Here is a 142,310-nt window from a genome sequence, read left to right on the forward strand (position 1 = left end):
TGACTCTAAATACTAAAAAGCTGTATTTTAAAGTTTCATTTCCTTCCAAATGTATTTTTTCTACATTTCCTATATTTCTATTTAATTAACAGTACATCAGCTATTTTCCACATCAGGCATATAAATCTTAGATTTAACTCTTTAACCCAGAACACAAACTAAATTTGGAAGAAAACCAGAAGAAATGCTCAGAGAAGGTAAAAGTCAATGTCACTAATAATACACAAGTATACATACATGTTTTTATACAAATATCTCCCATTTTTAAATGCTAAAAGCAGGAGGATTTCTGTTTAGGGTGGGGTTTTTAAAATTTTTGATGCTGTTTTTTTTTTTTTGTTTGGTTTGGTTTTTGGGAGTGTTTTTCTTTTCTTTGGGTTTCGTTTGGTTTTATTTTATTTTTGTTTGTTTGTGCCAGTGGTTTTGTTGTTGGGGTTTTCAGGGGTCTTTGGTGGTGATGCTCTTGCCAGTGGGTGAAATGATTTTTCAAACAGGAGAGAAGAAGTGATACCTGTACTTACTGTCGTTGGATCCCATGCTTATGAGGTCGTCAGAATCAACATTGTGAACTATAGCTGCCTTGTATCCAGCTCTCTGGGCATTTAAAACCTGTAAACCACACAGAATACTTGTTGGAAAGCCTACTGCTTCCAAATACAGTAACCTGTCTGTGCCCTGAGACAAGGAACACTTTCAGGAAGTTATTAATATGTGTGCAACATCATTTATCATTTGCACTTACAAAATAAGTGTCTCCTTTCAAAGCAGAATCATAATTTCTCTTATACTCATGTAACTATGTTATTTCTCCAGAAAACCAATTTATTATTGTCTGCAGAAAGACGGTGTTTATATATACTAAAAATAAAGTTAATAACTTTCTATGGGTAGTTAAAAATAATATGTGATCACAATTGAAAATAAAGTCATTAATGTAATCTAGAAATTACCACTTGATAAATGTGGAATATCTCACCTGAAATCCCAGGTATCAGAAGCTTTCTTATGGAAAAGGGAAAAATTTAACTGGGTACAATGTTATTAACATCCTGTGTATTAGTTGCATTTCTGAACTAGACTCACATTTTTACCAATACAAGCAAAGCCCAAGATCCATGTAAATGGCATTTACTGCAGGGACTGTCACTAACGTAAACTTAGCTAAGTTACAACTATTCATCCTGGATACTCTATCCGCCACAGTATAAAAACCCCTCACAAGTTGCAAAAAGCACTTAGAGGACCTTGAGAAACATTTGGGTTTCATCCCAACAATACTGATTCTCTTCCCATATTGCTAATGACTATATTTCAAACAACAGGACAATGTTATTGGAAAATGTAGGATGCAGACACCTTGAGAAATCCCAATATTACAAAAAAAAAAAAAAATTCCATTAAAGATGTCAGCATAGATGCATGTTTGGGAGTTTGGTCAATATTACATCACCACAGAAAATATCCACAAAGAAATCAAGATACAGTTATGCACCTGCATTTCTAGTTTTCAGTGTAAAACAGGAGAGATGGGACTTTCAAATTAACTCCAGTTTTTGTTAAAATCTGCATTCTAAAGTCAGTCATGTAGTTGATGGGTAATTTAGCTCACATCTTGGCACATATGCAACTTCCTCGCAGAAACTGCAGGGTAAAATGCTGTACTACGTGTGCAATTATATAATGCAATACTGCAATAGTATTAACAACATACTAGAGGTGAATTCACTGGCCAGTGAGCGCACAGATACACACAGTCACTTTGGAAATGCTGACTGATCCACCTGCAGCCTTGCTCTTTGTATAATAGGAAGTGTGTGGGAATCCCCTTTTTCATCAATATTACATGAAATATAAAACATAACCAAAAAACCTCTTACATACAGACATAATGTGACTCAGTCCTTAAAGCACTGACCATGGAAATCCCTCAATGGCAATGCAGAAATCTTCCAAATTCTAATCTGTTCCTTTAAGCATGTCTCCAGAAGCAATGCTGTCCCATCAGTGTCTGGACACCAATTAGACTGGCAAAGAGGACATGAAAGCAGGCAAGTAGCCCTTTACCCTTCCTTTTCCCACTGAGCCATATGCACATGCAGTGGTAGGATTCACGGGACACAGTGTGTGCCATTCCTGAGTTTGGTGCAAAGCCAAATTACATGAGCAGTGAGACTGCCTCTGCAGCTGGAATCTACAGTCTGGGTAGAATTTACATGTTTAAATCACCATGTAACCACACAGAAGCAAATATGGTTGAATCTCCATTTAGCTCATAAAAGTCAACAACAATCTTGAATCCTGTTTTCCTTAAGACATCTTTAGCTATAGCATGCAAAGGGGTCATTTTCATGAAAACCATATATTCTATCCAAGCACAGATAATTCTAATTTTGCATTTTCAACATCATAGAATGTTAAAGGTTGGAAGGGACCTTAAAGATCAGCGCGCTGGAGCGGGTCTAGAGAACGGCAACAAAGCTGCTGGAGGGCCTGGAGTGCGTGTCCTGCGAGGAGCAGCTGAGGGAGCTGGCGTTGTTTAGTCTGGAGAAGAGGTGACTCACGGGTGACCCTGATGAGGCTCAGGGAGGACCATTCTCTACAACTGCCTGACAGGAAGTTGTAGGCAGGTGGGTGTCAGGCTCTGCTCCCAGGCAAACAGCAATAGGACAAGTGGATATAGTCTGAAGTTGCACCAGGGGAAATTTAGGTCAGACACGAGGAAGAATTTCTTCAGAGAAAGAGTGGTTAGATATTGGAAGGGCTGCCCAGGGAGGTGATAGAGTCACTGTCCCTGGAGGTGTTTACTGACACTGGACGTGGCACTCAATGCTGTGGTCTAGTTGACAAGGTGGTGTTCGATCGTAGGTGGGACTTGATGGTCTCTGCCTTATCTGCCTCGAAAATAAAATTCTCCCTCCCCTTCACATCAGTATCTACTCTACTGTTAGCTATAGATATTTCTCTAAAGTACCAGTAAATTCTTTAAAATAGAGAGGAAAAAATAAATAATAAAAAATAATTTTAAAAATCTTACCTTGACATCAAAGTTGCACTCCAGCCTTCGGATTAACACAATAAAAGCACCAGAGGAGTTGTCTCTCAGTGGAGGTGGGGCTATAGGCTCACATGCATTCTCCGGTTTGGAATTTATTAGAAATCCCTAGAAAACATGAACAGGAACACGAGCTTCTTTCCTATTTGTCTTAACAAAAGAGTTGGTAGACAAGAATAAAACCGCATTTTCATACAATAGCTAAGTAAATTCTTATTATCAGCTTAATCCTATATTGCAGCAAGATTTCTGCTACTTCCCCGACTGTTTAAGTCATCAGAATCTTTGTCTGTAAAGAATTAGAAAGTTAGAAAGAAAATAGTTTTTCTAATCACATCATACTCAGACTTTGCAGTATAATTTAACATAAAGAGGATGGCATATACTACATTAATATAGTGTTAACTATTACTGTATGACATATGGAGACTACTTAAGAAACCAGAAGTACAATGGCCTAAGAAGAACCAACACAAACTCAGCACTTGCCATTTAACCAGGGAACTCAAGGAAAGTTCTGTGTGTGACCCTAGCACAGACCTATCCCACGAAATAGCTGGTTTGTTCTGGTAAGCAAAGAGCATACAATGTGCTACAGCTGAAAGGTTCCAGAAGTAGGAAACTCTGGCAGTATCAACCTTGAAGCAATCTTTGGACTGTCTTTAGGTGGCTGAGTTAGCATTCCACCACTGACAATGTTGGAGTAGAAACTCTCCTAATCTCACACTTTATATCTGCTGAAAACTTCAACAACTTCTCTTATGGGAAACACGCTCCCCTAGACACAGGATACCTTGGCACAAGTCCCACTCCCCCATGCTGTGACTTGAGGGCTGACCACTCTCTCCAGCTCTCCTCCCCAGGGACAGAGCCACCCCAAGCCACCACCACCCTGCACTGCCTGCCTGAGCTCTGCAGGGAGCAGGCCGGCCCTTCTCCCTTTGTTAAAATCGGCTTGCTTCCTTGGTCAGCTCTCTATATCACCTGAGAAGGAGCCTCTCGATTAAATAGGTTAATGTTGGTTAATTTGTAATTGTGTTGGTATTATTTAGATTTTCCTCTTTCAAGTCTCTTCACAATAGATTGTAATTACCAAGAATCAGGAAAATCTTGCACACTAATAAATCTTAAACACAAACATTGAAAAAGTATACCACTTTCATCCTGTTGCAACCAATATCACAGCATTTTTTAAAGTAATTAAAATCTTAATGCAAAGGAAAAAGTTTTAGTTTAATATTCAGGATTAAACTTGTTATTACTTCTACACAGGTGATGACACCTACCTTAAATAAGACACAGAGCTGTCTAACAGTTAAAAAGGTTAAAATCAAAGCTCCTTATATCTATTTTTGATGTATTAAATTGGCTCACTACTTGGGTAAATCACTTAATCACCGTCTGTTATACAGCTCTAACACCATTCTGCCCATGGTAACACCCACTGGGCATGGAAATGAAGTCTGCCTGAGGGGAATTGCAGAGAATTTTTGAACTACAGGAATCATTATAGCACTTTATTCCCCTTTGCAATTAAAAGGGCAACACGCAACTAAAGAGTGATCCACCCTTGTACTTTCACACCAGCTTCATTTTTTGCATAGTGGTTACTCACAACACTGCAACATCAACAATGCTGCAGAGCCAGATTTCGGGCCCATACACCCTACAGACAGAAGGAACAGGCAACTCTTACCCTTTTTAGTTTACAGAGAAAATGTTCAGTAGATACAGTTCTCTTGATACATATTTGGGAGATGTGTATAATATAATATATATACATTATATATACATATATATTATTTATTTCACCTTCAAGCCTTCTGCTGGCAGTCTGTAGCCAAATCTAGCAGGCAGGTCATCAAAAGTCTGGGTTCCATTTTCAAGGTTGTACTAAGAGAAACAAACCAACAAAGAAATAAATAAAACAGGTTTGCACCAAGACAGAAATAGTAAGTAAGTGTAAACAGAAATAAACAACACTGCATTCCTGTAGATTAAAATATTTATCAGACATAGGACATCTTGTGACCATGTCAATGAAATCACAAAACTGCTTATTCCACTTGTCTTCCACTCACCCAGCAACATCATTCTTTTCTTATCTAGTTGTCAAAACACAAAAGTAATAAATATTTGGTTAAATTATTTGTATGGAAAATATTTCTTTCTACTGTCTAAAATTCAAATACCATCATATTTGCAGAATAGAAACTACAAACCAAGGAAAAAAAAATCTGAAGATCTGGAGGGTTTGGGTGTAGAGTTTTTATTGGACAGTGGTAGTGGGTGCTTTGCCCTGAATTCACTTGTGTACAGGGAAAAACAGCTTTTAACAAGCTGTAGGCAAAGAATATGACACCCCTTCCCAATTCCCTGCTATCCATTCAGGTTAATAGTTGAAAAGTATCTCTACAGTTTTGTTTTATAATGACCATTAGCTTTCACTCTAAAACAGAAGAACACTGGAAGGATATAAATCTGTAGAAGCTTTGTTTTGTCTTTCCTTGTTCACCTTCAGTAGCTCTATGCCATGCCTGACCAACAAAGAAGTCATACAGGAAAAGGTGCTAACTGAAAGTATGCTACATTTTTCTCATCTAAAGTAAAACAAGTATTTCCTGCAAAAGTTGTGAACTCTACAGTAACTGACTCGAATGTGCATCAGCTATAAGTTTTACTAAACGGTTTAGTGACTCAGAAATGTTTGTCTATTCTTTGTATCATCCCACTGTCACACAGAACAGCCAAGTAAGGCTCATGTTTACTTCAGAGGGACATTTTCTAACAGCCAGACTTAGACACAGAAACTCAAACTATAGTTCAGAGATAAACACTGCCACAATTTATCTGAACTCCTCCAAAGGAGCAACATTTTGAAGGAGTTTTCTTCCCACAGACTAACAAAATTGAGGCAAAAGAGGTGGGAATGGAGCCAAGTTTCAAGGAAGCTTCCTTGTCTGTATAATCAATGTACTCCACACAGTTTCTCCTCCCAACCTTCCACCACACAGAGCCCCAGTGCACCACTTTCTTCAAAACATCCTTCCTGAGCTTGTGCCACCGCCAGTTACTTGGCAAGTCCCAGTTAAAGCCAAGTGTCAGACACAAATCTATTTATTTTTACTCCTTTTTTATAAAATAAGCAATTCTGCCTCAAATACACATAACAGCACTTTACACATACATGATCCTTCATTTGAAGCTGCAACTATGTGAGAACACAGAAGCATAAAGACTTAAATTAGAAGGGAATAGAAGAATTTCTTTCCTTAGTGAACCCAAAACCACACCAGTTTTGCTAACAAATGGGTAATCATTAAACTGTGAAATCTCTCAAGATTGTAAATGATCTGTATGCCAGCAATGCCATGTGATACAGCTAACATTCCCTTTTCTGAGCATTCCATTGGTTCCTTTGTGCAGTAGTTGTAGAGTCTACTTCATGTCTTCATTTCTTACTTCAAGATATTCTCAGAATAGATCTGCAACTTCCAAATATCCAAGAATAAAAGACACTTCATTTTTATACAGAATCATTTTAGAATACTGCACACAAAAGCTAAAATAGAAAAAATTAAACTAAACTTCCAAAATGCCCTATTTTAATTTTTGAGGTGTGGGTGGGGTTGTTTGTTTTGTTTAAATAACCTTTATAAGAAAGGAAGAAGCAAGAACAAAAGTCAAGTTTCTTATGAAAAGAGGAAGCACGGGCTTGGTGACAGAGGAAAGGAGAAATCATGTTTACAGTAGAACAACATTTCAAATTTCACAATAAAATGGTCATGTCAGTGCTGTAATTAAGCAATTATCTGTCTGTATTGTTTCCTTACTTTTTTCCTACAAAAAGTATTGATAAATAGTAACAACCTGAAGATCCAAATAACATACTTCAGTGTTCATCAACTCCATGTTACCAAAAACTTTTCAGAATTTTTATTTCAAAATTTGGCTTCAAGGGCTTGTCACTGTTCTTCCAAGTTAATCTGGTATTAAAAACTCCTCTGCATATCACTAGAACAAGCAGAGAACACAGAGCCTACAGTATTCAGGTTTAATTATTTCAATAGCTTAAGCTCTATCCTACAAAGACATTTATAACATCCTTCTTAAAACTTCACAACATACCACATTGGTAACAAACAGCAAAACAAAAACTCTTCCCATTGACCTATTTCATTATACTGTTTCTTAGCCTGATGATCTGAAATTCTACACACCCAAAAATTTTTTCTTAACGATAGCACATATTTTCAGCTATTTAAAAAAATAGCTACATCTAGGTGTAGTACTCACAAAAAACCTTTCTGACAAGGCCTCCAGCACACACATAAATTATACTAGCCATAGAAGATTACTTTATTTATTTATATCCAGTAACCCTACAAAATGGCATCCATCACCAAAACTGCTGTCTAACCCAAATCATAGAATTCTTTTAATAGGATTACAACATGCTACAGGACATCTGGTCAGAGTGGAACTTTGCAAATGTCTAAGGGAATTAAGTGCTTTCACTGTCATGGTACCTGAGCACATATCATCTGCAAAGTCATTTGAAAATGTACAATTCATTTTTTTTATTGAAATAAACTACTAAGGCAATTCCATTTCAAGCAACATGCTGTAACATTTATTGTATTAACTGATAAAGTAATAGAATAGTTGAAAAGAAGATTTGATTTTATAGATATTTCACCTATGTAGAAAATATACTTACTGCTAAAATATCTGCCTCCACAGGTAAAAGATTCAGGAAAGCAAATAACTGCACAGTCACAATAGTGTATATCTGAGTGGCAGACAACATCAGCATTCCTATTGACAACAGCATATTTCATTCAATACCTGCAAGGAAAAAAAACAAGAGTCAAGGCATATAGTAAATACTTTGCTCTGTCATTTTACAGGGCTCTCTTGGTAAGTAAACACTTTGCCAGAGAAGTATGCAAAATGTTATTTGACATATACTTTTGAGAAACAAGTCATCCTAAAGCTATAGGATTATTTTAGAATAGAAGTGTCTTCTGGCAAGACATCTAACCTCCGTGGGAGGGACTGCATGCAAAAACTACAAAATCGTGAAAGCAGCACTTCAAAAAGCTTTAGGCACCATACAGCTATGCAAGGGATGAACATTCACATTGTATTAATCATCCTTAGAGACTCTTCATTTTAAACTTCCCTTCTTCCAGCATAAATCCAAATCAGCAAAATTCCTCATATACCTGGAGTAAGCACACTAAAAGCATTTACTCTAAATATACACTTCTTTTGCAAGTGTGAGACCAACATGTAACAAACAAAAATCAACTGTATCGACTTCAGAGAAACTCAGAGCTGCGTCAATGTGACACGTGCGCTGGGCAGCAGTTCTGGTCCCCTGGAAAGAGTATGCATTTTTGAGACCTTTAAAAACAAGGACGTGAGTACTATGTAAAGTTTGCTTAGATGCACTTCCCCAGCCCCTGACTTTAAAAGGAAGTCAATTCTGCTTTGCTAATAAGGGCCTGCAAACTTATGCTCTCACAATCCACAAACATATGGACAACAGGGTACAAATCTGCAACTCAAATCCACTAAATATTATGTTTAATGTAGTAAGAAATAGTGCTTCCGCTAAGCTTTCATTTCAAATGCTCAATACCACATGCCCGCAAGCATTTCCTCCAATATGGGGGTTTCAGTTCTTACACAAACACGAGGTTGTCCCATAGTCCACACTCATGGGGAGGTAACAATTCCAATAGCAAAACTGTAAAGTCAAGCATCCAAAAACAGTTGCAGTAATGGATGAGGGGGTGAGATTCAGCCTCAATCTATGCTATCAAGAAATGCAATCTGAACCACAGGAATGGTTAGCTGACAGAGACTTCCAGAGAGGAAGGATGTGGAGTTGGGAAAGAATCCTGTCCAGATGCTCCTCAAACTTGTCCCCCATTTCCCATGAGCTACATGTAGAGGCATCTGTCCTGTTAGATATTCCCAAAATACAGGACAGATTAATGCCATGCCCCTCTTCCCCTAAAAAAATTAAAGTAGTGTTTGTTTTTTCCTACAACTTTACCCTTTCACTGTCTTTTCCCCAGATGTCGTATTCTAACAAAGCAGAACTCCCATCAATGCAGTTTCACCAAAGTGCCAGTATAAGATGTTCTGGATCATTTATTAACAGCCCTTCCATCTAGGGAATTCGAGAGACAACTACTAGTGTTCTTCCCTGTGTCTGCTGCTACAAGTGCCCATCCTACAGAGTTCAGTGGGACAACTACAGCAACACAAGCTCACGGGAGAAAAGACTCAGTGGGATTCTGCACTGTGATCCACCAGGATGAACAACTGCCTCTGTCTGCTGGACACGGTCTTAAAAGAGAATATCAAAGAATTCTTTCACACAGAAACTTTATTCCAAACAAAACTACTAACTGAGGTAATATATTTCAGTGCTTAAAAAACTACTTCTTTGGTTCTCTTTGACAAGGGCCATCTAAACAACAAAACCTCTTTACACTATGGAATAGAAATGGAGAATTACCCTATCTCAGCCTCCCCCAATAGTCTTTTCCTTACTACCTTGGGACAGAGTAAGAGATCATCATCAATTCCCAGAAAATCCCTGGCATTCGGAACAGCCCCATGAGAATGGTGGCAGTCACTGCAAGGGAGCAGAAGTCAGGAGGAACCTGTCCAAGGTCTCTCTTCTAAAGGTCACAACCCACCACAGAACAGGGTGTCTGCTCTGCACCAAGTCATGACTGACCATCCCTGTGCTGCTGCTACAGGCACAATCCAGTCTGGAGACACACGGTTATCAGCTGTCTACAGAGGAACTTCAGATTCCTCTCAGGCTTAGCTACAGGAAGATGAGGGGCAGGCAGCCTCTCAGGAACACAGAAAGCACAGAACATCTTATTCCCCTTACAAAAATTCACACCTAAATGTGACCAAGCTAGAAAATCCAACATTCAGAATTCAAATACATGTGATCCAGTACACCTTGAACCCCCGAGTACCAAACAAGCACCAACAAAGTGCAACATTCAGCAGGAAATCTAACCACTGCCACTGCTGGATGTAAAAGAATTGCTCAGTTCACAGACAGATCAAGTCTGAGATTCTTCCAGTCTCAAAGAGATTACTGGAAATAACATAAAATAGTCGCAACAAAAACCAAACACAAATACATGGGATCCAATATTGCTATAAGAAGTAAAATAATTCAGAGACAAGTTTTAGAAGTGAATAGTATATGCTTAATAATATAATAATCAGAACATCTGGATCTCCTCTAACTTCTTTAATTGGAGGAATTAAAAGTACTTCATAAATAATTAAACTCAATTAGGCCATCCAAATTGTTTGTATGATTGGTGAAAACCTCCCAGTTGTAGCTTCTGTAGAAATGGTTCCATGTGGATTTGTTTTCATTTGACTGTAGATATTCCATTCTGAAAATTTTCTGTTGACTCATCAGAGAAATCACAGTCAACACTACTGCTTTCTTTTTCAGAATCAAGAAACACCTAAGAATTCCTGTCTTCCTGTCCTGTTCTTTGTGGGCTTTTCAAGCAAAAAGCATCATCCCATGATGTGAGATTCTCAGTGTTAATTTAAACAAATATCAGAGTCAGATTTGATTTAAACTAACATGAAGAGAATTAGAATTCATTATTATTATTTGGAGGAAATAGCTGATATTTTCAAGAGAGTTCTCATAATTCTGACTTGGTCATTTAGACATATGATGCTTTGTGAAACTTTCAACTGGCTCACGGGAACTGAAGTTACAGTCATAGGAACTGGTAATGAGTTACGAAATTAATGAATTTTTATTGCTAAATTAAGACTTACCAGCTTTTCTCATCAGCCTGCCCTAAAAAAAGAGGACACTGGTGAAACTGGAAGGACAAAAGAACCATTGTTTGAAAAACACAGCCATCTTTACTATGACAGAAGCAACAATACACTTGAAGCTATCACAGCACCTTAACCAACACAATAAAGTCAGCACATACCTTACAACAGAGAGAAAAGCACTAAAAGAGCATTGAGCAAGGTTAGAAAATATCAGAATTAAACTGGTCCTTGCCAACAACATGCACGTACAGTGAAGTCTTCCCTGTCATACATACAAGTTCCTCCAGGCCCAGGAACTGCTGCCTCAAGCACAAGTGAAAAAGCCTTACAATTCCTGAAATTCCGTAGCACTTTGGAAAGCATCCCCCTCTCAGCTGAGGGAAGCAGCTCAGAGCACAAAGAAATACAGGTGTGTGGAATCAAGGGCTACACTATAAACCACACAGAAAAAAATGGAACCTGGCTCTGCAGTAACCTTTAGCACTTTACACCTGATTTTCCAGTGTGTACAGACAAAGTTGTCCATAAATAACTTTGGGCATTTCTTCCCACTCTGCATCCTAGAACTCACAAACTAAACTGAGCCTGAGGTGCTGCATCCCTCTGTCGGGGACTGAACAGGGCAGAAACATGGACAGGAAATTGTGGGGCGTGTTGGACCACAGCTACGAGCAGCAAGACACCCCTGAAGTAAACACACTAAGCACATTTATGACAGGTGTCACAAAGAAATTATATGGCTCAAGACACGGACAAGAACATTAGGGCTTTTGGCAAATATCCACAAACCTGACCGCACAAAGTACACACAGATATCAAGTTTTCACACATTTGTATCTCAATCAACTCAAAATGTGTTTCAGAGCAGAAGACAACACAAAGCAATCCCATGTCCATATGGTTATGTATGTGCTTCAACCCTCTCAATAAAACAGCTCTTTCCCTTCTACTTGTGAAAAACCCTCAAACCTGTACATGTGTATTAAACGATTTTAAATTCTATTTAAAGCGTAACAGGATTATGATGCTTACAGGAATAAAAAAAATCGTAATAACATACACAAACTTTGTCCTGACACCCACCCAGTGACAACATTCCAAGTAGTTCGGTAGCCTGGGCTGCACCATCCAAAACTCCACAAGCTACACAGCTAATACCAGTAACTGTCATTCACATCCCTCGAGCCCCCCATATCTCTGACTTTTTGCATTTTCATGCCATCACATCACTACTGACCCAAATCTCCACCTCACACCTCTCACAAAACTGAACGCTGATGCACACAAAGGAAAATCAGAGTCAGACCCGCTGAGATGAAGGAACATTTCCTCTCAATTCACTTTAACCTTATCGCTAGGAATCTGGCTGTCAGCCAGACGGAGTCCACAATACTCGTTATCCTGCAATAACAACCCGCACCTCGGAGCGCAGCCAGCCTCAGGAATCACACACCGGGCTGAGACGCGAAATACCCAAGCAAGGCTCGAGCTTTCCCCGGGCCAGGGACGACGCTCGGGAAGCGCCCCAGCAGCTCCCGCTCCGCTCCCTCGCACGGGGCCGGGCAGCGTCGATGCCACGGCCGCTCCATCCGAGCCCAGCCCTGGCTCCGCCTGAGCCGCGCTCAGGACCGCGCCCCGCCTCGCCACTCCAAGGGTGGAAGCAAATAAGCGCTGCGCAACGAAGCGCCGGGCCTGGGAGTGCTCAGCGGCCGCACAGCACGGGCACCTGGCGGCGGGGAGAGCCCGAGGAGCGCTGCGGCCGCGCCCCAGGGCAAATCTGCGTCCCAGGGACCCCGCCCGGCCCGGCACTCACCGCGGCCCGGCCCCGCACTCACCCGCGGCCCGGCCCCGCACTCACCCGCGGCCCGGCCCGGCACTCACCGCGGCCCGGCCCCGCACTCACCCGCGGCCCGGCCCCGCGCTCACCTAGGGCCCTACCCTGCCCCGCACTCACCCGCGGCCCTGCCCTGCCCCGCACTCACCCAGGGCCCGGCCCCGCACTCCCCCGCGGCCCTGCCCTGGCCCGCACTCACCCGCGGCCCTGCCCTGGCCCGCACTCACCCGGGGCCCTGCCCTGGCCCGCACTCACCCGGGGCCCTGCCCTGGCCCGCACTCACCCGCGGCCCTGCCCTGCCCCGCACTCACCCGCGGCCCTGCCCTGCCCTGCACTCACCCGGGGCCCTGCCCTGGCCACTCCCCTGCGGCCCTGCCCTGGCCCGCACTCACCCGCGGCCCTGCCCTGGCCCGCACTCCCCTATGGCCCTGCCCTGGCCCGCACTCACCCGCGGCCCTGCCCTGCCCCGCACTCACCCGGGCCCGGCCCGCACTCCCCTATGGCCCTGCCCTGGCCCGCACTCCCCTATGGCCCTGCCCTGCCCCGCACTCACCCGGGGCCCGGCCCCGCGGCCCGGCCTAGGCCCACGCCATGGCGCCTTCCGTGCGCTCAGCGCCCACGCCGGAAGTTCCGCCTGACGCCGCGCGGCGGCAGCCACAGCTCCGAGACACCTCATTGGCCTACCGGGCTGTCACTCATCCGGAAAGGGGCGTGGCGTAGTTCCCCATTGGACCCGCCCGCGGGGGGAGGGCGGTGCCTCTCCCGCCCCACCGCCAGGGGGCGCGCGGCGCCGGGCGGGGCCACAGCGCCGCCTCGCGGCGGCCCGGCCTGGGGGGCCGTTCCCCCACACAACTCCCGCAGCCGCTCTGCGGGACGGCGCGGGGCTGGAATTCCACCGGGGGCGCGAGGGCAGTTCCCGCGGCTGGGGCAGGTCTTGTCCTGAACAGCAACGCCAAACGCGGACAAGAGAGGAGGCGGAATTAACCTGAGCGTTAGGACCCCCACCGGCCTCTCGGGGCCTTGTACCTATTTCCCAGCCATAACATTGCAAACACTTCCTGTAGATATATCCATGACAATTTATAAGCCTATAAATGGAAAAAATTATGCTGGAGCATGTCTATTGGCAAGCACAGCATTTCACCGGGGAGTGCGGGACGGCCGCACAGCGCCCGCGGCTCTCGGCCGTGCGGAGAAGCATTGTCTGAGGAAAAGCCAGCGTCTCCAGCTGGGAACAAAAGGCAGTAATGCGTTTCTCCAGTTGCTGTTGTGTTGTAAAACGGACCCTTCAAAAGTTGACCAGCCTTTCTGTTTAACAAAATTAACTATTTCTTAAAGGAAAGAAGAGTTATGAGAAGATGTTATGCATCATGTCAGTAACTTACCACCCTGGGTTTTTTTGTGGGTTTTTTTCTTTATTTAACATGGTAGGAACACGCATTTTGCTGTGGTTTCAGCAACCTGGTGCAGCAGCACCAGCATTTGGATGACACAAATGTAAATGGCTGTAAATGGAAATGGGCTTGAACTGCGGATCTACAGATAGCAGAATTATAATTTGATTCTTTCGCAGCAACACGTACTTCGGAAGGGACCCGTCCCCTCGGCCCCCCCAGCGCAGCCCGTGCGCGCTGTGCAGCAGCTTCCCGGAGCAGTCCCGGCCCCCGCCCCGGGACAGCGGTTCCTGCGGGCTCCCGGGGGCGGGCCCGGCCCCCGCCCCGGGACAGCGGTTCCTGCGGGCTCCTGCGGGCTCCCGGAGCAGTCCCGGCCCCCGCCCCGGGACAGCGGTTCCTGCGGGCTCCCGGGGGCGGGCCCGGCCCCCGCCCCGGGACAGCGGTTCCTGCGGGCTCCCGGAGCAGTCCCGGCCCCCGCCCGGGACAGCGGTTCCTGCGGGTTCCTGCGGGTTCCTGCGGGTTCCTGCGGGCTCCCGAAGCAGTCCCGGCCCCCGCGCCGGCACAGCGGTTCCTGCGGGTTCCTGCGGGCTCCCGGGGGCGGGCCCGGCGCAGGCGCGGCCGGGGCGCGGCGGGGCGGCCGCGGCGATGCTGCTGGTGCTGTCGGAGGAGCACCGGGCGCACCTGGGCTGTTTGCCGCGGGCGGGCGGCGCAGGTCGGGGCCGCGAGGGTCCTGCGGGCGGCGGGGGCCGGGCCGGGGCTGCAGCGCGTCCTGCAGCGGGGTCCCTTCTCTCTCGTTCCAGGCGTGGTCGAGCTGGGGCGCCTGGCGCTGGAGCAGCTGCGGCGGGGAGCGGCACCGCGGGCCTGCGAGGCCGCCGCCCGTAAGAGCGGGGCCGTGGGGGAGCGGGCGGATCGGACCGTGGGGAGGGCGGGACCGGGCCGCGGTTTCAGGGGGTCTCTAACATGTACGTTATTATTTGAAGGGTGTGAAACCCTCTTTTGTTTGTTTGTTTTTTTTTCTTTTCTATGCATATTTTGCAAGTTAGCCTTGCAGTTTTGAATCTCGTTGCTGTAGTAGTTAACGAGGAAGTAAAAGACACTTTGTCTTCTCTTTAAAGGAAAGCTGAACGTTGGCGTTGACACCATTCATCATGGAGTAGAGGGACTAACATATCTTCTTACTGAAAGCTCCAAGCTTATGGTAAGGATACTTTAGTGTAAGGATTTCAAGAATGCACTCAGGAGATGTCTTCTGAACACCTAGACCTCTGAAAATACTGAATGGGGAAAATGTAGCTCAAAATTTTGATGACATATTTTAATTTCAGAGAAAGGTGTCTCAGACTGTTGTCTTATTGAAACACTGCATTTGTGTGGATTACTGGAATTTGTATTCAGTGTCTGAAGCTAAAACTTGACAACATTTTAATGGCATAATTTACTCTATATAGAGAAGCATCCTTCAAGATTGAGCTCTAAATAATAAAACTCAAGCAAAGATTTTGTTGTCCAGCTACTGTACACGACATGGGCTGGACTAACACCCTATTCATCATTCTTTGTCTTTGTCTCATGTGGTGGATTTGAGAGCTTTTTCAGCTCCTGGTATCAAAGTTTTGGGTGGGTGTAAGCAGATACTAAAATAATTGTAGTTGGATAGTGACTGTTTCCGTTGTAACTTGATATAGTACAATATTTGAACAATGACTACGTGGGGAAGGGATACAGAGACAAGAAATGCTAGATTAAATTCAGTCAAGTGTTGCTCCCAAGAGCAGGTGGGGAGGAGGGGATAGAAATGTTGCAGAGCCTTTTCTTAAAGCAATGGGACTTGACTGACAGGTTCCAGGGTATTATGATAGAATGTGACTTGTCACAGACCGTGTTTGCACAAAGGTGCATTGGAGAGGTACGATGGCATTTTCCATGGAGTCAGTACCTGCTGGTCCAGGCTGCTGCAGTCAGCACAAGGACCGCGACCTGCGGCAGGAGCCCGAGCATTGTGGCTGGTGCTCCTTGCACCACATCACTGCCGGGTGTTTGTAGTCTGGATATCAGTGGCACAGGAACACTCCTGATAAATGGATTCCTGCAGCATGTCCTGCCTCATGACACAGCTTAGGCACTCCCCTGCACTGTGTTATGTTCTCTGATGCAAAGGCTTTACACGTGAGGGCCTTGACTGTTCTTTCAAAGAATGATCTACAACTGTCCTGAAACTCATGCAAATCTGCAGTAATACGTCAACATCTGTAAATCCCTTAAAACCTGCATATTTGTTTTGTCCAAGGTGTAGAATATTGGACATTCCTGCAGGAAAATAACTGCACCATATCATGTGTGATGTTTATTTACAGTTTTATTTGGTTTTTGAAAAACAATGATTACAGAGTTCCATATTAAGGCCTAAATTGTTATTTCTAGATTTCTGAGATTGACTTTCAAGATTCCATTCATGTTCTGGGATTCTCAGATGAATTGAATAAATCCTTGCTCCAGCTGTACCTTGACAACAGGAAGGAGATCAGGACCATTCTTGGAGAGCTGGCACCAAGGCTGCCCAGCTACCACAGTCTGGAGTGGAGACTGGATGTGCAGGTGATTTCCCTGATGTTTTTAGTATTTCATATTTTACTTCACATTTTTTTTAACATCATAAAAAAACTTATAAACAGTGTAAAAGTAATTGAGGTAGCAGTACTTCATGTATTTAAAACTGGCATGACCTCGTTAGCGCCTCACAGCCAACCAGTTCTAAGATGAACAGGATATGTAATGATGGAAAGTACTTGTTGCCTGATGAAAACTGAATTCACGGCTTCATTGTTCTTTTAATAGTGTTAGCATATACAAAATATATTTGGTCTTGATTATCACCTAATTTTCAGAAGTATTATGAAAGTGTTGATTAAAGTGGATTAGTATTCCGTAATGATCGTGTGTATCTTTAATGTGGATAAAAAGGGTTTCTGAACAGTCCTCCAAGCAGATTCTGCAAACCTGCTGGGAATTGTAGGTACAAACATCAATAACCATTGTTTGTTTCCCCGTTCCCATCTCATCAAACCGCTCCTGCAGCTTGCAAGCAGAAGTTTGAGACAACAGATCAAGCCTGCTGTGACCATGAAGCTACATCTTAACCAGAATGAAGATCAAACTGCCCAGGTGTTGCAAACTGACCCTGCTACCCTCCTCCGCCTGATCCAGCAACTGGAGCAGGCACTGGGGGAGATGAAGACAAACCACTGCAGGAGAATAGTGCGCAACATGAAATAGCCTCAATTCCTGCCTGCTCTTGTACTAAGCAGTTTGTGAAACAGCTCAAAACAAAGCTCACAGATATGTTTTGAGGAAAAAGAAACATCTGGATCAGATGAACTGCTTTCCTGTGCCAGGATCTTGAGCCAGTAATTACAGGCCAAATGTCCTCGGCTGCCAGCTTTGCAAACCTGACCGGTACAAGATAGGTAATTGGGTTTGCTTTACTTGCAAATGGAGGCATTCAGCATACTATGCTGAGAATTCCTTTAGTTCCTTTAGTTCTAAGTTAGTATAGATCTGCTTGAGCTTTCCTACTTTAGGTAGAACTGTCTCAATATTATATGAAGCTGCATATTTATAAGTAATTTTTTCTCTTTTGCTTCTCTTTTGAAATATTTTTTAAACCCTTACAGTGGTGGGAATGATACTTTGCAGGAAGATTTCTCCCGTATAGACTCAGGTATGTGTAAAAGCCGATGTGGGACTGCTGCCCTTTTCCTCCAGAGGGGGAGTGCGTCAATGGGGGCTGGTGTGACACTGCTGCTCTGCCCTTCTCACCTATAACCGAGCTAACCTTCGTTAGCAGAGCCTGCTGTGACCCCACAGGACAGCTGAGGCTTTCTGCAGCCAGCCCAGTGGCCTGCACTGGGTTGGCAAACTGGTTATTTGTGAAGGTGGTCTCAAAACTTGCAAAAGCAGAGCTGTGGCTGAGAAGGCAGGTTAAGAATAGTGTTAACCTCTGCTAACTCTGGTCTTTGTGCCCTGATGCCATGGTTTGCGTTCCCCTATTCGGGTGGTGCTCATAAAGGCAAGACCAGCTATTGCAACCAAAATTATGCGATGGTTTATGAAGGGAGCAACATGTGATGGTTCCCTGTCACTTTTTTGATAGAGCACTAAATCCAGGTGAGCATCCTGTCAGTGCAGCCTCTGAGTGCACAGACCAACTAAAAATGCAACTAGTTTAGGCATAAACAAGATTATTTTCTTAAAAGCAGAACCAGGCTCGGCCCTTAGCTACATACTTCCCAACAGATCTGTGTCCCGGTCTATTTGCTCCTGCTCTAAATGGTAAAGGGCACAAAGTTCGGGTTTTATAATCCAGAAAGGAGACATTTTGCTACACAGTGGGTGTTTGTCTTCCAGTGAGAATTGTTCATAGTCTCAAGAGCTGGCTTGGGATGTGCTTCACCTTACATTTTCCAAAACTGGAAACGACTAAAACTACCAGTTTTCAACCACTGTAAAACATTGTTTCCTGAATCTGCACATTATTTGCTCAGCTGCTTAGCAGAGAACAAAATGTAACCCAGTTCTTAAAACTCAGGATGCTGTAATTTGTGTAGTGGTGTAATACCTTTATATTCTTTTAAACATTGAATAAACTCAAGAAGCAATGCTTTTCTTCCTGGTTTGTTTTTTTTTCCTAAATTCTTTTGAATTAGCTCTGCACCATCACTGTCCATTTTGTACAGGGCTAGAGGTTTGAATAGTGGTCTTATGTCGGTTCCAGTGTTTGTAAGAATGCCTGTTTTCTATACTGTGACTTTGCCCAGGATAGGGTAGGTGGTGGGTAGGAAAAGAAGTCCAAGATTAGGAATAACCTGGCAAAACTCCATGAGTGAAGCCCTTACTTGCCTGAATAAAGGGCAGAAATTCTCACTCTGTGCTTGGCTTTCTTGTCAGGGTCAGGTTTATTACACCACAACTGATTTTGTTAAATACTTATGCTGATTTTATTTTCAAGACAATATAAATTGTGGCAGTTTTATACTACAGTTGTATACTGAAATCTGAAGTTTCACTCACCCATCAGATTATTTGTATCATGAGAAAACACTTCATTTAGGGTTCTGGGTTTTGATTTATTTGAAATGTGGCAAGTTTTAAACATTACTGTAGTTGTGCTGCAGATGGGAGTAGTCAGCACTAGTGAGCAGACTGCTTTTACGTGCACAGAAGTGCATTTTTACTGTAATTGTGGAGCAGAATGCTAAAACAAATTTTTGGAATTACCATGATCATCAGCTGTATGACTTGCTTATTCCAGATTCTGTATGACAAGTTCTAGATGCATAAGCACAGGCAGCAGTCCTTCAGTCCAGCTATTGGATTAAGGAAGTTTGTAACAGGAGCAGCTCTCTAAATAGTTGCATCCCGATTGTCCCAAAATGTAGATAATATTCAGGATAAGATAAAAACTATGGTGACCAAATATGCTGAAAAACACATGAAATATATTTTTTCCCATCATTAAGTATGTAAGAACCTTCTATTGATCTTGGGAAAAGAAAAAGCCTATCTGTTCCCTCAGTGTGTTACTTTTTTGGCAAAAAGAAAAACTGAATTTCACTTTATGGACTGTGTCTTACTCCATAGTCTGTTTGAGTGTGTGTGTGAACATTCAAAGCAGTGTTCCCAGTGCTCCCAGCAGATGCTGGAAAGACCAGAACTGCAGAAGTCAGAAGATTCTTGACCAGGCCTTTCGAGCATTCGGTGTGCACAGATGCACCCCAAGGGAACAAAAAACTTACGTCCTGGTAGTTTTGTCTTTAGCAGAAGCCCTACATAGGCCCTAGTAGGCCCTTTAGAGGAATCCCTTGGCTGGTATTTGCACTATTACTGAGACAAAAATCTGTTGTAAATACCTTTATTCTGAACTTCAGGAATCAGTTAATAATTTGCCATGGGTGGGCTTGAAAATCAGCATTGTGTAAAGTGAAGACGTTCCCTTCTGCCAGCTGAATCAGGTACAGCCTGAGGGTGAGCTGAACCACAGAGATATAAGGTAGTCAGTGCTTTGAGAGCCAAGAGCTGAAGCTTCAGCGAAGCTACTGGGCATCTTTTGAGAAAATTTGTTACACAAAAAAGATGAGACTTTTTTATGAGTAATTTTTATGGATTTTGTAATTGTTAGAAGTTGTGGCACTTGTTAAAAATACAAAAATTTCCTTCAGTGATCTTTCCTTCTTCATGTGATCTAAATATTGAGGGAATTTCCTCAATGTGGCTAATTTAGGGATGTGTTGTATAGCTCCTGTCACAAAGAGGTCACAAATACAGTCTCATAATAGATGCAATCAAGGATTCCTAGGAAAGCAGGATACATACCTGTTATAAATCAGTCAGTGACTGTCCTGAAAAGAATGCATGCATTGAGAGTACTGCTATGTAGGTTGGTTTCGCCATGCAAAGTTTTCTTTTTCATCCTTTTTGAGTAAGTTCTGTAATCTCACCTTTGAATTTTTTAATACTTTGCTGCACCAGGTGCAGTATTTAAATCTTCCTCATAAAATCAGAAAATCAAAACAGGGAGGAAAACAATCCTAAGCCTTCCATTCTTCCCTGGTATTAACAAGAGGAAAAAATGTGCAGCTTTACCTCTGTCAGGCCCCATCTTCACTTTGTGGTCTGCAGCCAAACAGAAGAGGAAGCGAAAGTGAAGCTGTTCTCCTTCTACTCTGCTGGTTTTACTAATATCTACTCACTCAATGGCAGGAACACATCTTAAAAATTGCTTTTAGACCGGTCAATTTTAATGCTCCCCAGAACAATTTTTCTCTCATCCCTGTTCCTTCTCCCACAAGAATTAAAAGTTAGTATCAAGAATTACTTTCCATCAAAAAGAAAAAAAGATGGAAACAGGGAATACTGATGCCAGATGTCATTTCTTCTCACCTAGGGAAACAGTGGATCCTGTAATTAAAATATTTGCAGAGCAAGTGATGCAGGCCAGAGGGGAGAGGATGGAACAGGCAGCACTGAGCAATAAATCAATGTGTGCTCAGGATGTGTTAAGAAATATATGACACTGCCATTTTATTTATATATGTATATATACACGTGAAAAATATATATGTATGCATGTATATATATACATATACATATGCACACTTATTAGGTGACAACTGGTATGTTGTACATGGACAGCAGAAGCGCATACCTGCTGAACCTCAGCAAATCTGTATTGGACACAGGCAATTCAAGCTGGAAGACTCCCAAAATACCAAATCTGATAATAATTAAACTACTAGCTTTGTTTCCTGGCAAAATCCACATCAGAAAACCCTCTCCATGTACATGCAGTTTATTGACACAGAAGAAAACTGTATCTTTCTGCAAGTTAAATTAGTTATGCCACAAAAGCATGTTTTGTGCTGGTGTGATTCACAGCACTGCCCTGTGCTGCCCTCCTGCCCTGGACAGCAGAGCTGAGCCAGGCTGCCTTGGCTCTGCAGCTGCTCCCTGTGTTTCAGCCGTGTTGGCTGGGTCGTTATTCTGGGCTGTTGGCAGTGCGCACACAGGGACTTCAGGCCGACAGAACAACTCTGGCCAGTAAGATCACCCTGTATTATAATAATTTCTGTATTTCTTTTTGTAATTCTGGACTTCAACTCTGAAGCAGCAGATCAGGTCCCACTTTATCTTACGTGACTATTTTGGGATTTAATAATCCCACCAAATTTGGCCAAAAATCATATTCCAAATCTGCCTTGAGTAACTGAAAGTCTGAAAAACTGGTAGTTTTCATGTCCTTTAAACATTACCACCATTTCCACAAGCGTGAGTTTGTTTCCTAATTCATTTATGTGCAAAGTCAGCTATGTTAGCGAACCTCATTGTCAGCAGCAGTTGGAGATGCCTGAGACAAACCAGTGATGGCCTGTCTCTGTATTTGTTCCCCTGTCTCTTGGGAGAGGCCACACTGAGTTCAGGGAAGAGGCTGAAACAAGCAACTGGAGCACGGGGACTTCTGACATGGCTTTAACTGTTTGGAAACTACACAGTGCAGCCTTCCCCGGGTCCCTAGTGCAGACTGTGTCAGCTGCCTTTGCTGTGGAGGAGCAGTGTCTGCATGTCCCATTCTGTTGGCTGTGCTCTAAGGCACAGTCTCTGAGACTCAAACACTGCTGCAATTTTTTGGTTAGAGCAGCTGTTTCCAAAATGAGTGTCTGAGCAGTCATCTACTAGAGATGTCCACACAGCTTGCTTGCCAATAAAATTACTTCAACTTATAAACAACATGAACTGAGCTGACAGAATGGGTTTTTTGCGAGCAGCCTGCCCACACCAGAGGTTTTGCTGTCTGGGGAGGGATATGCTTACACAGCTGCTTTGAGGAAACTCCTAATAGACACCAGGTCTTTGTATTAAATAAACCACAGCACAGTTGCCTACATAGGACATGCTTTGCATGCATCCTGAGATGCCAGCCAAAGTCTCGAAGCTGTCAGTCACCTGAGGAACAAACAGCTGGGAAATGCACCCAGACAAAAAGAAGCATTGACCCCTTTGTTAACAAACACACTACATTTATGGAAGTCCACTTTTGCAGAAGTCTCTTGAAAATTAGATTAATACAGAACTACTAGCAAGAGCAATATACACAAAAAAGTTTATCAAACAATACCCCATTGCCATAAGAACAAATAAAAATTATTTGCACGACAAATTGTATGTTTTAGAGTGTAAGTATGTGTGTGCTGCACATATATACCTTTCTATAGTGAAACTCCATGAAACATGTTTACTGTTCCATTGTGTTCCTTGTTCTCCATTATTTAGTTTGAAGGAACACAAGTCTTCTGTACTTATATGGCTCCTCAGCTGACACACATGGAGCACCCAGCTGTAGTTACTGCCCACTCAAGAGTCTTCTTGCACAGAACTAACCTAAAGCAGGGGCAGAGCCTGAGCTGTGCTGTGTCCTTGTGTCTAGGTTACCCAAAAGCACAAGGCTTGCCCAGGGATCCTGGGTGTTTTCTAACAGATATCACACGTGCAGCTTCACCTATGTGGGCTTTCTCAGAAAAATTAAATCTATGTAGGGCTTTGACGCAGAGCAGCAATGGATCTGGATTAAAATTACAACATGTGGTATTGTTTCTTTTAACTCATTAGATGGTCATCGTCTAAGAGTACATTTAAAAGTGCACTTATTTCTTCTAGTTATTTGCTTGGGTTTCCACTGAAGTGTAGGTTGAACTTGCTGCTAGAAAATCCACAAGTAGAGTATACTCAAAGTACTGGACTTCAGTAAATCCTTCAGTTGAACAAAAAACCTCTGTACTACTCAAAAACATTTGAATAGCACATTAAATCGAGAAAAATAATGTTACTGTCTTATTTTTTTACAACATAGGACCTTGTAATAAGAATAAAAAAGTAATGATAAGGAGCTTTCTATGTCACATTAGTGGTTTGGTTCCTATATCACTTAATACAATCCCATTGTGGTGGAAGTGTCCTTGTCTTCTATGGACTTGAACATATTGAATAATTTGTTCTAAAAGCTGGTGGTCATATCCTATTTTTGTGTCTAAAGAAGGAAGTTAGTATCTCTAAATAATAACAACAATATGAGAATTTATTCTTACAGTTCTAATCACTTTCAGATTAGTGGAGAAAAATGCTTTAGCCTACACAAAGTGGTACAATAGCAGATAATTGTATTATTCAGTAAAAAGTGCAGCTGAAATACATCTCACTGAAGACAGGTCTAGCTGTAATAAATGCTGCTTAGGTTTAGAACAAATGTGCATGTACTCACAGGATGCCACACTCTCTTATGAAAGTGGTCTAATTAACACAGATGAGATGGCCCCATGAATCGGACTGTCAGAGCCTTCCCTTGAATGGGCTCGTCACCTGGAAAGGACTAGAACAGGTAGAGGGGTGTGGGGTGTCTTTACTCAAGGATACAGAGGCCTGGAGGAAGCAAAAAAGCCCTTTTAAAGGCTGTATGAAAAATCACGTTCAGATCATTATCTGTGCAATAACCACATGCACACACAATCTCATATCCAAAGCTTTTAAATCAGGAAATTGCAGGAAAGAGAAAAAAGATATGTAATGTCTGCCTAACCCTGGAGAGCAGGTGCTGTGATGAGCACAGCTCTCTGAGCTTGTTGCAGCAAGGAACACAGTAAGGAAGCAGCAGAAGAATGGTACAAAAGATAACATGGAAAATTCTCCGGGAAGGGAAGCATAAACAAGTCTCAGGAGTACTGGGTTTCCTGACCAGAAATGCAGCATATATGGGGGAAAATAACAAAAAAAGAACACAAAACAAAGAACAGCAAAGGAAACCCCAAGGAGAAGATCTGCTGAGCCAATGGAAACATGGACAGGAAATGTGAGGAAAAGTAAGCAAGAGGGAATATTTGTTGAAGCGAGGCAATCAGGAAGTGCACAGGATCTGCTCCACAGACCAAGCTGATCCTGATCCAAGTTTGTGTACAGGCTTAAACCACAGCTCTCAGAATCTGCATTACCAGTATTACAGGTAACACTGATCAAGAGACAAACGTGGTTAAGTCAGGCTCAAGTTCTCTGCTGAGGAAGCCAAATGCAGTTCAGAAAAGGTCATGCTTCTTTTTAAGAAATAAGTACGTTCAGAAAGAAAATTACCTAAGACTTTTCTAGTGTAGATTCTGATTTGTGGGGAGGATGTGTTCTTATCGACCAGCATAGCCTGGAGTCTGTCCAAAATGCAGAAATAAAATGACAAAATGCATTACTAAAATAACGTGTTTGTGTAGCCAATGCATTATATCTCTATATGTGTAGTCATAAAAACACTATATGCTTCCTTCTGTAAAAATCAACACTGAAGTTGGAAAGTGAACAACATTGTTCTTTATTGACACAGCTACTGAATTTAAGCTGGTCACATCACCATTCAAAAGTTGTTCCAAGTGCACCAGAAAATGAGACAGGGTTTTAAAAAAATTATATGTATTCCTTGTAGAAAACCTCAGCAATGCATTTTGATGACAGCTCTGGTTTCTAGTATAGACTAAACCAAGGTCAAGTGACTGTGGACAGGCAATCAGTAGAGATCCACAAAGCATCACAGGTGCATTTGAAACAGCGCCTTTGGACAGGGAATTGGAAAATTCATGATACAGCTTTGCGCAGGACTCGTACCAGCCAGCAAAGAGCCAAACCTTAGCTAAACTACAGCGATGTGGTTACAGTCCATGTCACCACGAATGCTTCATTCCTCACTCTCATCACCACAGCATCACTAAATCATGCCATTAAGCTTGTATGCAAACTAAGTTAAACATCATTTTTCTTCCAGAAATTAGCATCGCTCCTGAACTTCCTGAACGATGCTTTTGGAGTAAAGTTCACTAACGTGGCAGAGACAGACAAGCGCCCCGAGGTTCCCCAGGCTCCACGGCCCCGCTGCGGTGCGGGCCGGGCCAGGGCAGCCGCTCCCCGCGGGGCCTCGGCAGCGCAGGGTCCGGGCGGCCCCGCCGGGGGCGGGCGGAACGGGGAGCGGCGACGAGGGAGGGGAGCAGGGGCAAGGCAAGGGGAGCACCGAAGGGCCGTGCGAGCCGTCCCATGCCCGAAGTTTCCGCAGCAGTTGCATAACTGCGGGGCGGGGCGGAGGCCGCGCCGGAGCCGCCGGGGGCGGGCGGGAGTGGCCGGCGCTGCCCCCGTCCCGCCGCTGCCCGGCCCGTCCCGGAGGCCGCCCCGCCCGCCCGGGACACCGGCGCTGCTGGCGGGGCCGCAGAGGCGCTGCCCGCCCGCCTCGCCCGCTCCACTCCCGTCTCGCCCGCTCGGTCCGCGGGTCACGTCCTCGGCAGCGGGGCCGGCCCCGGCCACCGCCCGCCCGGGACGGTCTGCCCGCCGTCAGGGCGGAAAATGAACCCCGCGGCCACGGCCCCGCCGCCGGGGCAGCAGGTGATCCACGTCACGCAGGACCTGGACACGGAGCTGGAGGCGCTGTTCAACGCGGTGATGAACCCCAGGCCCAGCTCCTGGCGGAAGAAGATCCTGCCCGAGTCCTTCTTCAGGGAGCCCGACTCGGGCTCGCACTCGCGGCAGTCGAGCACGGACTCGGGCGGGCCCCCGCCGCGCCCCGCGCCCGCGCACGTCCGCTCGCACTCGTCGCCCGCGTCGCTGCCCGGCGCGGTCGCGGCGCCTCAGCACGGGCACCTCCGGCAGCGCTCCTGCGACGTGACGGACGAGCGGCCGCTGCCGCCGGGCTGGGAGATGGCGCTCACGCAGACCGGGCAGCGCTACTTCCTCAAGTGAGTGCGGTGGGGCCCGGGCAGCCGGGCGGGAGCTGCGCTGCGAGGCGGCGAGGGGACCTCCGCGTCCCAGGTGGATGCGGCATCCCGTGAGGAAACTCCTTTCCGGCGGGAGGAGGGAGGCGCGGGAGGGCCGGGAGGCGCTCCCGAAGCCGGGCAGGAACCCTGCCGTGCCTGTCGGTCCGTATTCCTTTCCTGCTTGGCCACACGTCCGAGATTCTGAAACCGGTTTTTTTGTGTGTGTTTTTATTTTTGTTTGTTTGTTTTGGTTTTGTTTGTTTGGTTTGGGTTTGTTTTGGTTTTTTAACGAGTTCAATAACAGTTATTCCAGGGAGTTTCTGGCATGCGGGAGCAGGGCTCCTCGTGTCCGTCCCTGTCGGAGGCAGCACGGGCTGTGGATGTGCGGGGGCTGCCCGGCGCGCTCCGGCCTCGGGGTGTTCAGAGCATCCCTAGCCGCGGGCGTTGGAGCCCGCCTTGTTCTGGTGACAGATTTTGAGAAATGTGGTAACAAAACTGCCGATATCCTTTCTGTCCAGTCATTTTGGCCAGAGTGTTTTATTTGTTACATTTGGTATTTGATTCAAAACAGCCTAATAGGCCTCAAAAAATGTGGTAATTGTAATACGTGGTAAGGCAAGAGGGCCTTATTTTGGTGGATTCTGTAACTCGGCTCCAGATTGATTGCAAATTAAGTGGCACTGCATTAACCTGGTAAATAATGCAGTGACAAAATGTTTGCTAATGAAAGAAAGTATTTACTGGTGAATCTTCTGCCTAAAGGTGTTGAGGGAATTCCAGGAGGTCATTTCCTTGCCACAACCTTCTCTGTCAGAAGAGTAAACCACATTCATATGAAAGCACGCATGGGTATTCAACTATCATAAACATTTTATGGACAATGCGTGAGGGAAAATTGAGACAAAACTGTTTAGAAAAATGAAAAAAAAGTCATCATTTACATGACTGTATAATGATTTCTTTGCCTCGTGGGTTTGGAATCTCCAGCGGATTACTCGAGAGGCCAGTCTTTAAATTGCTGTGCACAGAGTTTAGATTTTTTACTTTTGTGACAGAGCTACTAGCAAAACAAGGAAATACATTTATGTATGCCTCTGTATCATTTATGATACTGAGTGGTCATGTCCAAGGGTCCAAACTTAGGAGTTTGTTAATTATGTAGTTTATCACCTAAATGAGATCTTGTGACTTCACACTTTGCATGTATTTTTCTCGAGAGAACAAGGACAGAGAAATAGCTGACTGACAGGAGCACTGAAACAGGCCATTCATAAATGAACATTAAATATGAATTCTTGCTAGGGTTTGGCCAGGGGGTGTTTTCAGATACTTGTCTGCTCTTTTTTTTTTTGACTAATACCTAATATCAAAATTAGTTTATGTGGTTTCACCTTCCTGTCACGCATTTCTGACCTAGAGACAGTTTTCCAAGTCGATGGATTCTTGTTGCTTAGGCCAAAAATGCAAGGCCTTTATTAAATAGAAGGCATGGGTAAAAACTCAAAATGTGTTCAATTTGTTTTCCAAATCATATCAGCAGGAACACTCTGATTAACAGCATCCTTTTTAATATAAAAAACAATATTCATTGTGTATGTAATTTGTTACCCAGGATAGTCTTTGTTTTGTTTTACTTATCTGACAGAACTTCCCTCATTTTTCTCAAAATTAATTGGAATAATGCATTTCTTAATACATTAAATTTATTTCTTTATACCCCAATGTTTTTGGGAGTAATATTTAGCTATAAAATGCTCACATATGAATTATAGTATTTTATAGTACTGTAATGTTTTTCAGGTGAAAATATAGTTTTCTGCAGAAATTTAAGATTGTTTATGGAAAACAGCATTTTAAACTATATGCAGTAACATATAGGATTCAAATCAGTTGATATGCTTGAAAATCATATTTGGTTAAACTGGGCATACAAGGTTGCATTTCTTTATATAAAGAAAAAAAAGCCAGTGCTTTCCAGCTTAATGATAAAGATTTGTTTGTAGGCATTAGGAAAAGAAAATTGAGAAACTAACTAAGAGTAAATAGCCAAACTAGGTCCTGTTAAAGCCTTTCTTATCTGTTGAAGCTTATAATGCAGTTTGTTGTATTTAAACATATTCTGAAGAATTATTAAACAGAAATGCTATTGGGAGTTTCAATGAACAGTGAGCTAACCTTGTTGACAGGGAAACAACTACAGCTTGAAGCAGTTGCACTCCTGCATGTCAGTTCTTGCAGAAATTTTCTGGCTGTAACTGGAAGAAACATAAGTAGCCTGGGGACCACTCCACCCTGTAATTAAATACCAAACCGCACAAGGAGGGGGGTGGAAAACAGACTTATGAACACACACTTGCAGCAGTGTTATCTAAAGCATTTTTCGGTGTGTGCATGTGTTGAAAAAAATTTAAGTGTGATTTATTTCTGATAAAAAGAGTTTCTGGAAAGACAGGCAAACTGCCTTGCATAGCTGTTGTGCTGGTGAGTGGGAATATCAGTGGTGTATCGATCCTCATGCTGGGCTGTGTACACATATCCTGTACAAAGAATGTTTCAAGTATTACTTTCCACCAGTTTGGGTTTAGGTGGTAAAGCCTCATATTTCAAATGAAGACCGAGGTTTTAATGTTTCCTCAGTGAGTGTAGGGAGCTTCTTGCTCAGATTCTCATAACAGAATATGGAGAGTTTCGTGTTTGCACTGCACAGATTTGTAAAGCTGTTCCCACTGTTGTCTTTGTCACACTGTTATTGTTAAAACATTACAAGGAACATTTGCCTTACCAGGACATATTGGCCATCAAAATCTACTTGAGTGTAAGAAGGCTAATTCCTTACAATATTTGATTTCCTCAAAATGTTCAAAATTTTTTTTACTGGTTTTTGTTGGTGGAGAAACTTGATTTAACACATGATCAGTTTTACAAAACTGAGCATGTTCAGCAGGACAGCAGAAGAAAAGCAATATAAATACTATGAAAATACTTTTTTCCTGAGAATGACAAAACAAATAATGCGAAGACAGTTGATGTGCTCAAGTTATTTTCAAATACGGCCTTTCCCTGAAAGCCATTTGTGTTAATTCTGTAGAAACTTTTATTATTTTATACTGGTGGTGTGCTTGGTGCTGTACAGAATTCATCCTAGAGAAACTTTTCCATCTCAGGAATGTAGTTACACAACTGAAAATGGAGGAGGAGATGGACAGTGCATGAGAGGGTTACTCAGTTAAGTTCTCATAACAATGTGGAAAGCACTAACGCTTTTGTAGGACATTTTTGCAGTGTTGTCCCACAGTTGTGATCACAGTCCCATGCCCAGCAAGCAGGGACTTGCCTTGCTGTGGCTTTCCTTGGTCCTTGTAGAAGAGTGGTGCAAAGCAAGAGCCTGTGCATCCCTGCTGGCTTTGGTGTTGTGCATTAGAGAGAGACAGTTCACAGAATCGTGCAGCTTTTGGAGCATTTCATCCACACTTTAAAGCATTTGCTTTGTTCCCCATCGCCAGTGGTTATTTGTGTGGGACTTAGTGCCTGAACTGCTCCCATTGCCAGCATCCCTTTATTAAAAATAAGTTATAATGTGCTAGAAAGTACCAAGATGTATTACTACGAATGGCTTTTATCTGGAATCAGTGAGTGTATTAAAGAGTTCCTAGCAGGAGCTGTGATACAACATGGAAGTTCAATTGATGGAAATTCAACTATAGCTCACCTTTGTAACTCATTTTAGAGACGCTTAGGAAGTTTTGAGATTGGAATGTGCACATCAAAATTAAATTTTCAAGATGTGATTGTCTGTAGTTCAAGTGCTGATTTAATGATGATGTTGGAGTTCCACTTAAAAAACTACCATGGATCTATGAGCTACTTTTTCTGCTCTGAATTTGACAATAGGAAAAGCTACAGAGTTTCTGATGAAAGCTCATATTTATTAATTTTCTGGTCCAAAATCGTGTCTTTTCATGATCAATAGACCATTTTCTCAGAATCTAAAATCATGTCACCTGTGATGCTTAAAATAATTCAGTGGTTAATGTGGGGCTTATTAAAATCTGAGGAAAGAAGCAGCTCTGGAATAGAATTGCTTTGGGGACACATTTTGGTTTGCAGAATGTGATCCAGTTCCCTCTCCCATTGAGTTTTCTGAGTTAGGAGATAAGCTACATTTTAGATTCGGCAGTAATGCATCAGTGAAGAAAGCTTTAAGCAAGACCGCAATAACTCTGGAAGTGTTACCAAGGAGAGCTTCTTTTGAGGAAATATTTAAGAAACTTATTGTAAAGGACTGTCTAGATACAGAAGTTGCATTACATTTTTGTTTATGAATTTCTGAATTATTTAAGGAATCGGTGATAACTGTCCTGTAAACACTGTTGTGTTGATATATAGAATTTGATATATTGGACTGATGTATACTTTCAAGCTAATAAGTTAGTAATGAACATGCAGAATTGTGTTGGTTTAACAAAACTTGTCTTAAATTTGTTCTTTAGTGGTAATGTTAAACCCAAAGTCCAGGAGTATTTGTGCATTAATGGATGACAACTGTCATGCATTCGTCTCATGACATGAGCTGAAAATACAATTGCTTTATGCATTAATCATTAGGAAATAATATTCATTAACATATTCTTAGAAAGATGTGTTTAGAATAGATACAGTTGTTAATTTAAGAATGCTACCATGAAAACCAGATGTTTTTTCTGAAACCATCTGAAAGGGTTTTGTCTTTAGTAATGGTTTGGGTTGTTCAAGGAAAGAAAATGAATAGTAGGTTTATTTTTATCATGAGCTGCTATAGTCAACATCTAAAAGTTGGTCTGCCTGGCCATCTGTATTCCATAATTGGTAAAGGACAGTGTGGAGAGCTGTCTGCTTCCAAAGGTGATGGATGTGTCCAATTTTGAACAGGTTTGAAAATGTAGAATCTGTAAAGTCTGTCCTTTCCAGCTTTTTGCTATTAACTCCTTCAAATCATGTTGGAAGAGCTGGAGTTTGAGCTTTGATTTGTATCCTTTTGGAAGCTTTGGTTAAAGCTGAAAATTCTGTCTGTGATGGAGGTTACTACAGGACAAGAGCTTCTTTGTAACAGCGTATTTGGGGCTTGGGGGCATTGCGTGACTTAGCAGATACAAATTGTATGAAAGCAATTAAATCCAAAGGAAATGTCATGTCGGCTGGATTTCAACATACAGACTTTCAGCATTTTCCCCCTTCATTTAGAGAGAGAGAGAGAAAGAGAGAGAGAGAGAAGCCAGCATGATGTAGGATGGAGGTGGGTTTTTTTTCTGCTTTGGGGATCTTTTTCTTTTCATTGATTGATAACTCAAAGTCCAGACCTAGAGTGAATGCTACTGCCCATGACTGTTGTATGAACTCCTCAAGAACAGAAATCTTGGGAACACTGCACTGTCCTGCAGTATTCCATACCTGTGGCTATGTTAAAGGCAGGTGTGATGGAAGCTACACTACAGAGACAGGTACAGGCTTGCTTAGAGAACTGAGCAAAATATATTATGTTAAAATTGAAATAATTGCTTAGAATGTCACCGGAACTTAATGCAATATAAAGGGAGATGTGCAAGACGAGCTGACTATCTTGCACCTCCTCCTGGCTCACAGCATCTGCATTGGCAGTCGCACTGCAAGCACAGCAGTGGTAGAGCTGCAAGTCCAGACACAGCTTTTCCTGCAGTGACTTATTTGTCTGCTCATACGTCTGCCGGCCCCTCAGTGTTTTCTTGGTCAAAATTCTCATTTTTATTCACTGGATATTGATCTGTCCCTAATCATTTTTGGGTGCAAGATTCTGACAGTCTTCCAGGATTGAGAATAGCAGGGCACTTCCATGGTACATTTGAGTTTTTTCTTGTATGACGAGTAATCCTTTTTTATTACCTGCATTCAGTTTTCCTAGTTTGGCTGCTGCTGTTGTTTTTATTAAATGTTCTACATTCCTGTTTTTCAATGTTTGATTGGTGAGCAAAGGTGTAAGCATCGCGAAATGCAGTAACAGTCTTCAGTCAAGCAAGTCTTAAATTGTATCAAAGTCTTTTGCTTCTGAAACAAAAAATAGTATTTGAAGTGCGGGCCTTAAATTCATGTGGGCTTTTAAAGAAGTTCTCAAAACTTCTTGATTGAGGTATTTTCTTAGTCGTCACCTTCATTGTGAAGCCCCTGAATGCAGCAGCTTCTGAGCAGAAGGAAGTGAGAGTCACTGGGAAGTTGACCTGGGCTGGAGGAAACAACGGCACAGTTCCTGTTGTGCTGTGACTCTGCGGAAATCATGTAACCTCTCTGTGCCTTTGTTTCTGGGCTTCATTTCAGCATCTGGTCTTGTTCATGAAAAATTTCTGTGTATTGAAGCAGACAGTGTACAGGAATAAACTTTAAATATTGCTCCATGGAAGTTGTTTCTTACAGTGTAAGCTTACATCCTTTTGGAGTGTTATCTGGCTGGAGTTTGTTAGATTTTCAGACCATGCTTCCAAAGGTCTCTTTAACTGATGAATCATTTGGGAGATGTGGTTTTGGAGTCAACTTTTTTACAAAGGAAGAAAGAAAGAAAGAGAAGAAAACCAGACTGTTTGGTGTCATTTGTTTGCCTAAGCAGCCTTTTGTAACATTAAGGTAGAAATGCCAGAGTTGTTTTCAGAATTTTCTCAAAATACTGTATTTTCAAAAGCTTCAGGAATAAAAGTACTTGCCACTTAAGAAAGGCTTTGTATTGTCTACTTAGTCAGACAGTCTGGACAAAAGCAACTCTTCTAATCTTGACACGTCTTCCATGTGGTTTCTTGCAGAGAAACACAGGCAGTTCTGTCGTGTGGAAGCCTCTCTCTGCAGCCTCCTGCCAGTGCCCTCACCTGGGTGAGATGTCTCAGAATTCAAACAAAGCAGGCTTTGCATCAGTAAATGAGTGCGACCATGCTGTGTGGGCAACACCGTGCAGCTCTGCAGGAATGCGGGAAAAGGTCAGCACTTCGGAGCTGACAAGAGTAGAATTTAGTGTGGGAGTTCTTCACAAAAGCTTTTTTTATTTCACATTTGGTTTTGATACTGCATTTCCCTATTCATGTTTTAGTCATCCTACTGTAAATATTTAAACGGAAATATAAGTGCTTTTGCCATGAGAGGTCGGGAAAAAATATTTTTTTGCAAATGTATATGGCAGAGTTGCATCAGCACATGCCAAAACTGAGGGTTTGATGTGAGTGAGGTTGATGTGAAAATTATGGACCAGATTTTAATGTTGAGTAAATGTGTGTCTCTTCAACCTACAACTCCTCTAACTGGCATGGCAGCCTTGCCAGCAGGATGGGTACAGTGATGCCAACAATTCTTGCCATCCCTTCCTACTGCAGAGAATATACCTAGTGTAATGTTTTGACAGCCATTCCCTTAATGAAAACTTCTCCAGTCATGGGATGATATTTTCACAGATGCTGCCATCACTGTCTCTCAGCTCTGACATCACCAAAACAGTATATTATAATTTTAGATAAAACCTTACTTTTTGTCAGAGGTGGTGAAGAGTTCTACTTCTTTATTCATGTTTTATAGTTGGCGTTTCAATTTTTGTCTGCTACTGAAGGAATTTATGGCAATGGAAAATCAATGAAACTATGCCTTTGCAAGAGAGCAAACAATGTAAAACCGAATAACTAGCATAAAAGAGATTTCTAGTGAGACTATTTGTGACTTACTGAAAGTGCAACAGTAAATCACTGATAAAAGAAATGAAGGTTTTGCTAAAGATTTGGCACTGAGAGTAGTCAGTAAAGGTATGCTGTAAAACATACTTAGTCAAAGCTAGGAAAGATCTTTGTTTGAGGTTTGTAACTTCACAAAAAAGTTTGCAATTCTAGTCCATAAGTAAATAAAAAAATAGCTCTTGGTATTAACCATGCCAATACTCACCCAAATCTATGAAGAAACATTATTTAAGCAGTCATCTGCAGTGACTGAATGATGCACCTTATTAGGTTTATTTTCTTTCTATGGTAGACTTGCTCTGAGGACAGAGGGAAGATCTAACTTTGATTTCTTAAATTCTGTGTTATATGTCTTGTGAATTATTTGGCAGATTTGCCATGATCTTCCGTTGCCAAACATTTGGATGAAGTGTCACGCTGCTGTGGCAGTTCCCTGTTTTGTGTTGCAGCATGGAAACGGGTGAGCAGTCTGTGGCACCAGAAGGGTTTCAGATGCTGCACATTCCAGAAAGCATCTCCTATGTTGATTCTCTTGTCAAATAGTTGCCAAATGTGTGCCAGAACAAAGATGACTGTGCGAAGCCGTGTCACGGACAGTAACGCCAGGATCCTCTGACTGCATCCATGTTGGCACTGTGGCTTTAGGGGCATCAATCTGGTGTGTAGCTCGAGTCCCAGTTCAGTTGTTTACCAGAGGAAAAAGGCTCAGTGATTTTGTTTTGGCTGATGGAAACTGAACTGAAAATGAAAATACAGGATTATTGCTCTTACCCCTCAGTGAGGTAATGATCTGATTGTAAATTATGAAAGTATCAGCATAGGGTTAAACTTTACCAGATAAATTTTTTAATAAGATTGCTTTGTTCCTCTCCTCTGAACTTATTATGCCAATAAAATATCACAGATCTTCATTAAGATGAGAGAACTCCTTGCAGGCTGTATCTTAATTTGCATTCTCACAAAGTTTCTTTTGCCTCTTAGTAGTTTAGTTTTGGTCAGAGGTTCATTTTCACTTACTGTTTCTTTGAATTTGGATATTACAAAATCTTTCCCCTCTTTTTAAAGACCATAAAGGATTTTAAGGCTTTGAATAATAAGATACAGTCCATCAAATTATTTACAATGTGAAATTGTAAAGGAGAGCAGTAAAGGTGGTGAAAAGAGTGGAGGACATGACTTGTCAAGAGCAGCTGAGGTACTGGGTTTGGAGGAGGTTGAGGCGTGACCTGTGCTGTCTGTGGCTTCCTCCTGGGGGGAGCAGAGGGAGGTGACAGGCTCTTCTCCCTGGGGGTATCCACTGGGGAAAGGACAAAGGGGTGGCTAGAAGCTGTGCCGGGAAAGCTGAGACTGGATACCAGGAAAAAGCTTTTCACTGGGAGGATGGTCAGACTCTGGAACAAGCTCTCCAGGGAAGTAGTCATGGCCCCGAGCCCATTGTTGGTCAAGAAGCGTTTAAGTGACTCTCAGATAGCTGGTTTAACTTTTCAGTTGTCCGTTGTGGAGTCAGGAGTTGTATTGGATGATCCTTGTGGGTCCCTTCCAACTCATGATATCCTGTGTTTCCATGAAATAATTCTGCATTTATTTAATAAGAAGTCTAGTTGAAATATAAGGAGACTTTTCCAGGTAAGAAGCTGGTTTGAAATATTTAATTCCTACTAGATTTTAATAATCAGATTTTACTTACCAGATTTTAAGTGGCTTATTAGGAAATTTTGCAGCATTCTATGACACTGCCTTTTTAATTTATTTTTTTCAGTCAATGACAGCATTTTTTGTAGCTATGGTACAGCACTTTAATATTTAAAAAAAGCCACATCTTTTCTGAGGGTAGCAAGCCTCTTTCTCCACCACACCACCCTCTTCCCCTCAAAATGGTATTTGTTAGCCAGGTTAAATGCATAGGCTAAACATTACCTGACCAGTCACTCTCTTTCATTACTAAATAAATAGGCTTAGGGACTGATTTACTAATAATCTCATTAATTTGTGCTGCTTCTATATCACAGCATTATTGCTTCTGAATACAGCGCAGTGTGTTCCTATGACATGAGCCCAGCTTCTCATGCTCGTGCCAGTAATCCTCAAACATGTGTTCCATGCACCTCATTGAAAATCAGTGAGATGCACCTACATTGCTAAACATCTGATATTTTTACAATTATTCTCAGCTTAAGGGAAGCCTTTCTTGTCCACATCTGTACTTAAAATTTAAAAAGATTTCTTTTCAAATAGACTGTGTTTGATTGGAATATTACTGCAGTGTCAGAATTGACAGAAATTCCTTATTTTCAGCTAAATCTTATTTGAAATTCTGGTCTTGTTTTAAAATTCTCAAGTACAGAGAGCAGCAGTGCAGAACTGTTACCCTTCCTCAGCTGCGGTCAACTGTCAGCTAGGAGACAGTGTTTCTTTATTTTGGAAAGGTTTTGTTTGAGAAAAGACTTGGTCTTTTAACTAGATCCTGCTTTTCATCTGTTTTTCATGGCACACGATCACATTTCCCAACCATTTACAAACAGGGACTGTCTGGCAGGATTTCCTGGATACACAGTAGTTTGAGATTGTAAAAGGTCAGCTTTCTGAACTGTGGTGATTACTGTCGTTATTTGTCCTGCCTTTTCTTCCATGGGAACTAATCAGCTCATATGGAAGGTAGAAATAGGGTCCAAGAAAAATTCATCTTCTAATCACCTCCACCACGTATCATAAAGAAAAAAAGTAGCCCAAGTAGGACACCTCCTGACCTTTGTGTATTAAAACTCTCTGGAGAGCTTCAACCATTATGTTGGGAGTCAGAGTTTTGTAAGAAACTTCTGAAGTTATTTATAACCTGCTCCTGTTTTTGTCTAGTAGAGTGAGGTACTGAGGCCCTCACAGCACATAACCCATGAGCTGAAGCTGTGTTAGCAGAGGGCAGTGGATAACCAGTGCCAACTGTGAAAAGAACCATTTCTTTATTAGACCTTTTTTTTTATATTCTAAGCTGACCTTCAAAATTAAAAGTAAAGGGGTAATAAAAACAGGTAAAACCAAAACAGATGCTATTAGAAATTTGACCAATTTTAATTTGTTTCTTGGGAGTCAATTCACTGGAAGAAGTGATGGGATTTTTCTCATATGCATATGCCATGTAAGAGATTGAATCCTTGGAAATTTTTCTGTGTCATGAGGGAACCCCCTAAATGGGTAGTAGGGAATAGTAGAGAAGATGCTGATGTTGATGAAGGAGAGGGTTTGGGCATTATTTGCATAGAATCCATCAGACATTTCTTCAGGTCCTGAAAGTGAGGGTGTTGTTTGAATATCTGAAGTTCTTATAGATTTCTTAATCTTACAGGGAAGAGGAAGGAGCCATGCTCCACTTCCCTTTGCTCCAGCAGTTGAGTTTGGTTGATTGCTTTTCTTTTCCTCGCCTTATGAGGAGTTCAGAAGAGGGCAACATGCTGTTTTACCTTCTGTCTGTTAAAAAATATGTTTCTCCTCAATTGTCTTTTGTCCGTACTGTATTCTCAGTAGTGATAAAATGTTCCGAATGGAGGAAGTAAGATAAGTCCTGATGCATTCAAGGTCATGGTTGTCTCAGTATTCATTTAAATGAAACAGGTTTTCTCCCACAGAATTTATTTTACAGAGGAAATGTCAAAGGCATCCCGATAGCCGCTGTGTCTGCCCATGGTGTCTGGAGTCTTTTTGCTGCTGTGTGAATGAGATCTAAAAGTTTGGGGTTTGCAGGGTTTGGGGGGGGATGACAAGCTGCTTAACTGACTGTTTTTTAAATAAGTATGGATTCTGCCCCCCTCTGGTGTGATTGGAAGAACATCACCTGTGTGTAGTTGCCACTGGCTTACAGGTGGGTCAGTACAGACTCTGTTTGGGAGAGTTCTCAGACCTCGCAGAAGTGCTTGGGCAGTACAACTCCATATGTCCTTATGCACATAACACGTGATAAAGAGATTTAGAGTGTTTATTTAACTTTAGACACATAGGTTTGAAACAATGACTGTTATGATTCTGTGATTATTCTACACCATGTAACACTGAAAGGAGAGCAGAGACCAAAAACCAGAATTCATGGTTAGATAAAAATAAAAGCATGATGCATTGAAGCATGGGAAAGTGAATAAAACTTCAGCATTTCAGGTACCAGTCACAAAGTTGTTCTTGACAATTTTTCAATAATGAAACAATTATTTTTTAAATACTAAGAGATTTGAGTGGCTTGATATTTGAAATAATTCTAGCTACCTTGTAACCACTAATATGGTAGAAAAATGTAGATCCAAACTAATTTTATTCATCTAAATAGTTATGCTTTTGATATATTGAATGAAATTTGTTGCATAAACATTATTTTTAGTTGCTTATGTCGTAACTAAATCATAGAAGAAAATTCTTTTTCATTTGTTTCTTGGCAAACTAAAATCTTATTGACATGATTCAGATCTTGGTCTGAAGACGTAGAGGTTTGGGGCTTGGAGCAAAAACAACCCCAAAAATATGTTTTAGTGTCTAGTTTAACTCTGCATGTCTGTTGTGCTGTAGCCATTGGCATTCCTATAAAATACAAAGATTGCTGCCTGTGACGTTCAGAGGACAGAAGTTATTCTGACCTTCTGGGACTTAATAAATGTACTGACCTGAAAGCTGAGGTTGTGAGAGTGATCTCAGACTGAGAGCTGCAGTACCAGGAACTGCTTTGCACAAATGTGTGTATTTTGAGCCAGAGTGCTCAGTTTCCAGTGAAGGAGAATTGTCCGTTTGGGAAAAGCCAGTCATGTTACTGTTTGGAAACCCTGACCAAGCAGAACTGGAAAAAGAGAGCTTGTCATAGGAAAAAGTTAGAACAACTGCTGTGCATTTGGGGAAAGAAATTCTAGAGACTGTGGTGACATCATTTTGTTGTCTTTTGAAGAAATGCTGATCCCTGTATGATTTCAAAACCAGAAGGGAGGCAGGATTGCAGATGTGCCTACCTAGGGAGTAGAAAATTATTTATTTCTGCAACAGAAACCTTTTACAAACGTATACTTGAATATATTACAAGGATCTGAAGCTCTTGACAAGTTATTCTTCGAATTACAAAGAGAAAACAGTGCGTAATTGTTAAATAGTACAAAAAAAGTTTTGTTGGTATTACAATAATTAGTCCAACCCTTTTAATTCTCTGATCCAGAGGGCACCGGTACTAGAATATTTTTTTTGTTGTTGTTTGTTTGGTTTTTTTGTTAATGCATGTGCAAAATATACAGTGTTGTGGAAACATTAATTAATGGTGACTCTCTGACAGAGTCAAAAAGCAAAGCATGACATAAAAATCTAGACTACAGAGGAGAATTCTGGAACCAAATTCTGTGCAGTCATACATTTCTCTGCCTCCAGACCGTGCAGTAGAATACAACTTCAGAAGACAATTTTCCTATAACTTCATAGGGATTTTGTATCCTGTTTTCCTCTGGTTGTTTTTCTGTCCTACCATCCCGTTCTTCCTTGGGGAAGATTTTTATTGTGTCCCTATAAGGGGATTCTGTGTAGTTGAAGGGGGGTTCTTGTTTGTTTATTTATTAATTTTTACTGGAATGCAGAATGTATTAAAGTAATAACAGATTGTCTAGAAATGCCATCGTGATTGTGGAAGAGTATTTTTTAGGTTGGGCCACTTCTCCTTTTCTTGTTACAAGACAGCAGCATTTTATATATGTATATAACAGTTTTATATATATATATGACAGTTCATAAATATGGTCCCTTTTGACATGGCTTTTATATTGGTAAACAGAGGCATTCATAACAAAACCTGATGATAGCCCTCTAGCTCAAGTAGAGGACAGTTAATTTTCTTTCATTCTGTAACCTATTTAACAATTTTGGAAACTGAACGAATCTGATAATGTCATGTATCTCTCACAAAGGAATACTTTGTCTTCAGAGTATTATATTTCCCCCAAAATAAAATAAACATGGTTTTAATAGAATCATTAATATGTCTCTTTAAATATGAGTGCTACAGGCACTCATCAAGTAAAGAAATGCATTATGGTCATTATATGTGTATACATTAAAAAATCCCGTAAGAATGTTCTATATAATAGCTTCATTCAGTACTTTTTTTCTTTCTCTCAAGATTTGGGATTCCATCCAAATTCTAAAGGTTAAGTTCTCAATAGAATTCAAAGAGCGTTTTGTTTTCATTTGTGTAACTAGTTTAATGTGTTTTAAGGCCTCTGTGTACACTAACAATGGAATCAGTCAGTTAAAGGGGAGCTAGCAGGACATTCCCAAAGTTCTCTTCTCAGCAGCAAATTATGCTGAAACAAATTCAGGGAAAGAGCAACTCTTTTCACCAAAGAAGTTACTTAGAATAGGATAATAAATATTCAAATACAGATGTAATGTTCCAGCTTGAAGATTGGAGATGACAGTGAACGTGCATTAAAGAACAAAGTCCATGGTTCAGTCAGTTTTATAATTCCATTATGGCTCCTTGTTAAAGCTTCATGAAATTTTCATGAAACATTATTGGCGTCTGAAAAAGCAAGTGCCTTGAATTTGAGTAGCTAACCCTTCAGGTCAGTATATTGCAGAGCTTCACTTGAACTCCAGCAGCAATGAGCGGTTGAACTGTTGAATGTTATTAATTTCTGTGCTCGAAAGGAGAAGTGATTGAGAGATACTGGATTTTATGTTTGTGTGTTTTTAGTGATGTCAGGAATTATAAGTTCTTATTCTTTCCAACTGTTGAATAGCAAAAATGGAATCAGCAGCATGCACCTTTAAGCTCTTCTACCTCAAAGGTATTTTCCCTTCACATGTATATACTGCATGCATGATTTTTGCAAAATATTATTAACATTATGGCTTTGAATAATGCAAAATTTTGTGTTTTCCTGATTAGCAGTGAGTAATGTCAGCATATAATTAAAATGCTGAGGCTAGGAAATAATGCTGAACAGCTGTTGTGGCTGTGTCACCAGTTGTTTTGAGATGTCGGGGGTGAGGGAGTGGAAGTGGGGCGGGCACCCTGAGTGCTTTTGCAACAGCTGTGGACATGGACTGGCTCCACTAGGTTCACTCCAAAGTGCCAGTGAGTGTTTTGGGAGTGCACAAAGAATGGACAAAATTTTTCCTTTTCAGAGAGGGAAGTTCTTCATACTGAAACCCTAATAAGGCATTTGTCTTTTGATGTCTGATTTTGGTGTAAAAAATACCACTGTAGATTTTCTTTAATCTCTCCCATTCTTCACTCCTTGGTCAAAAATCATAAGGTGAGAGCAGACTGTGGAATAGGCTGACGCTGTCCCAGCTGTCTCACAGTTGACTTGTCCTGGCTGCAGGGCATGCTGAGAGCTGTGGCCTGGCCCTGTCCTTCTCTCTCTGAATATTTTTCTCCATTTTGTTTTGACTCACATGTGGCTGCAGGGTCAGGCGGATCAATCTGTTAATGTAGCTGAAACAGTCAGCAAGGTTTGTTTCTGCAGGTTCAACACACTGACCAAGGTGTTCACCCATGTTACCATGGCACTGCAGGCTGTTGAAGGAGCAGCTGTGCCCTCAGGCCAAGGGAGCCCAATGTAGGCTGCCTGTTTTGGGCTCTAATATAACCCAGCAAGATTCACTTGGGACCTTAAACTGCCTCGTGAATCATTTGTGATTTAGAATCGTAGAAAAATAGAACAGACTTTAAACCAAATTTTATTTCCAACAGCCCAAGTGTCCCATGGTCTGCCTCAGACATTTGGAAACATAAAGAAGTTTCAAGATGTCAAGGCACCTGTGCAAAATAGCAGGCAGTATACTGTAGCTATCTGATTTTCCCACCTCACAGTGTTGTTCCACAGAAGGAGCACCTTGCCCATTTGCCAAGTTGACCAGCACTCTGTATTCCCACAGCATGGCCCTGGGCACAGGCCAGTGCCAGACACTGTGTGTCTGGCCTTAGCTCACTAGATGGACACCAGTAGTCTAAATTATGCTGTCTGCTTCTTATGTAGCACCATCACCAGGTTTTCTTTAAAAGAACTCATAATTTCTCATATGTCTTTTTAGAGGGGATGGGACCCTTCTTAAAAAAATGTACATTTCACTTGTGTGTATGAGAAAGAAGGTAATGGCAGTCTTCTCTGCATACCTGGAAGAGAACTAGCCCTATCAGCTTTTCTTTTTGTGATGTTGGAAAGTGTCAGGCTAATGGAGAAATACATGTTCTGCAGATAGCAATAATTTTTAATGTGGTTGTTACAGGTGATAAAGCTACAAGGGAATGAAGTGGGATGTGGTGAATGTTGTCTCTTGGGTATGCTGTTTTTACCCATTATTTGCTAAAAATATTTTTGTGAATTATTGTATCTTCACAAAATAGCCTAAAGGAAGGCTCTAGTCCTTCATCTTTTGTTCATCTTAGTGCTCACTGAAAAAAAAAAGGCTTTTTATCTCTATTTAATTGCACAAAAGGGTGTATGTATTTGAAAATAAGAGCCACCTCAACCTACACAAACTGCCTTATTCCTCCCTGTGATTTATAATATGCCAGGCACTCATAGTGGTAGCCGAAGTCATTGTAAGCTGTGTTTTGAACACAAAAGTGATACCTATTTTGTAGGGTCAGGGCCTAGATGTTTCAAAGTGCTCCCTGAAAACACTGGATACTGCTAAATGTGTTGTACCTCTGATTTGTAGAATGGAGACAGCCTTACAGAATCAAATAGAGATCTCTGAACTTGCAGTGTGATGATTTACTCATAATCTTTTAAAGATTATTACATCTGTCACTAGAATAGAGTTTGAAAATTTTGCAGTAGGTACAGGATGAAGCTGTGTGTTAGTTAAAGAAAATAATTCACAGCGTGCCAGAAATGGAGCATTTGAATAGTGAAATGCATTTAGTGAGTAAAGCAGGCACTCTCTGGAAAAAGTGTGTAATTAGGTAAATAACAGTGGTATCACAGTGCACAACCACGAGAGGACGAAGAGAGGCTAGCACTGAGTTATCTGTGTTCATTGTATTAAACTTTCCACATTCCTTTTTTTTGTGTGTGTAGTGTAAACATAAACTGAAAGAAAAGACCACAACTGCCAGCCTAATGACATTGATGCTTTGTCTGCACAGTCTGGCATGTAAACTGTCAGTGCCAATCAAGGGTTTTCTCCAAACATGTTCTGTGTGGGCTCATGCCAGAGTCAAGCTCATTGTCTTTAACAGGATGTGATTCAGCTCATAATTTAACTCAGTCACATTTCCACTTAAATTTGCATTTAGCAGTGCTGTAAACAAGTGACAAGCCATAAAAGTTGGGCTGCCCTACTGAAATCATTGCATGATTTTCAAGCCTTACACTTGTATGAGAAGTGACTGTCCCTTATGTGTTTGAAAGCAGGTCTCACATAATGAGAACTGTTGAAATCTACTTTAAGGAGTTACAGTTACCAAATGCACAGGTGAGTGCATGATGTTAAGACATAGTCCTGTATTTTCTGTAAAGCCTTTTTATGCTGTGATGAGAGCAGAATTTGGCTCTTGAAATTTTCCAGTCTGTGGTGAGAGAAGGGGAAAAGCAGCATGTCAAAGCAAGAGATCCAGCTGCATGCTAGAGACAGAACAGTTGTTGAACCACGTCCTCTCCTTTTTTTGTACCTATAATAGCCATGGAGAAGACAGAATATCCACAAAGAAATATTTTGCTAATAATTAAGAACAGTGCTTAATGAAGGATTCTTAAAAAGAAGCATTCACAGATTCCCTTTCAATATCCAAGGGTTATTGACCATTGCATATGTACAGGTTTTTTTATTAGAGGCAATCTAAAATGTTTCTCACCTACTGTTTTTAGTGAACAATAAATTCCTTCTCCTGTTAGGATTAGAAAGATGACAGTGACTGAAGTGTGTCCCCAGGTCTGCAGAGCCAGCAGGTGCTGGTACTAGTTGACCTTGGTGGGACAGGGGCAGGGGCAGTTCTGAGGGTGACAGGCTGCGCACCACTTGGCGAGGAAGAATTTTGCTACTTGTTGTGGTACCCCCAGCCAGACCTCCCACCGGTTCCAACAGCTGCCAGAAACTGCTGTGAAGTACCACCTAATTATAGAATTTCCTTGATTCTCTTCATCTCCTTCAGAGTTTCCTGGTCCCACCCTTGGCCAAACTCACCACCTTAAGGCAAGGCACTCATGGAGGCATGACAGCGGCACCGCCGCTGCTACCATCCTTGGGAAGCTGGTGGTGTTTCTGTAGTGAGCAGTGGGTCTGGAGGTCTCTAAACGCGCCAATAAATGTAACTACTCTTGATAAGCATTGAAAAATACTAATTTGTGAGTAATTTTTTTGCCCAAAACAGTATTTTTATTTTTCTATGCATAGTGGGTGTCATCTTTCTACTCCTGAAGTTTCTTAGGAGCAGACACTAGGCCTGGAAATAATTTTGAAGTGTGCGAGGGAAGTGAGATCGAAGGTTTTCTTAAGAAAAAAGGGTGATTTTTATATGCACAGTAATTTTTTTCATCCTAATTGTTACACAGAACTAAGTACTTGCACACTTTCCCCCCTGTTTACCTTAAAGGGGTAAAATCATACTTCTGAAAGCTGCTTGATGAGATTTTTTTTTCCCTCAGGTGAATTGAAATTTTGTGACTTAGTAGTTTTTAAAAACAAGATGTACTAAGTAGATTTCTTTAAATTCTAGTAATGGTTTTTGAATTCCCTGTTTATTCACAAAGAATATTTGTTCTGTGGTCTTTCCTTTTGAGCTTATTCACTTCTGTGATGTCAGAGATCCTGAATAGTGAAGGACCTTGACAGCCCTTTCCTGGATTTTCTTTTTTAACCCAGTTTGATAGCGCATTGTTGTATATACACACATATTCCATTAATTTCTGTGAGAAGTGGACACATACACATAGGGTAATTGTTTCTAAACTAAAAATCACTCTATTCATATATTAAGTTTTGCTCACTTCTGACTGCAAGACATAAAAGTCACTTAAAAAAGAATAATAGAACTAAGGTTTTTAGGAAGTAGATGATACTAGACTTTTACAGATGCCCAAGATTCTGTGAGCTTATACAGTTTCCTTTTGCTGCTGGATGCTGCATGGTGGTAGTTACTGAAATAGTGTGGGGCTTGGCTCTGGCTGTAGTTTTACCAGAAATTTCACTGCAGTACCATGAGCAAGCTCAGACAATAGACTGGGATGTTTTGGCCCCGAGGTAATTTTCTTGAATTTAAAAAACTTTCCATCTGTATAAAGGCCTATCTGCCACATCAGACAGTGTCAGAGCACTATGAGTGGGCTCTGACTTCAGATACACTTCCTTTTTGTCCTGTTTTTGTTTACAAGGAGCAGAGGGACAGAGAGAAGGTTGGGCAATGCTTTGGCTCTGCTTCAGGAGCTGTAAACAGATTTCCCAATGTTTGGCAATGTCAGAGTAGCTGGAAGTGGGTGGCTGGAGCTGCTCCAGGGCAGTGGGAGTCGTGGTCCCCTTGGAGTGGCTCATGAGTCAGAGAGTGAGGACTCTGGGTGCTGGTCAGTCACCAGTTCCTGCTCAGCAGCAGCAGCTTCACTGTGATGTGGCTCAGTCCCAAAATCACTGCTCAGTCCCTGTGTCCAAGCTCTAATAAAGGACCCCGAGAAGCTCGACAGTGTTAGACAGACTCTTCATCTGTGTTATTTCGAGTGAGAGTGCACTTACGGAATAATCTGTTCATTCCTCTCAGTTCCCCCTAAACCTTTTTTAGATGAGTAGCTCTGAGTTTCCTAATACTAGGGAAAAAACCGGTCTGAAAATAGAACCCACTGAAATACATTTGGTGTCCTTCATGCTGCTGCTTTCTAATTTAAACTCACTGAGCTGTCTTGGCACAGCTGCAGTGGAAGTGGGGGATTAGAGCCTCGCAGTTAAAAAATGCAAGACATGGCAGCAGCACAAATTCTGGAGAACACTCACACTTCAAAGCAGGAGGCAGGCACCCAAACAGGAGGCATTTAACAAAAGCCTAAGGTACAACAGATGGAACAGAATCACAAGTCCAAGTAAAATACTCAGCTGTTTAGATCCAAGCTTTGGTTTAATTTTTCTGTGATGAGGGACCACCATTGGGATGCAATTTGCCACTTGCTGCACTGGAGCATTGCAGAACATTATGGGTGGGAATGCCATGATTTGGGCAGCTTGGGGCAGTGGTTATGATAGCACATTCTGCATCATAGTTGACAGATTCTTGTGTATCTCGTTTGAGTTGTAAATATTTAACTTTCCCAGATTGCAGGGAGAACACGGAAACTTCTTGTTTGCCTGTGGAGACCCCCATCAGTCTCATCTGTGATGCAGAAATAGAAGCTAAGATTAACTCTGCTTTCCTGTCTTACTTATTTATGAATGAAGACCTTGTTGAGAAATGGCCTGTTCTGACACTAGGATATATAAGAAGAAGAAATGCAAAAATTGCATATAAGAAAACTTGAAAGTGAGAATCTGAATATGGATTTTGGGGCTGCTTTTTCATATGTTTGAATATGCCTCAAATAAGAATCTTAAAAAATCAAGTAATAAAAGTTCCTTGCATATCTACATAGTTCTCTCTGTTTAAATATTATAGATGAGGTAAGATATCAATAAAGTTTGGGGCTCTTTGGCTTCATACACCATATACAAGAATTCTTATACTTGAAATGTAAGTAAAAAGAAGAAAAGCTAGAATATAATAAAGGTTTACAATGAGGGGAGAATATAGTGTTTTAATGCTAGGGAGAAGCAATGGTGAGTGGTTTCATTGTGAATGATAAATACTCTAGAAGAAAGGAAGTGACTGAGCAACTTAGAAACTGAGAAGCATCGACTTGAAAGTGGGATCTTCAGTTAGGGTTTGGGAAGTGTATATTCAATGTAAAATATTAGAAAAAGAAAATGGCTACAGACTAAATAAAGACAGTGGCACTTCTTTCTATTTAGGTCCTTTTTTTTTTTTCTCTGCTTGTAATTCACATTATTTTTGGTAATACCTGAGATGTACATTACAATATACATGGAAACTTGCTTGTGAAATAGTTCTGGTTATCAGCTCGCTGTGAAGTGGTGACAGCAGTGGTAGCCATGCCACCAGCAAAAGCAATGACAAGCTCAAGACTGAGCACAGTAAAGATGATGTTACACTGTGCTTTCATGAAAGTTTGGATTGAAATGATTTTCCAGACACAGAACATTTAAATTTTTATTCTTCTTTACATATTCTTCTTAAAGACTTACCTCTTTTAACAAAAACCTAACAGATAACCCATCCAAGGACAGACAACCCATAGCCTTGATAGATACCAGACTATTGATTGTTTTAACACAGTTGCTTTTCTTGTTTCTTATTTCAAGTGGAATTACACACTGATCCTTGAAATCCTTGTCCTGATAAGTTTCTTTCAAAACAGATGCATTGCAGTGTAAACTTTCAGTTGCAACAAAACCATAGTTCCTTTCCCACTGAATTCTGTGGCCAAAAATATTTTACAGTGATCATTGTTATAGTTACCTCCCTGTAAAATCTATGTGAATTTATGCACAACTCCATTGTTTTCAGGGTAATACATGTACATAAGAGTTTGCCTACTGGAGGGGCAGGTACATTGTTGGCTACATTGCAAATAAAATACGTTAGTGCCTTTATAGAGAAATTGGTGATTACACATGAGCCAGGTGGCTGTCATCTGCCAGGTTTGGTAGTCGGAATATATTCTGGTATTCTTGGAGCCATACAGACAGAGTAGTTTTCATGGTGTAGGAAGGATCAAAGCATTTGGATTTGGCAAGATAAACACTTGCCTTTACAAAACTCAGAGCAGGATGACTATATATTACTGAGTGAGGAATAGCCAGATATATAGAAGACTGGTAGGACAAGAGTAAAAAATTTTTGGACAACTGAATAATCTGGAAGATGAGTGTATTATAGATTTTCAGTATCACAACAGAATTCACCAATTGTTCAAGTAAAAGTAATTATTCAGCAGTAGGGCAAAAGGAGTTAGAACGGCAGGGGCAGAAGATCAGAAACAAAAAATAAATGACCAGATGATAGATAATTTCAAGTGGGTTAGAGTGAGATGAGAAAGGCAGACAGATGTGGGATAAGAGAAGCAAATAGGGCTTTCATGACATTATGCCTAACTGTATATAATTTATTTGGTATATTTTGTTAAGCTTGTGTTTTTTCTTTCTCAGTCACATAGAAAAAATTACAACATGGCAAGATCCTCGAAAGCCCATGAACCAGCCGCTGAATCACATTAGCCACCATCCTGCAGCCACGTCCACACCAGTGCCACAGAGGCCCATGGCAATGTCTCAGCCAAATCTCAGTGAGTACTGGATGACATCTCTCTGAAAACACAAAAGAGATAGGAGAGACACCTTCTCCTGATTTGCTTATCAAAGTAATTCTTGGTTCAAGAAGGTAGCTCTGATTTTGCTATCAAACCTAACAGTTTGTTTTCCCCTTCATTTACTTAATTCTCCCTCTGTCTAGTTGGCAGCAAGTGAATTTGTACTGCTTGAGGTGAAGTTCTAAATCTCATTTTAGTTTAGAGCCTCTGTGACAAATTTTTGATATAGTATTAAACATAGAAAAATAAGCTCTTTCTGTGCTTTTCCATTCTGAGGTGGTATAAAGCCCTCACAAGCCCTGTATCATGTCCAGGCTGTTGGATGACCTGTTCACAGCCAGCCCTATGTTTTTTCAGGTCAGAGGATGTAGATGGTTTGCTTGATAGTGTTTTGATGGTTGTGGGGTTTTTACATAATGAGGTTCTGCACTGGAAGCAATTTGCAATATACTAAAAAGTCGGTTTTTCAGTATGAATTACCTACAAACTTTTTATAACTGGTCTGATTCCCTTGATGTTCCTGTTTAGCACTTTAAGTGTAAATTTAATCAACTTACGAGGAGCCCCTGGTGGTCTAGTGGTAAAGGCGCCGCGCTATCACCGCCGAGACCCAGGTTCGATTCCCGGTCAGGGCCACTCCCGGGCAGGTGGGGCTCGTTAGCCCTTAAAGGCAACCCACCTACGTCCTAAGGACCTCGCTGCCACTGTCCAAGCTCGCTTGGCCCCGGCAGATGAACCTTAGGATTAAAGGGTGGGCTCAGTTCCGCGCACACTGTGTCTCACCTAAAAAAAAATCCAACGCGCAGGCTGGAAGGTGTAAAGACCTTCCCCGGATCTTCGCTCACGAAGACTGGCCATTATTATATTATAATCAACTTACATTTGTCTGCTGTTGCCCTATGTGAACCTTAGTGAAAATATAGCCAGTAAACCTGAAAGAAGGTATGTAAGTGGAAAAAACCAATAATCCCTAATATTTCACTTCTGAAGCTTTAACTTTTCTACTGCTCAAGAAAATGAGAATAGGTGGATGACCTTGCAGGCTCAAGATCACAAAACTATGTCAAATAGGTAGTCTTAAAAACACAGCAGATTCTTGTTCTGGTTAATTTTTGATAAGTTGATCCCATGATTCCTTGATTATTCACTTACAGTGTGGTTCATCAGGGCACATCTCTTCACATGTCAGGGAAATGGTGAACATTTGTCTGCTATGGTCACCAATAGAAGTAGTGCAATATACATATTTACTTTTGTCTTACATTTGTAAGAAACACCTAGGCTGACTTTCGAGGTAATTAACTTCAGTTCTTTCTTCTGCCTTTCTCTCAACAACTGCCCTGCTTGAATATATGCAGTAAGAGTGTTGGTTATGTTATAAGATTTAGTGGGCAGTAGCAAATCATAAAGTGAGAGTGGACATCTGCAGAAGAAACCTGTGTAAAACCAGAAAGGTTAAGGTGTCTGCAGCGTGTCATGGCACATGGTGAAACTAACAATTGATCTGCTCTGGCTTCCAACCAGCTGCGTGTGGGTCAGCCTGTTTATAGCAGTGCTGGAGTGGCCTAGAGGTAGGAATAGGACAGTGAACTTTTTGTTCTCAGCAACTCCTCTGCTTATGTTGACATCTGTTACATTGTCCCTAGTTAAAAAACAAAGGAGGTGCCCTAAATCAGGACAGTGTACAGCACACTTTTCCTGTACTCTGGAGCAGATTGTTTTACTTTATCTCTGTGCTGCTGGTTTATCAGTTATGTGCTAGTGACATCCTCAAAGGGATTTGATAAGAACCTGTACCCTCATTGAAGTATACTGAATGGAGGGACAGCTGCTGGGAGATTAGTATTAATGTTGTGAGCTCACAAAGGTGAGGATGCCTGGTCTGAGGTAAGGAGAGCAGATGGAGTTTCCACACACGGCTGAGGCCTTGCACAGCAAGAACATCTCAGGTGGGAAGGGGCCTTGGGAGGTCTCTAGCCTGGCCTCCTGCTGAAAGCAGGGTCAGCAGTGGGACCGGAGCAGGAGCTCAGGCCTTTGCACACTCAGGTGCAGAAATCCTTTGTGACAGAGGAGAAGGTCCTGGTGTAGGTCTCATGTGTTCATCAGGGAGGAGACTGGTACCACAAAGGAAATGAGTACTGTATCATCAGCACTGAGTGGGGCAGTTTCAGAATGTGTAATACACACACACACACACACACACACAGAGACTTCAGAATAGATAAGACTTTCTGGCAGAGGGGAGAGGATGCTACATGTACTTTAGTTTCCACTTGACACTGCACTTTCACCTGATCAGATCACATGTAAATATAGAGTATAAGAAAAATAAAACAAAATGGCTCATCTCTGGTAGGAGCTGGTAATATTTATCTCCGTTTTATAGATCAAGCAGTTCAGGGAGAACCCAGTGGAAAGCCCAATGTTAATTTGTTTAGTGTCAGTGTATGTGTTGATCCTGAGAGTTCAACCACATTAACTTTTTGTATCAAACTCCAGGTGAAGAACTATTTGATTTTTGTTTTTCCCTACTGAAGAAGAGAATCTTACTTCTGCCAAGACCCACCAGCAGGCACGACCCAAGTGATACAAGCAGGCATGACTTTCACTGTTAATTCACTGGTTCTCTAAGATGAAGGACATCAGGTATTACACAATAGAGTTTTTAAATGTGAAGAGCCTCTTAAACTGACAACTAGTTATTTAATAGAAAATCATCCAAGAATATAAGAAGTTTAGCTTTCAGCTGTATTGCTTGTGGTACTTTATTGTGTCTGCACAACTGGGAGTTATAGCACTTTGCCTCTGCTTTCATTTTTTTAAGTCAGATAGGAAATCCAACCAATGAAACAATGCAGTAATCCTGTCTAGGAGCATAAACACATGAACCAAAGTTTCCATATCCTGCCATGATAAAAGAGGTGTAGCTACTATTGTTTAAGGATGATAGAAGGCAGTTTTGGTTACTGTGTCAAAGTCAGTCTCTGGATATAAGAATGCAGAAACTCCCAAACTCAAAACCAGGTGATACGTATTTTAGTGTTAACTAACATCCATGAAATGGTCTGGATTTTGCAAGGCTTGGTTTGCATTGGCTGGAAATTTGGATAGAAATCTGTGACACTGAGGGGAACATATTTTTCCCTCCATGTAACCTGTACCTTCACACCACGTGCACAGTGGAAAATCTTCCTGTTCCAGGTAATTTTTAATTCCTGGATATCCTGAAACAAGCAAACACAACTCGTCTGTGGTCAGTGTGAACAATCTTGGCACCTGCTTCTGGTGATTACTTACAGGAGACCTGAAAGCATTGTAGAGGACTTGCCCATTCTGTGGGAATGAGAGTTTTGTGATGCAGCTCTCAAAAGAATGAGAGGGTTTTGGTTGTTTTCAGTTAAAGCCTCTAACAAGTACTTTATCAATCAGATTTCAAATGGTGTAATTTATGTATGTTTTAAGGACAGCGGTTAATAGTTCCAGAGACTAGTAGGAATTAACTTCATTATCAGGTAATTTAAATCCAGGTGTCTCAAAGGACACACACCTTTAAACCAGCAACGGATTATCCAGTCAATCTGAAATGTTAAAAGTTGATGTGTTCAAGAGAGATTTTGGCATTATTTCAAAATCTAGTAGTTTTTAATTTTGACGCAAAGAAGTTCCTGTTGGTATAATCATTTCCCCTCAAGGTTAGTAATTCAAACATGTGCCAGTGCAAGAGTGGAGGGCCAGTTCCGTAGTTTCGAAGTGAATGAAACGCAAAAGCTGAAGATTGCATGAAACAAAAGTAAAAGTAATTTAATAAATATTTCAAATTCTAATGGTCATCAGTAATTAGTCATTAGCATTAAAGCTGTCTCTACACTCAAGCAGCCCCCACCATTATCTGTTCTTACTGATTTATTGCTAAAAATATGTGCAGAGTTAATCTCTAATCTTTTAAATTACTTCCTGCTAAATCATAGCTTTGATGTTGCACCTGCAGGTTGTTCGTTTGGGGTTTCTTAAGCTTAAGTCATTGAAGATGGGAAAGATTAGTTAAATGTGAATATCACAGAACTTAACAGTTGAAACTATTGGGAAATTTCTGTATAGCTATTTGCAGCTCAGAAATCTGAATAAAGGATTCTCTGTGCACTGGGATAGGGCAACTTTTTGCTTTAATACTTTACAGATTTTTGGAACAAAATGCACCAGAACTGAAAAGCAGCATTTTTTGCTGACCTTGTTGGAAGGCCAGTGCTGTTTCTGGGAAATAAATGAAACAAGCAGTTCTTTGTTGGCTGAAGTGGGGGGAGAAAAGGAGGGCAGCCCAGTCTTTTTTTCTCCACAGTGTCGTGACTAAGTCAGAACTGTAATATGGCTGGGTTCTTTTTCTTTTTCTTTTTTTTTCTTTTAACCTCTGTAGACATTTGTTTTTCATCAGACTGTGTTGTATGATACCTGGCGCTGACCAGTTTATCTAAATTCAGCTCTGGGCTGCCTATAAACAGAGCAGAAAGATCTACAGTTACATCCAGACACTTCTGACACTTAAATAATAAAGTTGGCACAATCAGTTCAATGCATATGTCAGAAGCAATTGACACTTGCATGTTTTGGCTTCTGCAACTTGCGGAATCCCTTGCCCACAAAATAATCCTTAGTCTATATCCAGCAAAGTCATCAAAAGAAAGGTCTCCTAAAATGTCAGAAAACCAAATTCACTAGAATGTCATTATTAATTTAGAAGCAAACAAAAGCAATAAAAGCATTCTTTCATTTTTCATCTAACTGATAAAACAAAATTATATAGGTCTAACTTGAGATGTGAACTAAATAGTTGCAACTTCATGGACTATAATGAAACTGCAGCCACATAGTGCAGGTTTGGAACTTAGCTTCATATTTTTACTTGCTTTCATTTAGGTTGGATAACTGTGTAACAGCTGTTTACTGAAAAGAATTACTTCATTTCGCAAAATAAATTTGTTTTTCCTCAAGGGAACTGAATTTGAGGCCACCCTGAGTCTGCCTGCTGGAATGATGAATACTTTTCATCTCTTATGTTATACCCCATCTCCTTTACCACAGAGTGGCAGATTTGAGCTTTTTTATATTCCTTCTTTGCAGAACCTTAGAAATGTTACACTGGAGTGCCAGGCCCTGCCTAGTGAATTGAAGCTTACTGAAGACCAGTTGTTTTTCCTTAGCTACCTTCTAATCTCTCAAAACCAGCCCCGAGGTCCCAAGGCTGCCCAAAGCTCTGGCTGAGAGGAGCTGTCGGGGTCCCTGGTCAGTCTGACGGTGTCGGTGTGTGGAGAGCAGGGGCTGTGCTGGGCAGTCTGGTTGGAGTAAGAGTGGTGCATTTTTCTTTTTTAACCCAAACTCCATTATGTTCCTCACACCATTCAAACACAAAATTCAGAACTGAAATATAGATAAAAGCAGGCATTTCTAAAACCATATAAAAAGCACAACAGATGTGCCTTGTGATTATATCATAAGGAACAGAGATTTGTAGAATGTCATCATTTGTTAAGTTGCTTGCTGGAGCTGACACAATGTCAGCTTTCCTTATGTGTATACCACAAGGGTAGTTTTTCTGTTGTTGGGATTCTTTTTAGTGCAACCAGTGTATTTAAAGATTCACTATTAATTGAAATCTAGACAATATCAGACATATCAGGCATGCTTAAAGGTATTCCAGGCGCTAAAGCAATAAGAAGTCTTAGTGCTGTAACAAGTATAACATCACACTTTGCCACAATTTTTTTGAAGAGACTGGAGTTCTGCCTGGATGCCAGGTTTTGGTTTTGCCCAAGTAGGTCGTGTTGCAGAACAAAACCTACCTGATGTTACCTATAGCGTTGTATGTGAAATTGTATGAAGATCTAGCCCAGGTCTGACAGAATCATAGAATCATCAAATCATTTGGGTAGGAAAAGCCCTCCAAGACTGAGTCCAACCATTAAACCAGCACTGCCAGGGCCACCACTAACCCAGGGCCCCAGGTGCCACATCCACACAGCTTTTAAACCCCTTGAGGGATGGGAACTCCACCACTGCCCTGGACAGCCTGACCTTTCCACAAGGTCCAGAAGGATTTCTTATGTGGGCTTTGCACTACGTACATGTAATAAAGCTGCCTTTAGACCCGGACTGGCCCTAGAGATAGCCCAGAACTAATCCACTCCTGGTCCATGCAGCTAGGCCTGATCTGCATCAGTAATAAATCTAGCTGGGTCCTGAACAAACCATAGAGTTAAAATTTTGACAATTCACTGTATTTCACTCCTGGCTTATCTGAAGGATATCAATGCTGGATGCTATTCTTAGCACCATAAACAGGAAGAAATTTGTCTTGGTTAAGTCAGGAGTCTGCACAGTGTCCTTGGATTGCTTAATATCAGAAGTGTTAGGCTTGCCTGTGCAATTGCAGACTTTTTCACTGGAAATGCCTGATACCAACAAACATTACATTCACACAACTATGAGGTGCCCAAGGGTTTTGTGTCACCAAAAATTTTAAGGTGGTTCTGTTCCTCACAGTCTTGGACTGTTGTGTACAATATGAAAATTTTCACCACTATCTTCCTGTGGTCACCAGCCTACATTCTCAGTCAGCCTGTCCCTTTCTGAATTCCCAGCTCCTTTAACTGGAGCCAATGTGCTTGTTCAGCATGACTGGCTATTACTGTTTTCTTCATTTTTCTGGATGTTAGATTTTCCCTGGTGACTCCATGGAAAGGACTGCTTTTAACTCAGATTATTTCTTGAGATGGATTTGCCACTGCAGTTAAAATATCATATAGCTGCATGGTCATTTGATTCTACAGTCTCTACATACTGGACCTGTGTGATCCTGGATCACCCAGAGGAAAAATTTAATTCAGATTTGATAGGAGCACATGTGAATATTTCTGTCAAACACAGCAGAGCAGTTTTTGTGCTGGCTGAATGCCTGCACACCAGGGTTACTGCAGCTGCAGAAAGACAAGACAGTATCTGATCTGGCAGAAAACTGGCTAGCATAAAGATTTTAACTTGGAACTGGCCAAGTGAGTGAAGTTCAGCATTTTGAATTGTATGGTTATCACACATTTGATCCAGGCTCTAAAATCAACCCATTTCTTACAATCCCATGTTCTGTGACATCCTCCAAGGTCAGACATAGGCACAGCATAAATATATTCAGGTCTTTGAGATTGAGAAATGAGTTGAGATTTAGTTCTCACATGGTAAGAACAAGGAGTGCAAGATAAAAAGGATGATAAAAATCTTAGTCCTTTGGGTAGAAAAATACTGTATCTCTTCTAGAGACTATTTTAGTATATCTGGGGTATGCTTGTTAAAAGGTAAGAGCTCTGTTAATTATGTTGTTTAGTGAGAGAATCCTTGCAGAAATGTCAAATAATTTTTAAAGCAGTACATGGCTCCCACTTGTAATCCAGACTGGCTTTAGATACTGTGTGTGTTTTTTACTGGAAATGTGAAGATGTGGAAGGAAAAGAAGGAACAGTTCCCTCCGTGGCTCTCGATGGCTTTTGGGTTGCATTGCTGTGAACCAATACATTTTACTCAAAAACTAAAAAGTACTAACAGAGGCTATGGAGTTTCCCCTCTCTGTCTCATTTTCCTCCTGTTTTTCCCAATCCTATTACTGAGAGGGAAACATTGCCAGAGGGAAGGGATGTTCTGTTTCCATAGCCAAATGATACCTGCTGTCTAAGGTGCCTTTTAACTTTATGGCGTGGTGGCACCTGACTGACTGTGTATCTACACAGACTTGCAATTTCTTTCATAGCAGTTCTATGAATAAAAATGTCCATCCCACTGAGAATTCTGCTCTGATTTATAGATTCTGAATTTGATCAGAAAAAATGATGTTGATTTAAGTAACATTAATAGTTTAAGCACATTAACTTGCTCAGCAGCAGCCTTCTCTCAGTGAGTGAAAGGGTTTACCTGGGTATAACTCAGGTTTGCTTATAAAAGGTCCCTTTTTGCACTTACCATCTATGGAGTTCTTTCCCTGCTGAACCTTGGGAATATCCTACCAAAGGTGGGGAATTAATGGTGGGGTTATTTCCAAATCTGAATACCCTAACAGATAAAGTTCCAGTTGTTAATCTGCTGGTAGTTGTTCTTACAATAATTAATTTAGATCCGTCAATAAAGAAAATGTTAAGTTGAAAACAGTTTTGCTAGCTTACAGCTTATATATACACATTTGTGGAAGAATTTGCAATTTAAAAACCCTTGCATGTAATTTACTGCCTCATTAAGTAAATATTTGAACATGCCAGGATGAATATAAATACTTGCTATATTGTAAGCTTTCTTGTTTGATACACATGGAACATTAAAAATCATTTATTAAGCAATTGCCAGTGCATATCTTGCCAGATGGAGTAGTTCTCAGACTCAGATGGAGTAATTTCAGATACAGTAGTTCTAATAACTCTGTCCTGTAAGTGAGCAGCACACGTCAGTCCAGTCCTATGCAAGGCGCTGAGCTGTTGTGTCTCCTGCAGTGGTGAACAGCCCGGTGCAGCTGCCCCCCAGCACAGCCCTGCCGCAACAGAGCCGCCCCCCGCAGCCCCCCGCGCTGCTGGCCCTGCCCGGCACACTGACCACGCAGCAGCAGCAGCAGCAGAAGCTGAGGCTCCAGAGAATCCAGATGGAGAGGGAGCGAATTCGGATGCGTCAGGAGGAGTTACTGCGACAGGTAACGCCAAGGATACTCTTACTTTGTTCAAGAGCTTTTAGTTCAATGCATCCAAATATTTGCCAAGAACAGTTAGTAGCACTGTTACTTTATGTCAAAATTAACCGTGGTTTTAGGTAAGGATAACCAAAAAGCTAATATAAATAGATAATTTCATTTTTTTCTCTAAAATAGCACTGAACAGAACACAGAATGGTCATCAGTCATCTGGAGTCTTTCTTACTGGGTCTAATAGTCTTGTAAGAACTAAACTCTGTGCTGCATCTGTTCATGAGCAACTAGAGCAACTACCACTGACTGATTGGCAGTTTAGCTTGGTTTTGCATAGGAAACCATGTTTGTGTTTCACTGCAAATAAAGGCAGAACATACAGAGTTGTTCTTGATCCCAACTCTTAATTTGCGCCCTTTGCCTTTAAAATAAAATCACATTCACATCTTACATGAATACCTCTGATCTGAAAACTTGCCAGAGTTGGTTATTTGTGGATGCTTTGTTTATTGTTTTATTTCTTAAGTTTCAGCTCTATATAATGATTCACATTGTACAAAATAGATATGTAATTTCCTTTAGACTGACTAAAAAAATAAAGTTTTAACAATTGTGTTCCATTTGTTATGGATGACTCCAGTAGTGATGTTGTGTTTGCATGGCATATTAATCAGATTCCTTAGGTGAAAAAAAACCCTGTTTCTCTCAGCAACAGCATGAAAGAAGTATAGTCTATCAAGAAGAATACTATTATTTGTGGCCTGGCAAATGCTGCAGTTAACAGTTCTAAATACCTTTAAAAATGGTAACTTTCACAAGATCAAGGTGGTGGTTTTTGACATGGGCAGTAGTCTCAAGTCTTTTGCATACCTTCTCCTTTACCATCAGGAGCTCAGAACATGATAGAAATGGGTGTGGGAAGAGAGTGGAGATATCTGGTATGAGCTTAGTCATCGTCTTGATGCTAACAACATGTTTAGCTATTTTTACTCTCTTTGTCTCTGTTCTTGCTTCAGGACAAGAGCAAATTAAGCTTCAAAACAGTTGTACACAACAGCTGGTTTCCCTGCTTTGCTGACTTTGAAACTGATACATGCCCAACACTCTGCAGCTGTGCTGTACTCAATCAAGCCTCCAACTTACTGTGCCCAGTAATATGCTGCCTCTGTGCTGTTTGCTGGAGCTCCGTGTTGCACGAAGCAGGACAGTATCACTTTGCATTGTGAAAGTTTTCAGAACTTGTGTAGCTCTTAGGGAGGAAAGCAAGATGCAAAATCCATTGTTCTTAACAGAATGCTGTGAACTTCCTGCCAGTAACCTGGGCATCCTGAACCCTGGCAGCTGAGAAGGACACAATGAACTCCTCTGGAGTCGCCAGTGTCCAAGTGCAGTTACTCCCACTCTGATCCTCCACCGCTGTTTTTGCTTTTCTAGTGTAACCTATCTAAGGGAAGAATGCTGAGTAAGTGTGTACGCTGCTGCCAGCAGCTGTGAGGAGGCACAGAGTGTTTGAGTGAGAGGGGAGGGATTCTTTGGAGGGTCATAAACCTTTCAGCCCAGCAGCAGTTGCTGGCTCCCCACAGCCATTCCTGGCAGCAGCTGATGAGGTGGAGCAGCATGCCCAGCTGGGAGGAGAACACGTCTCTGGGAGCTTGTGGCTTAGGGAATTTGTTTCCTTCTTTGTCCTCCTCTTCATGTGAAACCCTAGAGCTCTAGATTGAGTACATGCGAGAAGGGCAGCGTTTCAGAAAATCAATATGACATCTTCTACTTAAAGATTTCCTTACTAACTTCCGTAATTCTATAAAGAGTTAATGTTCTTTCCTACTAATTTGTTTTTGTCAGCTTTCCCAAGAAAAAAGAGAATCTGATTGCTGCTTAAGAGCTTCTTGGAAATGGAAGTTGGTAGAGGTGATGTCAGGTAGAGATCTCTGAAAGGTCGGGCAGGGAAGGTGCCCCAGCACTTCTCTGTGTGCACCAGGGCCATCCTGCACTGTTTGGAAGGGTACAAATAGTCTCAAAAAGGCAACACTTCTCAGAGGCTTCTTTCTGATCCAGGGGATCCTACTGCATAAATGCATCCGCAGAAAGTTACAGGGGTTCAGAAGAGGCTGAAGGAGCAGTTGGGGAAGATGCAGAGGAACATTTATTGCTCTTTCGTCCTTACAGAGTAGACCTTTACTGGCCTGCTATAACCTCAAGAGAAAAATGCCCCTCTGTGATTCTTTCACTGCACAGACTGGCCCAGGGTCTGATTTACTGGTGGCACGGGCAAGGCCTACATCTCTTGCTTTCCACCCTAAGTATGAGGACTGGCAAAAGAGGAATTGCAGCGACCAGCAATGTAAACTCAATATAAAAATGCTCTCACTCATCTCCTCCAGCTGGAAATAAGGGTTTGGCAACTAAGGATGGAGCTCAGATTAGTTCTGCCAAGGAAAGTTCCAGGAAATGTGACAATGATTTTCTGCATTTGTCTAGCATACAGCTGAAAAGGATTTTACATCAGGAATGTGTTCAGAGGCTTTGAATCATTCAATTCACCACAGTGCTGTGAAGTTTAAAGAGTTTTGCAGATAACTACTGATTGAAACTTTTTGACATGGCTTTGTGATGTCAGAATACTGTGGTGTTTTTTAACTTATCCTATTTTGTTATTTATTTTGAAAGTCCTGTTAGCATTTTTAAAATAGCGTATGCCATAGTGCCAAGCAGATCATTGAAGACATTTGGTCCTTTCTCAGCTGAATGCCAGAGATTGTCTCTGCTGGTCAAAGGGGAGGGACCCTTCTGCCTTCAAAGACTGAGAGCTCATTAGTCTGGCTGAGGCTGTAATAACATTGCTACTCAGAGGGTGTGGGAAGTCTCTGGTATTTTTTGCCAGACTTTTTTAATCTAGGATAGGGGATTAGCAAATATTCTTCTTAAAAACCCTGTAGTCATGCTTAGAATAGAGAACAGGACACAACAGGCTATCATGCATCTTTGGGCATTGTGTAGTTGATCTGTTACTGCTGATCATTGCTGTTATAATGTCAAAGAGGCGAAGGAATCTGACATCTGCAGCAGTACTAAAACTGCAGTGTGACTTCCAAACAAATGACCTGCAGTAGAGGAGGAACATACGTCATGTATGATGGTGCCAGTGCTCTCTCTTCTTCCCCAGTCAAATCTGACTCCAATGTGCAGGAGTCTGCTGTTCCACATTTTAAAGTACCCATGGAGTTAATATTACAAGCACCATGCAATATATTGAAATAAAGACAAAGGAGGTGACACACCATTCCCCAAGGGAGAGTAGATCAAGCATATGTCATCAAGTATATGTCATCAAGTAGATCAAGTTGATCAAATAAATGTTGTGTTTCTCGCAACAAAGCAGACGGGAACTTAGATTTTGTAAATGATGGTGTGAGTTTTTCTTTAGGGTGCTGGAGGCTTTTCAGCTTACAAGTGTTTTGCTTTGGAAAGTCTGTCTTAATCTTGTGTGGTGGCAGCTGTTATTCTGTTTTAAAAAAGTGCTGAGAATATCTGCGTGTAGACCATTAAAAAAGACACCTGCCCATTCTCTGAGGTTTGTACTTTCTCACAATCTCCAGCTGATTAAATTCTAAATAGAAACATCACCATTAGAATTGTCACTTGACAAATGTAATCATATACATTACCTATGGTGCACAAGCTATTAAGAATGTTCAGACAGTTTGTTCTTAACACTTGCTAAATAATGACACCATCTAATGTAAATTATAATTTATCAGTAAATATATTGATAATTTTATTATAAAAGGAAACACTACCTTAATGGGCGCCAATATATGTTAATTCCCAATGAATAATTGTTACATCATTCATGAAGATATCAGGCCACTCCTCCTCAATGAAAAAAATCAATTGAAAACATAGTAAAACATCATATTCTAGCCTCAACAACCTGTTAATCCTTTCTCTACTTGGGAGAATGAATGACTGATTCAGGGGGAAAAGTTTTCTACTAGGATTTAGATGAAGTATTTACTTTGCTTATTTCATTAAAAAAATAAGTTGAGAAATTAGGTTAAAAACAGATCTAGCTTGATTATTTTAAGGTCTTGGGTTACTTGTTTGGAACATCCTGCTGAAGCCAGACGACCTCTGTATAGAACTCTTCACCACTAGATGTCATGGGTGTTTTGCAGAGATAATGCTGGAAGAATTTAAAGAAGAGTTGTGAAACAAGTTTCCTTTGTCTCTGATTGCTTGTTTGTCATCCTGCAGACAGCAGACATGAGACAGGTCGTGAGGCAGATGCTTATTATTAGGCAGAAGGTTCGTCCTAAAGATTATTGGGTCACAGCCTTGGTTCCAGTGGTTTTCTTCTAACATGTTAAGTACTTTATGGTTGCTGAACTGTGGGACTGGCTTCCAGATGTGGAAAAACTGACAGAGGTTCTGTGGGGCTTTAATCCAGCACAGGTGGGTGTGAGAGATGCTGTCTGTCTACATCAGGATTTTCTTCAAATCAGGGTAAACAAATAATCATCAGTGACATCCTTCAGAACTACTTTCCTTCTGTGTGTATGTTACGTGGCCACTTGTTACAAGACTGCAGTACTTCTGAGTTGTTGGAATAATCCTTCTTGTATATTTATTTGCCTTTTCAGGAAGCTGCTCTATGCAGACAACTTCCTATGGACTCAGAAAACATGGTCCCAGTTCAGACAGCTGTGAACACCCCTGCCATGACACAGGACATGAGGCCTATTACAAATAATGGATCCGATCCTTTCTTGAACAGGCAAGTTCCTTCTTCATTAGGCAATTGCTTCTGTTGCCTTCTCTAGACTGTTAAAGCTATATCTCTAAAGTAGTTCCTATATCATCTTCTTTTGCATTCACTGTGAACAGGGGATGTGGCTGAATGGCTGACCCAAAATCTTTCAGTTTATGCTTCAAGAAAAATTAATAAAGTGGAACAGATGGTTTTAACTGTAGTATTGGGGTATGTAGAAGACATTATGTAGAATATTATCCATTAATTAATACACTCTATTTTATATTTAGGCTATCAGAACTGTTTGTGTGTGTGTGTGTGTATATATATATATATAAAAACCCATATATATATATATATATACACACATATATATACATATGTGTGTATTTCAAAATTTAGGAGCGTCCAAGTGGCCTCACTGCAATTGCTTTGTTACTTGGGCTGATGTGACCAAACTATGATGTTGGCTAATCAGTGGCCAACAGTTGAGAATGAGGCTTAATGATTCAGTATCTAACTTTAAAATGGAACCTACTATGCTGTCTTCCAACACTGTGCTCTGGGACTGTGTCTACCAGAGCATGTTTACTAAGACTTTTTCATTTTTCAATTTACAGTGGGCCGTACCATTCCAGGGAACAGAGTTCAGACAGTGGCTTGGGATTAGGATGCTACAGTGTACCAACAACACCTGAAGATTTCCTCAGCAACGTAGATGAGATGGATACAGGTAGAATACTCTGATTTAGCTTAAAGTATAGTCATAATAATAACTTTGTGTTATAACTAGTAATGCTTTGTAATTGCATAACTGAACAAGAATCTCTGGCTTTCCTATGTGAGAGAACAGACTGACACTGTGGGAGGAAATGCCCAGAAGGTGCTTGGTGCCCAGAAGGTGCTTGGTGCCCAGAAGGTTCTCAGCTTTAATTTAAGTCCAGAATCTGCCCTTTTACCTTAGACTAATATTAAACAAAATAAGTAAAGTTGAAAAATGTGAGCCTTAATTTCTGTTTTCATGCCACTGTCCAAGGTAGGGGGAGTAAGAACCTGGTCTTGGGTTACATGTACAAATCACTGCATTTTCTAACTCTGGGAAACCAGTCTCATTAGTACGTCTCTTACAGTGGCAAAGTTGGATTTGCCTTCAAACAATGTATTTTGCTAGTTTAGGTTTTGGTATGTATTTATTTTGTATTAGTGTCCTCATGGTGTTTAAAATACTGGAATAAATTGCTAGAAAACCAACAAGCTTTTTTCCAGAGGGTAGAATTCTCAGCACTTCCTCACCTAAACTTCCTTTTGAAGTCATCAGAAGTTCTAGATTATGCAGAGAGTGACATTTTTCTCTATTAAAGGTTTCCATGCTTGTTATTATTAATTTATGAAAAAAAAGTACTGTTATAGAGCTAAATTGCTGTAAAGCATGTTTTTCAATTATTCCCCGTGGACAGCATTGCCCTGGTGCAGAGAACAGGATGGATGTGTGCATGAGGCTCCTCTGCTGCTCCTTAGGCAGACCAGGGAAAAAACTTGGAACTGCCCTGCCTCAAAAGTGGAAGGCCAGAGCTGGGTGATTTGGGCACTGCTGGAAAGGGCCTTTTGTGATTTTGAGAGCCAAGCGAGGATGTGAAATGTACTCTCAGAAGAACATGCATTGTGCAAATACAATTTTGAGTAACTCCTGTCTCATGTGGTGGATAGGAGGGCTCACAAGTGTTCATGGGAAAGGGGGAGTCTGAATTTGAAGTCAATTCTGTTGTTTTAAATTACCCACAAGAACAGTTTGGTATTTCAAAAGTTCTTCTTTACTTTTCCTAGGAGAAACTTTACCACAGACAACAATGAACATAAATCCACAACAAACACGTTTCCCTGATTTCCTCGACTGTCTTCCAGGAACAAATGTTGATCTTGGGACTCTAGAGTCAGAAGACTTGATCCCTATTCTCAATGACGTGGAGTCAGTACTCAGCAAAAATGAGCCCTTCCTTACCTGGCTGTAATCAAGCAATGCTGATTGGGCCTACAATGCAATTCACATTTCTTATTCCTCTTGAGATAGAAGCAGAATATCTGAAAATCCTCAAGAGATACAACGTACTGCCGTAATGAGTTTTGTTACGTCGTCTTTATGATCAGTTTAATCTCTGCCTGGATTTGATTGATAATAATTTAAATATAAAATACATTTTTTATATATATATACACACACACACACATATATATATACATATATGCATATATATTTCTTTTAAAAAAGCACACTACTTTAGACATCTCTGTACTTCTTTACCTATTCAGACCAGGCAGGAACGTTTCACTTTAAGGACAGAAAGTGGCTGATGTTTGTGCATGTCCCTGACTGGTCTCTTGGGTATTGACTGACATCACAGACCCTTTGTGAACCACAAAAGCTAACCACTAGGTCAGTTGGTTCAGAAAACATGCACAGCATCAGGCCAGGAGAGCAGTTTTACTGCTATGTTTATGACAACAGTACCAGAAACTTTTTAAAATCAACTTACTTAAGCCTTAAAAATCTTTTTTTTTATTATTTTTTTTTTTTTTTAGATCTTAGTAACTAACTGTGCTGTATGGAATACAGATTAAATCTGATCCGTATCAGCCATAGTAATTCTCATTATGTATTTATAAAGGCACAAACAATACTATAGCAGTTTCTTTTTTCAGTATATTACTGTATAGTTTTCAGAAAATAAATACTTCCAATCTGAAAGTACCAGAATTGTTTAGCAACATTTTTACACTAAAATATTGTTGCAAAATAAACCAGGCTGGTACTGACTGCTGCCTTTTAAAAACAAAGCAATGTATTATAAACAAGCATTTTAAAAAAATTCTTAGATTTTTCTGTTTATTATATTAAGCACTACAATTTTGTAACTTAACACATGAACAAACAATTTTTTATAGAAATAAAATCTGTGGCAGGCATCTTAAGTGCAAAAATATTCTTTTAAAGTCAGGTCTGGAAAATGTGGCACAACTCAATGTTATATGTAGTGGGAAAAACCCCTTGCTCATACTGTTTTCAGTAATGTTTTTAACTGAATATGTCAAAATACATGTAGTTGTATACATGAAAAAATCTAGTAACTTTATCAGGGTACTGCTAAAGCAGCATTGGGGCATGCCTGGTAAAGCTGCTTAGTTCTTGTGTCTTTCACTTACTGTAATTGGTGCATAGGACACGAGGCGTGTGCTGTGTGTTTCTACCTATTATATAGCCTACAAACACTTCCTTACCAGAGGTTTGGGACTGAGAAGGCATCAAGGACATTAAGCTTGCAGTTCCCCTGAAATGCAAATGAAGTCCTGAAAATTCTTAAATATTTTGAAATGATTTTATTTATAATCTACGAATTTACATTTTTTTATATGGAAAAATAGGTATGTTTATGAAAGGCATTAAAACTTTTCTCTAAGCTTAATCCAGGCTATATAAAGAGAAGACATGTAGCACTAAGTGTAAATGTGTGTTTGCCATGTCTGATAACACTTAACAAGATCTTACTGATGCACCAGAATATTGATCACTAAAGACTTTTTTCCATCTGGTTGGGTGAAGGTAAGTGAAAAGGTCAGAGATGAAGTGGTGGTAATACAGAGTAGGTTTGGAAGACAAATGATGAGGTAAAAAATGTAAATCCTTGCTGGGAAGGGTGGCTGCAGACAGGGACACATAGCAAATGGATCTCTGGTGTTCAGTGAAAAACAGAAGCACTCAATAACAACTCTATTTGTGGTGAACTGCTGGCTGTATGTGGTGTCATAAGATGAAAAATAAAAAGCACACATATCGACATTTTAGAAAAAAGATGGAAGGCAAAGACCTACAGTTGTGAAGTTTTATTACATAGGGAAAAGATTTTTAAAATGTTTTTGGTTGTTTTTGTTGTTTTTGGTTTTTTTAATAGAAAAAGATGTTACAGCAGGGTTGTGTCTACACAGAATTCAATTACTGAATGGGCATTGCATTTCTTTTATTCTTTTGGAGGAGCTATTACTTGGGGGGGGGTGTTAATTATTTTTGCTAGTGCTAACTTTTGAGATAGCACAAAATTTCTTTTTAACCAACAGGGCACCGGGCAGGGCTGCTAATATTACTGTAATTAGGTTTCATCTCTCTCTTTTAAGAATTTCTTCAGGTTGTCAGCCTAAATGAAAAACAGATGATCCTAAGGCTTTGTTCTTTAGTGCCATGACTGGTGTTGGTAAAGAATTGGAGATCTTTTGGCCAACATGCAAGGCCAGGTTGCCAGCACTGCTCAGTTGGTGTGAGGAGCTGATAGCTGTCGCTGCTGGGAGGACCCGCAGCAGCTGCCGATCTGAGTGCTGGTGTTATCCAGAGGACAGTGCTCATCAGCAGATTATGGTTAGAGAATGCAGTTTGTTCATTTGCTAGCAAGTCTGCACCATTGAACATGTAAGTTTGTCATAATAAAAGATACTCCGAGCTGGTTGGCTCTGGGCTGTTGTGAATGCTGATTTCTGCCCCGCCCCATGTACTGTCATCAGCTGAAGGCTGTGCTTCCTATAGGGAAAACTGATGCAGCTTTCTAGTAAAGTCATATCAGATATTTGCCAGAATTGTGAACCTGCAAGCTTGATTCCTTTTTATTGGTGTTTCTGGTGGTTGAGTGTCTTGGTGCAGACCTTAAAATGGTAAAGCAATCATAAACTGTGTTTCTGTGTTACTTCAATAATAAACCAGCAGCAGATCTGAAACAGGAGGGTGCTGTGCAGAACAACACTTCAGGGTGAAAGAGCTGCCAGAATCTTAGGTCAGATCTTTACTCAATCATGAAGCAAATTGTGCTTAAGTTAAAAGTGATTCTTTACGCTGTCAGCTTCTAATTTTTGCAGTTGAGAGGGTGTATCAGATGAAATGTAGTGACAGCAAAATCTGTTTTTCAACGTCCTCTTTTTTAAAAAGGTTTTGGCTTTAAACAGGGTTGTGGCAGAACTTTTCAGTATTCAAAACACATGTAATATGAAAATAAATTTATTGCTGACAATATTTCACTGTATTATATGAGGTTTTGAACATTTACTGTGCTAAATGTACACTACCTATTTTTAGTATTAATACAACCAGTGTGCCAGCTGGACAGTTTTGCTGTGACCATCTCTGAGGGTGGCATACATAAGTCTTGGTGATACTGAAGTAATGGGATGTTGTTAATTACAGTTTGTATTCTGGTAATACTGTTAGAGTGTAACTTGGGGAGGGATTGGATCTGACTTTTTGAGAAATGCTGTTTGGGGGAAGGGAAGGATTTAAATGTCTATTTTAATTACATAAAAATGTGGGTGGGTGTTCAAATAAACTTGTTTCTTAATATATACATCCACATACATGTTAGTTCTTTAACTATTTTATTTACTTTTTTCATTTTGTTATATGACATGTGAGCATTTGTTTATAATATTTAGTAACTTGCAGTAGATTGTATGTATCAAAAGCAATGAGATCAAACAATCAGATCAAACTGTAGTATCCAGGGTTTGAGTCTGGGAATTTTTTTTAAATTATTTCTTTGATCTTGTACATGAAAAACAAATACAAATGAACTTGAAAGATTTTGGATGCATATTGTTTTTTTAAATGTTTTGTTTTGTTGGGTTTTTGGTTTTGTTTTTTTGGCAGGTTTTAAGTACGTGCTTCCCAGGGAACTGTACAACACTGCTTGGAATAAAGGTGCAGACATACTAATCTGTGAAAAAGGCATAAATTCTGAATTAAAATATTAGTACTTAGCAAGTCAAATGGTTATTTTACCATTATGTTTCAGTTTATTAGTAGTTGTTATGGCTGTTAGTGGTGGTTACAGTTTTACTTGGAATGCTTATAACATGCTCCCCAGTGCCACCATTACCTGTTTCTTTTAGTGGCACCATAGTTCACTAACAGCACAAGCGCTAGTTTACGATTTGTTTAATATTGTTACCTCTAAGCAGAATCTTTTAGCACTCAGTCCATTTGCTGTTAAATGCTGCTTTGGGGGGCATAAAAAGTGCCTTGTTTTAAGTCTAATCCCTTATTCAAGAAGTTTCTTAAATTCTGCATTAAGAAAATACCTGTCTTCTTTCTTAGGAACAAGCCATGAAACGTAAACATCCTGAGCTTCTGTTTGAATGTCTGGTCATTACTTCAGGGCACGTGACATGAGTCATTCAAGATCCAGTTCAGCTGTTACTATTAATTACTACTTTTTCTTGAATCATTCTCTTCTATAATTTATTAAAATTGTTAGAATGTGTCTTAACGGTATCTTGCATTTACATAAAGCTCTGGAGCCTCAGTCAAATATAAATGCCAAGTGTATTAGCTTCTGACTGTGTTTGGAGACGTGATTGCTAATTCATGCTTTATTTACTCAGGAGTATTAATCAAGTTTCTTTGGCAGAAATAGTGTATGTGTGTTTGTAAAGGTCATTCAGTTTGTTCCTAATGCTACCAGCTCACGAGACTTTAGAAGGCCTCTCTCCTTCCAAGCGGCTCAGCCATGCTCGCTGCAGTCTTGCTGCTCCTGGGTGTTGTTACCCAGGAGCTGTGCTAAAACCACTCATTCGGGAGGGATTCCTGAGGCTGGCATGTCCTGAAAACGCCGTCCTTTCAGAGGCCTGTCCACACTGCGGCTGTCCCCACATCGCTTCGGCATTCCATGGAGTCCTGTCTGGAGGGCGTATGGTATATGAAAATACTGGCAATGGTATTTTCACTGTGGGAATTCAGTTACAATCTCTCTTAGCTGGTCCCCAAAAACTCAATCTTCCCTCAACCACTAACACTGCTCGTGTCCCCATCAGGTACCTCATCATTCCTAAAAGCACGATGGCTAGAGTCACACACAGTTTCCCAGAAAAATTAAGACTCTGTGTTAGGGTGGGGTTGGCTTTGTTTCGTTTTCTTCAGAAAACAAGAATCCTCGTAAACAGCTGTTCACAATTTCGCTTCAGAGCGGGAGGGTGGGGCCTGGCAGAAGGTGGGCCCCGCCCGAGGCCCCTCACGCTGCTCCGCGCGGCTGGGCCGGGGCTGCAGCTCCCGCCCTCTGCTCGGGAGTGGGGCCAGGGCGGTGGAGCGGCGCCGGCAGAAGGTAGGAGAAGGCAGCAGATAGAAGAAGGCAGCTGGTAGGAGAAGGCGGCTGTGATCGTGGTCCAACGTGTGGGAGGTCTCGCCGGTCCCGTGGCCTGAGCGCCCCGCGCTGCCCGGGAGGCGCCGAGCGGGCTCTCGGCCCCGCGGGAGGCAAAGTGCTGCGGGCCAAAGCGGGAGAGACGTTTACTGGTGCCGCTTTCTGCACAGACCTGTTTCCAAATAATGCCCTAAATTACTCTAACTAGCACAATTAATGAGTAAATGGTGTAATTTTCAGTGCCTACTAAAGATTCTTTTCTGTTTGGATTGTTAGGCTGCACAGGTGGGAGCAATCTGTATCTTACCAAAGAGTCCTGCAGCAAATTAGCAATGAGAGGTGGAGGGTAACGGTGCTGCTTCGCAGGTGAAGCTATCTATAAGAAAGTGCCATTGCGTTGGTAGAGCTTTTGTGATTTCCGTAAAGCAGTGCATCCTGATCCAGTGAAAAAGTAATTTGGCAAGAAAAAAGGTCAGAGGTGTTTTATCTGGGTTCTTATTCGTGTTTATTACTGTAATACCAGTGTCTACCCCCTGCGGCAAAGACCCCACGTGTATCCGTGTAATGGAACAAGTCTGCCTTCCCACCCTCAGACAGCGGGGGTTGCTCCAGAGTTTGCCACTGTTATACTGTGACTAATGTAGAATCCATGAAGGAGAGCTAAAGTTGATCTGGGAACAGGTAATGAGCTTTCAAGACTGGAATGATGTTAGAAAACATCCCTTGTTCTGGGTTGAGCATTTTTTTTTTTTAAACTTTGTATATGTTACTTCTCTATTTTAGAAATGAACCTTTTGCGAAGAGTTGCCAGTTAAATAATGCATCATTCCCTGACAAGTGACACTGTGGTGTGGTTAATGTATCATTTTGTTGCAGTCTATTTATTGGAGATTATCAATAAAGAGAACTGTGAACTATATGTACTTCAGCTGTGCAGGGACACTTTAGCTGTGCAGCAGTTTTAACACGCTGAAGTGTGTGGGCTCCAAATCACATGTGTACACTCCCCATGTAATCTGAGTTGTTTAATAACTGCCGTGTTTCTTTTTAAATAAGCTCTTGGCTGAAACAGTACCACACAATGTCAAAGTTGTGCTCTCAGTACTCTAATCATTCAGTCACTAAGCAGCCAGTTTTTATGGGTGAATAATGAAGCTTCAGCTAGCATGGGCATCACTTCAGATTTTACAAACAATACTAATATTTTCCCTTTCTGCTGCTAGGATTTCTACTTCTGTATTTTTCTATGTATGTTGATATTTGTACACACTGCAACAGAGTGTGGTGTTCAAGTTGGTCAGGGCTCCTGAGGTCTGTTTTAACACTTTCAGTTATCCCTGGTTGTGGTTTCTGTCTTGCCATCATCCTATCCCTGGTTGTGGTTTCTGTCTTGCCATCATCCTTCTGTTCCTGCCTAGCACTGCACTCTCTTTATGTGTGACTTCACTCCCAGAAGTACCACTGGTCTGTTATTTTGTTCTCTGTTACAAGGATCTATGATCAGTCCCTTTCCTTGATTTTACTGGACATTTGGATCAGTAAAAACACACCGCAATCTCCAATTACTGCAGAACTGACACTAAATTAGGTGCTAGGGGAGAGCCTCGGGTGTTAACCGTAACTGAAGAGATTTGGGAATACTATTGTTGCCACTTTGAAGTGCGAGTTCAGCTGAGCTGCCGGTTCGACTCCTTTTCCCTTGTCTAATACACCTCAAGGCCAAGGTGTGAATGCAGTCTGGATCATAGGATGAAACGTGTGTGCCTTGTGTCAGTATCTCCTGTGTATTAGCTCGTGTTATAAAACCACCGTGTAGTTGGATGTCTCTTGGAAGCACTAATTGAAGCACCCATTTGTTTTGGTTTTAGGTATCATAGCTTGCCATCTGTTATTTCTTATCCTATGTCCCACAAAGATTTATGTACTCTGTTTATTAATATATCAAATTTGTATACTATGCAGCTACCCATCCTTTTGTTGAATGCTAATGAGAAACATTCCATGTCCCCAAAGGCTTCGTATAAATAAGACAAGACAAATGCGAGATGAGGTGCAGGACAGCTGCTCACCACAGATGAAATAGATGTGAGATGATTGCGCAGTGGGTGGCGATATAAAGGGTACTCCCAAATTCCTGCGCAATGCAGTAGAACAAGTGGGACAGACAGCTGTTTGTAAAGAGATTTTTATGCCTAGCATAGATGCAAAGTACATGAAATAAATTTTCTGAAAGCACAGGACACAGAATCGTTACTTCAGGAGGAAAATTTTAGGGAACAGATATGGCAAATACTGAGAAGCCTTGAGACATCCAGCCTGGCAAGCTAGTTTGTGAAAATTTGTTTCAGAAATTTGGTGTAGAAGCAGTTGATTTTAACCCCTCAAATGTCTCCAATCCTTCTTATTTCCTTCTTGATTTCTTTGGGAAATGCTTTTTTCTTTTAAAGTTTTAAAAGTTCTTTCTAAAAGGTATTTTTGCCTTTGAGCTCTCTATTGTCTTTCCTGTCTCTTTCATAGCACTATGCCAAACATAAATTGGCATAAATTGAGCTAAATTGAACTTCTGCAAAAAAGATTAATAAATAGCATTTGCACTCGTGTAGGTTGGAAGCTTTGAGGAGTTACAAGCTACCTAACTGACCTGAATACAAATTGTAACCCAAAATTTTATTTTGCCTGAGAATAGGCTCTTTTAAAATGGAAGCTGTTTTACAAAAATAAATATGAATGGGAGAGTTGAATTTCACTTATTTTATTCCATGATGAGGGGTTTCATGAAGGCTAGAAAGGGAGTCAGGGCTTTGTAACGCTGGTGAAAGGAAGTACCCATCATTCTCATCTTCTTAGCCAGAGCCAGTGCATCTCAGGGCTGCTCTGTGGAGGGCTGCAGAAGGGATCCTCCCAAGTGAGGAGGATTGTGTGCAATATTCATATTCTTTAGACAGTTCCATCTCCCTGGAAGAATAAAAACATGGAGGTAGTTTAGTTGCTGTGACTTTGAAAGGTTTTTATTATTTCTCAGCGGCAGCAGTGTAGGCTTTTGGCTGTACTTTAGGAAGCATGATTGTGGCACTGGATGAAGGCTAGTTTAGTTTTTCAGACTGTCAGCTAGTCAGATGTGCGTATAACTGGTTAGTACACAAAATAACAGAACCATCAGTTGCTCACCCCACAACATCCGCAGCATTTGCAGTCCCCACAGAGGGTTCCAAACAGCCCATTCACCACCTGAATACCACAGAGCACACCCTGGATCAAACTCATGACCAGCAGCAAGGAGAAGAGGGTCAGGTGCCATACGACAATATTTTCGGGTGACTGACACTCCTTCCACAGTTCATGGTCAGTGAGGTAATTCCTACAGGAGAACAAACAGGAAGAAGACTGTTAGTTCACAAAGTGATGGGTCTCTCAAAGCTGAGGGGTTGCCACTGTTGTCTGATGGCCGAGGCTCTGTTCACTTTGGCAAGAATTTCCATTGCCACACTGGTGCTACATATCTAGAACGTGATTTCAGGTTAGTTTCTAGATAATTGCTTCAATTGGATTTGAAAAGACAAGGCATCAGAAGGGAACAATTGGAGGCAAATTTTTCATACGTTAAAAGATCACAGTCAAGCCTGTGCCAAATGGGTGTTATTTGTGCAAGCGTTTTGCCAGGGGTGTTTTTGCTGCTTTTACTTGATTACAGCATTTTTTGTTGAGGATGGAGGAGTAGTCAGGCATGCAATCCGTTACCTCAAACTACAGTTGGGAACAAGGAAGTACACTGAAATAAAATCAAAACAACTGAATTACCAAAACTAAACCATCAAATACTACAAGACAAGTCGCCTCTTGCCCACCAAGCTGAAAAGAACAGCCTTTGATCTTCTACATGCCTCATCTAAAAGGTCAAAGTATTTTCCATAATTTTTACCTTTGCATTTTGATTTAATTGTGAACTGTGTAACTACTTATAATATTTCCTCTGTGTATTCTTAGTGCTGTTTTGTTTGTGTTCTTGTCAGGTGATTTCTTGACTGCAACCAAAACTATGTTTGAAACAGAGCACATTTTTCCAAAGGCTCCCAGAAAGAGACAAAGGGACTTGGTTTCCAGCCCTTGCTGGTCCATGAACAAATGATGTATATCATACACTTTTATACTTCTTGTTTTCTTGTTTTTTGTTTTTTGTTTTTTGTTTTTTTTTCTTTTTAATCTGAACTACAATTTTGTGGTGTATTATGCAAGAAATGCTGCCAGGTCACTCTTGACTGAGGCAGACTGCATTAAAGGTTCTGAGGTGATGAGTTTACTCCACCTCTTGCAGAGGCGCAAAATCCCCCCTCCCCTGCTGCCCACGCTGTGGGATCAGCCCAGCACACGGCCTGTTTCTGGGCTCCCAGCGCACAGACTGGGCTGGTCCAGCCTCTCACCCACCAGCATCCCCAAGTTGTTCTCCCAGGGCTGCTCTCCATCTGTTCATTCCCAGCCTGGACTGATACCAAGAGTTGTCCTGACCTGGTGCAGGACCTTGCACTTGATCTTGTTAAACCTCATGAGATTCTCTTGGGCCACTTCTTGAACTTGTCCGGGCCCCTCTGGATGGCCCTGTTCTTCAGATGTCACCTGCACCACTCAGCATGTTGTCATCCACAACCTTGCTGAGATGCCCTCGATCCTTTCACCTGTGTCATTAATGAAGATATTAAATAACACTGGTCCCAGTAGGGACCCCTGAGGGACACCACTTGTCACTGATGTCCATCACGACTCTGAACTGCTGACTACTACCCTCTGGATGCAACTGTCCAACCACTTTCTTCTCCATCGAACAGTTCACCCATCAAATCCCAGATCACCTCCCTGTCTTCCACGTGCCTTAGCACAGCTTTCAGGAGGGTCTGTTCCATGATCTCCCCAGGCATAGGGGTGAGGCTGATAGGTCAGTAGTTCCCAAGGTCCTCCTTTCTACCCTTTTTAAAGATGAGGACAATGTTTCCTCTTTTGCAGTCACCTGGGGTTTCACCTGACTGCCAGGACTTTTTGAGTATGATGGAGAGTGGCTTGGCAACTACATCAGTCTGTCAAGACTCTGGGATGTGTCTCATAACGTTCTATTCATCTAGGTGGAATTTATCCCCTTATACTGCTTGTCATCCCAGGAGTAATCTAGGAGGAGGCTGTGCATTTCTCTTTATTGGCTCCTTTGAAACTCAGTAGTTCTAATTGTACTTGCTATCATCCGTGTTCTAGATCCTTATGAAGTGTTGGTCTGTGTTGGTGGCGCTTCCAAGAGCTTCTGTATTTTAAGCAAACAGTGTAATTCCCATTTTTGTACCACGAATTTGCAAGTTGAATCATGTCACAAACTTAAAATACTCTTTTTTTTCTGATTGTTTTGTCTTACCCATCCTTGAAAGGGTAGGTCCAGCTACTTCCAGTGTTACATATAGGGCCTTTGTTTAGGGCTACTGCTGACAAAATAAAGCAGTATCCAGCTCCCAGAACTCCAACTGCAGCAAATATTATAGAAGAAAACATCTGATGAAGAGAAAAATAATGTTATTTTTTTCTTACTCAAACAATGAAATGCACCCTATTAATGTCAGTGTAAGTTCCCTAAATTCAGCTGTTAACGATCAATTAGTCAACTCCTGAATAGCTAAAACATATTAGTTTGCAATTGCATAATAAATGTGTAATGCATACTTGCATTGGTACGTCAAAGCTTTCCCAACACTGACATCCTGTACCTTAGGAGGACAGGCCAGGCGCTGGCAGCAGATGGCACTGCTGCCCTCTGGGCCCTCCTGTCCAGGCTTCCTTTCCCCTTCAGCCTATGTCTTTCTCAGATTACAAGCAAGACTGAGGCCTTGGACAACTCAGAGCGTTTAAAAAAAAAAAAAATCTACAGTATCCCTTTACAAGTTAGCTTTGATATCCTGGTCACATTTGGACCAAAAAATTATATTTTTCTTTCCCAAGTCTCCCTTCAGATTTCATATTAGTATACTTTTATGTCCTCACAAGTGCTTATCACTGTCAGTTCTAGTAGTATAGTCGGGGTAGATTGGAAAGTATGTCTATTTTTCTGGCTTTCTATTATAGCATTTTCATTTTTACTTACTAATATGTAAGTAAATAATGCAAAAACTAATGCCCTGCTTGAATTCTGAAGCACTTGTAGCCATTGTGTTGGTCTGCAGGGAGCTGGGAATATAATGCCCAACTACCAGAGTAATTTTTAAAACTGCCAGCACAAAATGTCTAAAGAGAACTGTTATGCTCTGCAAAACAAAAAAGTGCAGATCTTTAAGAAATTAGTTTTAATTGTGGTAGTAACTGATTATCTTGAGACAGAAAAAGCAACAAGGCTTTTTACTTTGTAGTACCTGTGGCACAACATCAGAGGCATAATACAGTTTTTACAGCCTGCTATTTCCACTTCTCAGCACTCAGACAAATGGCAGGGCTGCGTGTCCCACACTTGAGACAGCATCTGTCTGGTCTCTCAATGACTGTGAGAGGGAGATACATGTATAATATTGGTAACAATTTAGCTTTTACTTCTTTTGCCATGTTTACTTTCACTTACCGCAAACCTCTTCCCACAACTCCGATTACCGCAGCATCCGCAGCAATCATTATTCTGAAGGCCCAAAAATACCAAGGCAGGGAAGATCATCTACCAATAACAGAAATACAGTTTGAATTGGGATTAATTCAAGTTACATCTTCTTTTAGATATAACAGTTCTATGTATTTTTTTCTTATCACTAGATTAAGTTACTTATTGCCAAACTGTTGGATGACTTATGTGTTTATCAAAGAGGAATTTGCAGTACTGAGAAAATTTAACAATGCAAGTCACAACTGGGGGCAGGGGGAAGGTAGGTATGTTTGAATTCATGTACTTACCAATACGCCGGATCCCAAGATCCCTCCGAAGTACCAGACCTCTTTTGTAATGTGTGCATTGTCTTGAGCCACTTTTCCTCCAGGGAAAAACAACAAAATGTTAGCGAGGGTGCAGAGCACAGCCAGGGGGATGAGAACGGTTCCCAGGCATTTGGCACAACCTCCCGTGCACATCCTTCTTTAAAGGAATTGCAAACACAATTGAAGGCAAAATAAAATCTCTCAGATGTTCTCAGAACTGCTTCATAAAAAGGAGTTTCTCAGTGTACTTTGCAAAATCCAGTTTCTGCTGTGCCGTTAGAGGGGCTGAGCCTGTAGAACGCTCCTGTCAGTGTTCCTGTGGTTGATCCAACATGCCCTGTGCTGGTTATTTATATGTCCTTGCAACCGTGATGTCAATTTTCTGAACGTCCATAAATGAAATTACCTTCAATGCAGCCTCTCATTTTACTATAACAACCCACAACCTCTGTTAATATTTTACTAAAATGGTTGAGACACTTCATAATCTGGACTCAGGTTATGGGTAGATATCTGTCTTAGTTCTGGATCGTCATTTTTATGACACATGGTCCGTCTTCATACTACAAAATATTTCTTTGCAAAGACTGACGTGAAAACACATAATGAGTCAGCTGATATTAATAACATACTCATAGTCCAAGTTCTTACATGTCATGAGATGGTTCTGTTACTGAAATAGTAGATAAACTAGCTGATACAAAGATGAACCATTACAGACTGATAAAGGTACACATCCACAAATCTGAAAAAGTTCTTGGATTGCAGCAGCATGAGAAGCACCATTTTATTGATGTTAGGCAATTGTACTGTGTCACAGAGTATGTGTTTCGCCATATTTGGGATTAAAGGATGATTTTATATATTTTAGTGATTTTTGGAAATTGTGCTACAGGATGGAAGACTGCAGGAAAGACTGAATTAGAAATGCTCTAAGATTTAAAGACCCTCTTCACCAAACGTTGTCATATGGTAAAGATGACTCAAAACCTCCAAGTATTTTTAATAGATTGTATTTGAAATTATGGCATGTGCCACATTTTAGGATATCTCTCACTTTTTTTGCCTTTCATGGGAGAATGTTTCACATCACATATACTTAGGCTTATTCAATAAAGGATAGCAAGAAATTAATAATAATATGCATTCTTTAATATATTAGGAAGACCACAGGATGGTTTCTTTGTGAGGACCACTCACTCCTAGGAACAGACATGTCTTTAGTGCTGAGTGGACTCATGATTTCTGAGGAAATCACACTAGTTTACTTTGTAAAAGGGTTTATTCAGGTATTTATTAAGATGAATTTTGAGTGGATTGTCATGTTTGCTTATAATGCAACACAGATTTAGTCAATGGGATGTTGGTGTGATGCCCAGATCTAGCAGAACAGCCTGGGCAGTGACAGTGATGGTTCCTGGTGGACTGAAAGATCCCCACTAACCAGAGTGCATTCCGTGCTGTTTGCACAGAAGCCGGTAGCTGATGATTCACCGAACAGTTTCTGGGAGTTGTGCTGCATTTGTTTTTCTTGCCTCACCTCATCCCCTCTTAGGCTTTTTGCTAGGAGTGGTGGAGTCTGTGAACACACGCGCTGTTCAGCACGTTTAGAAAGCATGGCCCTTTGCATCCCACACTGCTCAGCCAGAGCAGCTGCCTCTGCTAGGTGCTGGGAGCTGCCCGTGTGCTGTCTTGCCCATTGCTGTCCTGCCCATGTCGTGCCTGACCTGGGCACAGGACCTGCCTGTCCTCCGCACAGAGTAGGCACCAACAAAGGCATTGCCACTGACTGTTGATTGATTGGGCCCTGAAGGAGAGAGGGACCTCTTGTCCCTTCTGTGTAACAGCAACATGAGCCTGGCCACTGAGGAGGGCATTTTGAAAGGCTCATGCTCGTAAATTTACATTTCATCCCAAGAAGAATACCTATTTCGCAGCCAAAGAGCAGAGAAACAAAGGCCTGACTGAGAGCACAGAATTTGTGTGGTATTCAGTAGGATGTCAGTTGGGCCAATGTAAGCAGTTTTCATGGCTTTTGACAACAAACTATTGCTTCTGTGGCAAAGATTCAGAACCTGAAAACTCTGCATGTGTCACCTGATACATTAAATAGACTTTCATGACATTCCCATTTGTTAGAGAGCGTCTATAATTTGCCTCGCATTTGTAGTGGCTCTGTTAACAAGCACAGAGAAAATGTTTGCTGTAGCTGGAACACAAATCTTACTTGGCTTTCCCCCCCTTCTTTATCAGACTAGAATGTGGCTTTTTGGCAGTTGTGAATCCTGGCTTGCAAGAAGGGGGAAAGCTTTAAATTGTATTGCATCCAGCACCCTGCCATCCTGATTCACAGCAAGTGGCTCAAAGGCGGATGTTTCCACCAGGATCTTGCCAGGCTTTCACAGCACTCCTGTGCTTTCCCTTCCTCCACTCTCCGTCAGTGCCACCGAAGGCCACAGGCCCGTCTGTGCAACTATACTCATTTATGCATGGCCTTTTTAAACTGTTGCCAACCTTTATGCGAGGGTTTAAGTTACACTTTTTCCTCAGCAGGGATGGTTTAAGGGGAACTGGCATCCAGCCTGATCTGGAAAACACCACTTCGATTGATTCAGATATTTCTCCCAGGGAAAAACTGAGTGGTTTGCACCCTCGATTCCTCTGAAAGGGGTTCTTTCCTTTTGTTCTAAGCCCTTGTTTTCTGACTCTGGCCATTTATCTTGGAGGAGGACCAGTGACCCATTGCCAAGCATTAGCCACAACTGCTTGTCGGGGAATAAATACTTCATCTTGGAGACTCTGAGGACTGATAACTGGGGTGGTGCCAGTCTGTGAACGTTGTGTCATCCTGTCCTGTTGAACAACATTTTTCTAGCAATTGTGGTAGCACAATGGAAGGCACTCCTTTCTGGTGTGCTATGGGAGGGTGCTTCCTCTTCTCCTTACCTCCTGAGTCATACAAAGCCTATGCTGTGCAGAGAAAGGTGAAATGACATATTTTCCTATGGAAAATAATAGGAATGGAAGGCCACTCGATAGTTTTGGTAGTTGCAGGAAGATGTAAGCAGTGATGATACCTTACCAATTTTGTATTTTGATGTATCTATTAATTTTTAATTGCAGATAAGTGTGTCTCGATTAGTTTTTATGTCAGTTACTGAACTCATTAGACAGTTACAACTCAAGGTCATGAGTTCTTGCTCTTGTGATCTGTGTAGCTGCTTCCATATTCTAAATGTAGTTTGGATATCTGGAGCTTCATGAGGTTCTGTGACAAGTACTGATTCTCCCTTAAACTGAGCCAGGGAGGGTTTGGGTACAAATTTATGGGTAAGATGGGATTTACAGTAGCGTAGTTGAAAACAGGTCTGTTCAAGCCTCTGCTGCTGCAAGTAAATTTGTGTGTTTATGTATTTTATAATTATATTTTATATATCTGGTAACACATTCATACCAAGCAAGAAATAGAAAAGTTCCTGCATAAAATCCCTCTTAAAACACTTAGCATGGCGTGAGAGTTGCTTTGTGTTGTGCGGTGCCATTGAGGGCTGGAGAGAGGCTGGTAAACTGTGAAGCAAGTTCCTTTTCTTTGAAGACAGTGGGAATAAGAATGAGCTGAAAAATGTCTCCCTTCATGTGACCCAAATCTTCATTGCAGTGAAGGATCATTTTAGTACAAGCTCTCCTTTGGAGAGCTCTGAAAAACCCTCCAGCTCTGATAGCTGTGTAGTGAACACAGTGGGGTGTTCTAAGGGGACAGACCCCTTAGATGATCTTGCTGATGATCCAGCCACTCTTTCCCTGTGGCATGCATGGATATGAAATGCATATTGGCAGGAAGCTGAAAGAGTAGAGCTGCGTGTGTGCACAAGTGAAAATCATCATCACACCCATATACACAGCTTCAGGAGAAATTCATCCCTTTCCTATTCCCAGACTCCTCTGTCAGACCTGGGGGTCTGGCTGTGTAGGAGACACCTTAGAGAAGAAAAGGGAAGATGCCTAAGGAAAAGCTAGGTGACGTGGGCTTACCCCAGATGCCAGACTCCCCCAAACTCTGAGGGCAGAGTACTGATAATGTACAGCGTTTTCCTCGTATCTTTTTGACCTTAGCTCTCTTCCTGAATTTTCTGTGCAAATAAGAGCTTGTGACAGACAAAGCTTGCACTGGGTGGTGTTCTAAGTGACACACTGACATCACAGTGAATACAGAAAGGCCACATACACTGATGAACAGTGTTTAGGAGAAGTGGGCTGGAAGGCATGTTAGAACTAAAATAAGCCCAGATTCCTGTCCAGTGTGGGCAGTTCTGCTGCCAGTAGTCTGGATTTAGATGTGATTTCAGCTTCCAAGAAAGATAAAATTTATTAGGTCCTAAAATGATTGTCTGCTATAGGTAGATAATTGCCAGCTTAGAGTGGGAGATTGCTCTGCCTCTCTTGAGAATGGAAATAGGTCGGATGAAGAAGCCTGAATTTTAATGTACTGTTCCAAGGAAAGGTTTTATTCCATGGCATCACTCTGATAGCCTAGTCCTTTCGTTTTAGAGAAAAGTATTTGAAATGAAGTTTTGATTTCCACTGGTGTTAGATGTATGTTTAATTATGTTTTCACACAGAAATTAATTTTACTACTTGGACTTTTATGCTTTACTGGAACTCAACTTTATACTTAACTGTTTTACTGTTCTGCGGTCATGTTCTGTTACTTTCCGTTTTAGCTGCTCCCACTAACTGTTCACCAACTGTTCACCAGCTTTGCAACAAATGCCCTTTTCTATATGAAACATTCTCTAAAGCTTTTAATAATCCCATTCCTTCATTTTCCTCAAGGCATACCCTACCCATGAGGCCAAAAGTAACTGTCAACAGTAGCAAATAGGCGTATGGCCTCTAAGCAATCTCTGATGCCTCTCTAATTTATATTACTTTAAAGTAAGTTAAAATGTGTATGTAATACCTCTTTTTTCTGCTGTTACATGTCTTGAGTCTTATGACACTTATTTTTGTTCATTTGCAGAAAAGGTGTTTTGTTATGTGTTAGTCAAAATTGCATTTTTTTGTAAACTACAAGGTCTGTAGGAAAAAACAAAGGAACGTCAGTATTTCTGTGGACCATCTAAGCACCACTGAAGTACTTTTAATAATGACTACTGAGAATTAAAATTCCACTAAAATACTGAGGTATTTTCCAAAATGGGAGAAAAAGGACTTGTTTCCTGTAGGGCTGCTTGTTATTTATTTCTCTGTGGGGCTTATGCACTCTATTATTTTGTGTGAGTTTTTGCCAAGTCCCACAAATTATTATTTAGAGAGGTTATGCAGAGCATGCGGAATTGCACAGCTGTCCACCAGGTACAATCATTCTTTTGCTGAGTGTAGTTTAGTTTTTCTTCTTCCTCCCGACTTTACAAAAGCAGGCAAACAAGCAGGAGATGCCTGGGAAACCATGCCAGTTTCTTCAAGTTTGAGAAAGAGATGAATCAGCCTCCTGTTTTTACCAGATGCCTTTATTCTTCCAGTGGATGAACTGGTTCTGCTGCCTTGCAGGAAAGTGTCACAGGATGCTATCACTGCGCTTGCTTTCCTGTAACTTCTTTCTCAAAGTGACAGTTTGTCACTTACATGTCTTCAGAGGCTGGTAGCATTCATCTCGATTCATTGTGTTTCTGAAGAGTGCAGTGATACACAGTGTGTCTCCATGTGTATTATCCTCCCAAAAAAAACAGTGCTTTTCATGGTTTGGTCTGCTTTTAGTTTCATTTTCAAGCAGTGAAAGAAACAAGAAAATTTCAGTTGTAAGTAACATTTGTACAAGGTCTCTAAAGCGTTTGAAAACATAAGAAGTTGAAATGTCTGTTGCTTGAGTGAAATCTTGGCTACAACTTGAAGTACATAGCTGCCCGCCCTGTTACCAAACCCTCAGTGCTGGTGCAGGTGGACATTGCTTCTGTCCTTACTGGGGTGCAAACATCAAGTGCATGCATGGCCTTAAGGGAAGGTAGGTGCCTGAGATAAAGCCTGGGCATTCTTATCCCTTGCTACATCCCAGTGCGAGGAATTCATTCATTCATTCATTCACCTTATCTAGGAACAACTTTTGGCCCCAAATGTAAAGCAGGAATAATGCTGCAAACTTCTATGGAGTTGCTTTGCTTTCACCCTGGAAGAGAACACTTTCTAAACTTGGAGGACATGGGAGCAGAGGAGAATCCAAGCTCTTGGTTTCTACAGCTTGTTTATGATGTTGCTGATAAACAGCCTTCCGTATATGTTGGCTCCTGTGGTAATGAGGAGATGTAAGCTGCACATCCATCAAACCAAGTCTGTCTAGTTTCATCCCTGCTCTTGGCTTTATATCCTCCATCTATGTTGTCCAGGTGCTCCATGGAAATGACACAGTTGTGGCCCATTGGTTCTTTTGTTTCTCTTGCCCATCCTTCTGTAAGAGATATGTCTGCCTTAAGGCATGTGCAGGGAGGCAGAATGAAGAAAGGCAGGAAGGCTGTGTTTTCTGCGGAAGTAGAATTGGATAATTCCTGTTTCCATTTTGGATCAAATCTGAATGACTGTTATGGTTTTGAATTTGTTCAAATTTAAGGGTTGCGGTGGCTCATTCCAATTTGTATGTCTCATGTACTCAGACACAATTCTGTACGGCTCTTGATTGGCAAAAAGAATGGCGTTGTATACTGCATTCTCTTTAGTCCATCTGGTGTGAGAGTGGGATGTTTAATGCCTCATATTTATCTTACTCATAACTACAAACATGCTTCCAGCTGGCTAGTTCATCTCCCATGCTGATTTCACAGGACGTTTGTTAAGAATGGGGTCAGAGTCCGTGTTTATAATTTGTTTCCTCTTCAGTTGTTTGCTTAGCTATCCTCATGCTGCAATTCTATTCAAAAGAGAGATTTTCATGACTGAATAGTATTTTCTTCTATGCTGAGCTCCTCTGATAGCAAGAATTAAGTTCTGAAGGAAGCAGGTGGTTGGATTTTAAGCTGTGCCTAGAACTCACAATTGTGCCTTTCTCTTTGTTTTTCCAAAATTAGTAAAACATTTAATTTTTAGATAATAAATTAAGAATTTAGTAGCATACCTTGTACATATCCATGGTTCCTACAGAATTCTGTGGGAAACCTTGCTAGAGAAGAAATGAATTGTCTTACCAAAATCCTTCTTCATCCACAATTAAAATGGCATTATTTTGCCCAACATGCTCAAATTGCTGGTGGCTTGACCTTGCAGTCCCTGTATTCCTGTTGTCAGCATTAGGCTCCATAGGCTTGTGGAGGGTTCATCCTTATGGGCAATATGTGACTACATGTTAGTGGCCTTGCCTGCAGTGGATTTATTCCCCAGTCACTGCTGTAGTGGAGAGCTGAGGCTGAGCAGTTTGCCTTTGCACTGTTGTAGTACTTCACTGATTTCTCAGTTAACAAATAAATTAAAAATTGAGACAGATCATGCAATGGCAAGTCTAATTTTCAGCCAATTCTGTTAAAGTTTGTAGTCTTTTTAGGAGCCAGTTGCAAATGTGTAAAAACTTTCGTTCTTATGAATTGTATATTGTTTATTGACAGCCCCATGCTATCCAAAAAAAACCCCATGGAGCAAGGACATGACATGCTATGCCTGTTATCAGACTATTAGTGCCTCTTTTTTTAGCTTGGATTTATTAGCTGGAGTTTTGGAGGGAGGACAGGACACCCTTTACACCTTCAGTTCTTCCTGTGCTGTTGCAGCTTTGAGAGCTTAGCTTGTTCCTGTGTCTGCAGCATCCACAGGAGTGGGTGTGCGTTTTCCACCTTGCTCCCTCACCCTCCACTACGCCACTTTGCAATCGTGAAATCTGCATTAGGTTCAGCAACAAATTAGTTGCTCTGTAAATAGACATCCAGATGGTCTAAGGCAACTGTTTTGTATTAAACACTGTTTGTGCCTGGTAATTATGGATCAGTTGTTATCAAATTTGCCAGGCTAGGACTAGAATTAATACTGCTGGTTACAGTATCTACATTAAGCTTCAAATGATCCTTAGCATTGGAAATCTTGCCTCTGGGTATGCCCTGTCCCTCCTTACAGCATAATTCTTGTCATTGTCACTATGCAGTATCTCTTTACACAGGGCTCTGTTGCTGCATTGTTACTAAACAAAAGGATATTCTAGCTATCCCCTCTTTTAGTTACACCTTCCTATTTGTTTTGCAGACAAAGTTAGTCCCAGTTTGAAACTGAATTAGCATTAGCTGTTACTCCATCATCAAAAGCTGATATGCTTTTTAGGTATAGCGTGCCAGTATCCTATCAAGTGCAGTTTGAGTATATTAACTGCTTCACAGATTTGTCTTTTATTATACTCCATAGTTTAGAGTTGCTTTTAATTTCTGAGATTTACAAGGACCATTTCATTTTGTCAACATAGCAATTGAAGACATTCACATTATGCTTTTCCAAAAAATTTGACAATCTGAATTGCAGAAGTGAAAACAAATTTTAAACTTACCTTTTAAATCACATCTTTTTGTTTCAAAACAAGTAAGACAAATATTAATTGCTTTTGTCAAGAATAGTTTCCATAGAGTTTTATAGATGGACCTTGTGTGCTCAAAGTTGACACATACCATGAATTCCTTTTCACCACTTCAGGATTTAAACTCTGTCATGACTTATGAAAAAGTGGTGCAAGAGTGTCTGCTGATGCATTTCTCACTAAAGCATGGAATATACAAGAAGAGAAGAGCAGTTGTATTTTTCTTGTGTCATTGAAATGACACCAGCTTCATTTGATGAGAGGAAAAATGGCTTTACCATAAATAGGTTAATTAATGGAGGTTTTGCAGCAACCTGTGTTAAATTGGTTTTATTTCCACGGCAACACTTTCTGCTTCCCAGACAACTTCGTTTTAGTAACTGTAAGACTGGAGTGGAAGATAGGCCTTTCTGTGTGATCTTAAGTGGGCAACTACAATAAATTTCCACATCATGAACAGATAAATATAGGCACTCAAACTTGTTGTGTAGGGAATGTAATGTTTCAGGTTGCTGAGAACCAAATGTCAGCAAAAGTAAACACATAATTAAGAGTGAGCCTGTTGATAGTGCTAGTTCACCCAGACTAAAAGCACATACAGAATCCCAGCTGCAGGGGACATAATGCAGTGCTCTTTTGTTTTCTTTCTTTCTGCTGTGAATTTTTATTGTGTTTAGCAGCAGGATTAGAGCTAGGCACCTCTTGATCTATTCTATAAAAAAACCTCTTGCTCCTCTTTCTGCTTCAAATTTGATGTTGGCTACCATGCAGTTGGAAGGCCTAGAGAGACATTTACCAGGATGCAGTTTATTTAGGAGATATATCATGTGTGTTAGTGGTTTACTTTGTTTTCTGAAGACATGGCAGTAATCCAGTTTGAATGCAAAACACTGGGTTGTGTGAAACTCTTAAGAACTGCAAGCTCAGGGTTGGTTACAATTTTTTTCTCCTTTTGTTTCCCAAACAGCAAAATAAAATTTGCACATATATCTTTCCTCAAAAACCTATAATGTAGCATGTCTTACAACAATTTATGTGTTTAGTCTTGATTTTTTTTTTTTTTTTTTTTTTTTTTTTTTTTTTTTTTTTTGGTAAATGGTTAAAACCGTGGTCAGAGTTGACTCACCTGGAGTAGATTAGTTATCGCTTGTGTTAATATTTAATGGTATGGTACCAGGCTGTACCTTGTTCCTTTCAGAACACTCCCATATTGTTTTGAGAGATAATGCATTTCCTGCGTTAACACCAGGGATCTGGGATTAAGCAGGCTGCATGACCTCAAAGGTGTACTGCTATCTGTGTGTAAGGGTTGCAATGGATCCTAACATTCAGAGTCCAAGAGCCTAATTCCAGTCTTATTCATAGTGATAAGCAAAAAGCTAGAAATAAGATTGAGTTAAAAAAATCAAAATCAGTCTGGTTAATTATCTGTATCTCTTTGTGAAAAACATACTGAGCCTTTTGAAGATGGTCCAAGGCCGGGGGACTGTGGCAGCTCTTAAGAGTTCATGCTTCCTTTCTTTCTTGTCTGCCCCTTAAGCTGTCTTTTCCACCATCTCCTTCTGTTGTCAGTGCCAAGGTCAATTGCACCCCTGAGATGGGCTGCATTCTGCTGCCACTTTTTTCAGCATTCAAGAGCAGGAGAAATTCTGGCTGATTAGCTGTTTCAGAAGCACAGATATAGAGGCTGCTTGCAGGTAGAACCAGTTGCTCTCAGACACAGCAGATCTGCACTTTGACTTTGTCAAAACTCCGGCTTTTCAATGGCATGCTTTTCTTATTTTTTTGTCTGTCTTCAAATAGAAGTCACTGAGGTGCATGGTTTTTTCTATTTCTAATTTCTATTTAGGCAACAGAGTAAGGGACCTAAAATTCAAGGTGCTGAAAGTTGCAATACAGTAGCTGAAAATTAGTTGAGTTTGATGTGTGAACTGCAACTTCCATCATGAACAGCAATTGCAGTGGTTGTATGTTTTTTCAAGAAATACATGTAGCCCTCTTGCAGAGATCTTCCTCTGCAGTTAGTGGTGTTATGAACTGCTCGGTACTTAGTCTAGCTTGGCATTCCTTCACTGTTTTTGCGCAGTCTCTGTGCTGTGGTGCTCACATAGGAACATTCTGTTTTCTCTGAAAACATTGTGCTTCTGGCCTGATGCTTTTCAGGACAAGTTCAGGTGGTTACTTTCTGTTGAAGCTTTGACTTGTCAAATGACATGGCGTATCTGCTCTGACTTCTCCCTTGTGGAGCCCATAGAAATCACTGAGAGATTCGTGCTTATTTAGCTGTGTTGTGCTGGAAGCAGTGCAGGAATGCACTGGACTGTGCTTTTTAGATTCAAATGATGAGAAATTTTCCTGTGTTGGTGGTCTGTACTCAGTGGCTATTTTCCACTTCAAAGCAAGAGGTCACCACTGCTTCCTTAGTGGTGGTGCATTTCGGTGATATTCATAACGAAGTGGAGGCAAGTGTTTTCACCACTTTTGCTAGTCTTTAAAAAGTAACAAATATGGGAGTGTTAAGATAAAGACTTTTAAAGAAGTGATCTCTGTTTTTTTGAGTGATCCAATCGTCATCCCGGACAATATGCATTTCTGCTACATGCAAAGCAGTCGTTATGATGTAGAAAAATAATGAGAAAAAATCCACAAAAAATACAGTAATACTTTTAGTTCTACATAATATTCTGGGGCACGTGATACACACAGAGTTTGCTCCCAAGTTATTTTTCAGTTGGAATACTTCTACTCTAAAGGTGTAGATATGATCATACATGTATAAGTATGCCTTTTAAGTATTATGCTTGGAAAAGCAAAAGTGCATTTTTAGTTTCTTGCTGATTGGCTATTTGAGTTTTGCCTAGTTATACTTTCTAATATTCTTCGTGCTTCTGAAGTCTTGAATAGTTCTGTTTTATAGTGAAGCTGTATAATGATAGTAGGGTTGCAAGAACTGTAGGAAAAGGGAAGGATTTTATTATAGAGGGTATTGCTTGCATTGTCTTTAGCAGGCAGGTCAGCGTACTCTGCACACCTGCGTCTTAGACATTGTATCCTGTAACACTAGGACAAGCATTCTGTCTGTTCCAGGGCTCGCAGGACAGAGTTATTAGTCGTTCATTCCGTGACACACCCATTGCTTACTAAGAGGTATTTTTAGAAAGAAGCAGAAGTCCACAGCATGGCTTACGGAGACTTTTTTTAAATACTTGGCTACATGCACACCCGTGCCTGTAGCCTTTACTCAAGGAACCTTTTTAATTACATCCATGACAGATGTGTCCAAGTTGAACAACAGAGGACAGACTTTTGAGTGTAATGGGCAAGTGAATGTACTGTTTCCAGAGCAGGAAAATTCCTGTGCTGAGCAATACTAAAACCAAAACATCCAGATACACAGCAGCTCTGGGAGCAAACATGAAGCTTCACTAAATTCTTGTAGACTTAGCAAAATATTTTCAGTTAGCTTGGTGTCAGGATGATGTATGCTGGAAGACGAATGGGAAGTGCTTGATCTGACATGGTCTGTGGTGAGACCTTCAAAGGCACCTTGGACCTGGCACTGACTTCCAGTAGTTGCTGGGATCCCCGTGCTAGAGCCATGGCTACTTTGAAGAAGGGAGAGGGAATTCCTCTGAGAATTCCCGGAAGAATTCCACTGGGATGGATTAGCTAGCTTCTTGAGTACATTGTTGGCTAGGAGGAGGAATGGGCCATACCTCGATCCGGTCAAAGGAAAGAGGAGAGTTTTGGAGATTGTGACAAATCAGTGTACAGAGGTACATTTTAAAACTGGAGCAATCATCACTGCTTTTGGGACACGGACATAGAAAGAGTTGAGGTGCCCAGTTCTTAACAACAGATTATTAACATGCCTCCCCAACATGAGGAAAGTCGCTGACCTTCGTCAACCTGACAACATGTTGAACCACGTTTCTTGTTCCATGTCAAACCCCTTATCGGTAGACAGGTCATGCTGGTCGTGCTGCCTTCTTATGTGCAACCTCAAATAGCAAAAGAGGCTCCTGGCTGCAGCAGAGCGGTAGCAGCAGCGGCCCATGGAGCTGTGTCCTGGCGCTCAGGACTAGGGTAGCAGTTGTCCCACAAAGCAGAGGTTCAGATACAAGTGTATTTGGCAGGATTTACAGGGTCCTTTGCTTCTACTGATGTCCTCTTACGAGCAAGTGAGACTGGTGCTCCAGGCTTTTTTCTTTGACGGGTATCTGGAAGGCAAAAACCCAGATTTACATACTTTTTACGTGTTTCTCACAAGCCATTTTGACTGTTACTTGTTAAGTAACCTTCAGCTGCATTATGAAAAATGCCCTTCTGTAACTTAAGTTGAAATCTTTTCTGTGTGAAGGAGCAAGACTTTCCCCTGTGTAGCAATAATGACACTATTAGCACTTTCTTATATAGGTTTGGACAGCAAATAGGATTCCTGCTGCAGAACACTGTGCTAATTTATAATGCCTATATCTTATTCTAAAAGATTGAATTAGAGAAGTGGAGAAAGACTGTTGGGAGTTTGTATTATGAAGAAATATCTTCACTCTTTGTTGGTTTTAATATAAATTTTTAATAATGCTTTTTGTTGTTTAAAGGAGGGAGAAAAAACTTTTTCACCTCCCTGTAATGTGTGAATGTTTGGGAGATGCCTGCAAGTGGAGAAAGAATCACAACTTTGACCCTAAACATTTTGGACAGCTCTAATGTTAAAGGTATGGCTTTTATATCTAGTAAGAGGTTTCAAAAGCATGTGTTTTTCAAGTCTGACCAACTCTGAAAGTCTGACTCAGACACAGAAGAATGAATCCATAAAAATTTCCAGCCACTTGCAGTTCAGGAGAAGTCTTCCTTGATGCCTGGTCAAAAGCAAGACTTCAAGTAAACTGTACAATGAATAGTTTTCTATTATTAATCAAAGTATGATTTTAGTGGAGAGAGGTTCTTAGTATGAAGCTGTTTTCATTTTCGTATTGAAAATATTATGTTTTGCAAACTACAATATAAACTTCAAAGAAAATCTCCAGTATCATTTAACTGATTTTTATAAACAACTTTATACCATTTTAGAATTTCTCATTGCTAACCACTGCACAATGCTGCGAACAGAATGATGAAATTAATACTTTAAGTTATGTGACTAATGTGTGGGTACACAGTGCTCTTTACTATGCAGTAACACAGGACACATTAAAAAGTCTAGTAAATCTAATGCAATTGTACCTTCGCTGCTGCTGCTTTCAGACATGGATCATAACACAGCTGACTCTGCATGTGCTGGCTGAGGCTGTGGAACTCGGCTTCACTGATGCAATCTCAGTTTGTGCTGACCTGACAAAGGTTGGGCACCTAGGAAACCAGCCTGCCCAGATCAGATGCTAAGGAGTGTTCTCAGCTGATTAACTTTTAAAAATATTTTCACTTCCCTTGCATGCTCTGTAGTATGAGGAGGAATTTTGTCATTGAAGATTTTAATCTGCCTCTGGACATACAATGGTTATAAGACTCCTCTCAATTATTTACTTTGAAGTAAGTCTCTCTAAAATAATTTTGCTCAAAAATTGTTTGTTGTTATAACATTAGCTCTAGGGTTTTTAGAATATTAGTCCAAGTATAGCCATGTGCTTCTTAAAAAAAAAATTAAAGTAGTTGGAAAAAAGCAAATAACAATTGATAAAGTAGTAAAGCAGTAAAGACCTATTTGCAGATTTTAAATCAACTAAAAAGTATAGAAATGGAAGGGGTGCACTGATGTTTTAACCTAATTTTAAGCAAAAGGCTTGAAAGTATTCAGTTAAAAAATGACTGCGTAATGACTACATGATATTTTCCTCTTGCCTTACAGTAACTCTAGAAATTTTGCTTGGATAGTCCGAGACTAGTAAAAAATGAGAAAAATTTGGCTTAAACCTCAGCTCTCAGTCAGCGTGATCAGAAAAGCATATGGATGCAATGGCACAGCCTGGAGTTATCACACCTCTGTATCCGTAGGTGCCTCTTGGCAGCTGCTTTGTTCAGAACTGATCTCCATCGGTCGGGGCAGCACCTCCAGTACCAAGAGCATCCCACCTGCCCTCTCTCCCTTGGGCAGAGGGGAGAGGAGGGGACCTGCCTTCAACCAGAGATGACTGCAGCTCTGCTCAGAGCTCCTCTGCTTTCTGGGGCACGTGTTCAGGCCCAGAATTTCTGTCCCCAGCTGAGAGCTCAGCATCGCAGGAACTGTACCAGTGTGTGTGGAGCAGAGCATAGAAGGTGGACCCTGCAACTAAAGCTCTCCAAATCCCCTCCATGTGGCTCTGCTTCCCAACCAGCCGGCTGTCAGCATTGGTCTGTCTGTTTAATGGTTTTGTTTCAGTAGTGTGTTTGAAGGGCAGAAATGACATATTGGAGGCTGATGGGGTTTGCAGTCAGGTTTCAATTCAGTCCATGCTTAATAAGATCTTGGAGCTAAAAGTCATCTTAATGTTTTGTACAGTGACAGCCTTACTGAAGGAACATAAGAAAATCCATAAGCACAGTGCAGAGGTAGAAATTCCCATGTGTGTAAGTACCAGGCTGTGTTAGTCTGGTTTTGTGTACTTTAGATAGATGTGTTTACTTTAGTTTATTGGCAGGATTGTGTTTGAACTTAACCAATTACTAGTTATAAAGTTGAAATATCTTATGGATATAGGCATTACATGGCTATAAGAGGACTTTGGCTCCATCCAGTACTTCGTTTTTTGTGTGCTAACATCTGTCATTTCAAAGTGTCCATCTAAAGCTTGGTGTGTCTCAGTTGTATCAGCTTATCATAGAATCATGGAATCATTTAGGTTGAAAAAGCCCTCTCAGACCGTTGAGTCCAAGTGTTCCCCCAGCACTGCCAAGGCCATGACTAACCCATGTCTCCAAGTCCACATCCACACAGCTTTCAAGTCCCTTCATGGATTGTGACCCCACCACTGCCCCGGGCGCCCGTGCCAGGGCTGGACACACCATCTGATGAAATTTTTCCTAATATCTCATCTAAACTTCCCTTGACACAATTTGAGGCCACTTCCTTGTGATTTAGAGTTACTCACCTTAAATTTTCTCCCGTTTTGTACTAGTGTGAAATGTCTAGCCTAATATACAGCCTTTTGCTTTATTAAAGTGGGTATGGATTAGGATCCTGTTTTTGTCACTTGCCTATATGAATATACTCTCTGGTTCCAATAGGACAGTTCAAAAGATGGGGTGAGTTACATCTTGTAGGTATATAGTGATTTACTTTTAATTGAGACAGAATTTATACAGGTGCTAAGTTTTATTTTCTGAATTTCAGAGCAGTAGGAAATCTAGTTCTGAAAATGTCTTCCCATTAGAACTGAGATAATTTACTTTTTGTGGTGGATCCCTAAGGCAGTGCTTGCTCTCTACTCAAGTGCAAGTGCATGGGCTTTGGAACAGGACTGGTACCAGATGACTGAGGACTTACACTGCAAGTGAGGAAGTATTTTCCAATATAATGTATTCTAGTATGTGTGAAGACTCTTTAAGAAGATAATCAGAGAGTCCAAGCTGTACTATTCCTGCAGGACAAGATAGTTAATTTTCAGACTTTTTAAAATATGTATTTTCTGTTCTTGTTAAGCTCTGCCTCACTAAAAGAAATCATTTTTGTTTCACACAAAGCCTTCTTTGTGCAACAGAAGTGGAGTTCTAGCCTCTTCTGCCTGTTTTCTCTTTCTGCAGAGCAGATGTGAGATTCCAGGATGGGACAGACTGACAGATGTGTGTTGGCCTGGTCCGGGAGGTGAGTGTGTTGCACATCTTCACCAGCCTCAGCAGGTCAGCCTTGTGTCTGTGCACAACTATGCAAATACGGTGTTGGTGAAGTATTCTTGGGGTGCTGTGGTCATAGTTGAGCCTTTTTTCTTTAACTCGAAGAAGATAGAAGTGTCTCCAGTGACTTCTAACTGCTGTGACACCCTTATCGCTAAGATAAAGTGACTCCATTAGCAGTGCAAGGTTACATAGCCCTGACGACTGTGTACCCTGTAACCCCTACGTATAGAACTCTTATCTGTAACCAGTGGTGATTACTTTCCTTTTTGCTCTTTGGAAACGTAATTTACCACGTTACGGAAGACCTTTGAGTTCTTTGCAAAATGAGCTTGTGAGCTCTAGATCTTCATTCCATTTTGACAGAAAAGTAGAAATGTCTTATGTTTCTTGGATTACTGTTTTATAATCTTAAATAATTAAAACCAAAATCCAAATTCTACCTTGGCAACATTTATTCATTCAGAATCCCAGAATTATCAAGACTGAGTTACTAATGATAAACTTTAATAGAATCTTGTTGTTTATGTTACTTAGCAACATATTTGTTTAGACGCTTGTCGTGGTTTAACCCCAGCTGACAGCTCAGCCCCACGCAGCCGCTTGCTCACTTCCCCCTTGATGGGATGAGGGAGACAGTCAGAAGGGTAAGGGTGAGAAAACTCATGAGTTGAGATAAGAACAGTTTAATAATTAAAACTAATAATAATTTGTAATGAAAATTGGATGGACACTCACTTCTGTTGTGATAATCTTTTTATATTCAGTGCAGGTTAGTCATAGGCTGGATTAATCAGCAACCCACTTAGAAAGTCTGCATATGAAAAATACTGTAATGGCTTTGTAATTGTAATGGTTTTGCAGGACACATCTTAATTTGCCTTAAGCCCTTTCTATGCCCCTAAGTAGTATTCCTTTAGTAAGCCCTGCATCTCCACTTTAGGACAGAGTATAATTGATCAAAATCCTGGGAATCAATGGAGAGTTAACGCAGAAAACCCCAAGGTGTTTTGCCTGACAGGCAAGTGCTACTGTTGATATGGCTGCAGTTTCCTCAGACAGTGCCTGCCTTTTTGGAGGAAAGTACCCCGTGACTTAGCACAGACAGTAGGGAAGGGCTGTAGTGTTTTGGTTTTTCAAGTTTTTGTTTTGTTTTGGTTTTTGTCTTCACCCTTAGTGGAAATTTTCAGTATTTTGCTTTTGTTTCCTCTGACTTTGTGCTTATGGAGAGCGAAGAGCAGGACTGCTTGTCTGCTGTGAAGATCTGTAAAAGAAGAAAACTGGTTTACTTCCCTTTTTAACTTACCATTTATAAATTTCTTCTCGGAAGAGCTCTCTTTTGGAACCAGTACACAAACCAAATCCGTCTCTGCCAAAGCCTTCAGCATTTGACTTGGAGGGCGCGATGCCTTAGTTCAGTTCGTGTTCCTGCAGAGTGCCTTGCTCCTGTGCCACCAGGAGCTGTTACTGAGTATTGTCATCTTCTGCCGTAGGCAGGTGCCTGTCACCTGAAAATGGTATTTCAGGAGCTGCTGTGGGAGATTTGAGAGCCAGAGGTCACGGGAGGCAGGGGCGCATGAGCGAGCACAGCAGAACCTGTTTAGTCACAGCCTAATCATCACTAGAGGGAGCTGATGGAATTCTTGGGACTCTACATCTTCTGAGCACTGGCAGAAAGTCCCGCGGGCAGGACCTGACCCCAGAGGAGATGCTGTGTGAGGGAATGCTGCTCTGGAACGAACACGTCTGTAGTTCTGCAGCATTAACTTCTGTGTTTTGATGCACGAGTGACACGACTACTTTTAGCTGTAGTTATAGTACAAAGGAAAACTCCTAATTCAGGAATTTAGTCTTTCCCCACCCTCCAAGCCAGTTGCAGTTCATTTGAATGGCACCACATCTTTGAGTCTGAAGGACCTTGTGAAAGGAGCAGCCGCAATAAAGCACTGTATCTAGTACAGTCACCATATAGCAAACAGGTGTTTTGCAGATTTACACAGAATAGTCTCAGTTGTGTTGTTCCAGTATGTTACCTTAAAAAAGGACTAACAATTAATTAACTCATAATCAGCATTAAATGGTATTTTCTTCTGCTTTTCTCTGTTAAATGTTGCTCAAGTGAAAAGGGATCTTCTGTGGTCTGATTTATTCTTTAGCCACCGTTTTTAATTGTGTGTATATTGAGTGTATAGTGGACTTCAGAGTCCTAACTTAAACAACGATAGCAAAGGTTGATGGAAGGGTGGGACTGAAGTTTAGGAAATGATCTTTCAGGAGTCTTGTGGTCATGTCTAATTTGCTTTTCTGATTGTGATTCAACTACTACCAATACTGAAAGATAGGCAAGGACAGGCAGCATGCTGCAGTATCAGTCATGCTAACATGAAAGACATGTTCAGTTTAAACATTCAATTTTGCATCCTTCTGCTATGAAATCAATACATAGACTGTTCTCAGCACTTGTGGGATTGTTCAGCAAGAATCATTTTAAGAATTAGACATGAACTTATTAATTGCTAATTCCAGAGACAAGACTATGTGAGCAATGCATGAAGCATATGATAAAGAAACAAAATGGATAATTAATGTTTTGGTTTTCTGTTTTCTTCCTCCCCCCTCCCCCCCCTTTTTTTTTTTGAGCCTGCAGATCTAAAATATGTGGTATGATAGGGGTGATCTTTTTTTTTGCTAGATTAGAGCCTCACTACCCACAGGATCACTATGTGAGAAACAGTAAGGTGCTTGATGACTTTCCACAAAAGCAAAAGACATAATCATGGTGTTTTTTGTTCCATGTTCTCAGCTGGCTGTCTTTTACCAGATGCCTGGTTTGTGCAGGGTTGCTGCAGGGGGTGGAAAACACCAGTGGCACACAGCGAGTCTAAAGACTGTTCATCATGCTGGGCTATGCAGAGATCGTATGCTGAGCTAATGCCAATTTTCTAATCCATACAACCATTAGAAACACACACTGTAGAGCAGAGGATGCTTATGATGATGCAGTGATGGTAATGCCTCATGCTTGTTTAATTTTTGCCAGAATGTCACACTTTTAGGGATAGACTAGAAATAGAAAATGCAAACCTCTGTGTAAATAGTACACTACAAGGGAAACAGACTTTTGTTGGGTATTTTGCACGGCCAAGGTTTCGCCCACAGGCTGTGGCAGACATAGAAATAGGATTTGTTTGTCCTATGTCCTACTTTTATCATCATAACACTGTTGTAAGAATTAATGAATGCAGGCTACAGCATGGTTTTTGTATGTCACCAGAAAACAGTTTTTGAAGTGGTTTATTTGATCATGGCATTGCAAGTCTACGGTCAGTAATAGTTGTTCTTAAGTAAGGTTTATGGGTTCTTCTTTAGAGGAAGGAATTTCTATACACTCATTTAGTTGTAGCTCTGCCCTGACTGTAAGCTTTTGAGTCTCCAAGCTGGTTAGTTGAATGTCAAAACTACTCTTGTTGCGTCATTGCTGACTCCTTCTTAGGTCAGCATTATTATTAATAAATTAAATCTTCTCTGTATGTGTCAATGTGTGCTGTTGCATAGAAGTGTGAGCACTCACTCCAAGCTGACTTCTATGGTTCAAATCAGTTTTCTCTCTCAAAGTGATGGCAGAGATAGCAAGCAAGCACATGCATGTATGTTACAGCTGTGTAGGGAACAATTGCTCTCATGTGCTCATGGCAACAGATGGTTGCTCATACTCATTAAGTAGCTCGTAAGTTCATCTGAGGAGCTGTGATGTAATTAGTACAAGTAATCTAGAAACTTTCTTCTGTCGCCAGGAGATCGTAGGCACCAAGGACTTCATGGGGAGCAGTTTCCTCTTGTGACTGTCCAGATTGAGTTTGCCAACCAGCGAGCATTTGGGAGATGGCGAGGACAGTCACAGCTACAGCATAGTGTTTTTGCGGATGATGGCTGGAAAACTGGGGCGATGCATCACTTGGACATGGAGAAATGAATGAGTCAAAGGGAGTCAGGGCTGCTCTAAGGTCACCAAGAGCTCTGTCTGCACAGCTGCCCATGAGCCTGCCCTTAGATTAGCCAACAGGTGACTGCACATTCTCAGTACTCTCCCAGCAGTTATCTGAGCTAGTATTGGCCTCCATGAGCAGCCACCTACTAAACTGTAAAAGAACAGATGAGAATGGCTTACAAGGGAATACAAGTGGTAATTCATAACCTCTGTCAATACACATTGTGTTGCCCAGTCTTTCCAAATGCATCAATGCAGCCCATGTTGTTAGGGCTGTGTCTCACCTTCGGATGCCGTATAGTTACCACACCCTGCCAGTGCTTTCACAAGAAGCACTTCCCTCCATTAATCTTTATGGATGGTGGGTGGGACCAGAAGTTCTCCAAGAAAAGTTAAATATTGAGCCTTTCTTGTATAAGCTATAGCATAGGGTGTCCAAATGGCGGTGGTGTTAGTGAAGTCCTCTTGATTCACATCTGACCAGGTTTTATAATGTAAAACAATTGTATTTACTTCAAAACTTCTTATTTATTTCTCTCTTTACATTGTTTTCAAGGCAATTGGAAGACATGTCATGTGTCTGTTTCAGCTGTGTCTTTTGTCTGCTGTTGTGTCTTTTAGCAGACTGTGGCTGGAGGTGGCTATAAGGCAGTGTAAAGCAGTAGGACTGACCATTTGGAGTGTTAGAAGAAACTATTGGGAACAAGCATGTTATGTTTTTCAGTAGATTGACATCTTTCTTTCCATTTTTCTGGCATCTTTAAGTCAGGAGCTTGCTTATATTTACTTGGAAAACCCTGATGCAGATGTTTTATCCTTTGTCTAGTTATAAGGAATAAGAAATAATACTGAGGTGGGGGTTTTGCTTTATAGAGGGACTGCTGGATCCTTCCATGCAAAAATAGCTTTGGTATTAGATACCTCAGTAATTGGACAAGGCATCTAATTTTAGCCGCTTCTCTGCATGAAGGGTTAGTGTCCTGCCCTATGCAGCACTGTTCTGCTGACAGACTTTAACCTGCAGAGTTGCTGACTTGGGGACACAAGCCAGGTACTGTAATTGTTTATGAACCATCTTGTCCTGCCAGGGGAGGATATGGAAATCTTTGGCAATGCTCCTACCTACTGGACCTTAGAGTGTGCTATCAAAATTGCTTCAGCTGCCCCTTTGATGATCTTGTCCTTCCTGTAACACACTGCTATAGGTGCTTTTAAGACAGAGATGAGGGCTGGACCTAGGGTCTAAACTTAGACCTAGGGTCTGGACTTTTATTGTATTTAATAACACTGGGTGCTGGATTTTAATACGTGTTCTTTGTCTGTGGTAGGTGTCAGAGCTACAGAAATTGTCCTGTGAGAGAAAAACAGCAGCGTTTCCCATGGGCCATGGGGAAGCACATGTGAGGGAGTATGCAATTGTCTCACCTCTCCAAGTGCAAACACTGCGGTTCTTGTATCAAAGACTCAAAACCCAATTCTGGTTTTGTTTACACTACTGTAAACTCAGATGGTGCTGGAGCATGCCACAGGCTGCCGTTTTGGGCCCTGCTCTTTCTCAGGTCTGTGAGTACATTTCATAGTTTAAAACCCAATATGCCCACGATGCATTCCAAAAATCCACTGCTGCTCAACCTGCCAAGCAGTAAAATTAGGATTTATGAAGCGAACAGGCCCACAAAGTAAAAAAGCTCAAGATTTTTGTAATCTGTGTGAACTGCTATTGTATTTTTGGAGGGGTGTTGGTTCTAACTGCAGCCTGCAATGCCTCATATGCTTTCTTTTAAATATAGAATTGATTTTAAATATAGGAAGTTCTTGATTATGTAAAACTTTATTTCAATCAAGTGTTTAGAAAACCATTATGTAAGTTATAAATAGAACAGTTTTTAAATCTGTGTCCTAGTGGCCATCTGTATGGTGTGGTTGTTGAGGTGGGGGAAGGGTATTGGGTGGTGGGTTCTGTGGAGGAGTGGTTTGGGGTTTTTTAATGTAACACAATAAAAGGACTTTTCAGTTGAGCAGCCATCTCCTTCTGCATAGGAAACTTGCAGGATAATGTTTATGCTTGTTTAAGTAATCAGAGGTGAAGTGCACAACAATGGCTAGCCTGTGTTTCTACAATTGGAGGATATTTCTCATAATGAAGGAAGTCTCCAAGGTCAGCAGCTACAATACCCGGAGAAGTTACGTCACAAACATCACAAGACCACAGCTGCACCAGGCTATCTCCTCCCCCCCAAACCCCCCCGCCTTTTCTTTTTGTGCACTCTCTCTCAGCTTAAGTGTTGCTTACATCTCTTGCACATAAGTATACCATGGATTTGATTTGGGCTTGTGTTTACTGTGTTATTTAACTGTTAAACACCTGCCACCCCACTCCCCACCACCACCAAAAAAAAAGAAACCTGAATGAATGTTTTTTAAAAAGTCCCACTATAGTCTTCTGATATCCTGTACATTCCCAAAATCAATCTGTCTACTTCTGTTTTTGCAGTGAGAATTATGTTGTACCGTGATGATGGTAGCAGCAGCAGCACCTCCTGGATCTAGTCTGGGCATTTTAGTTACCTCCTGTCATGTGATGGCAGGGGGCATGACAGCTCATGCCTCTGTGTTGATCTGTGTATATAGAAGAAGAAAACTTTGGGCTATTTTAGCAAAATTGGCATGAGGGAAAAGATGAAAGGCTAGGTCTTAATTTTTATAGGTCACTTTGTATCTCCGTTTACTATGCGAATTAATCTTACTGGTACATGTAGTTTTGGCAACTCCTGATACAATCTGTTTCTCTCTTGACACTTTTTTGTGTGTATGTTTCTATACATGATATTTCAGTGCAAGGACTGTCTTTTATAATCCTGCTTTTTTAAAGTAGTATTTTTCACCAGTAGTTCAGCTGTTACCAAGCCCCTTACCAAATGGCTATTAATCTAAATTCAGCTTATCTTATAATGGCAAGAACAAGGACACTCCTTAGAAGCCTACCTGTTCATTTTACTTGTTTTCCAACCTCCTGGTGAAGTTTGTTGTTGTTCCATCAACAGGACAGCAAAGTGAGAGATTGCTCTACATACTCTCATTGCTGCAGACCTGTTTATACCCAAAACTCTGACTCAGTACTGTTGGTGTCAACTCAGTCTTTCCCTGGCTTCAGGTTGTTCTGAATCAGTCTATAAACCTAAAATTCAAAGCTTCTTCTAACAAAGAAAACAAAACCTTTTTTTTTTTTTCAGTTCCTAACAGAACTTGTGTTGTGGTTTAAGCCTGTTGTTCACGTCTAATCATGTTCACCAGTGATCATTCCAAGCATCATATATTAGAGTGAAATTACCTAGTATTCAATATTTCCTTGATTGCATTTGGTTCATCAACAATTACTGCATTTAAAAAGGGCGGTGGCATTCTGCCATCCCTGCTCCCTCACTCTGCAATTGGGAACAGTGCTTAGGAAGGGTTGTAAACGTCATCCAGGTAGCTAAGGTAATCCCTGGTATTTAAGGAGGTGAGAATAAACACTGGTCTTCTTTTAGGTGTGGACAGGTATGAGATAGGTTGGATCAGACTACTCAAAAAATTTGTAAAGCTGAGGACATGTGTTTTGGAAGGTGTGCTAGATGTGTTGGTTATAAGTTGCTCATCCTTGCCCTGCTCTGCATCGTGGCCAACGTTTTACTTTATTTTCCCAATGGCGAAACAAGATTTGCTTCAGAGCATCACCTCGGCAAATATGTAGAGTGCCTTCATGGCATTCTAGGTGGAGGCTTTCTGGTAAGTAATGACCTAGTGGCTTCTTTCAAGTTTATTTTGGAGCTATTTGGTACTGCTCTTCCTTTACCAGTTGCGTTAATTTACTCATCAAACATCTCATCAGCAGCCAACTTTGTAGTTGTATCAAAAAAAAAATTAGCTACATTATCCCGTAGGTATTATTAGTTACTATTGGTTATCTTATCTGCAAGATTATGTCACTTTAAAGCTAAAAAAATCATAGGGTCTAGGTCACAGAATCCAAATGCAAGCCAAGCCTCTCAGCAGGTCACAGTTTGCATAAAGGGTTAAATTTTAATTTTTTCATTATTATTATTGAACCATTGTCCTTTTAAATTTCCCTAACTAACTAGCATTTACTTACAATTCCTTGATTTCTGTTATCTGAGAGGCTGACATTTATTTCTCTGCCTTAGCTACTTATTGGACTTGGTGATTTAAGGGTTGGACTTGATGATCTTGGAGGTCTTTTCCAACCTGGCTGATTCTATGATTCTGTGATTCTGTTCAGAGGAATCGGGTAGCAGTTGTCAAAGCTTTGCATTTGAGTAACAGCAAAGGATGAAGAACCAGGGTGTTCATTATAGAATATCATTAATCTGAAGCTATTATTTTCTACCTTTTCAGTTTTGTGGACCACATTGTAGCATATTTAACTCCCCTGACTCCAGGCTTCCTTTTTCATCTGCTTTTAAAAGATCTCAGAAGGAGGCTCCAATTACTTTTCAACCCTTAACATTCTGTGGTTCTATGATCTCAAGGTGTCTGCAAATCACAGGTTGAAAACAATTGTGCTCTATGTAGTGAGAGGAGTTTACAGTGTGTTACAGCCCCATTGGAACCTAGACTGGGATTTGCAAAGACTGGGCTTTACACGGAGAATAATACAAGTGAAATCAATGGAACTGCTCCTGCAACCCATTTGTACAACTTCTTCTGGACTTGCAGCACTGGGGCTCAGCAATAGGTTTGAATAAGGGCTGACAAGTATGTGTCTGTTCAAGTAGATCTTATTTTAGTTTCTTGTTAAGTAAGTCTGTACAGTTTGCAGGTAACTTTATGCTTTCTTTATGATTTTCCAGAGTACTCCTGTGTGTAGTTTCTTCATAAGTGGACTCTATTAAAGTGCTGTTTGTGCTGGTGGGAGGATCCTCTTTCTAATCAACTCTGACTCTTCTTGATTTTATGCTAAACGCTCTGGAGTATGGATGATTTATGTTTCTTACTGATAGTTTCTGCTCTGTTACTTTGCATTTCTGTCACTGGAAACTGGTTGTGAAAACTTGAAGAAAGCTAGATGTCTCTAATGGGATGTTTCCCTGAATTGGGCAAAATATTGCTAGACTTCCTACTCGAGTCAGACTGGTTTGTCACACGGGCAGTGATGACTGCTCTTAAGTAATTAGTATATTGGCAGTAGCTGTTTTTTAAATAAATAATTGAAACATCTTGTAGGTTCATTTAGCGGGAAGTGAATACCTTCTTTTGCAAAGCATTTTATTTGCAGGATACAGCCTTTAATGTGAACAAAAACTTTTAAAGCCAAAATACTTTAAATGGATCAATACCTCAGCAGGCTCTTTTTGCACTCAAGTGCTGTGTATAAACAAAGTGGCAGTAGAAATATACCTGTCCTGGGGTTGGGGATGTCAGTAGCAAGATGACTGCTGTGTTAAATAGGAGTAAAGCTGAATCAGCTGTACAGGCTGACCACCAAGAAGTAACATAAAGGAATGCAATGTGAGGACTGTGTTTTATCTGCCCTCTCAGTGCAACCAAAACGAACAGTGTGGTGTGTTTGCTCCGTACACAGGTACTTATTCCAGCTGCAGTGTTCATTGGGCTGCACAGTGGTGACTGCTGTGGGTGCTTTGGCCATGAGGACTGTGGGAAGAACTGTGTGGTAAGTGAGCCTGTACACCCTGGTCCCAGGTAGTCCCAAACACAAGGTGATGGCTGTGCTGAAAATACATGTTTGTCTGCTGTGCAGATGCTGTCCTCAGTTCTGGCAGCCTTTGTTGGGATCCTTGGCTCTGGATACTGTATAATCATTTCAGCACTGGGCTTGTCTCAAGGACCATATTGTTTTACCCACCTACAGAGAAACTGGATCTATCCTTTCACTGATTCCTCTGGAGGGTAAGTTGTCTGTTCTTGAGGATGTTATATCTTACCCCATGTACACATGGGCTTTATGCCAGTACCTTTCAGCAATATCCAGTAACCGTATATCAAGATTGATTCATAATTTTATACTTCTTGCTCACTAAGAACTAAACAAATGGCATCAGTTACCCACACTGCTATAATGTGAAACCAAAGCAATAGAAATATATATAATTATATATAGTATGTATTATATATCTTATATACAATATGTATATATATATAAAATTAAATCTATATATCATATACTGTTCATGTCCATGAACATCTCTAACAAAGTATAAAGTTGTAGGACTTGGAGGTATTTTCAAACTATGAATAGTGGTTGTTACGAAATTTGTCATATGATTTGTGTAAGAGTCTGTTTTGTCAGGCTTGCTTCTGAAGTTGCTTTATGTTAGCATGAAGTGGCACAATGGCTGACAGAGGTTAAGGAGTGTTTGGACGATACTGTCAGGCACATGGTGTGACTCTTGAGGATTGTCCTGTGCAAGGCTAGGAGTTGGACTTGACAATCCTTGTGGGTCCCTTCCAACGCAGCATATTCCGTGAAACTTTGCATGGAATAAACCACTGTTTTTTCTCTTCCCACTTGGAGTGAATATCCTTGATGCAGTTAAAACTAGGCATAAGTTGGTTCTAGTGTATGGTCAGCATCCACTCTGACACAATGTTAATACGCTTTTAATTGCTGTGTACAGGTACTTGTTTGAGTATAATAAGTGGTCGGAATGTCAAGAACCTCAAAACATTGTGCAGTGGAATGTCACCCTCTTTTCCATCCTCCTTGTCTTGGGAGGAATAGAGTTCATTCTGTGCTTCATACAGATAATCAATGGTATTCTTGGAGGACTGTGTGGGTTTTGCCGCAGTCACGAGGAGGTAAGTCAGTTGTAGTTATAACCCTGCTTCTCAGATGAACATGAAACAGTATTATTACTGATGCTATTGTGGAGTCTTACTCAGCAGTTACTTTTCAGATATTCATAAGCAACAAGTTCCCTGTACAACTGGTTTTATGGCCCTGCTGTGTTTAGCATTTTCATGTAGTGTTTGGCCACATCCTTTCAGCTGATTCCTCAGCTGTCACAGTGACATTAGTCTATATGGGAGCTAGGAGCTGGAAGGCTTTTGTCTGCCCAATGGCACATAAGATCATAAGCACTACATAGGTGATATAACTGAGACACAGATCTCTTGGTGGTTGTGGTATTTGCCTAAACCATGGTTGCACATTGTGGTGCTTGTTCTAATTATATTGCATTAGCCCTGCATTTTGCCCACAGCAGCTCATAAACTGCTGAGAATATGCTGCACGTAATGAAAACTGCAGCATCCTGGCCTTACTTAGTAAAAGTAAGATAAGAGAAGGAATTAAATTTTACAGCTAATAAAATCTACAGACAGGTATGAAGGGTTTTTGAAGGTGGATTTTTTTGAGTGAGGAAGGGGAATTTCCTCCAAATTTCCTTAAAGCCTTGATAAACAATTTGAGCATATTGCTAAAATCAGTGTCATAGTGGTAGTGTTGGAATTACCATGGCTTAACATATGAACCGGATATAATTAATTTCACGCGTTGTAGATAAGAACGTGTTTCACATTTTTAATTGACATAGTTGAGTGTTGGGACTTTTTCAAAGCTGTTACTGTCTTCTTCCTCCTGTCTTCCATGGTCTAACTGCAGTATAGAAGAGGCATGCTATGGTTGTCTAAATTTGGTCAGGTTAATTTTTTCATTTATAGTTGGACACTATTACCATTCTTTCTATTAATATGTTAATATGTTTCTTTCTTTTTGTTCCCCTCGCAGACATATGTTTGCTAGAAACCTGACAATTCGTTGACGTTGGTGTGTGTCTATGTATTGTAATGAGTATTCTGTGGATTTTTTTTTTTTTAAACAAGCCATGCATACTGAAGTACCCGTTGTTGCCAAACTGTGCTGTTGCCATCAGTTTAACTGACTTGGGGCCAGCCTTTGTTATTGGAGTCATAAGCAGGTTTTTCACTAACCTGCCTGTACTTAAAGTCAAAATGTATCCTGAATTTCTTTGGTTCATTTTATCTCAGTACAGGCAGTTGCCTGAACACATCACTAAAGAGGCTTTTTTTTTTTTTTTTCTTTCTACTGACACAACAGCTCTGTACTATATCCTACTTTCCCAATAAAGTTGCTCTTTCATTCTGATCTTGGAATGAACACAAACCAAATCTAGTCTGGCCTGGATATAAATGAATACTGGGTTTGGGTATATACATGCGCTTCACCTTTTTAGGATTTTTCTGAACTTCCCCTGTATTTCACAAATAAAGATTTGTATTAGAAATACCCATCAGGTGTCAATAATTCCTTCCCTGCCCATGCTGAAACACTGCTTGCCTGGTCTTGGAGTAAAGGACAGCGGTGGCATGAGAATGTGGATATAATGCCGTCAGGTTATAACCTGCTTTTCCTCTCCAACAGCCTCTGCCGGAGTGGAACTGCTTTACTGCTTGGTTTGGATCATTTAGCTGAATCAACAAGGGTTCAACAACAGCTCTGTGACAGATACAGCTGCACATGTGGAATCCTGGTCCTGACTGGCAGTTCCCAAAAGGGTCCCCATGCAGCTGAACCCAGCTGTGAGTCCCCTCTGCCCTCCCCAAGGGGTATCACCTTCCGACTGCTCCATTACAGGCCTAACAATGTATGTGGGCCTGACTCTTTGTTTTTTACCTCACTTAGTCAACCCTCAGGCTTCACAGTGTTTGGGGAATACAGTCCAAATTCAGGTCAGCAGAAACAGATTAATCTGAAATATCTGACTTTACCAGTAAGCAGCCTGGAGGAATTATTGTAAGCTACTGTGCAAGAACCTCTGAGGTATAGCTTGTAGCATATTAGAGTGAATGTTTTATCACAAGTAAATCTGAATAATGGGCTGGCAACAGAATTGCTGGTAAGGTCAGTATGCTGTTGGTAGTGGCAGTTTTCAGGTGAAAACCAAAATATGACGTGCAATTTACTTCAGAGAAATGAGTTTCAGTTTTGGAATTTAGCTGTTAATGTTGCCTTTGAAAACAGGCAAGTTGATTTCTCTTTATGGGAGAAAAGGTCCCATGGGTCTCAGTGCATCCTTAGGCTATTTGTAACTAGGAGAATGGTCTTTAAAGGTAGCCCAAAAACTTGAGAGGTATCTCAGGCTGTCCACACAGTCAAATCTGCCCTGTACAAATGAGTATCTGAAAAAAAGAAATTAACTGTGAAAACAAAATTGTACACACATATCCACAGCAGCAGAAGAACTCAAAGATGGGAAGAGTTTGTGTTTAGAATCGCAGGATACATGATTTTGCAATAGCATTTATTCATACCTAAATACACAGAAGTAGTTGAGAGTCTTTAATGACATTTTTTTATTGTGTTTATCCCTGTCTTGCCCTGCTATGGGAGGAAGGAAGGACAATATGTGCATGCACATATGTATACACACAAAATTCCTTGCAGCTGTGCCGTACGGTGTCTTTGTATGTGAAGAAGCACTGTTTGAAAAAAATATCTGCAAGTTTAAATGGACGTGGAAGGAGAGAAGGGGAAAAGAGGATCCTCAATGGAGTCAGGTATAATGCCATGCAACTCAGGGATTTTTGCCTTTATGCTTTCATAATGGTTATTTGTCTTTCTGGTACACACAATTAATTACAGAACTGAAACAATTTTAGAAATTGCAATAGATGGAGTGATTAGACTAGATTAGGACTTGAAACTTCAGCTCAGATCCAAGTAGTGATAAAGCACAACATTACTTCTAGTTATTTATGTTGTTATGTAAAAAAAGGCCGGTTGGATTCCTTTGTTGCCTGGTGCCTAACACTGTTTTGGGAGGTTTATCAACTACATTGTGGAGAAGCAGTTCATTTAGGTTGTATTCATTTCAGTTGGCAGTCACTCATCCAGAGTAAACATGACTTTTCGGTAACAGTCTCGGCATCAACTCATGGATAATGACAGTAACAGGAAAGCAGTGCCTGCAACACTTGGTAAGATATTTGAGAAACTGTCTTAAAGACTTGCTTAATTCTTAGTGTAGAATGGTTGTTTCCTATTCTAGTGGTTTTGTGTGCCAGCAAAGTAACCACACCATGATTTTATGTTTGCAGAGCTCAGTTTAAATGCAAACTACATTGTGATGTGGACTGCTGTACTGCAGAACAAATGCTGCTTCAGGCATTGTTTCCCAAGTTAGTTTCTTCTAATCAGAACTTATAACAGAAGTATACTTATAACAGCTTATAACAGAAGTAGCAGCAAATTTCATTATAAAATACGCTGTTTACTACTAATTTTGGCCTCTGCTTTTAGGAAAAAATATTTCACCCTATTACATAATCTTTGAGTTTTTAATAAAAGATCAGTCTTGAAGATTCAATCTGTGTACTTTTAATGCAGCTGGTTTCTCTGCTATGTAAGGCACAGTGTTGATGACAGGAGTTCTGTCTTTGCCTGTGAGTCTGGAAAGGCAGGTTTGCTACTACTTCTGATTGGAGGGAGACCTGAAAAAAAGTGTCCATAGTGATTAGAGGAAACATGAGGAAAATGTATTGTGACATCATTGCTTCTAAAATCAGCCTTCCTGCATTTGATAGAGCCCCATTTTTTTTTGTTCTCTGACTACAACTTTCCTATTGAGTAAAGCCTAAGCTCGTTCTGAAGTTACTTTTCTGATGACTCACTGGGGCATAGACTGAAGGCTTGGGCCAAGCTGTGTTCAAACCACTCCAGCTCTGTGTTACTGGCATAGATGTTTGGTTGCTCCAAGGTGAGGGAATGATGACACGTGACAATGGGGAAGCTGTGTGATTTTGGCTTTGCACAGTGCAAACAGCAGGCATTTCGAAAAAAACAGGCAGACCTTTTGTCCTGCACAAGAAGTCACATGTACATAGGTTAGGTCTGTAGCTGTGCAAGCTCAGCTGTAAGCACAGAATGAAACCATTGGAGAAATAGCAGGATTTGATTTGAAAAACAGTTGAGCCACATAATGCTGTGGGAAAGAGTAATTGATTAAAAGTGTGACAGTAAGTCTGCCTGGCAGTTTCTAACCAACATTATTTGGGCTTCTGTACTCTCTGCAAGATGGCCTGGACTCAGCCTGGTGTTTCTGTGTGGCTGTCCCAAGTCAGGAACAAGTTCCCCCTTAGGGCTCTGTTACTAAATCTGTAGTGTGAGGCAAAGTGTGGCCTTCTATACAGAGACTGGATATTTATCATCTGACAGTCCCCTTCCCCATGCTGCAGTGAGGCTGAACAACCTGCCTCTGTCACAAACTGTGTTACAGTTTGTATTCTGGGGTGGAGGAGGGCATTTTTGAGCAGTCACTAGGAAATGAGAGCTTTGAAGTTCCTTCCTGAGTCTGACTGCTAGACATACTTCATTTGGAAGATCACAAAGGAGGATCTTTGAGAAGGGAAATGGCTACTTAAAGACATGTGCTTAGACAGGACAGTGAGTTTACATAGCGATATTCATGTGTTGTTCAGCTAACTGTTAAGCGCTTCTGTCCCTGGAATCGCACCTCGGTCACTGGTTCCTGTGAATATGAAGTGACTGAATTAGGCTGGGGAGGTCAGAACGCTTTTCATATTTAAAATCTCGTAATCTTTTGTTCGCTTAGAAGAGCAAAATTTCCGAAGTTCTTGAGAGATGGCTTTAGAGACGTGTGGAAGCTGTTTGAGTTGCCTGCTGATACCTCTTGCACTTTGGAGTATTGTTGTGAACATCCTCCTGTACTTCCCGAATGGGAAAGCTCTGCATGCAGCCAGTTACCAGCTCCCCAACTATGTGTGGTATTTTGAAGGCATCTGTTTCTCAGGTGTGATGGTAAGTGCCCATTCTATGGATTTTTAGTGAATTGTATTCTACTGCAAATAATATTGGTTTACTCTTCAGCAATGCAATTGTGCTTTTAAAGAAAATATGGATTACTTCGGCAAAATCCCTGTAGGCAAAAAACTCAATCAGATTTAAAAAAAATGTTAATATACTGAATGACAAGCTAGGCAAACTGTTTAATGAAAGCTGTGTATACTATTTAATGTAAGTGATTTTGCAGGATGGGGTTTTTTCTGCTGTCTTTTTGTTTATGTATAATTTACGCTTCTATTATGGAGGCAGACACTATGTTGATTTAGTCCTCTAGGAAGGTTGAATTAGAGCTCATTTACCAAAACAAAATGAAACAAAATTCTCATAATTGCTCAGATGGTTTGAAGAGCTGTATGCAGTCCCATATTTAGAAGACTGGATACAGTTCACAATGCATCAGGTGCCACTGTTGTGAGGCTAAATACAGAGAATTGTCTCACTGTGATTGCCGTAGTAGGATTTTCCCCATTACATTTGTAGTATGTTCATCTACAGTAATAAACCACCATGGAGTTGCCCACTGTTCATGCTGTTCCCTATGTTCATAAAGAGCTATATCCTCAGGGACAGAAAGCAGTTATGTGATCAAAGTGCATTGCACACAATCAGTGCTTAAAAAGGACTCATCTGCATAAGTGAGAGTTTTTTTATGAAGATGCTGAACAGAGAGAGTTACCAAAACATGAGACGTTCTTCTGAAATTGTATATTCTCCATAAAGCAGAAGAAAAATCTTATCTTTTCTAGCAGAGGGAAAAAAACCTATCAGACAGAGGATTCAAACAGAAAAACAGTTGCAAATTTGGGAAAAAGTTGACTGCAACAGTGATATGGATATTTTGAAACATTTTTAGCCTTAGGATTATAACCAATTTATTAAAAATGCATATATCATTGTGTTATAAACAGGCCAGCAGCATGCTAGAGGATAAAGCTGTGATTCAGAAACATTCCCTTCTCGTATTTCCCTTTTCAAAGTAATGCCTCTCTGAGGGGCAGTTTGTGTTCTGTAGTCCAGATCCTATTTATCGAAACGATTCTAAGATCAAGCTGAAATAATCCAGTAGTCTGAGAAAATCAGTATGGATAGTCGACAGAGTAAACAAATGAAAGTCCAGGTTTTAATGAATTTAGTTAACAGCTTCCACTACTGACTTTTTCTAGCATAACTGTGTTGGTAAGGGAGGCGATACCCTGATCCGACACGGTACCCATGTCGACAAGAATCTGTTGAACTGATGTGGTTGTATCAATAAAATATCCTTCCTTTCATTGGTATTGATTCTCTTACTTGTGAACTTGGTTTTATTGTGTCAGGTTCACTGGTGTAGCTGTGCCCAAGCTCATAGCACTTTACTGTGGTGGGAGACACTGTGCTCTTGTCTTTAAAGCACAAGACACAAGTACAGTGACAGCCTAGTAAAGCCACTCCAGTTCCATGTGTGCCTTGAGTAATTGTGCTCTCCCACAGATCAGCTTTAAAATCTCAAGAGAGCACAAGAAATGCAGTCCCTGTTTTCCATAGGTGAAGGATACTTTGGTGTAATATCTGCACTCATCTCACTGACCTTGTGATGTCCCCTTACAGATCCTTCTTTTGACAGTAATTCTAATAACACTGGAGTGTAGCGTGTTCTATCGGTGTTGCCAGAGTGAGAGCTGTAACAAAACCTACAGAGTGAGTCTGTGTTTTATATCTGTGCATCTCCTTAGCATTTGTTTTGAGTGCCTTCCTGCTCCTGTGGTTCCAGCACATCCTTCTGCCCTCTCTACTGCTTCGTTTTCACTTCCTTTCAAAGAGAAGGATTCTAAATAGGGTTGCAAGGTCACAGAAAGTGTAGCTTCTTCCTTCTGATGCATAAGCAGGATGCAAGAAAACTAGACACATACTCCCCCCAAATCCTTGTAAAATAAAATAAGAATGTAAAAGGCCTGAGTGTGTCAATAAAGTGCCCCAACTAAATATGCCTTTGCCTGTCTTATTTGGAAGTTATTTTTTCCACGAATGACTCAATATATGCTATCTGGAATGCAGACTATTTAATACATGATAGGGTTTTCTGTTGTATTTTGGGAAAAATTTTTTAAAAATGCAAGTTTAAAAAAGCTCACCCAAACAATACTGTAACTTGTTGTGGAACTGTCTTAAACTCTGTCTTAATCTTTATTTTGTATGTGTGTGCTTTTACTATTCTTTACCTGCTATTTTTCTTTTTGAATTTTGAATATTGAGAAAATCAAATGTGAATTTCAGCCCCAAGGAGGTAGCTAGGCAGACTGAATGACTGTGTTTGCTATGGACACTGCCCCTCACAGTAATATTTCTCTCTCTTTACTCCAGAGTTTTATTTCAATTGTGCTAGCCCTGCTCGGAGTTGCTTTCTCGGGATACAGTTGCATCATTTTTACCCTGGGTTTGATTCAAGGCCCTTTCTGCAATTCATCAAGTGGATGGGATTATATTTTCAAAGACACTGCTGGGGGGTAAGAGACATCAGTGTAACTCTTCTGCAAGAAATTGTTCATCAAAAAAATAGACACATTCTTCCTACTTCACACTAGTGTTTCTTTAACAGGTACCTCACAGATTACCCTGCCTGGTCTCGATGCACAGAGCCTGCTAACATAGTGGAGTGGAACGTCATTTTACTGTCAATTCTCATAGCTGTCAGTGGACTGCAGCTGATCATCTGTTTTCTCAAAGTGGCTGCTGAGTTGAAGCGGACACTCTGTGGGACCTATTCTGTTTTTGTCCAGGTAACAAAACACCTGAGGTTAATTTCTTCAGCACCTCCAAGTCAGTTTAGCTACAGAAATTTCTCCTAGTTGAGGACCTACCCTTTTGGTTTATGTATTCTCTATGCTAGTGCATTTTTTTTACCGGAGGATGTGTATTGATAATACTTTTATTGTTTTTGATTAATCTGCTAATTCTTTGTGGTATACAGGAGTTGGTGGCTGCTCACTCTGACCTTTAAGGCTAGGACTGAGAAAAAAAAAAAGTGGCTGGGAATTCAGCACTGATGCCAAGTCCATTACTCCTATGTCAGCAGACTGCCTTTGCTGAGCACCTTTCTTCAAGCATTCAGTTTACAGACATTCTTACCATCATTGCTGTGGCTTTCACAGCAATGATGAGATTTGCACTTCTTTTTTTATTTGCAGGGTGGGATTCTCTGAAATTGGGAAGGAAATTGTCACTGCTTCTCCCTCACCACCAGAAAAAGAGAGAGATGGCCTGTCCAGCATCCATGGTGGTAGATTTGAGTGCTACAAAGACAAATGAAACCTTTCTCATAAATCTTTGTCTCTCAAGCCTCTCTGTTTTGGATGAAGTTATTTGAACTGTTTGACATCTACATTTTATTTCACCTGTCCTGTTGTCCCTGGCAAGGATTCTTCAGTTTTTTAACCTCCAAGTTGTTGTGACAATAGGGATGTTTGAATACCATGGAACTGCTTTTGTATTGAAATCACCTTCCTTTTTTTTTTTTATAAACTGCTGTAGAACTGCTTTAATACTCCCCTCTCATTGCTTAGACCATATGAATATTTGTGGTTCTGTAAGGGCCTGGTTCAAAGCCCAGTATATCAGGAGGGGTTGTTAGTGCACTGCATGAAGCCATGATTTCCTAAATGACTGAATTTTAGTTACAGACAGACCGTGATGGCCATGGAGGGCAGAGCTTACCCTGCTCCTTCCATCTTGGAAGTTCTTAACTGCAGAAACCAATTACTGAAAAAAATCTATGAAGTCTTCCTGCAGTAAGAAAGTTAGCCAGTCTGATTGGCAGATTAAATACACAGCTCTGAAGTCAGGTGTGCTATTGGTACATGTTAGTAGGTGCACAGGGTTTCTTTTCACTTTATACTCAGAGGGAAAGGTGATTTTTTTTTTCTTTTAGTCAAGTACAGTGTGACTTGAGGGAGCATATGAGAAAAACCTGTGAGGACTCAGTACTTGCTTATTAATGCTCTTCTAAGTGACCTGATGCCCTGACCTTGCTACAATGGAAAGCTAAAATTCTTGACAGTGATCATCAGATGAAAAAGAATAATCTGTGTTAAATTAGCAGCTAAAAGGTACTTTTATTTCACAGAGAATTACTGTTTCATTCCCAATGAAAATTCAGGGATTCACAATGAAGTGGACATCTGGCTCATTTGCAGGTGCATGGGCAAAATTTGCCTGTATTCAGCACTCTGATTTTGAGAGGATGAACACCCAGAGGAAAGAGAAATATGGACTTCAGACTTGCAGTAATGCACATATCCCTATTACATCAGAACTAGTGGGATTCAGGTATATCAACATCTAATATTAAACACTCTTAGAAATGCAAACCATCCAAAAGTGTCAGCTTTGGGTAAGTTATTTAGGAAAAAATAGAATTGAATTCAGTTTAAAGACAATATTGAGATTTTGCCTTCATATTCCTATATCAGATTGTTTTGAAAGGATGATTTCTTCCTGTAGGATTTGATTTTAATTGCTTAGTTTCTATATTAAGTTGCAAGAAGTAATAAAATAATTAATGATGTTTAAGAATGGGGCTAGTCTTTTGGAAGATGGTTTGAGGTGGCATGGCTGGTCAGAGGTGCATGATAAAAAGATATGATTATAAAATGAGCACTCTGTCACTGCATACTTGTTTTTCTTTAGGCTTAAATACGCAACATATTTACCTACTTAAATGCTAATCCTACATTCTCGTGGATTTGTGGATACTGTTTATGGGAAGAAGGAAAAGAAAGAAAACTTAACAATAAATCCATACTTCTGCCAAACATCTTGGAGAATCTTGAGGATTTCATGCCTGCAAACTGTGGAACTGTCTTTAATTCATCCTTTTTTGTCTGATTGTGTCTGGTGAATTTTCATTTCCACTCTACCACAGGCATCTCCTATTTTAGGGGCTTAAATTAAAGAAAGAGATGTGTAGTTTAGTTCTTGGTGAATTTCCTGATCTTGCAACCCACTTTATTCATAATCCAGAATTTGGCATCTCCGTTGCTGGGGTCAGATTCAACTGTGACTTGACAGGTCAGCTTTTACATGCTCAGCTTATTAATTTGAAATTTGTTGTAAGAATACTAAAGGCTAACAGTTGTATTTCCAAATTTAACAGTCAGTTGCATGCAGGGCTTTTGGATGTAAGGCAAAGTTAAACTTGATCTAATCAGTGTAAGTCCTGATTCAATCCTAAATATTTTGTCTCTAACAAGAAGTGCTATGAACTGTGCCTGGTAGCAAAAATGAGATTTCTGTAAAGAATATTAATTAATTTTTACTTGAAATCTAGACATAACCAGGTCTAGACACCACCATGGTGGTGTTCGAGGCAAAGTGACCATCCAGCTGCAGAACACGGACCTCACCCAACAGCAGCAGGGCAAAGTGGGCACTACAAGGCTTGCACCACACTGGAATATGAGAATATATGAGGTCTTTAAAGGGTATTTGACTGCAGAGATTTGCAGGTGGCCAGAGCAGCAGCATGGGCAGCAGGAGATAGACACACATCATTCAGACCCAGGAATTTTTAAATGGTGGGGATTTGATTTAATTTCACTGGGAGACTTTGTTGAGACCTTTTTGTCAGAATATTCCATTTTTGAGTTGGTTTGTTCTGTTTTCTTTCAAGGAAAATTTTTGAAGTAAAATATCAGCTTTATATTTTCAGTGCAATTTTGGTGATTTTCAGGATCTTCAATATGAGAATGGAGGTAAAGGGGTTTAAAACAATAATGGGATATTCATAACACCAAACTGCAGACTCATAATTTAACCAATTAAATCGGGTCTTTTTAGACCCTGTCTATGAGGGGAGAGAGGTTCCTGTTCTTCAGACACCCTCTGAAGAGAATACAGGGTTGGGAAGCTCAGGCACTTTGGTCAGTTTTTTGAGTTCCTCAATAAGATAATAGGAGTGTGTTTGGGCACACAGGTATCTGAAAGTTTGGGGGAGGCACCATTAAAAGTGGGAATGGAAAAACCTTACCTTTCAGAAGTTTTTGCTATATTTTAAATAAGAAAAACTTGTAGTTCTTTTGCAAATCAAGCAGGAGTAATTTAGAGGATTCAGAGGTCTGGGGAAAGAAATGCTCATATTTTTACCTTCAAATAAATGTGGAGATTTCAAGGGTATTATTTGTTTGCTTTTTTGTCTTCCTCATTCCAATGGAAATCTGAACAAAAATAAACCAAATAGGCCACATATGCATGAACAACTCTATTAGCTGAAAATTAAGTAATGACTTTGAATTTAAGTAGTGTAACATTTTCTCATTTTTACCTCAGTTAATTTACAGATGGGTCACAAGCAACCTGGATAAGGTGATCTTTCCACTGCACCACTGACTGTCATCCATGGCAAAGAAAAAAAATTCCTACAGAAATAATTTTGAGCATGTGTCATCAACCCATGAAACTCCAGAATTTCATCATAGGTTTGGTCAGATTTCAAAATCTTGGCTTTGGCCACACTAATTTAGACAGAAGCAAAGTCCTCCATTTAGTGCGGACATGTAGAAGGTTCCAAAAAGTGAGATTATGAAATTCTGTATTCTGACAGTGCCTGATTTTTTTTTTTATATGAATGGTGATTAAAATTGGTAATTTATCTGTATACCACAGTCCTGGTAAATAAGGCTTAGATTTGTATGTCATGAAAGGAAAACTGCTGTACTGTAGTTATGTTCTGAATCTTAGTCTTCTATCCAAAATAATAATTTTTCGACCAATATTAAAATTGCTTCAAAGAAGATTGTGGTTATTACAGGTATTTTTGAATTGCCGTACAATGCAAAATGTCATTTAGAATGACTGTGTCAGTGCTCAGAGCACAGACAAGATTTTTGAAGAATTCCCAAGTGACTGAAAATACGTGGGTTTTTTTAATAGAAGTTTACAGGTGGCTTTATATGTCTAAAGCTTCAGACACAGCCATGTTGTAATGGATATATGCTGAGAAAAAGTGCCATTGCAAACTTTAGTTAGGTGGTTTTTAAACATTCCATATTTAAGGTCCAATTTTGTTCTTATTTTTCAGTGAGACTAACAAAATGATTACAGAACTTGAATCAAGCAAAAGAAGCATTTGGCACTGAGTAGTGCATTTTGATAATGGTAATAGTTAAGATTATCTGGATTTTATGATTTTAATAATTGAAGAATATGGCTTATCTTGTCTGCAACAGACTAGGAGGCAGATAACGCAGGGAGGTAATTTTGTGAAATTTGTGAGCCTCATTTGAACACTACTAAAGCTGCTTGAAATGCAGACATTCCCCACCTCCCTCCCTGAATAGCCGGTCCTTTTCATCTCTAGCAACATGTGCCACACTTTGTGCTAAAATTACATTTCCGAGGGAAGTGGGGTGTGTAGTAGTGCTGACCCAGGCATGCCCTGCTTTGTACACTGGTCTCAGTGACCCCAGTCCTCCCTTGTCTGTCAGTTTGGTGGTGACTGTGCAGACAGAAAGAGGCAGATCTGTGGGAGCAGAACAAGCAAGGGGAACAGGCAGATGCCGGCTTACCTTGGGCTCCCTGTGTCAATGCAGAGCAGTTACACGGGGGAAAGGTGTTACTTAGAGCTTCTCACAGTGTGCTTGAGAAGTTGTGTTCTTGTGGCATAGGTCACAAGAATTATTTTCTCAGTAGTATCCGAGCTATAGAGATAGTCATGAAGATAGTGAAGAATGTAGTTAGGCTTGTCTGTAAATCCATTGAAATCTACTTTCAATTCAGTGACAGGAGTTACAATCTATGACAGTCTAAATGGTGATGTGCGTGATAGTAGGCTGGCAGAAATAGAAAAAATTTCTTTGAAGATTATCTGGACTGACAAGGTTACCAGAATCTTTTGTTTGCTCTTGACACAGAGAGACATTGTGCAATTGTTTTTTATTGTGTTCACCAAAGCAAACAGCAGCAGGGAGGGGGAGGTAAGGAAGTGGGGAGTGGGAGAGGCAGTAGCATATAAAAGGAAATTGCACAGGCCTGTCCTGTGTTTTTATTTCATGTTTTTCACAAGGTTCATGAATGCAAAATGAAGCTATTTCTCCTAAGCTGCTTGCTGTTTTCTTGCTGTTGGCAAGCTGGGGCAGTGAACCGTGAATACTACTTGGGCATTACAGAGACTGACTGGAACTACGCACCCGGCAGTGCCAATGCTGTCTCTGGGCAGCTTTTTGCAGAAGAAGAGTAAGTAAAGCAGTTCACACTGCTTGAGTTTGATTTTATAGCATCGGCTGGTTTAGACATGGGGACCACATTGAAAACCTGGTGAAGACAGTGAAATGAGTCTTGGTATCAGTGAACTTTTTCGTGGCTTGCTTGAGAACTTCATTCCAATGTTCTGCTAATTAAAAGCATTGCAATATGAAGGGGGTGTGAATTTGTTGTAATGAAATACTTACTAAGAAGAGACTAGAAAAAGACCCCGAAAGTCTAATGTTTAATTTTGAATGTCTAAGATGCCAGTGCCAAAGAGATGACTTTTGCTGTTGTTTTTAAATGCAGAAGCTTGACAAATTTAAAACTTTCTTACTGTGCACAGGTTTCCTTTTTAGCTGTTCATTTTTAGCAGGGGTGGTTCTCACTAGTGCAGCAGCACAGCTGGGTCCTTCCACCACAGTGGAGGAGCTGGGTAGCTTGTTACAAGGCAAGCAGGGTCCTGGGCAGACTGAGTGCAATAAGTAGTCTGAGGATGAGTATCATCAGGAGGAGGGGAGCACCCTGGAGGTAGGAATGATCAACAAAGAAAAGTCAGATATAAAAGGCATCAGAGAAGCATTTGAGAGAGAAGAAGTGTTCCTTCCTTCTATTTTTTCAGTGCGTTTAAAATTAAATAGGACTATACCAAAATAAAAACAATGATGAGAGAAATCAAAAATTAGAAAGATCTCAAAAATGCAGTTCTCATTTAGTCTGTAGATGAGGGATTAGATGATTTCCTGTAGTTTGTTTTTCTCTAGTGAGAGCCAGCTCACTCAGCCATAATCTGCCACTCCATTAGGTGTGAGGTGAAGCAGTCAGCTTGTTTTCTTTCACTCACAAACTGTGTGAGGTGTAGGACACTGTCAGTGATTCAGCAGGCTACTAATTCTGATCAGGGGTGGAAACAGCATCTTGTCTGAGAATTCCAAAGCTATGCTGTAATACAATGAACCACTGATGTTCACTGCACTTTCACTGCTTTTCTCTGCTCTGTGATGACCTACAGCTTGCTGCATTAATTCCAGGTTTTCAGTGGTTGTATGCCTGCAATGGAGCTGGTCCCTTTTTTTGTACCTCTCATTTTCAGGTTCTCCAGTTCTTCTTCTCCCGAGCCCTTTAACTATGAGGCTGTGTGCGTGTGGAAATTGGTGTTTATAGGGGCAGGGAAAAGCCCAGTGCAGAAGAATACTCTTCAACTAAATGGTAGCTATTTAAACAGTCCAATAAGAGCCATAACATGTTTGATTTAGTTTGCATCTCAAAAGCCTCATGCACTCAGACTTCTACTAACTGAGCCTTTGCAACTGAGTTTATGCTCCCCAAGTTTCATGGAACCCCAAATTGGCATTTTAATTACATTTCAGGTCTGTACTTGCCAAGGTACATACAATTCCCTCCTCACATGCCCAAACAATACTCAGCCTCATAGAAAATACCTTGCATTTTTGGGCAGTATTAACTTCCTTCACATGGCTTGCTCGTGGTTGTGCACAGTGCTATGGAGGATGGGTCTTTCTTTAAGCCTCTTAATTTAAACCATTGACATATAAAATGAGTATCTGACACTACAGATGTGTTTATGTATTTTCTTTACAGGCAGGCTGAAGTCTTTCTCAAAAGAGGACCACATAGGATAGGAAGCACTTACAAGAAGGCTGTCTACACTCAGTACACCAATCATTTATATGATGTGATAGTTGACAAACCTTCCTGGCTGGGTTTTTTAGGTCCTATAATTAAAGGAGAAGTTGGCGATTCCATTACTGTCCACTTGAAAAACTTTGCTTCCAGAAACTACACGCTGCATCCACATGGTGTAAGATATACAAAAGAAAATGAAGGTAGGCTTGACTACATCCTGTCCCACAATTTATCAAAAGTTAATCATCCTTCTGAGTGTAAGTGATGTTCTCTCATCAGAGAGAACACTGGTCAAGTAAATAAAGATTTAAACTGGGACACAATCAATTTAAAATAGGAACTAAGAAGTTTGAGAATTTTTTCAAGAGTGAAACACAAATCCAAAAGTGACAATTTTAGATCAGCATTTTACCTGAAATAACAGTATTTGTGTTTCAACTAAAATAAGGGTATAAAGGTATATAAGAGATTCAGGCATGGATATATAAAAGAAAAATTGATGCTGTTGTAGAGAAGATATTGTTAACTGTGATAACATACAGTTCCAAATTCTTAACACTAAGTTTGTGTATATGGTATATGACACATAAGAATCTCTTAAAATGGAGAAACAGATACCACTTAGTAATTAATTAATTAATGAGATGAAAGTCTGGCACAGTTCAAGATGTATTTAGAGATGCCTTTGGGATTAGTAATGGCTTGTTCTTGCTATAGCCAGTCTTGCCACACTCAGGCAATGGGGAATTTTCTTCATTGGATGGCACCAGAATATGGCTTTTGAAAGTTTTATTATTGGGCCTTAAAAACTCTGTGAATCGTTGGGAATATGATGTCTCAAAATCAGTCTTTAAAAACCTTTCCTTAGAAGAATTTATGAAGTATCAGCCTCGCTTCTAAAATTTTGTGAATTTTTTCATTACAACTAGTATGTGTCTTGATATAGTCACACTCTGTGGGATCAGAAAGTATGTTATGTAGCAGTACATGCACTTTGGAGAACTTCTTTCTGTTGCTGTCCTTCCAACAATAGCTGGAATATCCTTCAGGATACATGCAGTATTTTAGAACCGTTTCCAAGATTAATATTTAACAAATGTTTTGCAAATATTTGAATTGTTATCTTTTTACCAGAAGTACATAGTCCCCTTCCAATAAATTAAGGACTAACTTTAATGTGCCATTAATTGAAGTATTCCTATGGACTTCAAAGGCAAATGAAGAGATTCCTAAGGAGAAAGAAAACATCTGTTCCCCTGATTTAAAAGTTGTGGGTTTTTAACCTGTATTCAGATGTTCAGTTCATTTTACTCCAACATGTAGTGAACTTGAAGCATAACAGGTGCTATACTGACACCCTGTTGTGAATATGCTGTGATAACAGTGGCTGTGTGGCATCTTCAGGTGCTTTTTATCCTGACACCACCAAAGATTTGCAAAAGAGAGATGATGCTGTGGAGCCTGGAGACCAGTACACTTACACCTGGGACGTGACAGAAGATCAAGGTCCAGCTACAGGAGATGCAGACTGCATAACCAGGGCTTACCACTCCCACGTAGATGCTCCAAGAGATGTTGCTTCAGGGCTTGTTGGGCCTTTAATAATTTGCAGGAAAGGTAAACCGTAAATAAATGAGTAAACGGGTACATATGCAAGGTGATTGATAATGGTCATTGATAAATATCAGTGAAATAATGTACTGGAAGAGGAGAAGATTACAGTTGATTTGGAAATAACAGCTTTTGGTCTTCTCAGTTAGTTACCTTCAATAGTATAGGGAGTAGTTTGATTTTGTGTGTGACAGTGAATATAATTTGCAGAATATTTGTCCACAAATCCAAGAGTGAGATGTGTTCATGAAAGGAAGTATAAATACTGATGTAAGAAACAGATTTACGTGCAACTATTTTATACTATCTATCAAAAGGGATTTTTGTTTCCTGAGTATGTCTGTAAGTTTATGTGTAAAGTCACACTCAAGAAAAGTGGCAAGAACATTGTCCAGCCCTACTGAGACTACAGTTAAAACTGACAGAAAATGTCAGTTACCAAGGATTTTGAATATGACTTCGAATATACTGCTTGCTTTTTCAGGTACAATGAATAGGGACAGTGATCAACACTTTGATGCTGAATTTATCCTTATGTTTTCTGTGATGGATGAAAATCTCAGTTGGTATCTAGAGGATAATATCAGGACATACTGTTCTGAGCCTTCCAAAGTGGACAAAGATGATGAGGACTTCCAAGAAAGCAATAAAATGCACTGTAAGAGAATATTATATTAATGTTGCTTGTCATTGATATGGTGAAATAATGTTTTTGTGTCTTATCTTTTATGAAGACGAATTGTAGATAATCTTTTTTTTCAATCAAGACTTTTTCTTGGAGGATTAAGAAAGATCCTTTTAAATTAAAAAAAAAAAAGTGATGGTAAGTATTGTACAATCACACCTTTGGAGTTGTGATATGAAATTCTTAGGGGCCAAGGAGCTTTTTGCCAGTGTAGTTTCCCAGGCATTCTAAACAGAGTTGTGTTACTTTGTTCTGTTTCTTAGTCCTGAGCTCTGTACTATAATATCACAGTTTAGAAAAGCAGTTTTTATTGTTAATGTAAACAAGTAAGATACCTTTGGCTCTGACCAGTGGAATTCCAGAATCATAAAGGTAGCTGTGCAGATGAAGCGTGTATCTGGTATTGGCTCGCTTTCAAAGGTGTGGAGCTTTCTTTTGAACCTCTTTCTATTTTGAAGAATAAAGCAATGGTTGTATGATACCTGCTTTTGAAGAAACGATCCTAAGGCCTGTGAAGTTAACTGTAATAAACAACATTTATTTTAGCTATCAATGGGTACATGTATGGATACCTACCAAACCTTACAATGTGTGTGGAAGATAAGGTAAAATGGCATCTTTTTGGCATGGGTAATGAAGCTGATGTCCATTCAGCATACTTTCATGGACAGACCTTAATAGAAAGGCATCATCGAGTTGACACCATCAGCCTCTTCCCAGCCACATTCGTTGATGCTGTCATGACACCAAGGAGCCCTGGGGAATGGCTGCTTAGCTGCCAAGTGAATGACCATATTGAAGGTACAGTAAAAGTTTTGGTGATCAGAATGTTTTTTAGCTTGAGCTAAGAGCTTACTGACTCACTTTGGCAGGGCTCCTGACTAGTTATATTCTCCTCTGGGTAACAAAACTCTCTTAGTAACTGAAACGCCTACAAGTACATTAGATGGGCTGGGGCATGTAGCCATGAAAATCAAGCGAATTCTTACCTCTAATGGAGCTGCAATTAGCACAGCTGCACTTTTGCAAGCCTCAGCTTTGGACAAAAAACTAGCACAGTGTTTGCCTTTTACTAACTAACCGCAATTTTCTGTTTGACAACAAAAAAGCTGGGGCTTGTTCCATTTTTGGAAAGGGGCAACTTGCCTGCAGACAAAGACATGTTCTGAAATTGTCAAATAAGCAGAGATGTTCTGTCTTCTTCCCTGTGTCTTCCTGTTTTCAGGTTTTGATAACCGTATGAGATACTTAGAAGCTAATTCCATGTTTTGAATGATCTATATCCCTGTAAGGGAAAGAAGTAAATTGTCACAAAAGTGGAAAAGAACATAGAACTAAAAATCATTCTCCAAGATTTGAAAATTCTAATATAAAAAGGATTATGTAACCTACAGATTCAACAGCACAAAGATTATAAACTTTGAAATAGTTATCACATCCAGCAACTTCCTGATACGGTTGAAGCATCCTGGGCACGACTTGAATCCTACAAATTGACCTAATGTATTGCTGTAAAAGCCCTCTCTTTACTATATTATTTGCATCTCCAGCAAGCAGATTTGCTAACAGACCATTTCCTTAGTGTTCAGAGACCCAGCAGTTTCACAAGTAAGTTCTTGGTTACATTTAAATGGAAGATGCTTAGTTTGGTAGCACTTGACCTTGGCTGAAGTGCTCATCAACAGAACTGCGTCCACCCTACACTTGTCTTCTCTGCTGTGCCAGTTGCAGCTTTACAAGCAGAAAGCCCTTTACCATACCTGTTTACCTGCTGTAGGTACCACAGCTGGGTCTCTCCTAGCTCAGCTGGCATGCATTCTTTTAGAACATTCATCTTCTTTGTTTGTGATTTGCACGTCCATCAGTGGTGTGGGAATTCTTCAAGGACAGCTGTGGGAAGAGGAGAAGAGAAAACAAAGTGCAGTTCCTTCTCCTTAGGTTTCTCTACCTCCTCTTTTTTTTCCTAGGTGGTATGCAGGCCCTTTTTAAAGTAAAAGACTGTAAGAAATCCACACCAGATCACAATGAGAGTACAAAGATAAGACAGTACTTCATTGCTGCTGAGGAGATCATCTGGAATTATGGCCCATCTGCAATGAACCATTTTACAGGACAGGAATTAATTGTTGACAGGTAAATGCTTCTAATAAATTGTTGACAGGTAAATGGTGTTTTATTTTCCAAGCAGAATTGATTTGAACATGCTAAATAAGGTAAGACGTATAGTAGAACTGACTTTTAAGCCAAATTGCTCATGGTCCTTACCTCTGCTTAAATATTAATGCTAGAATAAATATCAGATCAAATTAGATGTATTGTTTTCCTTGTAATCTTACTGTAAATTTTGCTGCTATGTTAGACATTTCACTGGGATTAAGATTAATTATTATGTCCCATGTAGGCAGTGACCCCTGATGATTCAAGAGGGTTGATTATTCTGAGTAAGAGAACAAAGCTAGGAATTCATGCTCATGGCCTCACTGATGGAAATCACACAGCATCTCATCTAGGAAACAGTCTGCACAATATAGCTTTGCCCTTTGTGCTGTGTTTACATATTTAAAACTTGGATCCAATCCCTGAATACACTGATTCCTCAAATTTTTTATCTGTGAGTTAAACACCTCCTCCCCAAGGGACAAGGCACAGTGCATTGTTTGAATAGTGTTTGTAAAACACTGAAAGGTCCTTTCTTGAAGAGTAGAAGTGTAGATTGAATCTTCTCACTTTGTATTTAGATGTTACATATTCTTGGTATTTTTATCTGCTGTTGTTGGATTATTTATAGCATTTAATTAAAAGTAAACTCAAGGTTATGAAATGTTGACTAGAAATCATTGTTGATGACTCTCTAAGCACACTGGCATTGTAAGGGCAACAGAACACAGTGGCTTTTTCTTAAAGAGAAATTAGTGAAGGATAATGTATTCCTGCTCATCTTAATGGGACTGCATAAAAATGTGTGGCCAGACCACCGAATAGAGACAAACTCGGCATGTCGTACTTCAGAAAACAGGGCTGAGATCCTTGACTGCCTTTGGACAGCTGAGCATTATGACTTGAACTGTTTGTGTCTATTGCAATTTCTTTTACACAGTGAATCTCACATCTTCTTTGAACAAAGTGAGACAAGAATTGGTGGCTCTTATAAAAAAGCAATTTACAAAGAATACACAGATGGTTCTTTTACTGAACATAAAAAAAGACTCGCAGAGGAAGCACATCTTGGACTCTTGGGTAAGATAGTCTAAAATTTTTTCATATCAAAGATTTATGAGAGTAAACAGTCACACTAGTTAGCAAGCAGTGCCCCCGCCTCCAAGGAGGAGCCCTAAGCTCTCCCTGCCTCCTGCAGATGCTGGTGCCTGTGGCTTCCCCCAAGAGACACCCCAGGGTGTAAGGCAATGCAGTGGTGGTGCCCAGCTTCCCTGTGGGAGCATGCCATGGTCTGCAAAGGTCAGGCTAGGTAGGTCTAGTCCTATTGATAACCTGTCTGCTTCTGCAGGTGTTGGTGCTAATGTCTGTAAATTCCTTTCCAAAGGGAAGAACTGTCCTGAAAGTCACTGGGCCTCCACGTGAACTGGGAATAGTTGCTGCTGGGCTGCCACGTGATTCAGGCCATGTGCCAGGGGCCATGCCACAGAGGCCTGGGGCATTCCCCTGCAAGGGGAAAAGCAGCCAGCCACTGATTGCAGCTAAGTTCATGGTGACCTGTACACCACTTGATAGAAATGTCCTGTAATTAGACCGTGTGCTCTTTTCCAGGACCTGTTATCAAGGCTGAAGTGGGTGAGCGCATCAGGGTGACCTTCCGGAACAATGCCAGCCGCCCATTCAGCATCCAGGCCCACGGAGTGAGCTATGGCCGGAGCACAGCAGGGGCACAGTATGGCCCCGTGCCCAGAGGTGAAGATGGGGGGGGGGCGCTGCAGCACTTGAGCATGTGCTGTCTCACTGTCCATGTGTTAAAGGGGATAAAGTAATGTTCACTTGACATAATTCCCAATGGTGATTTCTGTAGGAGGTACCGAATCTCCAGCATCTCATGTGAATCCCGGTGCTACGTTTACATATGAGTGGAATGTGCCAGAACATGTGGGTCCCACAGACCAAGACCCAGAGTGCTTAACCTGGCTTTATTACTCAGCTGTGGATGCAGTCAGAGACACCAGTTCTGGCCTTGTGGGTCCTCTCCTGGTGTGCAGGAAAGGAACTCTTCTTTCCTCTGGGAAACAGGTCAGTCAAAGTAGAAAAATGGAAGCATTTGCATTGTCACAGCTGTACCTGCTTTCTCCCCCTGAATTGCACCACCTCCTCTCCATGTCTCAGGCTCATCCATGTGCTAAGGGGATTTCAAAACGTGAAGAAAGTGGGTTTGGTTTTCAGTCTAGCTCCAGATAGAGAGTCACTTCATTGTGAAAACACTACTGTTGTCAGCAGCCGCTGGCATTCAAGTCTCAGCTAGGATGAGAATGTCTAGGAAAATGTAGAGATTTTTAAAGACAAATTCATTTTCAGAGGTGGTTCCTGCTGGTAAAAAGAGCATTAGCAGCAAATACTCACCAGATACAGCAATTACAGAGCTTTGAGGTGATCAGATTGAAGTATCAATGTATGCATCTACCCTATTTTGTGACTTATAAATTATTATAAGCATAGATATTTTTTTTCTGACATTTTCTATTCACTCATGTCTGTTTTCCTTTGTGCTATTTCTTCTTAACAGAAAAATGTGAACATGGAGTTTTTTCTACTTGCCACAGTATTTGATGAGAATCTGAGCTGGTACTTGGATGACAATATTTTGATGTTTACCTTAAATCCTGATAAAACTGAAAAAGATGATGAAGATTTCCAAGAGTCTAACAAAATGCACTGTAAGAAAATTATTAGTTAGCCAAAAATAATTTCTACAATAAGGTTTTACCTTTATGATTTCATGTTGGAGGCTAAAAAAGTGTATGGTGGCAGAGATATTTCATTCATTTCCAGTGGAAAAAAACCACAAAACGTTTCAATGCAATTCAATTTCAACTAAATGTGGTAGTCCAAAGTACAGTAATGCCAGCTGTTCAATGTCTTGCATGGCAGTTTAGGATTTACATGGTTATGTATCACTTTGAGCAGACAGAAGCAGGAATTAGGTCTTCAGCCCATGTGCAACCTCTATGAATGCAACCAGGCAGCTAGAGAAGACTGACCTCTGCCCTACAGATGATGTAGCTGAAATGACGTTTTTCACAGAATCACAGAAGAGTTGAGGTTGAAAGGGACCTCTGGAGGTCACCTTCTCCAACCCCATGCTCAAGGTTGACCACCCAGACCCGCTTGCCAAGGACCACATCCTGATGGCTTCTCAGTACCTTCAAGGATGGAGACTCCATCATCTCCCTGGGCAGCCTGTGCCAGTGCTTGGTCACCCTCACAGTGACTGTTTCCTGATGTTTGGAGGGAACCTCCTGTGTGTCAGTTGGTGCCCGTGGCCTCTGGCCCTGTCCCCTGGGCACTGCTAGGAAGAGCCTGGCTCTGTCCTCTTGGCATCCTCCCTGAAGCTGTTTGTACAGGTGGATGAGATCCCCTGAGCTGCTGCTTCTCCAGGCGGAGTGGTCCCAGCTCTCTCAGCCTTTCCTCGTAGGAGAGGTGCTTTCTTGTCCCTTCGTTATTCTTGTGGCCCTTTGTTGTCCTCCAGTATGTCCCTGTCTTCCGTTCTGGGGAGCCCAGAACTCAGGACAGTCCTGCAGGTGTGGCCTCAGCAGAGCTGAGGATCCCCTTCCTTGACCTGCCGGCCGGACTTTGCTTCAGAACTAAAGTCTTTGCTTCTTTAATAGAGCAGACCTAAGTTTCGTGCTGATTCTGTTTTGGTACTGCAGAAATATTTTTCAAGTTTCCTCTGAGGAAAACATTTTTACCTTCAGGGCCCAGCCCTGCCAGTAAGTCCTACTCTTTAAGCACATTTACGTGAGTGCTTTCTTGAATTTTGCTCTCGGGGCATTGCTGCTATTTACAGACCATTGGTGCTGAGCATTCAGTGGTACCTGTGAGGCCCAGGATTTGAAAGTTTTGCACAGAAGTAGCTAGAAAGGGTTAGTAACTCAAAAACCCTTCCAATTACCTCCACTGTATGACTGGAGGGGGTCACAGGATATAAGGTGGGATGCGTTATGCATCCTGAATACTTGACAGGTATAAAGCAGAGGAAATTCCAGTTGGTTAAGGCAGTAACCTGTGCCTTAGACATTGAAAAGGAGAACAGTTAGAAATTATTTTTCAATACTGGGGTTTAAAAGTTGTTTTGCTTGAGTTGATTTACTAGTTTTGTTGATATTTTATCATTGATATTTGTCACTCTAAGGCATCACATTACATCTGAAGTGTTTATTAAGTAATCTGTATTGCAGAATTAAATAATATATTAATAAAGGTGGATTTTGCTTTCTCAAATCTTCTACAGCCATTAATGGTTATATGTATGGAAATCAGCCTGGTCTTGAGATGTGTAAAGGAAGTGTGGTTTCTTGGCATTTGATGGGATTGGGTTCAGAAGTTGATGTCCATGGGATATACTTCTCAGGAAACACATTTGTAACTAAAGGAACAAGAAGGGATACAGCAAATCTGTTTCCACATACAGTTCTTACAGCTATTATGAAGCCTGATTCTGAAGGTAAATGTCTTGTTTAAAAATCCTATTAGTAATGCAGAAACTGTTTTACCAATGAATGTTTTATGCTTAGAGACAAGCCTTAAATAGCTGGTATTTTGATCCTGGTGCTAAAACTGTGCACAGCTGTGTTTGAAAGGCAGCAAACTCTAAGGACATGTGTTATTATTGCTAAAGCCTTGATTTTTCCAACTTCTCTGTGTGCTGAATTTTATTACAAGTAGCCATCCTGCACAAAGAGTTTGGATCTTATATGAACAATAGCCTGTGTCTCAGTCTTTAAACACTAAATCAACATTGATAATACAATCTAAAGGTAACAGACTTTTGTCCTCAAGTCTTTATTTCTTGTATGACCTCTAGGAATTTTTGAAGTGTCCTGCCTGACAACCGACCATTACACTGGGGGCATGAAACAGAACTACAACGTGAAACAATGCCACTGGTGGAATGTAGATCCATCTATGTATTTGCATGAAAAGACTTATTACATTGCTGCAGTGGAAGTTGAATGGGACTATTCTCCTAACAGGACATGGGAATTTGAACGGCATCAACACCATGAGGAAAGGTACTTTGGAATATACACAGGGGAAAAAATGCAAACCAAGCAAAACAGCAACTCACTTCTCCTCTGAACCTTTTCCTCCTCCAGACATTTCTAGACACACTTTATTTTCGTATATATTTTTAGGGCTCACTTGAATTTGTGGTCCTTTCCCTGTACTGTTGCCATGACAGTACAATGTTCAAGAAATAGTCCACCATAGATCTTCTGTGGGACAAGTGTATATTTTCATGATTCCTGGATAGTGAATTTATTATTTACTGGTGTTAGCAGTCCTTGATGTGGAAAGCTTATAACATTCATCATCATCGCATCTACGATGACTACTTTGTCCTCATAATTGCTTACAATCTTAACAAGTCTTTGTCTCATGTTTATTTGTCTGAGTCAGGTTCTTTTTTACTCTTCTCAGTTTTATGAGATTACACAGGATACAACCATGACCTAACCCACTCACTGTGAAGCTTGTTGTCTTGGTGTTTCACTTCCAGTATTTGAATCTCAGTGAGAGAGGACTGATTGGATCAAATAATGCATGCCAGTTAACAGAAGAGGCTAAACAAGAACTGATGATTTTCAGTGCTTCACCTTAATAACTTCAGTTGAGGTTAAAGTAGCAGATTGTAACTGCCTGTATTTTGTTATTAACTTAATTGTATTTTCTTCTTTGTCCTCAGCTTGATAGCACATTTCCTTGCCCTGCATACCACAGTGGACTCTGACACAGTACTAAGCACAAGTAATATGGACTATGCTGTTACAGACTTTTTTTTCCCCCACTGTCTCCAGCCCCCATGACCAGCAGAGAATCAGTCCCTCACATTTAATTTCATCAAGGCACTTAAGATTTACAAGTTTTAGGCTTCTTTTCAGATTACAGAAGTCACTGAGGGCTTTGTTTTTCAGTATACAAGTTACTGTGTGACTTCTTGCAATTTGAAATATCTACCAGGACAAGTGCTCAACTTTCTTTTAAGTACTATGTAGACTTGGTCTAATTATAGTGAGTTTTTTAACCTTTCGAAGAGAAATTTCCCATCTTAACAAGAATGTTTTCATGCTGAAGATACCAGAATTTTATGAGATTACTGTTTTGCTGAGCAGGACTCTTGCTTGATAGTTAATTGACATGTCTGCAAAAGATGTTGTAAAATACATGAAGAAATGTTTTGGTTTTTTCTTTTGGCAGCCCTGGCAATCCATTTTTAAATAAAAATGACAAATTCATTGGCTCAAAATACAAAAAGGTAGTATATCGTGAATACACTGATCAGACATTCAGTACTCCCAAAAACAGAACAGAGGAGCAGCAGCACCTGGAAATTCAAGGTAGAGTCATCATAAAGTTCAGTTTTGAAAATGTGAGAAATGCAGTGACACAAAAGATACTATTTGAATAATGTTGAGTATAGTTCTACTCACACAAAGTGCCTAAACCTATGTGGAAACCCTACAGGAAATGACTACTTTTATTATGGTGTTTTTCCTGCAAGATTATATTGCTTGATGTAGAAGTTAAAAACCCTTCTGGCTAGCTGCCTGATCAGAGGTCAGTATTTCCAGCATAAAACTGGGTAGCAACATCCAAACTGACTTCAGGTACACAGTAAGTGCTCAGAACTTTTGAGACCTAGAGGCTTAACTTCAGCATCTCAAGTTGGAAAGTCATAGTGAACAACACTATCTGTATAATGTTTTCTGTTGAATTCTAAGCTGGTGGTGTGAATTTGAACACAAACTGTTTGCTCTGATCTTTTGTAAAACCAAGTTCAACTTTCTTTTCAATCCAACAGGGCCACTGCTTATGTCAAATGTTGGAGATAAAATTATAATAGTTTTTAAGAACTTAGCATCAAGACCTTATTCTATCCACGCCCATGGAGTGAAAACAGACAGTTCTGCTATTGCTGTAACTAATCCAGGTATCAAACCATCCTTCCTTATTTCTAGCAGGTAACATCAAGACTTCTAGTAAGGTTTATTTAAGATAGCAGGAAAGATATAGTTTCTGTTTGTATGTTTTGCCTCAGGTTCTTAAATTTTTGGTGTTGATTATGACAAATATTTCTACAGTTCAAATGGCCCTGCTAACTATGGCTCTGTATCCTAGTCCTTGACTGATCAGTAATTTTTTGACACATCGTGGCTGCACCTTCCATGAAAGCAAACAGATTTGGTTACATAGGGAAAGCATAGCTTATGCTATAATTTCTGAAGTTCCTCTGTGATCTTTACAAAAGATACAATTGTCCTTATTAATATGGTAAACTGGACAGGGAAGACACAATAAAAAACCCCAAACGCTGTCAAGAAAAATCAAGGGTCTGCAGAAGTTAGCCAGTGCAGTAATTGGGAAGTTCAAGACAAATACAAGCTGTAAATGGAGATAACATCTGTTTCAGAATGACCTCCTATAGGTCATCATACTGAAGATTTCTAAAATTCATTGATACTTTTTTAATTCAGGTGAAACAAAAATGTATGTCTGGAAAATCCCAGAGAGATCTAGTCCTGAGAGAGGAGATCCACATTGCATTGCATGGGCATACCATTCAACAGTGGACATCATTAAGGTATATAATTAGTATCAGTCTAAAGGGTTTTGTTCATGAGTCCAACATGGATATACTTATAGAAAAAGGGAGGTGAATTTGAAATTCCTTCTGCTTTCTCTGCCAGGTTATTTCCCCTGTTACCATACCTTTGAATTTAAACACTTCTTGAAGTCAAATTGCAGGAAAGTCAGGGCATAATTTGAGTCATGGCCCTCCATGTTCTTGCTTTCTGGTTCTTCTGCTGATGGTATAATCACCTCACTCAGATTTCCCTGTTAAAGCTAGCACTTTATAGCTTGCTCAGTATCTAATCAATTGTGTGGGGGAAAACTTACATGCAGCTGTGAAACACAACTCTGCCGTTTCTTACCAAGCATGCATTAACTTAATGAGTAATACTTTTTAATGGAAATGAATGTATTCTTGCCTTCATGTCTCAAAAAATACAAATAGTGTCAAGAAGTATATTTTGAATGGAAACCAAGCTCAAAATTATAAAATTATAAAAATAGCTTGGGGAAAAAAAAAAGGCAAGAAATTAATGTGGAATGAATGCTTATTTCTAGCAGGAGATGAAAATGAGGCAGTAGATCTTCATTGAAGTTGATCCATGGGTAGTATATAACAGTGGAAAAATAGCCTTGTTTGCCTGACACTGACTGCCTTTTATTCTCAGCTACTGACAGCTGTAAAGATAGTAAGAGGATTCAGGTCTGTCATTAAATGTGCTTCTGCTTAGTTAAATCTTGCAATTATGTGGTTTTTCATTTGTCATTTCAGGACACTTACAGTGGATTAATAGGGACACTTATTGTGTGTCATAGACATTATCTGCCATCATTTCATACTAAAAAGAAAGTTCAATTTGCTCTTCTTTTTATGGTTTTTGATGAAAATGAATCATGGTACTTGGATGAAAACATTAAAACCTATTCTACCAACCCACATCTTATTGACAAAGAGGAGGAGGACTTCCTTGAAAGTAATAAAATGCATGGTATGTTTCCCACTTTAGTTAATGTAACTCTGGGGAACTCGATAAAATTATATATTTGAAAGTACTTCATATAAATTTGTTCTCACTCTCCCTAAATTCCCAAACAAATACCCCTCCCCTCCCCCTAAATATTCCCATGATGAAGTTTTTTGATGTCAGCAAACAACTGTTCTGAATAAGCTGGAAAGGTTATGTGCATCCTGAAAGCATGTCCTGGTTAAAGCTTACCCTTTACAAAGAGCTGCGGGAATTACAGATCTTCAAGAACTGCAAAATTACCAACAGTGTACAGCTAAGAAATTTTATTTACCATGTTATTCTTTCTAGTTAAATATGGAATATAAACACATGTTTATAATGTGCTGTCCAAAGCCATTACTTTTATCTGGCATTGCTTTCAAATCTTGTATTATATGAAAGTTTAGAGATCAACAATGCACACAATTTGTTTTTTCTGTCCTGTTCTTTCCTTCTATTTAGCCATTAATGGAAAGGTGTTTGGAAATTTGCATGGCCTGAATATGCATGTTGGAGATAAAGTCAGCTGGTATCTGGTGGGAATGGGCAATGAGATAGACATTCACACAGCACACTTCCATGGCCACAGCTTTGACTACAAGGTATCAAGCCCTTTTCATTTATTTCTTGCTGTGTTAAGAATGAGAGGTAGGTAAATTACCAAGGATTGTAATCTATGGTGAAAAGTCACATTACAATATTTAGTGGGGCTTGTAATTTGATTGTAAGGGTTTTATGCCCCAAACCTTTATCTGATCAACATACATGAGCCAGAGAATATCTGACAGCAGCATCTGCTGACTGGTAGCCAGTTGCTTTAACAAGACAGCTGTGAACTTCTCATGACTGTTGCAAGACAAAAGCTGTAGTTGTCCTTAATTTTCACTTAGCTGATAGTTTATTAAACTTTGGAGCATGAAATGGATGTACAAAAGTGATGCTTCAGTAGAAATGACACACAGGTGTCTTATCATTCAGTTGTGATTGAAATGTTTGGTGAGTAAATGGATAAAGCTTAAATTACTGCCATCTGGTAACGCCACCATTTAACTGTTGCTTCTGTTTGTCCTGAAGCAAACAGGGGTTTACCGGGCAGATGTCTTTGATCTGTTCCCTGGGACATTTCAAACTGTGGAAATGACTCCACGGAACCCTGGAACCTGGCTGTTACACTGTCACGTTACTGACCACATCCACGCAGGCATGGAAGCAACCTACACTGTGCTCCCAAAGGAAGGTAAGAGCTCTCGAGCTCAGTAATGGTCATTATGTTTAAAGATGCACAGTGGGGCTCACAGACAGTCCAGTGTACTCAGAACCAGTTCAGACATCCAGAGATACTCCACGTCTAGAAGCCACTTGGTCATGCTTCCCTCAGGGCTGCTCAGGAGACCAAAGTAATTAAAGGACTGGATGTTAAGTGGCTATTGTTTCAGCTTCCAATCCATATAAAGTGATAGATTTTTATTTAAAAAGAATTCATGAGACAGTGTTTCTATACCCAAGAATTGCCAGTACTCTATACCCAAGAATTGCCAGTACTGTCATACTCCATCTCAGTCTTCATTTAAAACAATAAGAACAGTTGGTAAATACAGCTCAAGTCATCATTCCTACACAGCTGAAGTACTGAAAAACTAAAATAGTGTTTTCTTTCTCAACAATGTGTTTTGGCTTTACAGACACTGTTACCTTACTCTAGCAGTATTACCTGTAAAAAATCTTTGAATTGTGAAGAATTTTGAAAGCTCTTGTTTCTACAAAGTTAATACAACTTTAAAAGCAACTCTTTCCAGTGCTCAAAAGATAGAGCATAACAGGCATTCCTTGTAACTGACAGAAGGAGATAGGAATATTTCAAGATATGTGTATGTATATGCATATATATATATGCACATATATATACATATACATATATGGGTTTTTTTGTATCTATACTGAAAATACAGACTGGAATGTTAAACAGAATCTAATTCTATATTATAAACCACTGGCATGTAAACCACAATCTAGTTCTATATTATAAACACTACTGATTTACAGAGTACATTGTGCCTAACCTGCACCGACAATAAAAAAAGATGATTTGAGAGTACACAGAAAGAGATGTGGAAAGAGACTTTAACTTGTAGCAACATGTTGGATTTTTCATTATTAGCCATCTAAAGAGTATCAAAATGTACCCTTCAGTGCATCTTAAAGCTGTTTTTAAATCTAACTCACAATGTCCAGAAGGTACTGGGATCCACTGTGCTCATTTTGGACTCTGCTGGCAATATGCACAGACTATTCTTCTGATGAAATGCATGTAAAAAAAGCTATTTTCCCCCTTACAGATAAACAGTCTTTGTTCCCAAGATTATTCAATCAGTTCAAGTGTAAAGGCATGGCAGGCACACAAGATTGATGAAAGCATTTTAACACAGTGGTTCTCCAAGGTGTCTCTTCAGTGAAGCATTTCTTGGAAAATATTCTCTCCTGGGCAACTCATCTCCATGTATGTTTTGGAAGATTTCATCTAGTGGCCACATGGATATACTGGCCACAGGTACCAAAAGGCCATAGACTAAGACAGCTAAATGGATATGACAGCTCATAAATGTATTTTTCTCTAAATAAAGGTTGTATCTTGCAAGCTAAACATATTCTAGGTGATGCCTAATGCATGTTATTTAACAGCAGAGGAATGTGAAGAGCCCAATGAAATGTACCTTTTTTTAAGTTTGAAAATAACCCTGTGTAACAGCAAAATTCGTTTTGCGTATCTGCCATCACATTGTCACATTTTACTAGACAGATATGGTAGTAGTTATTACTTAGAAAACAGGAATTTGGTTATCCATAAGTTGACACTGAAAATATATATAGTATTGTATAACTGACCAGTTAACAAAATAGTTCTTTCTGTTGAATTATTTTTATAATTTTATCCAGTAACACCTTTCAAGATGATTGGTACATTTAAAAGATGGGATGACTGAGGGACCCTGAACTCCCTAGGTCAGTGATCCAAGTAATACAGATTTGAGACTGACTTCCTGCTTTACTTTCAGTGAACACTGTATGTCCAGTTGTGCTGTACAGTATTTTCCAGTTGCCTTGTCACCACAGTTAGCTTCAAAACAGATGCTTTACCTCAGACAACAGTTGTCCTTCAATAGTTGATGTAAGATTTCAATGAAGAAGTAAGATGATTTATGTGAGGGTAGTCCCACAGTATGCAGCTCTACTGTTTGTTTCATTTGCTTTTTTATTTGTTTCATTTGCTTTTTTATTCCAGCACATTCTTTGCATTTGAGTGGATAGTACGCTTCGTTGTTTTAGGTCAGCAGCTTCCTCTGGCTGCAGTGAAGAACATGTGGCAGGAAAAATGCTGCAGTTCCATCCTCTGGTAGAAGACTGACAAAATCCCTTAGTTCCAGCTCCACTGCAACAACTGATAAAGTTTCTGCTCAGAGCAGGGGAGAAAAATCTTGTTTAGGTATTTTGAGTTTAGAACAAAGAAACAAAAAAAGTCATCAACAATGTAATTACGAACTGAAGTCATCAAATTATCTAAATACTGCAAGTGGAATGAAATTGGAGACATAGCCATTTGGATACGAATACAACTATAGGAAATCTCAAAAGTCAGCTGAAATTATGACTTAAATTAAAACCATACTTCTTGACTCATCAGGTCTACACATGGCACTAATGCTAATGGAAGTCTGCTAGTACTTCACATGTTTTGTATGAAATGCAAAGGACGCCCTGGAAATCTTATTATAAGTACCCTAACTCAGCACTATCTGTAAAACTGAATGTTTTGCGAGCGGCTTCTCAGACCAAGCTGTTCAACGTTATGTTCCTAAGCGATCACAGGACAGTTATTGTATCAAAAAAAAATCCAAAGAAAAACTGCTGGCACCAGAAACTAAAACTTTATGATAAAGCATGACAACCTGTGCAGCACAATGCAACCCCTTGGTGTTATTTTTCTCAGGCATTCCATTGACATACTTTTAACAATGTATGTGCTTTATTCAGTATCCTTAATTTGTCAAAACAAACACACTGGCCCCTCAGCTATACTCAGTATTATTAACTTCCTACAAATATGTAACAATACGACTACATAACCACTAAGCTGGATTTCTCTACTTCTAGTAATAACACACTGTGGTTTTTTTCAGTCTATGACCTAATCATCAATACATACTGAAGCCTCCCCTGTGTTACCAATAACAGTCCTTTACCTAAGAACCGTACAGTCACTTAGCCTAGGAAAACCAGAAACAATCACAAATAACTATATTTACTAAGTTTTTTACTGGTGTCTATTCCTATCTATACAGAAACAGTATGATTACAACAAGTAACTGTTTTTGATACAAAATGAATGCCATGATTTTTATCTGAGGGTACAATGCATACATTACAGAATCCCTTGCTAATGACCAGAAAGACTGTTAAACTGTATTAGCTTTAGCTGGAGAAAAAGGTCCCTTTTTCTTCCAAATTACCACATCAGTTGTCCTTAGTCTGGACAGTTATTAAGAATGTTAACTGACGTACAAAGGCTTCTGGAGGTGAGTTACAACCAACTGATTTACCTTTGAGTGATGAAATGAGAACAGGGCAGCCATTACCAGTAAGTCTAGTTCTCTTGCAAAGTTCAGGAAGCAGCTTGTTCCACCACAGAGCCTAAATCCACAAAAACACACAGCAAAAGTATAAATCAACAAGGATTGCAAAAGGGTATGAAAGAGCTGCTAAAAATACAGGTCAGTCACAATGAAGTTAATGCCAGAAATGCAGTGATTTTGCATGTATTGTATTTTTCCATCTTAAGTGCAACCTTTCTCTGCTCAAAAATCTTCACACAGTGCCCCTTATACCTCTATAGACAAGTTTAGAAGACAAAAGTCACTAGCAAGACTGATGTCAGAGAATTTATTTTTTTCCCTCTAAACAGCTCCATGCAAAGTGGTGAACAGCATTACTATAAGAACATTGCTCTGTCTCCTGACCTCATCTGTCTACTCCCAACAGCTGTAGCAGTGAATTAGGTTTTGTGTACGATTTTGTTGATAAGAATGGAGTGAAGGGAAGGGACTTCTTTCCTCCTTCTTTAAACTTGAGAACTTTTCTTTCACCTGCACTCAGATGCAGTACTGCAACCTCATGTTCAACTCTAATGTGGAAACAATCAAAGAAACTAGCTTCAGATCTGAGTAAAAAGTTAGATCAGGTTTTGAACAGAGTTCTAGTACATCCATCTAGTAGAGGATCATCTTTACTGACTCTGGTCAGTAAAGCTGTGTACAATTAATTGAGCAGCTGTGATTGGCAATGGGAGTAAACTCCTGTACTCCTCGAACACTCACATAATACGTTTCAACATTAAAACTGTATAGAAGCCTAAAGAGAAAATGAGACATAAAGACAATCTTTCCACTAGAGCATCAGTACCAGTCTGATGTTGTAAGGTCAGAAGATGTCACTAGAACACAGGAAGAACATTATTTAAGTCTAATTTTATTTGAAGGAGCATGTTCTCCTATTAGCTTATCAGTAAGACTTCACCTATAAACACTGTCAATTTAGAACACCAATTAGTGAGAAACAAGGTAGTTTTTCATTTACAGTGGAAAACCCCCCATATTACTCTCCCTTTTCTGAGGCAGTCTGCCACCTGAAAAGACGATGCTTTAAATTTACTATAATGAATACATTAAGTGACAGAAGAAACTGGAGGAAAAAATATTCCATTAAAATCAGTGGGGACTGAGTTAAAACACCAAGCAATAGGTTCAGTGCAAGCTAAGCCATTTACTTTGTCTGGAAGCTGGGCTATGTGATCCATCCAGAGCCCAGCTGAACATAACAGCATTTTAGTTACCAAAAAAACCCCTAAAAGACAGGGAACAACTTTAATGAAAGTAGCACACCTGCTTGTCACCTTTCAGCTCGTGCTGAGCATAGAGCACAGCTGCATCAGGACACCTCAGGAGGAGCTGGTCAATGGCTTCCTCATACTTGCCTAGACGGGTATTGCAGAGAACACGGATGGTTAGGCCGACATTGTCAGCCTCTGGCAGGGCCTCCAGGACAGGCAGAGCTGAAGCTACATTGATTGACTGACTACATAAAAGAGACTGAAGAGAAGAACAAAAAGTATTGTTCAAATTCAAGACAAACTTTGCGAAAAATGCTAACTATATCTTAGAACAGAAGCTGTTACTTGTTGGAATAATTCTAAAATAATACTTCCCTTAATAAATGTTGCTAAAAATTGAGAAAACAAGTTTAGGGAGGAGGCAAATGTAAATATTATTGTTATCAACAGATCTCTTCAGTATTTTTTTCTTCCATCATTTCAATTGGCCTTTTATTTCACCTTGGATAACTAGGGGGGGAAGGAGGAGAAGAGTCTGCTGGAGGAAGTTGTTAATACATACATGAATATTTGCAGAATGACTCTTAAGTTGTAAGCAGTAAGAGTCAATACCTGTTTCATACCTGTAGTCTTGAGATGTCTTCATCGTAAACTTTATCAGATGAACATCCCACTGACATTATGGAAGTCACCCATGGGAAAATCAACCCAAAATGATTACAGGAGTTTATCTGTGCAAGAAAGAATAAAATTGCAATAAAAGAAACATTTTTATTAGTGACGGTTCCATGTGAAACTCACCACAAGTGAAGAAAATTTTAATCTCAAATAGTGTAATTTAGAAGAGCAGCTACTCTTTTCTTCTGGTTCATGCAATTTAGTAACAAATGAACTGGAAGCTTTTATTCAGTTCTGTATTTCAGCTTCCCTATTCATAATTCTTTAAAATTCATCATTCACACAATTTTCTCATTCAGTAAGCTTTGTAAAATTGCAAACACTCCACCTGACACTTTCGCATTTTTCATTTTAGCCCCTACTTCTATCCAGAGCTGAGATTCCTGTTGGAAGTATATTTGCAAATGTCCCCAAGGAGCAGGACTGCCCAGAGCTAGCAATACCGGTCTGTAACTGCACACTACCTTATTTGCTTTCAGTCTTACTTCTTTTAACAGATAAACTGTCCAGAATTAAAATACTAAGAATGGTATTTGGACAGATTTTGGAGGAACACTAAAACCTCCTCTGTCCTAAAACCTCCTCTGAGTGGTTTACCACTTACCAGATCGTCTGTTGTTTTCAATGGCTTAGTCTCAGGAAGTTGCTTCTTTGATATCCTCCAAACATACTGAGAAGTAACCCTCAATAAGAGCTCCTGAAGTATTTCTTCCTGAGAGCACACTACAAGGAGAGCTTCCCAGAAATCCACCAAGAGCTGAGGAATAGTGTTTTCACTATGACTACACAACATCTAAGAACAAAAATGACAGAAGACAGCAAGTTAACACAGACTATGGTGATTATTAGAAATTAGATATTCTACATAATACACTGCTAGGCAAAATAAAAAGTTCATAGAATGATTTTAAGGTAATCAATTCTAATCAAGAGATTTTATTTCTTCTTCAAGATTTACTCCACTGCCAGAAATGTCACCACCACCGTCAGCAAATATTTACAGACTGCTAATTTGGAGGATTTTATATATGCCAATAGCCAAGCAGGTGTCTTCAAAAGAGGACTATAGAGGCCATGATGAGAGATGCTGTGTAGCTCAGGTGGGTATCATGGCAGGACCCACAAGGGAGATGTTTTAAGGTGTGCTGTGTCAGCAAAAAGGACTTTTACTTGGTTTCCAAATGGTTTTAAACAACACATCTGTTCCAATTTGAACTTTATGACTTGCTATTTTTGATACGGATCTTTCACAGTAACAGGTACAGTAAGACTGCAACATGCCTACATTAAAGAACATGTTTTAACCCAATTAAGTTATTAATTGTAGAGAAAAAAAAAAAAAAAGGTTTGTCTATTCCCAGCTGAAAGAAAGCAAACTTCAGGGATGCTAAAAAAGCTATTCTATTAATATTTCTTCTCATAAACTGCAGAGACACACTTTTCTTTCAGGAATTTATACAGAACATCAGAACATTATATACCTTCATATTTAAAGTCTGATTGTCTGGAACTATCTTTTAATCCCAATGTCTTCTTTAAAAGGAGCTTATGGAATTAATTTATCTAAATTCTGTTAAATTTCATTAGCCTTAGGAAGCTCAGTCACTAGGAAGCAATTGAAAGACCACTGAGATCAGAATATTCTCTATTCAAATGACAGGGTAAAAACAAAGAACTTAATGGATTTTTTTTTGTTTTTGTTTCATTTAACCAATATTTCTTTCCAGAAGGTCCAGTTTCTGACTCTCTAATCATCTATCATGACTGGAATATAACCCTCTTTCTGAACAAATGCTGAAATTTCTTCAGAGTGAAGGAGCAGCTGAGTCTGCTTTTCTTACCAACAGCAACATCACTATGAAAAAAACAGAAGCAAAAAAATGATCACCTTGAAAAAGGTAGCTGCTTCTTCCAATTCAATTTTACTGTTCTCATGTAAAGCCACAGTGGCAGCCACGAGTAAACCAGGCTGCATCTCCTTCAGGTGAACAGCAAACTCAGTTGGCATAACAATTCCTCCCTTACACTGCCTCAAGAGTCGCGGTTGCCCAATGAAGCCACAAGCCAGTATTGTCTACAAACATAATCAGATATAAATCAGGTAAGGAATTCAATATATGCATGATTCAACCCAATAAACTCAATATTTTCTGAGAAGAAATGAAGGAAACTCAGGGGAAGAAAATAAATCCTTTTTCATAGAGTAACTCTTCAGAAACTAAGCTCCAAACTGCATGAACACTCCAAAACAATAGGCCTTGTGCTTGAACACTGAAAGTAACATGCTGATAAAAGCTGAAGTTACTGTGCACATAAGAAAGTTGGACTTTGCGAAGAAATCCAAGACATTCAATACACACAGTGCTTTGAAAAATCACTGGCTGAATTTCCAATGGACTACTTTGCTAAATTTCAGTAGATTACTTTGCTAAAGTGTGATTTTTATTTTGAAAATACCCCAGAAACAGTGATCAAAATGTGCTGCGCTTTGTGCAACAGTAAGTTGTTTCTGGGTATGTGAGTGCTTTCAAAGGTAACCATCACAAGGTGCTATTGCCACTTTAAAGACAGTGGAGAAATGATGCCTAAGGAAATTAAATTAATGACACAAATATTAAGGCAGACCTAGGAGGAAAATTCAGATTTCACCCTGCTATGAATACAAACTATTTTTCTTTCTTTAGTTTTCTAAAAGTGTGAGTTTTTTCTACTTTGAAACAAAATGCTTTTTTAAAGATGAACTGCAATAAAACATATTTAATAGATCAGATTAAAAAGAAAGAAAATGCAACCAAACAACCCAACACCCATATCTCAGGCACCTTCTGTAAATAATTTCTATTCTATTCTGTAAATAACAACCATGCAGTGGAATGTGTATGTTTGCTCACAACATGGCAATTTCATTTGATCACACGGCAAAAGCAGATGATACTGAATATAATTTTTGAAAGAGCTCCCCACAGTTCCCACCTTGCAATTTAAAAACTTCTGATTTTAAAAGCTCTCCAGGACTTCTTTCAACAAAGCATAGTATCTAACTTTGGAACAGCTATCCATTTATTTCAAAAGTTTTTTAGACTTCCAAACATCTCACTCTAAGAAAAGTCTGTATTTCAAGCTCTGTCACCTTTGAATATTCCACAGTTCTGATCAACCTTACCAAGAAGTAATTTACAGACTGATCTCAGTCTAAAATCACATGTGAACATCTATGGCAGAGACAGCTCCACTAAGGTTTCCCCCACATACACTGATGAGGAATTCATATTTTGATAGCACTGAAGTAGATTCTGATCTGGTCTTAGTAAGGGTTAAGTGCTTTGATTCCACATAAGAAACGTGTGAAACTGTATACAGAAATTTCAGTTTGTGTGCACAATGGACAAATATACTGCTTGAAGAGCAATTTTATAACAACTGTTTGCATAGAGATGGTGTTTTCATGGGTGTATCACATGTTAATTTCAGGTGTAGGGCTGTAGAAACGCTACTATACAACCCTATACTGCTATACAGGCCAGGCAGCTGAAGAGCACTGGCTCTGCAGAGCTTGTTACCTCCCAGTAAACAGCATTTAATTTATCAAGAATTAAGAGCTTCAGAACTTTTACTTATTTGGTAAGGCTTTGCCAAGACAAGATTACCCTACCTGCAGGGTAAACTGTATAGTCCCAGTGTGTGCCAGCCCTCCATTTTACTGCCATTGCACACATTCAGTGGAGCCTACATAGCACATCAGGAGGAAGAGGAGTGACTGAAAGTTTCTTTTACTGTAAAGTGCAAGTACAAATCAAACGACTGATGTGGGCTTTGGCAAAGTGTGAATAGCTCATGCTCTCAGCATACTTTACCTCATTATAGGAGTCCATCTCATGTTCATACATTATCAGGTCTCCCATTTTCAGAGCCAGATAAGCCTTAGTAAGCGTCAGGACCACTGATGGCATCATCTTTTCTACTTTCTGAAGATACTTCACAGCTGTCAAAGGACATACATTTCTCATGCAGGGGCTGCAAAGGATTTGAGGCAGCTGCACGGGGTCAGCGAGATAGAATATCTGGAGAACTTTATTTCCTGATTCCTATTGAAATAAAAGCCATTTGACAGTTTAGACCTTTTCAGATATAAAGTCTACTATGGCATATGAAAGTAGTGCAGTTTTGTGGTTGTTTTGGTTTTGAGTTTGTTTTTTTTTAAACAGACAAGTACAGCTTAGCTATCAAATCACAGTGCCTCTCCTGCCTCTCTCCTCCCTACTAATAAAAATAAAGGATCACTAACTGGTAGTGATTCAACCCATATTCTGGGGTGCTAGCTAGAACCCCACAGTGAATTGTTTTTACCAACCTCTACAATTTGGCAATGTTCAAAGAAACAGTTTGTTTTGCTACAGAAATGGGAGATGAAAGAAATCTGAGGCAGAGCTTTCCTAAAACAGAAGTGTCTCTGTGTGCAAGTGGGAAACAGATCACTAGCAACATGCATCATGATAGCCAAACCCATAATACGTAGCTTGAAAGTAGGCCAGAGCATCACAAGTGCT

General features: G+C 40.4%; 7 protein-coding genes across 25 annotated transcripts in view; 4 read left to right on the top strand and 3 right to left on the bottom strand.

Annotated features, from left to right (window-relative positions):
* RNF13 (ring finger protein 13) overlaps nt 1-13,415 on the bottom strand; it is a 23,541-nt gene extending 10,126 nt beyond the window's left edge. Inside the window, exons 1-5 of the mRNA XM_050307837.1 lie at nt 13,297-13,415; nt 7,773-7,900; nt 4,865-4,945; nt 3,035-3,160; nt 522-609 (exon numbers count right to left, since the gene is read on the bottom strand). Coding sequence (XP_050163794.1) covers nt 522-609; nt 3,035-3,160; nt 4,865-4,945; nt 7,773-7,886 — 409 coding nt within the window. The 5' untranslated portion in view covers nt 7,887-7,900; nt 13,297-13,415. The remainder of the gene's footprint in view (nt 1-521; nt 610-3,034; nt 3,161-4,864; nt 4,946-7,772; nt 7,901-13,296) is intronic.
* Nucleotides 13,416-14,767: 1,352 nt separating this feature from the next.
* Nucleotides 14,768-18,800, top strand: COMMD2 (COMM domain containing 2). Its single transcript, XM_050308499.1, has 5 exons — nt 14,768-14,849; nt 14,938-15,015; nt 15,253-15,335; nt 16,559-16,732; nt 17,213-18,800. Exons 1-5 carry the CDS (start codon nt 14,783-14,785, stop codon nt 17,408-17,410), a joined length of 600 nt encoding a protein of 199 aa, XP_050164456.1. The 5' UTR covers nt 14,768-14,782; the 3' UTR covers nt 17,411-18,800.
* A 7,116-nt stretch (nt 18,801-25,916) lies between these two features.
* On the top strand, nt 25,917-67,773 carry WWTR1 (WW domain containing transcription regulator 1). Its single transcript, XM_050308388.1, has 6 exons — nt 25,917-26,439; nt 48,369-48,505; nt 57,049-57,242; nt 61,877-62,010; nt 62,607-62,719; nt 63,811-67,773. The coding sequence occupies exons 1-6, from the start codon at nt 26,051-26,053 to the stop codon at nt 63,993-63,995; spliced, it is 1,152 nt and encodes a 383-aa protein (XP_050164345.1). The 5' UTR covers nt 25,917-26,050; the 3' UTR covers nt 63,996-67,773.
* A 4,112-nt stretch (nt 67,774-71,885) lies between these two features.
* On the bottom strand, nt 71,886-76,485 carry TM4SF4 (transmembrane 4 L six family member 4). Its single transcript, XM_050308390.1, has 5 exons — nt 76,053-76,485; nt 75,730-75,819; nt 74,542-74,675; nt 72,318-72,507; nt 71,886-72,104 (listed from the first exon to the last, which is right to left on the bottom strand). The coding sequence occupies exons 1-5, from the start codon at nt 76,224-76,226 to the stop codon at nt 72,087-72,089; spliced, it is 606 nt and encodes a 201-aa protein (XP_050164347.1). The 5' UTR covers nt 76,227-76,485; the 3' UTR covers nt 71,886-72,086.
* Nucleotides 76,486-98,853: 22,368 nt separating this feature from the next.
* TM4SF1 (transmembrane 4 L six family member 1) lies at nt 98,854-109,925 on the top strand. Its single transcript, XM_050308391.1, has 7 exons — nt 98,854-100,174; nt 101,988-102,077; nt 102,165-102,313; nt 103,042-103,222; nt 105,831-105,943; nt 107,998-108,203; nt 109,836-109,925. Exons 1-6 carry the CDS (start codon nt 99,998-100,000, stop codon nt 108,176-108,178), a joined length of 891 nt encoding a protein of 296 aa, XP_050164348.1. The 5' UTR covers nt 98,854-99,997; the 3' UTR covers nt 108,179-108,203; nt 109,836-109,925.
* Nucleotides 109,926-116,195: 6,270 nt separating this feature from the next.
* Nucleotides 116,196-142,310, top strand: part of CP (ceruloplasmin) — a 35,446-nt gene continuing 9,331 nt past the window's right edge. For 4 of the 18 annotated variants that reach the window (XM_050308368.1, XM_050308376.1, XM_050308373.1 and 1 more), the window contains exons 1-20: nt 116,196-116,453; nt 118,065-118,309; nt 119,514-119,726; nt 120,205-120,378; nt 120,952-121,206; nt 122,373-122,538; nt 123,503-123,642; nt 124,171-124,311; nt 124,427-124,641; nt 125,132-125,282; nt 126,857-127,069; nt 127,430-127,637; nt 128,824-128,963; nt 129,428-129,556; nt 130,101-130,207; nt 130,970-131,186; nt 131,667-131,806; nt 132,279-132,441; nt 138,716-138,863; nt 139,491-142,310. The exon at nt 139,491-142,310 is cut by the window's right edge. In XM_050308368.1, coding sequence (XP_050164325.1) covers nt 116,299-116,453; nt 118,065-118,309; nt 119,514-119,726; nt 120,205-120,378; nt 120,952-121,206; nt 122,373-122,538; nt 123,503-123,642; nt 124,171-124,311; nt 124,427-124,641; nt 125,132-125,282; nt 126,857-127,069; nt 127,430-127,637; nt 128,824-128,963; nt 129,428-129,556; nt 130,101-130,207; nt 130,970-131,186; nt 131,667-131,806; nt 132,279-132,441; nt 138,716-138,774 — 3,231 coding nt within the window. In that variant the 5' untranslated portion in view covers nt 116,196-116,298 and the 3' untranslated portion in view covers nt 138,775-138,863; nt 139,491-142,310. Of the gene's footprint in view, nt 116,454-118,064; nt 118,310-119,513; nt 119,727-120,204; nt 120,379-120,951; nt 121,207-122,372; nt 122,539-123,502; nt 123,643-124,170; nt 124,312-124,426; nt 124,642-125,131; nt 125,283-126,856; nt 127,070-127,429; nt 127,638-128,823; nt 128,964-129,427; nt 129,557-130,100; nt 130,208-130,969; nt 131,187-131,666; nt 131,807-132,278; nt 132,442-133,540; nt 133,850-134,484; nt 135,148-138,118; nt 138,209-138,715 lie in introns of those variants that run through there. The other 14 variants (XM_050308370.1, XM_050308377.1, XM_050308372.1 and 11 more) reach the window with 8 other exon arrangements.
* Nucleotides 131,795-142,310, bottom strand: part of HPS3 (HPS3 biogenesis of lysosomal organelles complex 2 subunit 1) — a 20,837-nt gene continuing 10,321 nt past the window's right edge. The window contains exons 11-17 of one of the 2 annotated variants that reach the window (XM_050308386.1): nt 141,618-141,848; nt 139,652-139,837; nt 138,368-138,556; nt 137,709-137,816; nt 137,138-137,344; nt 135,800-135,890; nt 131,795-134,652 (exon numbers count right to left, since the gene is read on the bottom strand). In XM_050308386.1, coding sequence (XP_050164343.1) covers nt 134,525-134,652; nt 135,800-135,890; nt 137,138-137,344; nt 137,709-137,816; nt 138,368-138,556; nt 139,652-139,837; nt 141,618-141,848 — 1,140 coding nt within the window. In that variant the 3' untranslated portion in view covers nt 131,795-134,524. The remainder of the gene's footprint in view (nt 134,653-135,799; nt 135,891-137,137; nt 137,345-137,708; nt 137,817-138,367; nt 138,557-139,651; nt 139,838-141,617; nt 141,849-142,310) is intronic. The other variant, XM_050308387.1, reaches the window with a different exon arrangement.

This window comes from Myiozetetes cayanensis, unplaced genomic scaffold, assembly GCF_022539395.1.
Source record: "Myiozetetes cayanensis isolate MyiCay16 unplaced genomic scaffold, myiCay2020 scf13, whole genome shotgun sequence".
In the NCBI taxonomy this organism is placed as follows: domain Eukaryota; kingdom Metazoa; phylum Chordata; class Aves; order Passeriformes; family Tyrannidae; genus Myiozetetes; species Myiozetetes cayanensis.

Excerpts from the sequence above, each read along its gene's own strand:
- WWTR1 (XM_050308388.1), top strand. The coding sequence starts at position 26,051 with ATGAACCCCGCGGCCACGGCCCCGCCGCCGGGGCAGCAGGTGATCCAC. Across the intron at positions 26,440-48,368 it reads GGGCAGCGCTACTTCCTCAA|TCACATAGAAAAAATTACAA; the intron begins GTGAGTGCGGTG and ends TTTCTTTCTCAG. Across the intron at positions 57,243-61,876 it reads AGGAGGAGTTACTGCGACAG|GAAGCTGCTCTATGCAGACA; the intron begins GTAACGCCAAGG and ends TTGCCTTTTCAG.
- TM4SF4 (XM_050308390.1), bottom strand. The coding sequence starts at position 76,226 with ATGTGCACGGGAGGTTGTGCCAAATGCCTGGGAACCGTTCTCATCCCC. Across the intron at positions 75,820-76,052 it reads TCTTGGGATCCGGCGTATTG|ATGATCTTCCCTGCCTTGGT; the intron begins GTAAGTACATGA and ends TGTTATTGGTAG. Across the intron at positions 74,676-75,729 it reads GTTGTGGGAAGAGGTTTGCG|ATGTTTTCTTCTATAATATT; the intron begins GTAAGTGAAAGT and ends TCTCTTCATCAG.
- COMMD2 (XM_050308499.1), top strand. The coding sequence starts at position 14,783 with ATGCTGCTGGTGCTGTCGGAGGAGCACCGGGCGCACCTGGGCTGTTTG. Across the intron at positions 15,016-15,252 it reads GGCCTGCGAGGCCGCCGCCC|GAAAGCTGAACGTTGGCGTT; the intron begins GTAAGAGCGGGG and ends TTCTCTTTAAAG. Across the intron at positions 16,733-17,212 it reads AGTGGAGACTGGATGTGCAG|CTTGCAAGCAGAAGTTTGAG; the intron begins GTGATTTCCCTG and ends CCGCTCCTGCAG.
- TM4SF1 (XM_050308391.1), top strand. The coding sequence starts at position 99,998 with ATGTGTTTTGGAAGGTGTGCTAGATGTGTTGGTTATAAGTTGCTCATC. Across the intron at positions 103,223-105,830 it reads TTTGCCGCAGTCACGAGGAG|CTGTGCCGTACGGTGTCTTT; the intron begins GTAAGTCAGTTG and ends AATTCCTTGCAG. Across the intron at positions 105,944-107,997 it reads AGGATCCTCAATGGAGTCAG|AAGAGCAAAATTTCCGAAGT; the intron begins GTATAATGCCAT and ends TTGTTCGCTTAG.